General features: G+C 38.1%; 2 protein-coding genes across 3 annotated transcripts; one reads left to right on the top strand and one right to left on the bottom strand.

Moving 5' to 3' along the window:
• The first annotated feature begins 61,929 nt into the window (after positions 1-61,929).
• On the top strand, positions 61,930-69,508 carry FRMD7 (FERM domain containing 7). The gene is given in 8 exon segments (XM_074323318.2): positions 61,930-62,066; positions 62,256-62,403; positions 64,114-64,209; positions 65,625-65,788; positions 67,103-67,171; positions 67,287-67,362; positions 68,362-69,207; positions 69,209-69,508. Coding segments are annotated over 8 exon segments (1,776 nt in total). The 3' UTR covers positions 69,449-69,508.
• Positions 69,509-71,323: 1,815 nt separating this feature from the next.
• Positions 71,324-135,431, bottom strand: STK26 (serine/threonine kinase 26). Of its 2 annotated transcripts, XM_019719511.3 has the most exons (12): positions 135,256-135,431; positions 135,005-135,155; positions 102,412-102,642; positions 94,400-94,456; positions 86,315-86,423; positions 86,046-86,203; positions 84,987-85,172; positions 76,795-76,943; positions 74,942-75,035; positions 74,433-74,495; positions 74,214-74,350; positions 71,324-73,066 (listed from the first exon to the last, which is right to left on the bottom strand). In XM_019719511.3, the coding sequence occupies exons 2-12, from the start codon at positions 135,044-135,046 to the stop codon at positions 73,042-73,044; spliced, it is 1,251 nt and encodes a 416-aa protein (XP_019575070.1). In that variant the 5' UTR covers positions 135,047-135,155; positions 135,256-135,431; the 3' UTR covers positions 71,324-73,041. The 2 variants fall into 2 exon arrangements, with proteins under 2 accessions (XP_019575070.1, XP_019575071.1); XM_019719512.3 differs by lacking the exon at positions 74,214-74,350 and having other exon boundaries at positions 72,917-73,066; positions 135,256-135,389.
• Between the last annotated feature and the right edge of the window lie 8,748 nt (positions 135,432-144,179).

Genomic DNA, 144,179 nt, shown 5'->3' with positions numbered 1-144,179 from the left:
ACAAGTACTATATGATATTGCTTATATGTAGAATTTTAAAAAGCTAAACTCAAAGAAACAGAGTAGAATGGTGATTGCAAGGGGCTGGTGGAGGGCAAAATGGGGAAATACTGGTCAAATGGTGCAAACTTCCAGTTATAAGATGAATAAGTTTTGGGGATTTAATGTACAGCATGGTGTTTATAGTTAACGATACTATATTATATACTTGAAAGTTGCGAAGAGAGTAGATTTAAAATTTTCTCAACAGAAAAAAAGAAATGATAATTATGTGAGGTAATGGAGTTGTTAACTAACCCTACTGAGGTAATCATTTCACAATATATAAGTGTATCAAATTATCACGTTGCACAGCTTAAACTTAATAAAATTATACAATTATTTCTCAATAAAACTGGGGAAAAAAATAAGGGACCTCTGAAAGAATAGTCTTTAACCCTAAAGAAATAAGGCACTAATGATGAAATACCAGGAACTGGGGCCATAATTTTGGTCAGAACTCTTAACTTCTATCCTTCAAGTCATGCCACAGGTCACTCTCTAGATCTTAGGAAAAAACAGTTGCGCGGTGTTTTTATTCTTGGTTTAGGTTTATTTTATTTATTTTTAAACTATAATGGTAACAGCTCTGTAGTATATACTCTTCTATTCCCATCCTAGTTCACAAACCGTGGAATCCGTTCCCCAATCTCCTCTTGCTCCTATTCTGGCCTCCTGCCCAGCTCTCCCTCTCCACTTCCCTGTGTGGAGGGACTAAGTGAAGACAGACCAGCCAGCCTAACTTTTCCAAGGGTTAGCTCAACTTTGGATTTTTACTTTAAAGTAGAATGTGAAAATTTCCTTTCAGGCAGTTTCCTGTTTTGGATCATAATCTATCAGTAACATTTTGCCAGTAACAACTGAAGGAATAAAGTCTAGGTGGAAAAAGAGAGAGGAAAAAGAACTCATTCTTCATTTACCATTTTAAACTTCAGTAAAAACTGATCTATTCATATTTATTCCCTTAATATTCACCTATTCAACAAACATTTATTGCGTGCCTACTGTGTGCCAGGCACTGAAATATGTGATTTCACATATCTAGGTCTTTTATTTCTCACAACTCTATGAATTAGAATTGTCACCCTACTTCATAGGTTAAGAAACTGAGGTACAGGGAGCTGAAGTGACCTCCCTAAGTCACATTGCTGGTAAGATTTAAAATAGTCCTTTGGTCAACAGAGCTACTGCTTTTTCCACCATCTTCACAGCTGCCTCTCCACTTGGAGTTGTTCTGAAGACTGTGCTGTGAACTGTCAAAATATTAGCAAAGGTATGCACTCTTGTCCATCAGATGACAGCATTTCATTGGTCTAACTTTACCAGACTATTTATTTAGTGACATAGAATAAGTTGGCTCAATATAGACAAAGAGTGGTGTTTTGGTCTTCTTGCCCAATACGGTTTAAATGTACTTTTCTTTTCTTTTTTAATTGTTTTCAAATTTGTTTTAAAATTATAGTTGACATACAATATTATGTTAGTTTCAGGTGTACAACATTGTTATTAGACATTTATATGCCATACAAAATGATCACAGTAAGTCTAGTACCCATCTGGCATCATACATAGTTCTAACAATATTACTTACTATATTCCCTATGATGTACTTTACATCCCCATGACTAATTTTATATCTGGAAGTTTGTATTTCATAATACTCTTCAACTTTTTTGCCCATCTCCCCAGCCCCTCCCATGATGTTCAATATCATCAGTCATCAGGGAAATGCAAATCAAAACCTCAATGAGATATCACCTCACAATTGTCAGAATAGCTATTATACAAAAGATAACAAAGAATAAGTGTTGGCAAGGATGTGGAAAAGAAGGAATCCTCATGTACTGTTGATAGTAATGTAAACTGGTGCAGCCACTATGGAAAACAGTATGGAGACTAATCAGCTTCTGATTTCATCAATTTTCTCCATTGGTTTCCTGTTTCAAATTTCATTGATTTCTGCTCTAATTTTTATTATTTATTTTCTTCTCCTTGCTCTAAGCTTAAATTGCTCTTCTCTCTCTAGTTTCCTAATATGGATGTTTAGGTTATTTTATTTCCTATTTTCTAATATATGAATTTAATGCTATTAATTTCTCTTCAAGAATAATAGCTTTTTCTGCATCCAACAAATTTCAATAAGTTGTATTTTTTATTTTCATTTAGTTCAAAATATTTTTAAATTTGCCTTGAAACTTCTTCTATGTCTTCTGTATTATTTACAAGTGTGTTGCTAATTATACTCCCTTGAAGCTAACATGGAATTTCCCCAAGACAGACCATATTCCGCACCACAAAACACACTTTAACATTTTTTTAAAAAATAAAACTTATATAACGTATGTTCTCAGACCATATGAAATTAAACTAAAATTCAATAAGAGAAACATGGCTGGAAAATTTTTAAATGTACTTTTTAAAATGTCTCCTTCAAAAGCCAGTGTTGTACTTAATGGAGAAACACTGGAAGCATTCCCGCTAAAGTCAGGAGAAAGAAAAGGATGCCCACTATTGTCACTATTTTTTAAAATTTCACTGGAGGTATTAGCCAACCCAATTAGACAGAAGAAAGAAATTAGCATTATAAGAGTTGGAAAGGAAGAGATAAAACCATTTTTATTCACAAACAATATAATTGTCTTAAGCCTGAAAACCCAAAAACCAAATGAGGAACTACTATAAATATTTAAGAAAGTTCAATGTGTTATCAAGATGCATAATTAATATATACAAGTAAAATACCCTTCATATATGCAAACAGCTTCCAGTTAGAAGGTATAATAGAAGAGAAGATCCTTGTTTTAAAAAACAATAAAAGTTTAAATACCTAGGAGTAAATATATAAGAAATGCACAAAGCCTATGTAATACTTTCAAACCATTTGATGTTTAGTACCTAAACCCATTAATCAGTTTTAGTATCACTAGAAACAAACAGGCATATGTCTCCTGATGTGATGTAATATGAAATACACAGCATCACCTATGAAGTATCCTTACCAAAAAAGTTGAATGTGAGTCTTATCAAGCATTTATAGCTATTCTCCATTTATAAGAAATATGAGGGGTAGAATAAGAAATTAAATGAAAACAAAATGAAGCAATCAGACAAATCCAGAACATGGAACATTCCATAAGACAATTTCCCACATTTCTTCAACAAATCAAAGGCATGAAAAGGGAGGAAGAGTACTGCTATAGATTAAAAGAGAATTAATAGATGTAACAACCAAATGAAATGTGTGGAACTTGTTTGGATCCTGGTTTAAACAAACTAACCGTAAAAAAAAATTGGAAAACACTAAAAAATTTAAATATGGACTGCATATTATATGATAACAAGAATGCATTTGATAATTTTGTTAGTTGTGATAATGATCCTGGGGTTATACAAGAAGATGTCCATATTTTTAAAGAGACAAACACTAAATATGTTAAGGAAGTGAAATGACATGATGTCTGAGATTTGTTTTAAAATAATTCATGACCGGTAGAGAGAGAGACAAAAAAGAGAGGAAAAATGCCTAAATCTTAATACTATTGGTATTAGTTTGCTAGGGCTACCATAAGAAAATACCACCAACTAAGTGGCATAAATAACAGAAGTTTATTTCTCACAGTTCTGGAGGCGAGAAATCCAAGATCAAGGTGTCAGCAGGTATGATTTCTTCTGAGGTCTCTCCTTGGCTTGAAGATGGCTGCCTTCTTGCTGTGTCCTCACCTGGTCTTTCCTCTGTGTGTGCACATCCCTGGCTGGTATCTCTCTGTGTATACAAATTTCCTTGTCTTATAAGGATATCAGTCATATTGGATTAGGGCCCACCCTAAAGGCTTCATTTTAACTTACCACTTTAAAGGCCCTATCTCCAAATACAGTCCCTTTCCGAGGTATTGGGTGTTACGACTTCAACATACTAATTTTGGGAGAACACAATTGATAACACTATAAATGTGGTAAATAACACTATTTAATCTATATAAGCATATGGGAAATTATTGTACTAAACTCTGGTTTTGTGTATGCTTGAAAATGTGTATTAAATATAACATTTTGGAAGAGAAGGACATAAAAGTAGACTTGAACAAATTGGCATACATGCCCATGAATAAGAAGGTTCACCATTAGAATGATATCAATTCTCCATAAATAAATTTATGATTTTTAACACACCCCAATAAATATACCTACATTCCTTTCCTGGAAATGAATGAACTTATGTAGAAAAATAAGTAAACAAGAAAAGCTAGGAAAACTGTAAATGAAGAGCAATTTGGTGTGGCAAAACCTTACTAGATATTGAAGTATACTCTAGAGCCTCAAAAATTAAAACAGTATGGAATTGGTGCATGAACAGAGAATAGAAATCCAAAAACAGACCCAAGTGCATATAGCAATTTATTACATGCTAAAGATAATTACTTAAATTAATAGGGGTAGAAATGAACTTTCTTATTAATGACATCAGAACTGTGTAGCCATTTGAAAAAAGTTTATATTTGATCCATACTTCACATCATGTATCAAGATAAAATCCAAGTAGAACAAAGACTTAAATTTTAAAAAATGAAGCCATAAAAGTATTAAAAGAAAACCTTGAAGTAAAGAAGGCCTTTCTAATGATGACTCAAAATCCAGAGACCATTTAAAAAATGACTGATACATTTTACCACACAAAAATTGAAAACTTATGGCATACAACAACACATACAAACACCATAAGCAAAATCAAAGGACAAGTGGGGGGGGGATGTTTGTAACTCATATCACAGACAAAGGGCTAATTTCCCTAATGTTTGAAGAATTCCTAGATTGAGGAGAAAGGACAATAATCAATATTTTAATTATTTTTTATTATATGTTTCAGGTGTACAACATTATAATTTGACATTTATATATACTATAAAGTGATCACTCCCAAAAGTCTACTTACTATTCATTATCATACAATTTATCCCCTTTGCCCTTTCACCCACCCCCAATCTCCTTCCTCTTTAGTAACCACCAATCTGTTCTTTGTATCTCTGAGTTTGTTTCTGTTTTATTAGTTCATTTTTTTAAGATTCTATGTATAAGTCAAATCATATGTATGGTATTTGTCTTTCTTGGTCTGACTTGCTTCCTTTACCGTAATACCCTCAAGGACCATCCATGTTATTGCAAATGACAAGGTTTCATTTTTTTGTGGTTGAGTAGTATTCCAGAGTGTGTGTGTGTGTGTGTGTGTGTGTGTGTGTGTGTGTGTGTGTTCTTTATCCATTCATCCATAGATGAACACTTAGGTTGTTTTCATATCTTGGCTATTGTAAATAGTGCTTCAATGAACATAGAAGTACATATATATTTTAGAATTAGTGTTTTCGTATCCTTTGGATACATACCCAAAAGATAGCTGGATCATATGATAGCTCTACTCTTAATTTTTGAGGACTTTTCATACTGTTTTCCATAGTAGCTGCAACAATTTACATTCCCACAAACAGTGTATGTGGGTTCACTTTTCTCCACATCTTCACCAACACTTGTTATTTCTTGTCTTTTATATAATAGCCATTCTAATAGGTGTGAGGTGATACCTCATTGTGGTTTTTTTCTGATTATTTCATTCATTTATTCTTTTCTTTAGATTCCACATATAAGTGAGATCATATGGTATTTGTCTTTCTCTGTCTGACTTATTCCACTTAACATAATGTTCTCTAGGTCCATCCATATTGTTGCAAATGGTAAGATTTCATTGTTCTTTATTGCTGCATAATACTCCATTGTATAAATGTACCACAGTTTCTTAATCCAGTTGTCTACCGATGGGCATTTTGGTTGTTTCCATGTCTTGGCTATTGTGTATAGTGCTGCAAGAAACATAGGGGTGCATAAATTTTTTTAAATTAGAGTTTTGGATTTCTCCAGATAGATACCTAGGAGTGGAATTGCTGGGTCATAAGGTAGTTCCATTTTCAGATTTTTGAGATACCTCCATACTGTTTTCTACAGTCGCTGCATCAATCTACAATCCCACAACAGTGCACGAATGTTCCCTTTTCTCCACATCCTTGCCAGCACTTGTTGTTTGTTGATTTATTGATGATAGCCATTTTGACTGGGGTGAGGTGATATCTCATTGTGATTTTTATTTGCATTTCTCTAATGATTAGTGAGGTCGAGCATTTTTTCATATGTTTGTTGGCCATCTGTATGTCCTTTTTAGAAAAATGTCTCTTCATGTCCTCTGCCCATTTTTTAATTGGGTTGTTTGTTTTTTTGGAGTTCAGCGAGTTTTTTATAAATTTGGGATATTAACTCCTTATCGGATATATCATTGACAAATTCCTTCTCCCATTCAGCAGGATCCCTTTTTGTTTTATTGATGGTTTCCTTTGCTGTGAAAAAACTTTTTAGTTTGATGTAATCACACATGTTTATTTTTTCTCTTACTTCCCTTGCCCGAGGGGATATATCAGTAAAAAGATGAAATAGGAAAATTTGTGACAACATGGATGGATCTTGGGAGTATAATGCTAACCGAAATGTGTCAGACAGAAAAAGCAGAGAACCATATGATTTCACTAATCTGTGGTATATAAACCAAAAACAACAAAAGAACAAGACAAATAAATGAGAAACAAAACTCATAGACATAGACAATAGTTTAGTGGTTACCAGAGGGTAAGGGGGGAATAGGGGTGGTAGATGAGGGTAAAGGGTCAAATATATGGTGATGGAAGGAAAACTGACTCTGGGTGGTGAACACACAATAGGATTTATAGATGATGTAATACAGAATTGTACACCTGAAATCTATGTAATTTTACTAACAATTGTCACCCCAATACATTTAATAAAATAAAATTAAAAAAAAAAAAAAGAAAAGAAAAGAAAAATAAATAAATAAAAAGAGTTTACGCTCTAACAAACTGAGCCATTCACCCCTCCGGCAGCTCAGCGGCAGCTTGTTGTCTTTGATCTAGTTGTGGAGGGTGCAGCTCACTGACCCATGTGGGAATCAAACCGGCAACCCTATTGTTCAGAGCTCGTGCTCTAACCAACTGAGCCATGCTGAGTCCATGGTATTATTAATTCTTCATTTTTAGCATGAGGAAGTTGGGAAAACTGATACTTAGAAACAGTAGTTAACTAGCCCAAATTCACCATCATAATAACTTTACAAGTTACACTTACTGTATTCCGGGTACTGTGTGTGTGTGTATATATATATATATATATATATATACACATACATATATATCATATATTATTTGTTTTAATCTTCACAACCCTATGAGATCATATTTTATTCCCATTTAGTGATGAGGAAACTGAGGCTAAATAACTCGTTCATAGCAGAACTGGTATTTGAACTTAAATCCAGCTGATTTCCAAACCTACTTTTTTCTCTGTAACTGTCACTTATTTCATTCTTAAATCATGTAAATTCAAAACAATTAAAATTATCATATATAAAGCTTCCTACTTTGGCCATGAAATTTCTAGTATAATATGGGACTAACTCTAATCCCTTTACTTTTGAGAATGGCTATTTTTTGTTGATTGAAACTTTATCTAGCGTTTTCAAATTGTGCTCTTATGAAATAAAGAAAATCCCCAGGGGTTGCAAATGCTTTCTTTGTTTTCTTTTCCTTTGAAGAAAGGAACAGAGTTTAAGAGGGCTAGAGAGAGTCCAGTTAGATTTGACGTTGACCAAATGGGAGATTGTCCAGATACTATTGATCACCAGCACTCAGCAGGCAGCACAAATGCCCTTGGGTGTACATCACTTCAAGCAAACAAAAGTGTGCCCTGCTGAAGGTGGGGGTGACTCAGTGGGGGAGGGGGAACTCAAGCGCAATGCATCCAGCTGAGAGTGAGATTCCTTGAGAAAGCCCCCTTCCTGTCATAGCACCCACAAGTACTCTGAGCCTCTGAGCCTGCTTGCAGCCCAACGGTCTCTCCGAGAATGCTGCGTTTAAAAGTGCAGTTTTTGGATGATTCCCAGAAGATTTTTGTGGTTGATGTAAGTGGAAATCACATTGCTATTATTCTTTTATTATTCATTCAATAATGGTCATTGTGGACAGCCCATTAGCCAGCAATGTTATGTCTTCTTTAGGACTGAATGAAGGAGGACTGTGCTTTTTAGCTTTGGAAAAAGAAATCTGTATTTAATTTCACAATGTAGCTCATGTTTTCCCATTAACCTTTCTTCTAGAACAGGTTCTCTTTTCTCAAGGCACAGCAAAAGCAAGTTTTAAAGATATGCTAAATATTTGTAAGAAGACAAAGCAGCCATAACTGAGTTGTCCTACCCTAAAAGGTACTATTGCTTATTGAAATCATTTGTCTATGAGTCTCATCCCATGAACATTTATGGGGAGAAAACTGTGGTTCTGAGGGAAAGGAGAAGGGGAAAGCTACTCTCCTTTTCTGAAGAAAACCTATGGGGTTTGGAGTAGCGATAGAATTATGCAGTTGTAATGAGAACTTGAGGAAGTAATGGCAAGTATGAAAGAGAAAAATAGGATAACAGACTATTTAGTTTGATTTAGTACTTATAGATCAGGGTTCTTAATATAATTTCTAGCTACAAGATGATTGCATACAATTATACTCATCTCTTCAAGAAAGAACAAATGTATTGAACACATCATTTGGGGTTCATCTTCCAGTATCGTAAGATACATACATTTTGATGTCAGGATTTATGTATGAGCATTTTGAAATCTACAACTGGAACAGAAAATGGTATTTGCTCTGATATTTACATTAGCTACTAACAAGGAACAAATAGTTCATTTTCTTTGAAATTCATACAAAAATGCTGGTTGTTTTCTTTTATACATAAACTGACAACTGCTATTGGGTGTATGGGTAACCCATTTTTCAAATGAATATTTCATTTTTATTTGAATCATGTGCTTTGTGGATGATGACTTCATGACTTCAGCTTGTGTTTTGCTGTCTCTTCCTTTCACTTGTATTTGCAAAAGGCATTTCTAGGTCCATGAACCTGAATGATTTGTTTTTGTAGCAAATAGCTTCCATTAAAGGTATGAGACATTTCCTATTCTTTCTTGGAACTACATGTAAGGGGTAGAAAATGTCTTTTGAGTAGTTTGTCCGTTTGCAGGCTGGTGGTGTACACTCACAGTGCTCCAGTACCTGAATTAGTGAGCTGAGTATTCAAAAGACACAGCTTTAGGCTAATTTTTTAATAGATATTTCAAGCAAGTCAAAGAGAAGTCTTTGACAAAAAGTGACAGAAGAGCTTTCTGAGTCTGCAGTTCAAATTCAAATCCAGTTAAATGGGGGGTGGGAGGCACGGGGCCATAGCTTCACAAAATTCACCTTCTGAGGAGCCAGTTCCAGCAACTTGAAATCAGAATGATTTGGCTTCTAGTCAGAATGTTTCTTTCCAGCTGCAACACATTGTGTTCCTTGGGAAGGTAATGGGAGAGATTTGATACGCAGCAATTTGGGTGTCACAGAATCTGATTCCTTTTGCTTTGTGGAAGGCTATTCTGTAAGTAGCAATCACGGTGATACTCAGAGTGGCAATAGCATTAACTGTAGTCCCATGAGCAGCTTTCTCTTGAGAGGGATGGAACCTTAAGTTAGCAGCCAGCCATCCAACAGTATCTTCTCTCCTTAATAATAGTAGACTGATGATGATGATGAGGAGGAGGAGGAGGAGGAGGATAGCAGTAGCAGTGAGTCACAAATGAATAACACTTTAACATTTACAAAGCAATTTCACATCCATTAGTTCGTTTGATCCTCCATTCCACCCTGTGAGTGAAGGTAGGAAAAAATATTAATCTTTTCCCACTTTGCAAATTAAGAGATAGGGTCTCAGGGAGCTGAAGTGACTTGTGCAGGATTACACAGCATATAAATGCAGAGCTGGGACTTCCAATCCATAACTCCCCACTACACCATGTACAAATGTATCCAAAAGACTCATCTGTTAATAGCCTGTAGCCCTGTAAAACTGCTCATGCACATTATTTGTTTTCTGTTGCTGTCAAAGGGTATAAAATTTGGCATACAGTGAGCCTTTGATGACTGGTGTATCCTTCTTTCCTTATCCATGGATAAAAAGCTATGTGAGAAAGTAGTTCCTAGAGGTCAGGAAGACCATGGCATGAATCTTTTCATTGATTCAAAAGCTTAAAAAGCAACTAAATATGTTTTCTTTTATTAGTACTAATATCTTAAACAGGATGAAGACATGCTTAAAACCATAATGGAGAAAACCATCACCAGCTAAGGAAAGCCACATGGAGGAGCTTTTAAAAAATATTATTTACTTATTTATTTATTTTCATTTTCAATTACAATTGATATTCAATATTTTAAATATTACTTTCAGGTATATAGTATAGTGGTTAGACATTTATATAATTTACGAAGTGACCCTCCAATTAGTCTAGTACCCACTTGGCTCTATACACAGTTTTTACAATATTATTGACTATATTCCTTATGCTTGACATCCCCTTGACTATTTCATAACAACCAATTTGTACTTCTTAATCCCTTCACCTTTTTTGAAGGGGCTTTTGATACCAAAATTGACTGAAATCTCAAGAGGCATGGATCAGTCTCAGGAAGAGTTGTTTTTCAAAATAAGATTTAAGAAAATAATTGTCTGCATAGGGAGAAATAACGGAATCATGGCCATTTGTGTTGATTTTACAGAAAGTACAGTAGTAGATATATGAAAAGGACCCATGATCAGATAGAATAACGTCCCTTGGGTAGGGGTAATTGGCATCCAGAACCCTTTACACCACTCACAGTAGCATTATCTTGGGGAATTTCCTGGTTTCCATGATCTGGCTCAGGCATACAGACACATTTGTCAGCACTACCCAAGAACTGAAGTCAGAGACTGATATTTAAAACCAGGATGCCAGTGTCACCATTTACAGTGGGACTGTGGACAGTAAATTCCTTTCATCAGTAACACCAAATGCCAAATGTCAGAAGAGTCAGATTTAAAGGAATGAGAACTATTATTCTAATATTTGATAGCCTGATAATACATCCATCTCCACAAAGGCCTTATCGTTGAGACCTTTTAGTCACTCATTCATTCATTTAGTTATTTTGTTAACAAATTATTATTGCGGTCCTAATATGTTCCAGGCCCTGTTCTGGACACATTAGATTTGAAATGTAATAAGGTAATGATTTTTAAAAAATTGTAGATTTTAGTGTAAATTCAGTTTTGTCTCTTCAACATGGGGTCTGGAACTTTTCTTGATAGAAAAAAGGAAGAAGAGACCAAATCTATGGCTTGCTGAACTCTTAGAAAAAGTAGAGGTCAGGTTCCTAGTTTGATTATGAATCCCCCCAATATTCGCACATACCAGTGGCAGTAATGAGTGTCTTTGGAGACTGATCTTTTTTTAAAGCCTGAACTGTTTGCTTATCTCAAGTTTAGAGGAAGAGTTTTCAAAAACAATAATCCCCTCATTATATTTGACACAGTTCTGTCTGCTATAGGGTACCCTGCCTGCTGCAGTCCTGTTTTTTGTAGAAGCACGGTGGAGGGAAAGAACAGCAGTTGTTTGTGAACTTTCAAAAGAACATTTCATTTTGATGGTTTCTGGAGCCAAAAGTCAAAATAAGAATTTTGAAACATCTCAAATCTTACAATTACCCGATTGCTAAGTGACTATCAATACAGTGGGTATCCAGTGGTTTACACAGCAAGAGAATATGGTGAGTCGTCTTACCTGATTTCCCTGGGAGTCCATCATAAAGGCCACCAGGACACATTTTCTGAAAGAGGCAGAGGGGAGGCAGTGCCTGGACTGAGCACTATTCAAGCTAAATAGCAAAGAACTGCTTAGTAATTTTTTGTTTGTTTGTTTGTTTCTTGGTTTGTTTGTTTGTTTCTTTTTATTAAATTTATTGGGGTGACAATTGTTAGTAAAATTACATAGATTTCAGGTGTACAATTCTGTATTACATCATCTATAAATCCCATTGTGTGTTCATCACCCAGAGTCAGTTCTCCTTCCATCACCATATATTCGATCCCCCTTACCCTCATCTCCCACCCCCCACCCCCCGCCCCCCTTACCCTCTGGAAACCACTAAACTATTGTCTGTGTCTATGAGTTTCTGTTTCTCATTTGTTTGTCTTGTTCTTTTGTTGTTTTTGGTTTATATACCACATATCAGTGAAATCACATGGTTCTCTGCTTTTTCTGTCTGACTTGTTTCGCTCAGCATTACTCTCTCAAGATCCATCCATGTTGTCACAAATGTTCCTATATCATCTTTTCTTACCGCCGAATAGTATTCCATTGTGTATATATACCACAACTTCTTTATCCATTCATCTATCGAAGGACATTTTGGTTGTTTCCATGTCTTGGCCACCGTAAACAAAGCTGCAATGAACATTGGAGCACACGTTTCTTTATCTCTAAATGTTTTAAGATTTTTTGGGTAGATACCCAGGAGAGGGATTGCTGGGTCATATGGCAATTCTATTCGTAATTCTTTGAGGAACCTCCACACTGCCTTCCATAACGGCTGCACCAGTCTGCATTCCCACCAACAGTGTATGAGGGTTCCTTTTTCTCCACAGCCTCTCCAACATTTGTTATTATTTGTCTTGTTGATCATAGCCATTCTGACTGGGGTGAGGTGATATCTCATTGTGGTTTTGATTTGCATTTCTCTGATGATTAGTGATGTTGAACATTTTTTCATATGTCTATTTGCCATTTGTATGTCCTCTTTGGAGAAATGTCTCTTCAAGTCCTCTGCCCATTTTTCAATTGGCTTGTTTGTTTTTTTGTTGTTGAGTTGCATGAGTTCCTTGTATATTCTGGATACTAGCCCCTTATCGGAGGCACTGTTTGCAAAAATCTTCTCCCATTCAGTTGGTGGCCTCTTTATTTTGTCAATGGTTTCTTTTGCTGTGCAGAAGCTTTTAAGTTTCATATAGTCCCATTCGTTTATTTTAGCTTTTACTTCCATTGCCTTTGGAGTCAAGTTCATAAAATGCTCTTTGAACCCAAGGTCCATAAGTTTAGTACCTATGTTTTCTTCTATGCAGTTTATTGTGTCAGGTCTTATGCTTAAGTCTTTGATCCATTTTGAATTAACTTTGGTACATGCTGACAAATAGCAGTCCAGTTTCATTCTTTTGCACGTGGCTATCCAATTCTCCCAGCACCATTTATTGAAGAGGCTGTCATCGCTCCATTGTACGTTTTTAGCTTCTTTGTCAAAAATTATCTGTCCATATTTATGTGGTTTTATTTCTGGGTGCTCAATTATATTCCATTGGTCTATGTGTCTGTTTTTCTGCCAGTACCATGCTGTTTTGATTATTGTAGCCCTGTAGTACAAGCCAAAGTCAGGAAGTGTGATACCTCCATTATTGTTCTTTTTCCTTAAGATTCCTTTGGCTATTCGGGGTCTTTTGTGGTTCCAAACAAATCTGATGATTTTTTGTTCTGTTTCTTTAAAATATGCCATTGGGATTTTGATGGGGAGTCCATTGAATCTGTATATTGCTTTGGGTAATATGGCCATTTTAACTATGTTGATTCTTCCAATCCATGAGCATGGAATGTCTTTCCATTTCTTTGTGTCTTCTTCAATTTCTTTCGAGAACGACTTATAGTTTTCAGCATATAAGTCCTTCACATCCTTGGTTAAGTTTATTCCTAGGTATCTTATTCTTTTTGCTGCAATTGCAAAAGGAATTGTTTTTTGTATTTCTCTTTCTGAGATTTCATTGTTAGTATATAGGAAGGCAATGGACTTTTGTGCATTGATTTTGCAGCCGGCAACTTTACTGTATTCGTTGATTGTTTCTAATAGCTTTTTGGTGGAGTCTTTAGGGTTTTCTATATATAGCATCATGTCATCTGCAAAGAGTGATAATTTCACTTCTTCATTCCCAATTTGGATGCCTTTTATTTCTTTCTCTTGCCTGATTGCTCTGGCAAGGACTTCCAACACGATGTTGAAAAGCAGAGGTGATAGGGGACATCCCTGTCGTGTTCCTGAACGTAGAGCAAAGGGCTTCAGTTTTTCTCCATTAATTATGAGATTAGCAGAGGGCTTGTCATATATGGCCTTTATTATGTTAAGGTATTTTCCTTCTATACCCATTTTATTAAGTGTTTTAATCATAAATGGATGTTGTATCTTGTCAAATGCTTTTTCTGCATCAATTGATATAATCATATGATTTTTGTCCTTTATTTTGTTTATGTGACGTATCACATTGATGGATTTGCGGATGTTAAACCATCCATGTGCCCCGGGGATGAGCCCCACTTGGTCATGATGAATAATCTTTTTAATGCATTGTTGTATTCGATTTGCTAGAATTTTATTTAGGATTTTTGCATCGGTATTCATCAGAGGTATTGGTCTGTAGTTTTCTTTTTTTGTGCTGTCCTTACCAGGTTTTGGTATCAGGGCAATGTTGGCCTCATAAAATGAGTTAGGGAGTACTGTCTCTTCTTCAATTTTTTGGATGAGTTTGTGCAGAATTGGTATTAGATCCTCTTTGAAGGTTTGGTAGAATTCACTAGTGAAGCCATCTGGTCCCGGACTTTTGCTTTTGGGAAGGTTTTGGATGACTGATTCAATTTCGTTACTGGTGATCGGTCTATTTAGATTTTCCAGTTCTTCATGGTTCAGCCTTGGAAGGCTATATGTTTCTAAGAACTTGTCCATTTCTTCTAGGTTGTTGAATTTGGTGGCATATAGTCCTTCATAGTATTCATGGATGATCCTTTGTGTTTCTGTGGTGTCCGTGATAACTTCCCCTTTTTCGTTTCTGATTTTGTTAATTAGTGTCTTCTCTCTTTTTATCTTAGTAAGTCTAGCCAAGGGTTTGTCAATTTTGTTAATCTTTTCAAAGAACCAGCTGTTTGTCATATTAATTTTTTCTATTGTCTTTTTGTTCTCTATTTCATTCAGTTCTGCTCTAATTTTTGTTATTTCCTTTCTTCTGCTGACCTTGGGTTTTACTTGTTCTTCTTTTTCTAGTTCTTTAAGGTGTAACATGAGGTTATTTATTTGGGAGTTTTCTTGTTTCTTGAGATAGGCCTGTAATGAGATAAATTTCCCTCTTAAAACTGCTTTCGCTGCATCCCAAAAATTTTGGTAGGATGTGTTTTCATTGTCATTTGTTTCTATGTATCTTTGGATCTCTCCTCTAATTTCTTCTTTGACCCAGTCCTTCTTTAAAAGTATGTTGTTTAGTCTCCATGTATTTGTGTTTTTCCCCGCTTTCTTTTTACAGTTGATATCCAATTTCAAAGCCTTGTGATCAGAGAATATGCATGGTATGATTTCAATCTTCTTAAATTTGTTGAGACTGATTTTATGTCCCAATATATGGTCTATCCTTGAGAATGTTCCATGTACACTAGAAAAGAATGTATAGTCTGATGTTTTAGGATGAAGTGCTCTATAAATGTCAATTATGTCCATTTCATCTAATGTGTCATTTAGGGCTACTATTTCGTTATTTATTTTCTGTTTGGATGATCTATCCATAGCTGTCAATGATGTGTTTAAGTCCCCTAGTATAATTGTGTTTTGGTCAATTTCTCCCTTTAGTTCTGTTAGTAGTTGCTTGGTGTATTTCGGTGCTCCCTGATTGGGGGCATAAATATTGATGACTGTTATGTCTTCTTGTTGCACAGTCCCCTTCACCATTATGAAATATCCATCTTTGTCTCTTGTTATCTTTTTCACCTTGAAGTCTGTTTCATCTGATATCATTATGGCTACACCTGATTTTCTCTGGGTACCATTTGCTTGGAGTGTCAATTTCCACCCTTTCACTTTGAGTCTATGCTTGTCCTTGTAGCTGAGATGTGTCTCTTGGAGACAGCATATGGTTGGGTTTAGTTTTTTGATCCAATCTGCTACTCTGTGCCTTTTTATTGGTGAGTTCAGTCCATTTACATTTAGGATGATTATTGATATGTGAGGATTTCCTGTCATTCTATCTTTAGTTTTCTGGTAAGGCTGTGTCTCCATTGTTTCTTTGCCTTTTTGTTGTTGTCTATTATTTCTGTGTGGTGGTATTCTATGATGTTTCCCTCTGTTTCTTCTTTTATTTCAGTATATATTTCAATTCTGGATTTATTTTGAGTGGTTACCCTTAAGTTTATGTAAAAGAAAGTTTGATATTTAGAGTATTCCATTTTCTTCAGCACGCTTACTTTCTCCATTCCCATATTCCGGTTCAGGCCTTTACTCTCCCCCTTTTTGAGTTTTGGTTGCCACAAATTGTCCCTGTTGATGGTGGTCAAATAGTATTTCTTGTAGTGCAGGTCGTGTATTAGAAAATTCCCTCAGCTTCTGTATGTCTGGAAAGGTCTTTATTCCTCCTTCATATCTAAAGGATATCTTTGCTGGATATATTATTCTTGGCTCATGGTTTCTCTCTTTCAATAGTTTGAATATTTGGTTCCACTCCCTTCTGGCTTGTAGAGTTTCTGCTGAAAAATCTGATGATAATCTAATGGGCTTTCCTTTGTAAGTTACCGTCTTCTTTTCCCTGGCTGCCTTGAGGATTTTTTCTTTGTCATTGATTTTAGACAGCTTCAATACAATGTGCCTTGGAGAAGGTCTGTTGGGATTGAGGTAACTAGGTCTTCTATTTGCTTCTTGGATTCGAGGGTCCAGTTCTGTCCACAAATTTGGGAAGTTCTCTTCGACAATTTGTTTGAATATATTCTCTGTTCCCTTCTCTCTTTCTTCTCCTTCTGGTATGCCCATTATTCTTATATTGCTCTCTCTGATGGAGTCAGAAAGTTCTTGTAGAGTTCTTTCATTTCTTTTAGGTCTCAAGTCTCTTTCTTCTTCTATTTGTGTCATTTCCAGGTTTCTATCTTCGATGTCACTGATTCTTTGCCTCATCTGGTCAACTCTACTACCTAAGCTGGTTATTTCATTCTTAATTTCTTCTATTGAGTTCTTAATCTCCAGAAATTCTCTTTGGTTCTTTTTTAAGATTTCAATCTCTTTCGTAAAATGCTCATGCTGTCCTTTGATTGAGTTTCTGAGTTCTTTTAACTGCCTATCTGTGTTTTCTTGTATCTCGTTGAGTTTTTTCAGAACTTCAATCTTGAATTCTCTGTCATTTAAGTCACATATTTCTGTATCTTTAAGTGCCTTCTCTGGAGATTTTTCACTTTCTTTCTAAGCTATCTTGTTGCCTTGGTTATTCATGGCGATTACTGGTTTACTATTTCTCTTCCTAGACATCTACAGGAGTGACTTCTGCAACAGGTTGATAGAAAGCGGTCTTTCTTTTGTTTGGGAGTACTTGTTGGTAGAATGTTTTATTATTTCTCCAACTGCAAATTATTTTTCTTCTCCCACACAGTAGTGCTATGTTTTCTCTGCACTATTCCAACTTCTCACACAATGGGGGGATTCCCTGGGAGACGGGCTTCTCCTCTGTTAATAATTCGTCTAGGTCACAGGGCGCAGTGTCCCGGTGGGTATGCGGAGAGCTTTTGATGTTCCAAAGCTCTTCCAGCTCCTGATTCAGAGCCCGTATGTTTCAGCAGTTCTGTTTACTCCTGCAGGGATCCTCCCAGATAGGTGGGTCCAGGGGCAGGGTGAGCTGTGAGAGGTGGCCCAGAGCAATGGCGGCAACCACCACCACAGCCGGTCCTGCTTCCACAGCTCTCTCCCCTTTGCCGGAACTAGTTGGGCTGTGGATTTGTGTTTGTGGGCTACAGTTCTCAAATATAGCAAATTTTCTGTTGTTTTGATCTGACACTGCTACTGTTTCGCTTCTAGCACTGGGCAGGTGGGGGCAGGGCAAGCTCTGGGAGGTGAGGAAGGGGGCGGCTAGTCTCAGTGCCTAAGGCTCCGTTCTCTGCTCGGCAGTGGGGGCTTAAACCACCGTTTTCAGCCTTTTTCCCTCAGTCTTTTCTCCGAGGTCTCTGCCGTGAGCATTGGGTTCAGCCGTGTTATATGCTGTCCCCTCAGCCCTGTGGAGCCCTGGCGGAGCCCTAGCAGTCCGAGTTCTTCCCTCACTCGCACCTGCGGTAGTTCTGGGAAGCAGCGAGGAGCTCGGCGCACTGAGCTAGGTCTGAGTCCTGCGCCCACGCGGCTCCGTCTCCGCGCACTTCTCCCTTTCCTCCTCCCTCCACTCACGCGAATCTCCCACCTGTAGGTGATTTCAGTCGGTAGTGGGCCTCTTCGTGTTGCCTGTCTGCTGTGCAGGGAGTCCTTTGTGGAGTTTTTGTTGTTCGATTCTTTGTAAATTCCAGGGGAGCTTTACAGAGGCTCACCTCACTCCGCCATTTTTCCGGAAGTCTCCGTTTGTTTTTTAATTAAATTTATTGGACTGAGAATTGTTAATAAAATTACATAGATTTGAGGTGTGCAATTCTGTATTACATCATCTATAAATCCCATTGTGTGTAATGCTGAGCGAAATAATTCAGACAGAAAAAGCAGAGAACCATGTGATTTCACTGATATGTGGTATATAAACCAAAAACAACAAAAGAACAAGACAAACAAATGAGAAACAGAAACTCATAGACACAGACAATAGTAATTTTTTTTTATTATTGGTAGTAGTATTTACCCTTGTATGTTTGTCCAGGAGCTGTTTTTTAAATTTATAATGATGAAGTGTTTTTCATATTTTTGTCAGTAGTGAAATAGATACCTCTCCTCTCCATAGGGAAAAGCTCTTCCAACTTCAATGAGATGGAATTGCTCTAGTGTTACTACTACAAGAGAATGTAATTAGATTTGGGGCAACAAAAACTGCACCATTTTAGGTGTGTAATCTTGGGCCAGTCACTTAATGCCTTAGCTCCCTGAGTTGTTGTGAGGAGTAATATAAATGATACAATGTATATTTAGAGTCTGATAAAGCAGGACAAATTTGATTCTGCCACTTACAAGCTGTGTGGCTTTGGGCAAGTCACTTAGCCTATCTGAGACTTATTTATGTCAACTCTCAAAACTTGGAATTGGGGTGTCAGGGAAAACTTTCCAAAGAATAAACAATTTAAGTTCCTGAGTAGGAGCTAAGGAGGTGAAGAGTGGGAGCTGGGGTGTAGGGGGATGTATGGTGATCTATACAAAGGGAAGATTGAAGGTCAATATGCAAAAGAGAACATGTCCCTTTCACTGGGATTAAAAGAAAAAGGTCAATCTGTAATGGAGTGTTGAAAGGAAAATGGAGAGTAGCTAGAAATCAAGTTGAAGCAGAAGTATTCAGAAGCTAGATAATTCCAGCCATATAGTCTCTATATAAAGTTTGGGCTTTATCCTGAAAGTGATAGAGAATCACTAGAGTCTAAGAAGCTCAAGATGGAAACGTATGCATCTGCTTATTCATTAATTTATGCACTCATTTGCTCAGCCAATATTTAATGAAATATGTGTCCTAAGTGTTGGGGATGCCAGGTAGAATCTGAGTAATAGCTTCAAGTTCAGTGGCTCAAATTTTAGTTAACCTATGTCCTAATGCATGCCCAAACATCAATATTCCAGCCTGAAAGTGAATGGCAGAAACAGACAGGAAGGATTTATACAATAGATGTGGATGAGATAGAATTTCTAAAAGCACTTGATACTGGTCTATATACAGGAGATGAGTGTGAAGGAATCTAGATGACCTTCACATTTTTGGCTTTGGTGACTGCTTGGATGGTGGCCCCACTCATCAAGACAGAGAACAGAATAAAAGGTGGGCAATAATGAGTGTTGTTTTGGAGTTATATATTGTGGAAGAGAAATACATCTGGAGTTGGGCAGACCTGAGTTCTAGTCCCAGCTCTAACAATTTTAAGGTGAGTCGCTTAACCTCAGGTGAGTCACTTCACCTCTTTGAGCCAGTGACTTTAGCACTAAAATAGGTATACTCATAGCACCTACCTCACAAAGTCATTGTGAAGATAAATGAAATTCCAGAGGTAAGAGTCCTGAAGCAAAGCAGGTGCTCAAAGCATGTTAATTCCCCTCTTCCTTGTTTACAGACCTCTTAATTTCTACAGTTTGCAAATCAGCATAGAATGGTCTTTCACCCTCAACTTGGAGTTTCTTTTAAGGCTTGATTTTGCAGCCCACCTCCAGGCAGTAGAGCTTTGTTTCCCCAGATCTGCACTTCCTTTTGGACTTCCAGAGGTTAATTTATCCTACCTTTCTGTGCAGTTTGCCCTTTGCTTAGTCAGCAGCCCCAGGGGATTTGCTCTTCTTGCTGGAGTCATTAATCCTGGGAGTGTCCATAATAACTGTCTAGAGTTACCTAAAATAATGTTGGACTTCCATTAAGGAAGCAGGTGAAAATAGCCAAACCCTTTGTGATTAACTACATTTTAAATTACTCTGTGGTTATTTTCTTAATACCTTTCACCTTTTTCACCCATCCCCCAACTATGATGTAAAGTACAGCATGGAGAATATAATCAATAATATTGTAATAATTATGCATGGTGTCAGATGGATACTGACACCATAGACTTACTGGGGTGATCCCTTCATAAATTATATAAATGTCTAATCATTAAGCTGTACACCTGAAACTAGTATAATATTGTATATTAACTGAAATTGGAAAATAAAATAATTTAAAAACTAAATTAAAAGCTAAAGAAAATTACTCTGTGGTAATTATTCATAGTAATGCTAACAGTTAATAATAAAGGTAACAGCAATACTACTGACTGATAATCATAGTATTTATCAAAGCCTACGTTCTGGGTGCATTTTGCATGCACTATTTCATGTAATGTTCACACAAATCAAATAAGTGAGTGTCACTATCTAGGGTAGTTATATAACCTCTCTGTGCCTTGGGTTTTGTCATCTGTAAAACAGGGATAATATTAGTACCTACTCTATAGGATTATTACAAAGATTAAATGAATTAATATATCTAAAACACTTAGAACAGTGACGGTAAGTGCTATAAATGTGCTTGCTACACGGATGCCCCATGGAATTTGGCTCCACATTTAGATGGTAAACACACATCCTGATACTTATGTCCAAATAGCAATATTCCAAGCAGATGAGGCCATGAATATTATTTTGTTTTAGGCCAGGAATATTATTTTTATCCTTATTTTACAGAGAGGTTGACTTACCCAAGGTCACATTGCTATTTAAGTTAATGGGTGAGCTGGGGTTCAAACCCCAGTCTGTCTAGCTTCAAAACCCTGGCTGGTCATTAGTTAGTTGGTAGACTTATGACTCAAGGGGGATTGTTGTATGTATTGTAAAGCTTCCTGATTTTCCAGGATTTCATGATGTATCCTCTAGTTCCAAGCAGCTGGCCCCACACTAGGTGCTCAATCAATGTTTGATGACAGACTGACCAATAGACTGACCATATCAACTCATCACTAACTCCGTGCCTGTACAAAGAACTTCAATTGATGGAGCTTCTAAACCATGTCAGAAATATCATCCTGGAATCATAATGTCCCAGCCTAACCAATGTTGGTCAGTTCTTCGCCAGGGATTTATTTGTCATCACAGAGAGCCCCAGCTGCAGGATGAATGCCTTTGTTTAAACTACTGAGTTTGCTTTGCCCCTTATAGCCTAAGGTTTGTTGATTCAGGGAATAAATTGAACTGAAAAAGAAAGAAAATGCTTGTGCTTTGTCTGGCACAAAGCCAGGCTGGAGGCCAGGCAGAGCAGCTAGCCAAGTGTGGTTTACATACTGCTTCTCCCACCCCACCCCTCTAGGGGCCACATGTCTTCTGCTGTCACCTGGCTGCTAGGTTACCAAGGTTGCCCTCCTGACATTCGAACTCAGAGGAGAGACCTGGACTCAAGCTTTCCCTCCTCTAACCCTCCCCTGCCCCTTCTTTTTCCATCCCCACAGCTGAAAGGAGGAGGGAACTTGAACCCAAGAACATTTGAGGCACTGAAGTGGTGATTGGGGAAATGTCTTTGGAGATGGGCGGGTGGTGTTTGGGTGTATGCTCAAATATGCACTCATAGGAATCTCTATGAAGAGTTTTAGTTAGTTGGGGCCTTGACACCACTTCATTTTTCATCACAGTGCAGGGCCTCACCTGTTGCCTAGCTGCTGGGGAGGACTAGCTGAAACTAGAGCTCTCTGCAGAACTTCTGAGTGAAACTTGCTAAAGGGCAAAATTCCTCTGAATTCTATATGAGTTTTTCTCTTTTAAATGCCATTTACCATGTACTAGTATCATTGTTTGACTTGTTACAAATACAAAGATATTACACTAATAAGAGCTTAGCTTTCATTGTTGCTTTAAGACAATGAAGTTGTGAATTGCAACTGAGAGACTGAGAAATTCTTCAACCTGACTGAGTTGGGTCCAATATCTTGGGTTCAAAAGGGTATGGCCTGAGGGGCAGAACCACCTGGGAGTTGGCCACATTGCCCCAGCAATTTCCTAAAAGGACCTGCAGCAGAGAGCAGTGCTGGCCTTTCTGATTCTAGGTGTCACTAAGCAGTTTTGTGCCAGACTGTCAAAACTGGAAAAACATTAGGTTAGACCAGTTCTACTGCTGAGAGCTCCACCATTAACAAATCATTTGCACCACAGGCGGTATAGGGAAATTGGCCAATCTTGGTGACAGGGCAAGGCACCACAGAGAAGATCTGCTGAAGGCTGCAAAGCTCAGGAAGAATGGAAGTTGACAGGGGGGGCACTTCTCTGGGGGCTGTGGAACTCTAATGTATAGCTTGTCTGTTCTAAACACAGCTGCTATGCAAAAACTCCAGTTATTAACCTACCCCACACAATCTTATTCCAACCCCCTTTCCTTTATTCCCTCTCTTCCACTTTACCCACATCCTCCTTCTCTTCTGGGTCCAAGGAATAGGGCAAGAGAAGGGAGGTCTATCTGAGTGAGCTGACCCCAGGCCCTAGAAGTGCTTACGCATGGGGCCTCACCACTAATCACTGCTTTTAGCTGTCTTAAACAAAAGGTCCTTTGTCCTCCGAGATTTGAAATTCATCTTTCAACAGACTTAAAGACAAAGGTTCTCCAGAATTTCACACTCAGAATATTTTAAGTGATTGCAAGAGATCTGTCACAAAGTTACTATCAATTGCCTTTGATGCTGTGAGATCTCACTTCCTGACCTAACTTTGTTCTAGGAATTTCTACTTACATTATTTCATATAAGCATTAGTTAATAAGTTTGTTAAATAGGTATGATTATACTACTTCACTCATTCATCACTCATTCAACAAGGTCTTATGAGCCCTCACTGCTTTCATGCAGTGTTAGCTACTGAGGACGCAGAGAAAAATAAGAGAAAAATAAGAAATAGCATCTGATCTCAATGATCTCATAGTCTAGTGGAAGAATTAGAAACGGAAACAGATATGTACACTACAGTATGATGTATATAAATGACAGTGGCAAGGACAGTTTTTTTAATAGCACAAAGGAAGGGCACCTAACCCAGATTGAAGCATGTATGTTGAGGGGATGGTCACAGATTTTTTTGAGGGGGATATGCCTAACCTGAGCTCTAATTACCAGTATTAATTATTTTGACACGTGTTGGGGAGTTGGGGGGAATAGGAAGAAGCGGAGTTGAAAGTTTGTCCAGACAAAGGTAGAAACATAGGGAAAGGCTTATGGAGTAGCTCAACCTGATTGGATCTTAAAATTGAGGGGAGAGAGTGCTATGAGAGTGGTGAGATTGAGAGAGGATAGAAGAAACAAACATGGGCCAAGTCATAAAAGGGATTTTTTCCACAAGTATGAAGAAATCAAGGTTCAGCAAGGTTATATATGAACCCAAGGTTATACAACTGCAAGTATGTACTTGAGCCAGGAATTCAAAGTAGATGCATTGACTTCAGAGCCCAAACTTTCCCCTACAACCTGCTGATAATCAGTAGGAAGTTTGGGTTCATAAAATCCTTTCACTGCTTTACCAAGCAAGGGCAATCGCTGTCATGTTTGTTTTCCACAATTTGTATTTGTATTTCAGTATTTAAATACAATTTTACACAAAATATAAATACTTTAGTATTTAGTTGGAAGTCTCAAACAAAAATAAGACCAACAACCAACAATGCAACCTAAAAAAGCTGGGAAATTCAATTTCTGGAAAAAATTGTCCTAAGGAAATGATTAAGGTTGTGTGCAAAGATAGATATATATCTTTGTGTGCTATCTTAGTGTTGTTTGTAATAACTAAAAGGAGACTATGATTTACATATACAACAAAGTGTTCTATACAGTAATTAATGATGATATTAATAATATAATACTAAATGTTTTAAAAGTTGGTCACCCAATAGTTTAGTGGTTACCAGAGGGTAACAGAGGAGGGGGGTGGTAGATGAGGGAGGTGGTAGATGGTAGGGGAGGGTAAAGGGGGATCAAATATATGGTGATGGAAAGAGAACTGACTCTGGGTGGTGAACACACAATGGGATTTATAGATGATGTAATACACAATTGTACACCTGAAATCTATGTAATTTTACTAACAATTGTCACCCCAATAAACTTTAATTTAAAAAAAAAAAACCAGTCGGTTACCAAAAAGTGTTGTATCACATGCATTGAGAATTATCCGGAAAGCTTTATCCTAAGGTCCTAATGATATCGTGCTAAGGTCCAGCTGCCTGCTGCTTGCAAAAGTTAAAAGTTAAAAATCGAGAGACATGGCTGGTGGAAAGAAAAGCAGGTTTATTCAGAATGCCGACATCCTGGGAGGATGGAGGACTCCTTCCAAAGGCTACCTCCCCGTTCCTATACTGGTCAGAAGGTTTTATAGGCAGGTAAGTGGGAAAGAACAAAGGAAAACAGGCTGTGGGGACAGAGCCCCAGAGAGCAGTTTCCAGGCTCTTGGCCTCACGTGGAAAGGTGCTGGCTCGGGTAGTAGATGGCTGTCGACTGTGGCTAGTTGGCTGTCAGCTGTAGCTGGTTAGCCAATTGGCCACTGATATAACTGCAGTGGCTGTGGTGGAGAGTGGGAGTCGGTCGGTTGGCGGAAAAGCAGACAGCAGGTCGCACATCGTGTGAATCCAGCCTGCAGTGAGACTATAGTTGTATGACTCCCCTATCTGTGACTCCGTGGGTGTTCCTTTTTGGCCTCACCATATCCTGCGTTCTTAAGTGGGGAACGGGAGCTGAGACCCCGCAGGCCGCCAGCACGACACAGGCCTCAGGACTAATAGTTGAGAACTTGTCTCCTGTGGTCTTCTAAGGCTTCAGGTCTGCCTCAATGTTATCTTAAATCTTATTGTCTGTAACCATCTGTGAAAAACTGCTATAGAGTTGTGATCTTGGGTCCCCACTTCCAGGCGCCTGAGGATTAAAGAAGCTGCTCTTTTCAGGTTAGGATGTTTGTTAATTAAGGAGGTATGGGTAACCTTGAAAAAGGGAACAGAGTTCTTCTGTTAATCAGTGGGAGGAAAAACAAAGAGGAAACAGCTGAATATTAGGATGGATCAAACTGCAAACTAGCTAAGTTTAATTACATTATTGATGTACAAAATTTCACCCTTACACTAATACTGTCTGTCCCTTGATGGATGGGATAGCAGGCACTTTCTTTTTGCTTGCTTTTCTGTTTCTTTTTTAACCCTGATTTTTTTAATAAGCATATTTTGCTTTCTGAATGAGGAAAAAAACCCTCAAAAACAATGAAACTTTATTAAAAAAATGATTGCTATATAAGTTCCATTTCCTGCATGAGCAATCAAAATAGGGGACTCCTCACAAAATGGTAGGGCCAGACATTTTAATCTGTTTACAGCCAGGTCCTATGATATGTGGAGGTTCTGGGCACCTACCCCAAAATGTAAACCCCGTTGCCCACTAGCCCACAATTACTATTCAATTCCTTTTCAACATAAATAGCAATGATGATAGCTAATATATATCAAAAGAATGTTTATTATGTAATAGGCACTAGTATAAATATTTTACATGTATCAGCTCATTGAAATCCTCAGTGAAGTAGGTGCTACCAATATCCCCATTTGAGTGTTCAGCAAACTGGGAGGAGAGATGAAGCAACTTGCCCAAAGTCTAAGTGGTAGAAACAGAATTTGAATGGGGCACTCTGGGTTAAGAGCCCATGCACTTGATCACTGTATTTGCTCTTTAAGTCTTGTCTTTCAAGAGCTACTGTGTTGGAGTTGCCTCAGCATTTCACATCTTAAGCAGTTAGCTCTTGCGTATGTTGGGAGTGGTGATGCAGAAAACAAGGTCAGCAGTTTCAGGGAAAAACTGACTTAGGGTTAGCAGGACCTGCAAAAGCTGTTAGGGAGCTTTCATGGGACAAATGGACAATGGAAACAGTTTAGAAATGGATAAGGTTAGAAAGATAAGGTATAGGGCATCTGAGAATTGCAGGAGGCCAAAAAAGACAGGTCATTCTTGGGGGCTCAGTGTGGGGGAGTGGTTATGTTTTCAGTCCAAAGTCCATGAGCCTGACATTTCAAAAGCCAAAAGTCAAAACCTCAGAGTTTGGAGTAAGGAAAGTTTACTGATTGAGAAGGTGTCATGCAGGGAAGCCTGCGGGTCTCTGCTCCCGCTCCCCATACAAGAACGCAGGATATGGTGAGGCCAAAAAGGAACACCCACGGAGCCATAGGCAGGGGAGTCATACCACTACGGTCTCACTGGAGGCTGGGTTCACTGGACGTGCGACCTGCTGTCCCTTTTGTCTGCAACCCACCGGCGACTCTCTTTCACTCTCCCCCACTCTCCTCTTCCTCTCTTGCTGGCGTAGCCACAGCAGTTATATTAGTGGCCAATGGCTCACTGGTTACAGCTGACGGCCAACTAGCCACAGCTGATGGCCATCCAATCACAGTTGATGGCCATTTACTACCTGAGCCAGGCACCTGTCTATGTGAGGCCGAGAGCCTGGAAACTGCTTTCTGGGGCTCTGCCCCCACAGAAGGCTCTAACCAAGAAGCCCTAGCAGCACTTCAAATCCATCTCAAGAAAGTACAGTTCAGGCTTCTTTTCTGTCAAAGGGAGGGAAATGCGAGGGGGTGGGTTTTTCTCATTTATTTTTTAAAATTAGTTACAGGTGTACAAAACAACATAGTGAATAGATATTTATATACCTCACAAAATGATAACCCCAATAAGTCTATTACCCATCTGACATGTACATAGTTATAATATTATTGACTATATTCCCTATGATGTACTATATATCCCATGACTATTTTAAAATTATAGTTGACATTCAATATTATTTTATGTCAGTTTCAATGTACAATGTAGTGGTTAGACATTATGTAATTTATGAAGTGATTCCCCCTGTAAGTCTAGTACCCATCTGACACTATACACAGTTTTTACAATATGGCTGTTTAAAAAAAAACAAAAAACCCTCAAGCCCCAAGCAGAATTCCTCTAATGATTTGCATGTCTAAAGCAGGAGCTAATAGCCTTAAGACCATGGGAACCTCACAGACTTGAACAAGATGGAGTCAGAGAGGGTGCATTTCACTGTTACAGATGCTTCCAAAAGGACATAGTAGGTTCTCTTAATTCAGTGAAGTCAGCAACTGTCTGTAGTACCGACAGCGCTGAACCTGAAACATAATTGATGCTCAGTAACTGTCCTTTGAAGCAATGAAAGAATGAATTTTCTTGTTCTTGGCTACCAAGCAGCTAATCCCTGCTCCAATGAGTTAGCTGATAAAATGTTAGTTAGTTAATAAACCATTATAAGAAGTCAAGTCTTAAGTCAGGGGGAATGTGGCACAAACATTTCATGTATTACAGTAACAAAATTTCCCTGAGCAGCCCTGCACCCATGTAAAACCATGTGGTCACAATAAGCCCTCACTGACTGTTTGAAATGGGGAAAAGGGATTAAGAAGTAGAAATTGGTAGTTACAAGATAGTCACGGGGATGTAAAGTACAGCAATGAAAATATAGTCAATAATATTGTAATAACTATGTATGGTGCCAGGTGGGTATTAGACCTATGGGGGGTCACTTTGTAAATTATATAAATGTCTAACCACTATGTTGTACACCTGAAACTAATACAATATTGAATGCCAACTGTAACTGAAAAAAAAGAAATGAGATTGTCAGAGATGAGAAATGCTTTGACCCAGGCTCCCCCAAAGGTCAACAAAGGACAGGTCATGTATACTTCTACTAGCCTACAAAGGCTCCCCAAGTCTGTCTGTGGATGCCACCATGAACATGTTTGTTCATTTCTGCATTTGGAAGAATGTGGATTAGAGTCTCCTAAACTGGAACAAGCAAATGTCAAATTCAATGTTCAGAACAGAGGGAGATCTCTTGTTTTGATTTATACATAGCAATGAGTCAGCTTAACAAGATCTTTCTGCACAAAGAATTCCACCTAAGCAATTAAGGAGAAAGGTATTGGAAAAGCTTGAATTGGGAGTTTGCAATTAATTTTAAGACACAAAGGTTAGTATCTCTTGGGATCCAGTTTCCCACTAAAGATTGCTAATAAGTAACAATTCCTGCCACTACCCTCTTCTCAGGTTTCCACAATTCTACGTTTTGCAAGTCAAACCATGCTTTCTCTTTTTTTCTTGTACATTAGAATTTTAAATGTGCAGTATTATATATATATATAAAATTATATATAATATAATTATATATAATATTATATATATATATATATATATATATATATATAAAATTATATATAAAATAATTTTTTGTGGGCTTGGCTGTGCTTGTCCCTGGGTATAGTTAGAAAATCCCGGACAACTGTTTCAGTTTATGTTGCACATCTTAACAACAGATCTGCCATAGTGAAATAGCCCTGAAGAGGAAGAATGGCAGAGGTCTGCAAACCTGGGATCAGTTTAGACTAAGCCAGACTGAGAAGACTATGTAATCCCTAGGCTTTGGTTTGTAGAGCTGAGGCCACCCCAAGGACCACATGTATGAGTTAGCACTCAGGACTTGGATGGTCATATGCCTGGGTAGGCTAGAGGGAAAAGGGTAGAAAGCTGTAAGCAGGCCCAGGAGTTGTTATACTAAGCCACAGGTTCAGCAAATTTTAGTGAAGCAACTACTGTGTATACAGTGTGGGTGAAAATCAGTCAAGGGAGAGCAAAGCCTAGCTGGCTCCCATTTGTAGGGCCAAGCCATCACCAAACAGCAAGAACCCAAGTAAAGAGACTAGGTAAACAAGAGTCAGGAAGTCAGACAGTTGTGTGTGTAGGGAAAGAGGAATGAAGTAACAGGTCCTAAATGACTGCTGCAAAAGTGGAACTTGGCAAGAAGCCAAATTAAGACTAAGCCAGGAGCCCTTTATAGGCTTCTTGCTGCAGGGCAAAGCTGGTTTCTTCCTGTAGTCCACAGATGTCGACAAACAAGCACACCTGGCTAACATGGGGGTGTTAAAAATGTGGTGGAAGGAGACATTTTGCTAGTCAGTTAGATTCTTTTTTTTTTTTTCAATTTTCAAATCCAGCTTTAATATATGATAGAACATAAATTCATCGAAGAAAGATTGGGAAATTCTGGTAAGCAAAAAGAAAAAATAAAATTCAAGGTTTCAACATTTTGGTGTATATTTTATACATTGAAATACTACTTTCTTATGGATCCCTAAATTCAACATGTGCTTCCCCATTCCATTTAGTTTGGAATAGTTTCCTGAATATATTTGTAAAAGATTTTCTGTTCAGTCCACACAGATGCTCCACAGCAACCCGAATACATTGGGTTTCATGGTTTCTTATTAAGTAGATGTTTTAAAAGGCATTATTTAATGGCATCTTTATAGAGTTTCTGTGAAATTCACAATCTGTCAGAACAGAGTGGCTTCCAATCTGTTCCCAGCCCTGCTGGGTGGCATAGTTAGCACTCTTTGTAAATGAATTAAAACTGATTCTAGGAAAAAAAGAGATAGAAATGGAGAGCAAGCAAGGAAAAGGAGGCTAAAGGAGAGACATTGAAATAATAAGCAGAGAGAAAGGTGAGCCAACAGTACAGTCAAAAGTTGAGAATAGCTGATAAAGAAAAAAACAGTGAATATGGAAGGAAAGAGTGAATTAAAGGAACAAGTTTTAGCTGTTTATCTTTTTCTTGTCCTTCATACACCTAGCTATTAGTTTTCCCTTTATATTTAAGGACAGCCTGGTGTAATAAAGTGAGCCCATTACTGGAGGCCAGAAGACCTGGGTTCCAGTCCCAGTTCTGATATTAACCTGCTGAAAGAGCTTCGGCAAGTCTCTTCCCTGCTCTGGATTTAAATTTTCCCACTTGTAAAATGAAGGGCTTGGACTACATGACATCTAATGGTCTCTGTTGTGTCCTGAATGTCTCATGTTGCTAGGTATATGCAGCATGTTTTATCAACCTGAAGTTTAAAAGAAAATTCCAACTACCATTTGGAATCCGGTTGTGCATCATGCGCACCATGAGTTTAGTGCTAACGCATTACATGGAAACAATTATAATTGTTTTAATTACCCAGAGTAGCTAGTAATTTCAACAAGACTTGGGAGCACTGTCTTGAGAATGCTATTATTACACTGTCACTTTTCAACAGCCTTTCCAATATAGCCATGGTAATTTCAACGTCCTAGGAGTGGGAGCAAGGTTGCTATTAGGATGGTAATCTTTTTTTTTCTTCATTTTTTCCCCATTAATATGAAGGATAACTGAGCAAGCAATCAGAGTCTCTTAGACACCATCCAACAAAGAGTATGAATCAGATGCAAACCTGTCTAGGTCATTGCCAGGCCTACATAAGGCCTCAGGCAGTGTGACATATCATTCCCTTATAGCTTTAAAAGGTGTCCGCCAAAAAGGATCATCTATCAGGAACTAGATTAGATCTCTGATTCCAGAGTTCTGTTTTGAACTTAGTTTGAGTCAGTATCAACATGGCTGCAGATAAAGAGGGTGGTGGGCAGGCAGCTGTTCATTTTGATTCTCTAGGACCCCCTAGGAGCTTTCTGAGCAGTTAATCCTTAAGCCTTCTATCTATCATACATGCAGTATTTTGAACTGCTTTGAGTTTTCAGAAATAAAATAAAAATCATTTGTAATTTGGTGTGAATTTCACACATGAACAAACAACTACAAGGGTTGGTCTCCCTGACTACTGCCACCATGAAATCTTAAGTACAGTTAAACTGTTCTTCCCTCCAGGGTTTATTGCTGAGTCCTATGGGCTCTGGGGAAAGTGCCTCAGTTGGCTTCCTACTTATTCTTTGTTCTTTGATGTGTTTAACTGCACCTTGCTCTCCACCAGATGCTAAAAGACTTGACTGCCTGCAGAGAGGGCTCCATTTTAGAATGTACTACTGCTACCTGGTAATTAGCCTCTCACCACTCTCAGCAGTTCACTTTTTACCAGGAGTTCAACCCCCCAGAAGGGTTACTGTTTGACTCATAATTTCTTCTGCCCTGACCTGAAGGAGCTCAGTTTCCTAGTTCCCTGGGTAACTATCCAGTGCAAACTTTGAAATTATGTTCAACTTCTTTCTTAGAAAACTGGTTGCATCTGACTATATTGGTAAATGCGTAGGATAAGTGCCCTGTTTTTTGTTTTTGTTTTTTTCTGCAAAGTCAGAATATTTGCATTTTTAATAAAACGTGAAACAGCTCTTTAATAGGAGCAGTTCCAGGGTTTAATCCTTAAGGGATTCTGAGATTTCTGGAAGTAGCCTATACATGATAGGAAAGGAGAAAGACTTACCTTTGGAGGGGTCCAAAGTCTGTAAATGAGGTGCATGCCCATTACTGTTTATAAACAGAGCTGGATTGAAGTGAAGGAGTATATACCAAGATGCAGAATAAGATTTCCCTACGTGGAAGGAATTAAATAAGCGTCACCAAAGACATGCAGTCATGCTGGGTCTCCGGTCCTGCTCTCTGCACAAGAATGCAGGATATGATGAGGCCAAAAAGGAACAACAACGGAGCATGGGTGGGGGGTTCATACCACTATATTCTCGCTGGCAGCTGGCACAGGAAGGAGGCTCCACACGATGCGCAACCTGCTGTCTACTTCCCTGCCAACCAATCCATCCCCTAGTGTAGCCACAGCAGTTATATCAGTGTCTAATGGCTAACTGATTACCACTGATGGCCACCCAGCCACAGCGAATGGCCATCCGATTACAGCTGGTAGCCATCTAATAACCGAGCCAGCACCTTTCCACGTGAGGCCGAGAGCCTGGAAACTGCTCTCTGGGACTCTATCCCCACACATGCTTAGTCTGGAGCTGCACCAAATGGTACCAAAAATGCAGAAATCTCTCTAGACTCCCTATGTTACTCATCAAAAGTCAGATCCTCTCACTAGAGTGCTCTACTTGGTTCTGGGTTCTAAAATGCTATTCAGAGTTCAGGATAGGAAGAGTAAAAGGAGAGATGAAAATTAGCCATCAGGGCAGCCAGAAGGGACTAGTTAATAACTGTCTCCATAAAGATGCTGAGTGGCAATGTGTTTATACTATCCTAGATGGAATTGATTCTGGACCAGTGTAGGAGTGGGTGACTGGGGTAAGTTGCAAATGGGATAATACACAGGGAAGTTCCCAGATGCACCATAAAAGACCAGAAAGAAAATTCCAGGTGGGTGACTTTAAAAGGAATCTGTGAACACATCAGTGGTGGGGTGTCAAAAAGGTATTTTATAAATTTATGTCAGCAGAAAGCTTTTGAAAAGACAAGCTGTGAATTTCCACACTGACACAAAGGGTAGGGAGTGTCAAAGGAGGAGCTCAAATATGTGCAGACATTGGTGAGGAATGTTCCAAGCATCCCCGCTCTCAGATAGGTAGAAATGGGAAGAAAATGTCAGGGAGGTGCAAAAGGAGGCATAAAGGTGGATAAAAGGCAGCAAAAATGTAGTCTAAGTTCAGTCATAGTGTGTGCAAGCCCTGACCCTGGCCAAAGGCAAAAGGGGAGTAAGCAAAGAGAATACCAGGATCTGTCTCCAGGCCTCTTCCTCTCCCTGACTTCCCCAAGTCCAATTGCACTTACCATGGAGACATGTCTGACATCTCACCTGTTTGTATTCTCACTACCACAGTTGTAGTCCACGCGACTATCTTCTGTCACCTAAACTGCTGCAGCAGCCCCATCTGGTCTGCCCATCACCTGTTTTGCCCTATCCTCCATCCACTCCTTACAGCTTTGTTCTTCAGTATGGTCTACAAAGCAGCAACATCAGTCTTACCTGGGAGCTTGGGAGAACTGCAGATTCTTGGGCCACACCCCCAACTATTGAATCTGAATCTACATTTTAACAAGATACCCAGATGATTTATATGCACTTCACCATTTGGGAGGCTCTACCCTAAATACTGCTAGGATGGAGTTTCTAGGACATAACTCTGACCATGTCAATTTCCTGCTTAAAATCATTCAGCTACCCCCACACCAAACCCTGCATTCAGGTATACGGCTTCACTTGGCACAAAAGGCCCATCTTGGTAAGGCTCCTGCCCACTTGCCAGTTACTGTATCTCACTTGCTCCTTTAGGAATGCCACACTGCTTGCAGTTTCATTGTTCACACCAAGTTTTCTAATCTCCTCTGCCTCTGACACTCCTCTCCTATCCTCCTCTTCACCTGGCTAACTTCAACTCTTGTTTCCTGTCTCAGATTAGGTGTCTCCTCTGTTAGGAATCCATTGTACTACGCCCTTTCCCATCTTTCTGGGGTAAGTGCCCTTGGGTTGAGATTTCATATTACCACCTGTATACATTCCACAAGGGCACTTAGCCCCAACTACTGTGATTATCTATTGATGTGCCTGCCTTGCCTACCAGCCTATGTATTCCTTGGTGGTAGTGCCTGTGTCTTGTTCATCTCAGTATACCTGGAGCCCAGGAAAGTACCTGGCACAGAACAGGTGTTAAATAGTGTGTTTTGAATTGAAGGGATGGTGGAAAGGGTCACAAAAATGTAAAGGCATATACAAAAGGACAAAGGCAAACACATCAAAAGTAAGCCTGGAGCTTGGGCAGGGGGAAATTACAATAGGAAAACAAAAAGAACTGGAAAAAGAGATTAAACAATGGAGAAACTATGCTGAACGAGAGGTGAGGGATTGGTTTTTAAGTGTTTAAGGAGAGGGTTAGGACTGATGAAGCAGTTCACTGTCCTTGTCTTTTTGTGTGGCAGTTATGGTTGAGCCTTATCTATGAAAATATGGAATCAGGGTTAACATGACTGAAAGACAACTCATTCACTTGCCACTGGAGGAATGGTCAAAAGGCACTGGTTCTATGAGGGAAACTAATAGGAATGTGTGTGATACCTAATATTCCAGATATTGAATATTCCAATAAATGCTGCCCTTGTCAAAACATACCCCTTAGGTGGTTCAAATGCTAATAGTTAGGTGACCAAACATCAGAGATTGTCCAGGACAGTGTTTTACACCTGTTCTGGCAATATAATAATTACTAATGCCCTCATCAACCCTCAAAAGTGTCCCAATTTGAGTTATAAAATATGGTCACCCTACAAACAGCCAACACTTCTTGAGCTCTCCCTATGAACCAGATATTGTGTAAAATACTTGACATAAATATTCTTATTAGATTCTCCCTATGATTATTTTCTTAAATTGAGATACAATCCACATACTATAAGATCCATCCTTTTAAAGTGTACAATTTAGTGGGTTTTAGTATATTCACTGTGTTGTGCAACCATAACAACTAACTAATTTCAGAATATTTTCATCCTCCCAGAAAGAAATCCTGTACTAATTAGCAATCACTCCCCATTCCTCACTCCCTCAAATCCCTGGCAACCATCAATCTGCTTTCTGTCTCAAGGGATTTGCCAGTTCTGGACATTTCTTTTAAATGGAATTACATAATATGTGGATATGTGGCCTTTTGTGTTTGGCTATTGACAATCCTATTTTACAGTTGAGGAAACTGAAGCTTAGAGAGATTAAATAGCCTGCTCAAGACCACCCTTCTAGTGGGTAGAGGTATCAGAATTAGACCCAGGTGTGTCTGGCTTCAGGGCCCACATTCTTAGCCACCATGATGTGCTATCTCCCCATACTTAATGCAGGTACTCAGCAAATTCTTGGAACTCTTTTTTGGCCTTCTGTAACTGGGCACATTCTTTCTAAAATGCCTCACAAATCTTCATTATTTGAGAGTGGATTTAATGTTTGGAAAGAGCCAAAAGTTATTAAGAGCAAGTATGGTAAATAAAGTGGGCTGTCAACCTGGATCATTGCTATGGATTGAATTGTGTCTCCTCCAAATTTATATGTTGAAACAGTAACCCTCAAATGTGACTAATGTAACAGTATTTGGAGATAGGGCTTTTAGGAATTAATTAAGGCTAAATTAAGTCACAAGAGTGGAACCCTAATTCAATAGGATTGGTGCCCTTATAAGAAGAGGGAGAGAAAAGTAGAGAGAGCTGTCTTTCTGTTTCCTTTATGAGGACACAGAGAAGGTGGCCGCCTGTCTGCAAGACACGAAGATATCTCTCATCAGAACCTGATCATTCTGGCACCCTGATCTCAAACTGTCAGCCTCCAGAAGCATGAGAAATAAATTTCTGTTGTTTCAGTGACCCAGTCTTTGGTATTTTGTTATGGCAGGCAGAGCTAATATAGTCATATTTGGGGATTAAATAAAGAGGCATATCTATAAAGTCAGGAGAATGAATATCAAGAAGAATTTTCTGAAGAGAGCATGAGAAATACTTTGAATGTGGGAATCAGCATTGGAAACAGAAGTACCTATAAGACTCTTTGTATGGCACTATGCATTTAAATGTTATAATGTTTATAGTGCATTTATCTGGAAAGTATAACAAGTATAAGGAAAAAAGTATAAATAACCTATCATGCTACTGTTGATAATATGCTTTATTTTGTCCCAGTTTATACTTTTCTGAAAACTAAATTGTATAGGCCTTATTTTTTTTTATTGGGAAATATTGGATAAAAACAGTGTGTTTTTACAGGATGTCAAGTCGTTGTTTTTCAATCTAGTTGTGGGGGGCACAGCTCAGCTCTAAGTCAAGTCATTTTCAATCTAGTTGTGGAGGGCACAGTTCACTGGCCCATATGAGAATCGAACCTCAACCTTGTCGTTAAGAGCTTGGGCTCTAACCAACTGAGCCATCTGGCCGCCCCATGTATTTTTTTATGTACACAGTCAATAGGTAGATACATTAGAATCTCCTTTAATGTGGTTAAAGGTAGTTGTTTGTCAGTTAATTGATAAAATTTGCTAAGTAGAAAATCATAATATATTCATATACACACAAACACCTTACGTTTTATTTTGACATAAACTATATACTTTTATATCCATATGCCAATCTTTTGATGCAGGGTCAAGGCTTTTTGGAGTAAGGACTTTGTCTTTCTTCCATCAAGCACACCAATAATGCATCACCTGTGATTTCTAACATTTGCTTATTTAATATGGAACAAGGATATAGATGCTTGCAAAGCAATTTGAGTACAGGATCCTTCCAGAGTTTCCTCCCCCGATATTTTACTGCTATCATATCCAAAACTACTTTGGCAGTACATTTGGGGGGATTCCCCCCTTACTGAGTTTTTACAAAGTGAACAACTTAGTTTTCATAGAAACAACTCTTGCTTTTAGTGTTCATCATTCTTTGGTATATATACAAGTTAATTAAATTTTGAAACTACAATAACAAGTAGAACTATAAAAATACATTAAAATAATTATTATTAATCATGGGACTCAATCAATGGGCACAGAAGTGCACAATCATATCAGAGAAGCCTACTAACCATGAGCTTTCACCATGATATAGGCATCTGCCAATATTTTAAAGAGGGAATGGAAAGCATTCTCTGTGCATTGTTGAGTAGAAGTTGGTTAAGAGAGTATCTATGGTTCTTGCATATTTAAAAAAAATCCAGATATTTACAGAGTAAAATTTCCCCTTAATCGATCCCCTCTCCAGGGTAAATGCTGTGAATATTTGGTGTGTATCCTTCCAGACTCTTCTGTGCATTTATTTATACATGTGCATTGCTTAAGTTATATGATTTGCCAGGCACTGCACTAATGCCTTGATGTGAATTATCTTGCTTAATCCTCACAACAACTCTATGAGATAATACTACTATTATCATTTTGAGTAAACTGAGGCTCAGAAAGGTTCAGTAATTTGCCCTAGGCCACATAGTGCCTAATTTGTTCTTCCTACTGAGAAGATAGATTGTCTTACTAATGTACACAAATCAAGTTAAATGTTTGGAACCATTCATCTATTTATTGAATGCCCACTCTTTACCAGGTACTATACACAATTCCAAGTATTCAAACACATGGTTTTTGTCTTTAGGTACCTGGAAAAGTCAGGTCAATCTGTGAGCTAAAAGATTTGCCTCGATTCATCTAGTTACTAAGTGGACAGAGCAGGATTACAATTCAGGTTTGTTTTAATAATTTGTATATGACAGTTCTAGGTACATAGAATTTTTGGTAGATTGTTTTTTGAGTTAGCCACCTTAAATATTATTGTTTTCATGAGAAAATGAGTTTGCAGATGCCAGAAATCAGTGTCCAATAGTTAAGACCTAGCTTGTAAATTGGAGACCATAAATAGAAGTTCTGAAAAGTTTTAAATTATATATATATATGAAAACACTGCTCTACTGTAATCCAAGGGAAACAAGGATAAGACAGGATGTAGGCTTAAAGTTCTAATTCCTTGAGTGGGAGGACTAGTAGTGAAGAATTTAGATCCACTAAAAAGCTTTATTAGAATGTTCAAAAGTGTCAGCTTAAACAAGAACAAGCAATTGAAAAGAGAATTAGAAGACCAGAAAAAAGATAACTAACAAGAAAGTTGTATAAAAAAGACATATTATGAAAAAGAATCATAACATAAAAATTGAGGGATCGGATCATAACGGCTGAAAAAAAGTAAAGGCTGCACGTTGAGACAGAACCAAGACTTTACCTATTATGCAACACATTCCACAATGCTGGCCAATTTCAACCGTACACTAAGGAGGACTGAAGGGAAATGACTCTCCCTGAGACGGGGTGGGGGTGGGGTGGGGTGGGGTGGAGAGCTTGAACCACATGAGCTCCTGACCTCCAAATGCATAAATGCCAAAGGCTTTTAGAGCCAGTTGGCAACAAATACAGAAATGGAAGAATCAGGGAATTATTCTTATAAACATATAAACACAGTATGGGATCTTACAGAAGGGAGCAAAAAGAAGACTTGATTGGAATCCTTACAAGAAAGGCTATATATCCTTTGTGACTACCGAAACATTTACATATAGAAATACATGGAATGTTGTGGCATTGATGGGGAGCATTAAGCACCCTGACAGACAAAAACAAATGAGGAAGAAAAAGGAAAATCTTGAGTTTCTTAAATTGTTTGCAAAGAAACTGAAGTCTATGATGGAATTTGGTCCTCATGACTGAACTGTTTCTTTGGTGTTGGAAAAAGTATAGCTGTCATATCTCTCTCTCTCTTTAGAAATTCTTTTTTTTTTTTTTTCATAATAAAAATCCTGTGGCAGCTCCTTGTCTGGAGGACTTCAAAAATATGAGCGATTTCATCTGTCTGGAATGGTCTGTGTCAGCACTTGCCCCAGGCAAGGTTGCCACATAGGCAAAAACTCCTCCCTCCTGCCTATCAGATGACCCCACCCCATGGGCCCCCCTGCCCTCCAAGCCCTGCTCCTCACCTTGGGCTGACCCCCTTTTCCTGGACCACAGTTCCAATGTGACCTTCCATATAAAATCAAACCCCCTTTCCCTTAGCTGTCTCCAGGTGCTAGGGACTCCAGTAGTTTTCACTCTTTGCAGCCTATTTGCATTTAAAAATAGGACCCTGGTTAACCCACACGGATCTCTAATTGGTGTGGAACAGTGTAACCAAGTGGAGAGAAGTCCAGGGGCGAGGAGAGTACTTTTGGTCGCTGGGGGAAGGGCGTGGGGTAGCCCGCCTTCCTGGAAGCTATTAAATCCCAGATGTGGGTTTGGTTCAGTGTGGTATTGCCTTGAGGGAGCAAGCAGTGGGTGAGAGGAGGGTGGCTGGACTCTCTGACCTCTCAAGGTTGCTGTTGATTCTATGGGTCGGTGATTTCCAACTACATTTCTCCCCCGCACCTGGCTTCCTTTGCAGCACTCTACCACCGCGTGACTTGGCTTTAACTAGGGGTTTTCAGCAACGTGTCTTTGTGCCTATCAGCCAGGACCCAATTTTCCCATCACAGTCCTCCCTGCAAACAGCAACCCTGGGGTTCGGCAATGGTGGGGGCTGAAGATCAGCCCCAGCCGTACTCAGCTCAGAGATTTTCACAGTTCTTGAAAGCTCCAGTTCTCAGAAAAGCATATGAAAGGGGCTGTTTTGTGCTCATAGTGTGTATGAGCTTTATGAAGAAAAAAAATGTGCGGCTTTATGTGAATGAAGTATACCATATGCAAGTTTGGTGGGAAAAACTACGAAATAAAATCTACTCAAGGACCCTAAGAGCAATTTGGTCAATTTTATATTGGATCAACCAACATTCAAGGGCCCCTACTATGTGCCAGGCTCAGTTAGACCTGGTGAGTAACGAGAAAGATAAAGCAAGGTCCCTGCTATGAAGGAATTCAGTCTAATGGGGAAGCTAGACATCCTGTGTAAGAAATGCCATGCTTGAGGTAAGCCAGGGTGTTTGGGAGCATAGAGATTGTCCTTGGCTAAACCTGCTGCTGATAGGAATTGGAGAAGGCCGTCCCAGGGAGATGACATCTGAGCTGAGTAGGAGTAAGCCAAACCAAAGAAAGGTGGGAAGAGTGGTCTGTGTAGAAGGAATGACATGAGTAGAGGTCTGGAGGCATGAAAGGACTTGACAAGTGTGGGGAACAACTGAGCAGGCTGTCATTATTAGAAACTCTCAGGGAGGGGGAGGGGCAAAAGATAAGGCTGGAGGGGGCCCAGCTTCCCCTGCTAAGGAGTATAGACTTTATCCTGAGGGGAGCTACTGAAGGATTTTAAGCAGGTCAGATTTGCATCTTGATTAAGCTATCTGTCAATTGGAGAAAATCATTCAAATTGCCCATGGGATGAATTGATTAAAGAATTTCATTGAAAGGGTAGATTTGCAGATCTAGCCAAGTGCAAGGCTGTTTTTTTTCCAAGAGGGTTTGCCATTAGTCTGAGGCTTTTTAAGGGGTACCCTTAAAACAATTTACAGATAGATGCATGTATTTATCTGTAAAACTCAACATCATTTGGGGGGATGCAGCACCTCCAAGCAGTGATTAAAGGAAACAGTATTTGAAGAGTCTTGTTGCTTCTACCATTCCACACTGCAGTTAATGGTATCAGGTTAGGAATGCAAACTGTGCTATGATCTCTTTGTTTTGTTTAGCAAAAGTCATCCGGGAAGGCGCTGTTTAACCTGACTTGCAGCCATCTAAATCTTGCTGAAAAGGAATATTTTGGATTAGAATTCTGTAGCCATTCTGGAAATAATGTAAGTTGGTTTCATTATATGGTTCTTTGTGTCTAGAATGGCTTCTAAATGTAGTTTTCAGTTACGTATGTACGGCTCAAACCCCTGATTGAAAAATAGTTGGGGTGGGGACATTTAAACCCTTGTAAAATTATTCAATTTAATAACTATTTTCCATTCTTTCTACTTTTCTATTAAGTCACCTCAGTTTGCCAAACACAAACTCTTCCACCCCATGCTCCCCTTTTGTCACTCTGTGAACAGCTATCTATGTTTTATTTATTCTGACTTTTCAGTGGCTGGACCTCAACCTCCAGAGTTAAGACTCCTAAGCTCACTGATGAGTATTCAGGGGACTTTTCTTTCTCCCTTCTCTTGAGTCTTAACATTCCTGATCTTCCTGCTGCGTTCTGCCTTGGCATATCTGTTACCTGGCACCTTCCCAGAATGGCTCATTTTGTCTCTTAAGCTTGTATTTGGGGGCTGTAGGATTCAAAGGTGGAGCCAAATGCCTTCATTACTTTTCATAGCAACTAATGAGCATTATGTGTATGTGACACCTCTGTCATCCTACAGGCAGGGGAGCAGTGATTCAAAACTCAACAATAAAGAGTTTATAGATCAACAGTGTTCACTGTCACTGAGAAAATACAAGAGGGCAGATTGAGTGTAGTGAGAATATGTCATCTCTTAGACATTGATGTTTCTAACTATCTTTAGAAGTCTAAATAGTCTTGGTATTTGTTTATTTCATGTTGACTTTTATCTGGTACTAAAGAAAAGCTGCACTCAATGCCATGCCCTGTCATTTTTTAAATTAATATTATTGCAGGTCTGGTTGGAACTTCTGAAGCCCATTACAAAGCAAGTAAAAAGTAAGTATGGAAAATCATTTAAGGAATACAATTCCCAGTTAAAACTTGAAAATATTTCAATATTTCAGCAACACCACACTATTCCTCACCTTAATATAAGGGGCAAAAAGGGCTTTGATGTATTATTTTAATCCTTCATACATCCAGTGAATTTAGCAATTAAAAAAATCATTTTAACTTTCCCCAAGACAAAGCAAATTGTGCCTCTGGATCTTTGAATCAATCTGAAAAACTGGTAATTACAGCACCCTGTGGATTGGCTTGGGGAATATATCTTAGGTCCTAGCATGCAAATCTTCTAGCATCCTTGATGTCAATCTGCAATGCTATTCACCTTCTGCCTGAAAATGTTTTACTTTTATCCTGTCACAGACATTGTCCATTCTTTTCAGTTAATACTTGAGTGTCTACTGTGTATGAAATATTTCCCCCCATCCCATATTTCACAGTCTAGTGTGGTGGCTCTCAAATTTCAGTGTGTATTAGGATCATTTGGGGTACTTGTTAACATACAGATCCCTGGGCCTCATTCCTGGGTTGGGGGCCAGCAACCTACATTTTTAACAAATTTCATCAGGTGTTCCTGATGCCAATGGAGTTCAGTCAACACTTTGAGAAATACTCTTTTACAGTGTCTCATCCCCCACCTGCCCTTTATCTGTTGGTGCTTCCCACAGCTCTCTTTCCCACTGCAAAATGATGTCATATTATTCCAACAGCTTCCGAACTGATTCCCCATAATCCATCTGTCATGCAGGGTGGCATGCAGGGTCTCTGCTCCCGCTCCCCACATAAGAACGCAGGATATGGTGAGGCCAAAAAGGAACACCCACGGAGCCATGGATACGGGAGTCATACCACTATATTCTCGCTGGTGGCTGGGTTGGAGACACAGGAGGCAGGAGCCACACTATCTGCAACCCACCATCCACTTGTCTCTGCCAAACAATCTCACTTGCTAGCAATCTGCTTCTCTGCAATCTGCAATCCACACTCCGCCACTTGCTAGCTCAGCCACCATCTTCTTGCTAGCCCCCATTTTCTGCTAGCGTAGCCACTGCAGTTATATTAGTGCCCAATGGCTCACTGGTAACAGCTGACGGCCAACTAGCCACAGCTGATGGCCATCCAATCACAGGTGATGGCCATTTACTACCCGAGCCAGCACCTTTCCACGTGAGGCCGAGAGCCTGGAAACTGTACTCCTGGCTCTGTCCCCACACCATCATTTACACTACTCCCAAAGGGATCTATTGAAAATACAAACCTGACCACATCACTGTCCTGCTTATGGCCATGCTTCCATGGCTCCCTATTGCCCTTAGAATAAAGTTCAAACTCATTAACATGATCCATAAAACACTGGACTCTGCCTGCCTTTCTAGCCTTACCTCTGCCATTGACCTCTTCGTACTCCTACCTCTCCTGACTTGGACTAAATTAACCTCAGCTATAGGCTTCTCAGATAAAATAGAAGATGCCCAACTATTAGGTTGGTGCAAAAGTAATTGTGGTTTAAAAGGTTAAAAATAATTGCAAAAACCGCAATTACTTTTGCACCAACCTAATAAATTGGAATTTCTGATAAACAAAGAATAATTTCCTCATATAAGTATGTCCCATGCAATCATTTATCGAAACTCAAATTTAACTGGGAGTCCTGTATTTTATTTGCTATATCTGGCATCCCTACTCAGGTGTCAATTCCTATAGGAAGCCTTCCTCACCTTCTTTAAACTCTTTTTTTTTCTCTTGTGCTTCCCCAGTACTCAGTGTTTATATTACTTTGTGGTGCTGTAATTGTCTGTCTAGATGTCTGTCTCTTCTACCAGAATATGAGTACTTAATTGTCTTTTTATTTCCAATACTAGGAGCTCAACAAATATTTATGTAATGAATGATGCCAAATTCAGCATGTATGTGTTTGCTTTTGGTGTAAAAAGTTTCTTATTTTCAAATGCAAGTAGGAATGAATGCAAGTAGATGTGTTTTAATGTAGATTTTAAGATACATAGTGGCATCAGTCCATGCTTTTACTTCCCTTTATGAGCTCCTTCAGCCAGGTGATATTCACCTGCCTCTAAAACTAGGCCCTTCTCTATACCAGGAATGCAGAATCCCAAGTAGCAAACGGTATATTTTTCTAAATAGGACACTTCTTAAGAGAGGACACAGTAGACCCCAAAGAGGCACAGCTTTATAAAATGAAACTCAAAGGGAGAGATAGTAGAAAGAGGGTCAGGAGAACTTTCCCAATGGCTGTCCACATAGAGACACAATCCAGAAATAGCAGCATCTTACTAATGTGAAAATTTGAGATTTAAAAGTTTGTGGGAGGGAGTGATGAGGAGAGGAGGGAAGAGGAGAGGGGAGTGTGTGTGTAAACACTTGTAACTGTTGTGATGGACATTTAAATAAAACTTATGGAGATATTGTGTTTTAAGATCCTAAGGAGGTTGTTTTCAAATTTATGGTGAAATTTTTCCCAGTGGACCCTGGACATCTGCGAGAAGAGCTTACAAGGTATAGTACTTAACCTGTGTGTCTGCTGCATGATGTTACTTAAGAATCATTATTCTCCATTTATCAGTGAATGAGCTTCTCGTCTTTTTTGGAAGGCTGGGGTTTCCATCACTCTGAAGATGGTGAGGAGCTGGAGAGAAGGAGGGCCTGGCTGGTCCCCAAAGGGTTAATTTTCCAAAGGGTGGGGACTTCAGGGTGAAGGAAGGGCAGTGTTCTACAAGTGGTAGCCAGCCTGGGTGCCCACTTGGGGGTTATGCCATTAACTGCTGCAACAGAGAGTTTGCCTTCCTTGCATCTGTGTTCCAATCAGAGGGCAGCTTGACAGCACAAATGTAATGCCAGCTAATTTCCATGGATATTGAAAATGGTGTATGTGGGGCAAGGTGAGTGAGGTGTGTGTGTGTGTGTGTGTGTGTGTGTGTCCCATGGGTAGAAAGTGATGATGACATATACTTATACAAGACTTAAAAAGTAAAAGTATAAAGAATTATAAATTATTCATAATGTGTAATATACAGTATTGACAATTTTACTATAATTAATTAATTCCAAATTATTAATAATTTAATAATTTATAATTATAAATTATTAAAATTTTTCAGAGTAAAATATTTTATACTTATAAAAAGTTAAAAAGTATAACACATTAAAAAAAGTATTTTATACTTATAAAAATACCCTTTAAAATTGTAATATAAATCTCATGCAGGGACTCTGGTCCCGCTCTCCACACAAAAACGCAGGATATGGTGAGGCCAAAAAGGAACAACAACGGAGCCATGGATAGGGGGTTCATACCACTATATTCTCGCTGGCGGCTGGTTTGTAGATATAGGAAGCAGGAGCCACACGATCTGCAATCTGCCGTCCACTTCTAGCATAGCCACAGCAGTTATATTAGTGGCTAACAGCTAACTGGTAACAGCTGATGGCCACCCAGCCACAGCAGATGGCCAACTGATTACAGCTGATGGACATCTAATAACTGAGCCAGCACCTTTCCACGTGAGGCCGAGAGCCTGGAAACTGCTCTCTGGGACTCTGTCCCCACACTCCACCCCTCCAGGTGGAATCTTCCGCCAGGGGCCCTGTGCGAGGAGCCTGGAGGTGAATGCAATATCCTGGACACAGCCAGGCTCTCTGGGCACAGCCAGGGTTTCTCAGGGCACCACCAGTGCTTCTATGCACAGCCAGACTTCCTGGGCTTCTTAGGGTACCACCAGTCTCCCCGGGCACAGCCAGGGCCTCTCAAGGTACCGCCAGTCTTTCTGGGCACAGCCAGTCTTCCTGGGCACAACCAGGGTTTCTCAGGGTACCAGCAGTCTTTCTGGGCACAGCCAGACTTTCTGGGCATAGCCAGGGTTCTCACATATTCTCGACAGTGGATGGTCGAGACACAAAAACAAACTGCTTCCAGTTCCACTACATGGTGGTACGTTTCCAAGCAGTCAAGTGGTCCATTAAATTAGGGATGGAGTCCATTCCCCATAGTCCACAGTCATTCACCAGGTCTGTGCGTTAGCCTCACAATGTGTGCCCTCTCCACAGGGTGAGGGCTCCAAGTTCTTCCCAACCAGGGGGAGAGGGCCTCAGCAAGCACTTCCCGGCCCACAGGGCCACAACGACCTTTGCTTTCTCCGGCCTATGCTTCCCACCCCTCCATGGGGGTCCAGCCCTCCAGCAGCTGCTCCTCCTGGTCTTCCTGAGACTGAGTGTTCATATGCACAAACTGTTCCACCGTCCTTTGGAGAGCTTTGGCCGGCACCGTACCCTGCTCTCTGCGCCATGTGTCATGCAGGGTGGCATGCGGGGTCCCAGCCCTCACCCTCCACACAAGAACACAGGACATGGTGAAACCAAAAAGGAACACCCATGGAGCCAGAGACAGAGAAGTCATACCGCTATAGTCTCGCTGGCGGCTGGGTTGCAGACACAGGAAGCAGGAGCCACACAATCCGCAACCCCGCCGACCGTTCCTCTGCCAACCAACCTCACTTGCTAGCTGCATTCCACTGTGCTAACTGCAATTCGCTATTGCTATCTCAGCCACCATCTTCTTGCTAGCACCCATTTTTCTGCTAGCGTAGCCACAGCAGTTAGATTAGTGGCCAATGGCTGACTGGTTACAGCTGACGGCCAACTAGTCACAGCTGATGGCCATCCAATCCCAGTTGATGGCCATTTACTACCTGAGCTAGCACCTTTCCACGTGAGGCCGAGAGCCTGCAAACTGCACTCCTGGCTCTGTCCCCATACATGTAGAAGGGATATAAGAGATAACGTAGTTCAACCCTCTGGGTTTACAGATGAGGGAACAGGTTCTGGGAGCTAGAGTGACTTGGCCAAGATCACAGGATGTTGGCAGTTATTCTCCCTGAAGTATTCCCCCCAACATGGTTCATGGCCAAGTTCTTTATCACCCATGGGTATTACTTTTCTGAGGAGTCTTTGCCAAAGTCACTTTTTACAATTCAGTCTCTGCCTTTCTATCCCAATTCTCTCCACATTTGTGAGTTGCAAGACACTTTCCCAGATAACTTGATATCTTGGTATCTGTATCAGTTTGCATTTGCTAACCCATTTCAGTTGAGTTTCAAATTGGGACCAATTTTGATGGACATAAACTTTCTCCAAAAAAAAAAAAAAGTGAGAAAAATCACTGTGATGATAAATGACTCATCAGCTGTTCAGAGCAAGGGTTTGATATTTGTAGCAGGAACGTGTCAGATGACAAGAAGTTTCCTTCCCTTCTTGCTAGGAGCAAAAATGAAATTCACTTTCCCTTTAGCAATTGAGGCTGATGACTCTCATTTACATCTGTATTGGAAAGCAGGCAATGGCAAAGGTTAGACTTCCTTTATTTTTTCCTCATTGGTTCATTTAAGAATACTTAACTATGGTTGACTTTACAAGGATGCCTTATTTAAGTCCAATACGAGTTTCTGAGATTAGTGTGCAAATATAATTTTTCTAATTGAAGCATTTCTAACTCATTAGGGGAGTTCATAGCTGGAAGGATTATGATGAATGCTTTTGTAAGTTGAATAATCACCTGCTAATTTACCTGTTTTTTCTAATCTGGATTTTCATCTATCACCTGAAATTAATTTTGATTTTCCACAAAGCCTTCAAGGTTTAATTGGTTATAAATAAAAGTCCAGATAGAGATTTATTTAGAAAGCCACATCTTATATAGGGAAATGACCACAATAGATACTTAATAAATGTTTTAATGTATAAAATAAAGTGTTGGAACCAATTTTTGACCATGAAAGAAAGCAGTCAGTGGCAAAATCTTAATTATACACATTTTTTCAAAAATTGATTCTCCTTTGATAATGGCTTAAAAGTATGGGACAAATGCTATTTGTTTAGCAAAGCTCTGGGTACCAACTGGCACTTTATGGGTCCCTGATGAGCCAGCTGTCAGTGGGGAAAAGGGCAGTTTGGCTTCATCTCACTCAGTACACAGTAATCCCATACTTGCTCTGTGCAATGTGCTGTGCTAGGCTGGGCTGTGGTGACACAGAGAAGGTGGTCCAGGTGAAGGGGCAGAAGCATGACCTCAAGTCCTTGGTTTCTGAAACATGATCATTTTGGATAGGAGGGGGCCTAAATTCAGTGGTAACCCTGAGTTCTGGCCACAGTTTCACTATCTTTGAGTAATGTGACCTTGTCCAAGTCACCTAACCTCTGTCTTTCTGTAATAGTGAAATAGGCTGGTTTTTCCTGCCCTGCCAACCTTCTAAGTTATTTTGATAGTGCTTGACAGCGTTTTATAAACAGCACCACTGGCCTCCTGAGTGGGCTGATTCTTGCTGAACTTCCCTTTCTCTCTGGCTGGGTATGTGGCTTTGCTACGTGGCAGAAACCACCAGAGGATGATTGGCCAACTCTTTCAAGTTGGCGGGAGGATTTGGCTGGGGTGATTCCTAATGGCTGTGAGTCCCGCCAAAGTGCTGGATCAGCTGAATTGTGGTCTAGTGCTGGCTTGGGGCTGAAGCAAAGCCTATGTATTACTCACCACCCCAAAAAGGCATCTCACTGACTGGGGGTACTGTTCCTTTCTTGAAACATTTTGGATCTAGGAGAAGGGAATGCTTCTTTCTTGCTCTTGTTTCTTTCTCAAGAGATTTTCCCCAACTTCTTGGCAGGTATCTTTTTACTCTTCAAATAAAGAAGGATTTGGCTCTAGGAAGGCTTCCATGCAGTGACAACTGTACAGCGTTGATGGTATCTCACATCTTACAATGTAAGTAGCAAATGTTGGCTTTGGGGCCTATCAACCAGGCAGAGAACCAAGCAAAGGAGCTGAGCACCCCCAGCATGTCCATCATTGTGTTAGGACTTATGGAGGAGAGAAAGCCTAGATAAGATGTACAGAAATACCATGGTCTAATAGAAAGAGGCTGTCATTGTAGTCAGGGAAATTTGGATTCAAATACTGTCTCTACTACATTCTAACTATTGTAGCCTTGAGTAAAGTCCTCTTACCTGTCTGTGCCTGAGTTTCCTAGTCTTTCAAATAGTGACAAGACTACTTTCTTATAGAGTGGTTGTATTTTTATAGATTAAAAGTAAATGCTGTTTTTCTTCTATCTGGGTCTAACCTTCCCCTCCCACTGCCTGGGGCTTACTGTCCAGGAACTGGTTTGGACTAATCCAGGCATGGACTTTGCCAGGCAGGCCTCCACTCCCTCTGTTTGCCTCAGGATACATTTCTGATACGTGCTTTCTGTGGCACATTGTCACGTTTGATGTGATTTTCATGTTGCTCTGTATCATGACTCCAGAGAACAAAGCACAGAGTACAGCAGGTGGAGAGAGGCTAAAAGGGAAAAAGGCCCCAAGCATCTATTAGAGTTCCCTATATCCTAGCAGCCAAGTGGTTGGGCTAGGCTGAATAATGAAAGCAGGGAGAAGGAACCTGGGAAACAGTAGGGCCCTGGCTGGGAGGGGGTGAAGCTGGGCCAACCAGGCTGTTTCTGTACCCCTAAGAATACGGTTGAGGCAGCTGGAGATAGTATCTCTTATTCTAGGGCGGCTATACTTTCTCTTCTAGAGAGGCCTTCCAAGAATAGGCTGTTCCTTACCATTTCTACAGGATCATAACTTCATTTTTTTGTTTGTTTCACAAATTCATTTGTTTACCTCTATCCTTTATCTTCCTGACAGTCCAGAATGTGTAGATTTCTGTTTTTACTGGGAAGTCCAGAATAAAGTGCTTGAATAGGGACAGTGTCTGAGTCAGTGTTTACAAAGCAACTCCTGAATGGGACAGGTAATGACAGCCCCAGGATCTCAGGAAGGCAGCGGGCAGTGAAAGCAATAGTAATCAGGGAAGGCTTATGAAGGAGGTGGCTTTTGTGCTGGTTGCTAAAGGGACACATAGGCATTTGATAGGTAGTAACAGGCAGAGAAAACAGCATGAAAAAAAATAGTAGTGGGACAAGAAGTAGTATATACAGAGGATGCAGCACAAGTAAAGCTCAAGTATAGGGTCTGTTTAGGAGAGGTGGCAGAAAACTAAGCATCATTTTGTAGGGCCTTGAATGCCAAGGACACTAACCATATGTCCAGTATTGTGCTTGGCTTGATGGGGCAGCACAGGGTAAGGCAGATAGAGAAAACAATCTTGGAAGACTTATCCTTCTCCATGAGCTGCCTATTAAGGCAGCAGTCAGGGGATTGGGGCTCCCCGACAGCCTCAGATTGGGGGAACCCGATTTCATTCTTAATGGTTCAGCATTATAGATTTGGGCATTCCCTAGTGGCCAATTCAGGCATAGCACAGAACACTTAAGCTTTTCTAGAGGATATTTTGTCAATAGATGCTCTTTCCATTAAAAAATGGCTAAAGTTTCAGTAAGTCAGTTCTTCACAATCCATCCATGTCAGACTATTTTACTGGCTGTTAAAGCAGTGTGTAAAATACAATCAGATTGCTCATTCGTTGGCTCATTTATTCATTTATCCAATATTTATGTTCTAGGCATTCAAGAACTTCCACATTCTGACTTTCTCATCTAATTAATTCTCTCTTACACACCCCTCTGGATCTAGCCAGACACTCCCTCCCACACACAATTTGTACATTCCAAATGAAACTTCCCTTTTATGAACGCCTTAGTAATTCTTCTTTGTCATTCATTCAACAAAATGTTGAGTACCTACTACATGCTAGGTCCTACTATTATAGGCACTGGGAACATAGAAGTGAACTAAGCAGACAAAAATTCTTGCCCTAATGGAGCTCACATTTTGGGAGTGGAAGAGAAACAGACAATAACCAAAATAAGGAAATATATCTTATATATTAGAAGGTGATAAGTGCGTTGGCGAAAATAAAGTATGGAAAGGAGCTGGGGAATTCTGGGGGTGGTTACTGAATTTTTAAATAAGGAGGCCATGGTAGGCTTCACTGTGAAGGTGACAGGTGAACAAAGACTTGAAGTAGGTGAGAGAGCAAGCCATGTAGAAACCTGGTAGAGGGGAGTTCCAGGCAGAGAGAACATCCAGTGCAATGGGCCTGAGGTGGGGGCATGCATGGATGTTCAAGAAACATTAAACAGACTTTGTGGCTGGCTGCAGCTGAATGAGAGACAGAGATTAATCATGGGGGGCCTTAAAAGCATATTAAAGACCTAAAACATTACTCTGAGTTGGGAAGCCATTGAAGCATTTAAAGCAAAGGAGTGAGATGATCTGAATTAGGCTTTGACAAGACCATGTTGGCTGCTATGGTGACAAGAGAAACTTTTAACGAGTGGTAAATAAGCCATAGACATCTAATGAACAATATAATTAATATAGACAGTAAATTGTACTATAATTATCTAATGTGATAATATCACTACAATGACAATCATATTACAATATATAAACATATCAAAGTAACACTGTTTGTGCCTTAAATTTACACAATGTTACATGTCAAATTTATTCAATTTAAAAAAGGGAAGAAAATAGACCTTATGAGGGAAGTGTGTGAGGAGACCAGATAAGAGGCTATTGCAGGAGAGAGAGATAATGCAGTTTAGATTAGTGTGATAATAGTAAAGGTGCTCATAACATTTGTTATCTTCTGTTACTGATGATATTTACTCATTTGCATATCTTAGGTCTTCCTAGATTGTCATAGTCTTACATGGAGAGAAGAACAAGCAGTCTTATATGTTCTTATGTTTTTCTTAGGGTCAATATAGGGTATACAACTTTATTTAGTAAATTTACAGAGTTGTGCAACCTTTACCACAATCCAATTTTAGAACATTTCCATCATGCCCATTTGCAGTCACTCCCTGTTCTCACGCTTGGCCTCTGCAACCACAAACTTACTTTCTGTTTCTATAGATTTGCCTTTTCTGAACATTTCATTAAATCCTAATGATTAAACATGTGGTCTTTCTCATCTGGCTTTTTTCACTCAGCATAATGTTTTTAAAATTCATGCATGCTGTAGCATGAATCACAGCAGTTTGTTCTTTTCTATTGATCAGTACTATTCCATTTTATGGATATACCACAGTTTGTTTATCTATTTACCTGGTCATAGACACTTGGATTGTTTCCAGTTTAACTATTATGAATAATGTTTTGAACATTCATGTACAAGTCTTTGTGTGGATGCATTATTTTATTTCTCTTGGGTAGATTCCTAAGAGTGCAATTGATTGCTTCATCTTATAGTTAATTTACGAGGTGTGATCAAACAATACAGTGAATGTTTAAATAAAAAAATTTATTACAGTAAAAGATACATTGCCATCAATCCCCCTCAAAATACTCCCCCTCACTTCAAACACACTTATCCCATCGTTCTTGCCACTTTCTGAAACAGTTCTGGAAGTCCTCTTTAGTGAGTGTCTGTAGTTGTGCTGTCGTGGCTGCCTTGATATCCAGAGTCGATTCAAAACATTTACCTTTCATGGTCATTTTGACTTTGAGGAAGAGCCTGAACTCATATGGTGCCAGATTTGGAGAATAAGGTGGATGAGGATACACTGTAATGTTTTTATTTGATGGAAATTGCCATATACCAGAAGTGATGTGTGACATGGAGCACTGTCATGATGGAGGATGATTTACAGCACACTTTAAAACACATCTTCTCTCAGCTATAGCTCATACCCAACTGACTGCACTGAACAAGTTGAAACTTGTCACACACTGTTACTAAGATTCGATGCGCTGCTTCCCGTATCGAAGATTCCTGCCTTTCCATTGGATGGCACTTGACAGCAGCATTCACCATATGTTTTGATCACGACAGAAAGTCTCTGAGTCACACATCACTTCTGGTACAGCAATTTCTGTCAAATAAAAACATTACAGAACCAGCGCGGTGGCTCAGGCACTTGGAGCTCTGTGCTCCTAATGCCTAAGGCTGCCAGTTCGATTCCCACATGGGCCAGTGGGCTCTCAACTACAAGGTTGACAGTTCAACTCCTTGACTCCAGCAAGGGATGGTGGGCTCTGCCACCAGCAACTAAGAGTGAACACGGCACCTTGAGCTAAGCTGCTGCTGAGCTCCCGGATGGCTCAGTTGGTTGGAGCGCATCCTCTCAACCACAAGATTGCGGGTTTGACTCCTACAAGGGATGATGGGCTGCGCCCCCTGCACCAAACAACAGCAACTGGACCTGGAGTTGAACTGCACCCTCCAAAACTACGATTGAAAGGACAACAACTTGAGTTGGAAAAAATCCTGGAAGTATACACTGTTCCCCAATAAAGTCCTGTTCCCCTTCCCCAACAAAATCTTAAAAAAAACACACAAAACATTACAGTGGGTCCTCATCCACCTTATTCACCGGATCTGGCACCTTGCGACTTCTGGCTCTTCCCCAAAGTCAAAATGATTCAGGACATCGAGGCAGCCACGACAGCACAACTAAAGACACTCACGAAAGAGGACTTCCAGAACTGCTTCAAAAAGTGGCAAGAACGATGGGATAAGTATGTTTGAAGTGAGGGGGAGTATTTTAAGGGGGAGGGGTTAATGGCAATTTGTCTTTCACTAAATACATTTTTTTAAAGATTTTTTTTTTTAATCAGGGAAGGAGAACAGGACTTTATTGGGGAACAGTGTGTACTTCCAGAACTTTTTCCAAATCAAGTTGTTGTCCTTTCAATCTTAGTTGTGGAGGGTGCAGTTCAGCTCCAGGTCCAGTTGCCGTTGTTTGTTGCAGGGGGCACAGCCCACCATCCCTTGTGGGAGTCAAACCCGCAACCTTGTGGTTGAGAGGACGTGCTCCAACCGACTGTGTCATCTGGGATCTCAGCGGCAGCTCAGCTCAAGGTGCTGCAACTCTTAGTTGCAGGGGGCAGAGCCCACCATCCCTTGCAGGAGTGGAGGAATCAAACCGGAAACCTTGTGGTTGAGAGCCCACTAGGCCATGTGGGAATCAAACCAGCAGCCTTTGACATTAGGAGCATGGAGCTCCAACTGCCTGAGCCACTGGGCCAGCCCTGCATACATTTTTTTTATTTAAACATTCACCGTATTGTTTGATCACACCTTGTATGTTTAACATTTTAAGAAACTGCCAAAACGTTTTCCAAATTATGACAATAAAACCACAAATATATGTGGTTTCCAATTTCTCCACATCTTTACCAACAGTTTTTGTTGTCTATCTTTTTGATTATGGCCATTCTAGTGAGTATGAAGAGGTATCTCATTTCAATTATAATTACAGTTTTTATTGACTAATGATGTTGAGCACCGTCTCATCTGCTTATTAACCATTCCTATCTTTTCTTTGGTAAAATGTCTATTCAAATCTTTTCTCCATTTTTAAATGGGCTGTTTTCCTGTTGACTTTTAAGAGACTTTTATATATTCTTATTAAAAATTCTTATGAGACATGTAATTTGCAAGTTCCCCCAGTCTGTAGCTTGACTTTTCATTTTCTTAATGCTGTCTTTTTGAGTGTAACAGTTCTTGATTTTGATGGAATTCTACTTTTTCAATACGTCTTAGTGGATCATGCTTTTGGTGTTATATCTATGAACTCTTTGCCTAACCTAAGATCGCAAAGATTGTCTCCTAAATTTTCTTCTAGAATTTTATACGCTTACCTCTTAGATTTATGTATATGAACCATTTTGAATTACTTTTTGTATGCTTATATGGTACATACTGTGAAGTAAGAATCTAACTTCATTTTTTTGCATGTGGCACTCCATTTGTCCCATTTATTAAAAAGACTATTATTATATCCCCATTGAATTGTCTTGTACCTGTGTGAAAAACCAATTAACCATAAATGTAAGGACTTAATTCTGGATTTTCAACTATGTTCCATTAACCTATATGCCCTTATGCCATTACCACATTGTCTTGTTTACTATAGCTTTGTATTAAGCTTTGACATAGGGAAGTGTACATCTTCCAGCTTTGTTCTTTTTCAAAAGTTTTTGCTTATTTTGCATCCAGTGCATTTCCATGTAAATTTTAAGATCATTTGTCAATTTCTACAAAATATTGGTGGGGATGGAATTGAATTTATAGAATAATTTTGGCAGAATTATAATCTTTACAATATGGAGTCTTCTAATCTGTGAATCTGAAATGTCTTTCAATTCATATAGATCTTTTAGTAATTTATCTTGGCAATGTTTTGTACTTTTCAGTATATAAGTCTTACATACACATCTTTTCATATACTGATCTGTCCAGATAACTTGATGAACTCATATATCAGTTCTAGTAATTTTTTTTGGATTCCTTAGGGTTTTCTACACACAGAACCATGTTGACTACAAGTTAACACAGTTTTATCCCTTCCTTTCCAGTACAAATTTTTTATATTTCTTCTTGTTGCCTGACGAGAACCACCAGTAGTACAATGTTGGCTAGAAGTGGCAACAGAAGACATCCCTATTTCTAATCTTAAGGAAAGCATTCAGTTTCACACCATTTAGGGTAATTATAATGTTAGATGTAGGGTTTAATAGTTAACCTTTATCAGAATGAAGAAGTTCTCTTATTCTTTGTTTGTTGAACATTTTTATCATGAATTGGTGTTGGATTTTGCTCAAAACTTTTTCTGCATCCACTGAGATGGTAATGTATTTTTGTCCTTTATTCTATTAACATACTTGAAATATTTTACATTAATTAATGTTCACATGTTGAACTGATCTTGTAATCTTAGGATAAATCCCACTTGGTCATAATATATAATCGTTTTTATATGATGCTGGATTTAGTTTGCTAGTATTTTTTTAAATTAATGTTTACTGGGGTGATAATTGTTAGTAAAGTTCAATAGATTTCAGGTGAACAATTCTGTATTACATCATCTACAAATCCCATTGTATGTTCAGCAACCAGAGTCAGTTGTCCTTCCATCACCATTTATTTGATCCCCCTTATCCTCATCTCCCACCCCCTACCCCCCTTACCCTCTGGTAACCACTAAACTATTGTCTGTGTCTAGGAGTTTTTGTTTCTCATTTGATTGTCTTGTTCTTTTGTTGTTTTTGGTTTATATACCACATATCAAAGAAATCATACGGTTCTCTGCTTTTTCTGTCTGACTTATTTCGCTTAGCATTATAATCTCAAATCCATCCATGTTGTCACAAATGGTCCTATTTCATCTTTTCTTACAGCCAAATAATATTCCATTTTATATATATACCACAACTTCTTTATCCATTCATCTATTGAAGGACATTTCGGATGTTTCTGTGTCTTGGCCACCGTAAATAAAGCTGCAATGAACATTGGAGCACATGTGTCTTTATGGATAAATGTTTTCAGATTTTTGGGTAGATACCCAGGAGAGGGATTGCTGGGTTACATGGAAATTCTACTCCTAATTTTTTGAGGAACCTCCACACTGCCTTCCATAACGGCTGCACCAGTCTGCATACCCACCAACACTGTATGAGGGTTCCTTTTGCTCCACGGCCTCTCCAACACTTGTTACTATTTGTCTTGTTGATGATAGCCATTCTGACTGGGGTGAGGTGATATCTCACTGTGGTTTTTATTAGCATTTCTCTGATGATTAGTGATGTTGAGCATTTTTTTCATATGTCTATTTGCCATTTGTATGTCCTCGTTGGAGAAATGTCTCTTCAGGTCGTCTGCCCATTTTTCAATTGGGTTGTTTGTTTTTTTGTTGTTGAGTTTCATGAGTTCCTTATATATTTTGGATATTAGCCCTTTATCGGAGGCACTGTTTGCAAAAATCTTCTCCCATTCAGTTGGTGGCCTCTTTACTTTGTCAATGGTTTCTTTTGCTGTGCAGAAGCTTTTAAGTTTCATATAGTCCCATTCGTTTATTTTGGCTTTTACTTCCCTTGCCTTTGGAGTCAAATTCATAAAATGCTCTTTGAACCCAAGGTCCGTAAGTTTAGTACCTATGTTTTCTTCTATGCAGTTTATTGAGTCATGTCTTATGCTTAAGTCTTTGATCCACTTCGAATTAATTTTGGTCCCTGGTGACCGATAGCATCCAGTTTCATTGTTTTGCACGAGGCTATCCAATACTCCCAGCACCATTTATTGAAGAGGCTGTCTTTTCTCCATTGTATGTTTTTTGCTTCTTTGTCAAAAATTATCTGTCCATATGTATGTGGTTTTATTTCTGGGTTCTCAGTTCTATTGCACTGGTCTATGTGTCTGTTTTTCTACCAATACCATGCTGTTCTGATTACTGTAGACCTGTAGTACAAGCTAAAGTCAGAGAGTGTGATACCTCCAGTATTGTTCTTTTTTCTTAACATTGCTTTTCTTATTCGGAGTCTTTTGTGGTTCCAAACAAATATGGTGATTTTTTGTTCTATTTCATTGAAGAATGCCATTGGGATTTTGATGGGGATTGCATTAAATCTGTATATTGCTTTGGGTACTATGGCCATTTTAACTGTGTTGATTCTTCCAATCCATGAGCATGGAATGTCTTTCCATTTCTTTGTGTCTTTTTCAATTTCTTTCAAAAATGTCTTATAGTTTTCAGCATATAGGTCTTTCACATCCTTGGTTAAGTTTATTCCTAGGTATTTTATACTTTTTGCTATAGTTGCAAGAGGAACTGTTTTTTGTATTTCTTTTTCGGAGATTTCATTGTTAGTATATAGGAAGGCAATGGACTTTTATACTTTGATTTTGTACCGCAACTTTACTGTATTCGTTGATTGTTTCTAATAGCTTTCTGGTGGAGTCTTTAGGGTTTTCTATATATAGCATCATGTCATCTGCAAAGAGTGACAGTTTAACTTCTTCATTCCCAATTTGGATGACTTTTATCTCTTTCTCTTGCCTGTTGCTCTGGCAAGGACTTCCAACACTATGTTGAAAAGCAGAGGTGATAGGGGAGAGCCCTGTTGTGTTCCTGAATGCAGAGCAAAGGGCTGCAGTTTTTCTCCATTAATTATGAGATTAGCTGAGGGATTGTTATATATGGCCTTTATTATGTTCAGGTATTTTCCTTCTATACCTATTTTATTAAGTGTTTTAATCATAAATGGATGTTGTATCTTGTCAAATGCTTTTTCTGCATCAATTGATATAATCATATGATTTTTGTCCTTTATTTTGTTTATGTGATGTATCACATTGATGGATTTGCGGATGTTGAACCATCCTTGTGCCCAGGGGATGAACCTCACTTGGTCGTGATGAATAATCTTTTTAATGCATTGTTGTATTCGATTTGCTAGAATTTTGTTTAGGATTTTTGAATCTGTATTCATCAGAGATATTGGTCTATAGTTTTCTTTTTTTGTGCTGTCCTTGCCAGGTTTTGGTATCAGGGTCATGTTGGCCTCATAAAATGAGTTAGGGAGTACTGTCTCTTCTTCAATTTTTTGGAAGAGTTTGAGCAGGATTGGTATTAGATCCTTTTTGAAGGTTTGGTAGAATTCACAAGTGAAGCCGTCTGGTCTAGGCCTTTTGCTTTTAGGAAGGTTTTGGATGACTGATTCAATTTCGTTACTGGTGATCGGTCTGTTTAGATTTTCCACTTCTTCATGGTTCAGCCTTGGAAGGCTATATGTTTCTAAGAACTTGTCCATTTCTTCTAGGTTGTTGAATTTGGTGGCATATAGTCCTTCATAGTATTCTTGGATGATCCTTTGTATTTCTGTTGTGTCCGTGATAACTTCCCCTTTTACATTTCTGATTTTGTTAATCAGTGTCTTCTCTCTTTTGATCTTAGTGAGTTTAGCCAAGGGCTTATCAATTTTGTTAATCTTTTCAAAGAACCAGCTCTTTGTCACATTAATTTTTTCTATTGTCTCTTTGTTCTCTATTTCATTTAGTTCTGCTCTGATTTTTATTATTTCCTTTCTTCTGCTGACCTTGGGTTTCATTTGTTCTTCTTTTTCTAGTTCTTTAAGGTGTAAGATGAGGTTATTTATTTGGGATTTTTCTTGTTTCTTGAGATAGGCCTGTAATGATATAAATTTCCCTCTTCAAATTGCTTTCGCTGCATCCCAAAAATTTTGGTAGGGTGTATTTTCATTGTCATTTGTTTCTATGTATCTTTTGATCTCTCCTCTAATTTCTTCTTTGACCCAGTCGTTCTTTAAGACTATATTGTTTAATCTCCAGGTATTTGTGTTTTTTCCCCGCTTTCTTCTTGCATTTGATATCCAATTTGAAAGCCTTGTGATCAGAGAATATGCTTGGTATGATTTCAATCTTCTGAAATTTGCTGAGGCTGGTTTTATGTCTCAATATATGGTCTATCCTTGAGAATGTTCCATGTACTCTAGAAAAGAATGTATAGTCTGATGTTTTAGGATGAAGTGCTCTACATATGTCAATTATGTCCATTTCATCTAATGTGTCATTTAGGGCTGCTATTTTGTTATTTATTTTCTGTTTGGATGACCTATCCATAACTGTCAATGATGTGTTTAAGTCCCCTAGTATAATTGTGTTTTGGTCAATTTCTCCCTTTAGTTCTGTTAGTAGTTGCTTGGTATGTTTCGGTGCTCCCTGATTGGGGGCATAAATATTGATGACTCTTCTGTCTTCTTGTTGTATAGTCCCCTTTACCATTATGAAATGTCCATCTTTGTCTCTTGCTATCTTTTTCACCTTGAAGTCTGTTTCATCTGATATCATTATGGCTACACCTGATTTCCTCTGGGTACCATTTGCTTGGAGTGTCAATTTCCACCCTTTCACTTTGAGTCTATGCTTGTCCTTGTAGCTGAGATGTGTCTCTTGGAGACAGCATATGGCTGGGTTCAGTTTTTTGATCCAATCTGCTACTCTGTGCCTTTTTATTGGTGAGTTCATTCCATTTACATTCAGGGTGATTATTGATATGTGAGGATTTCCTATCATTCTATCTTTAGTTTTCTAGTAAGGCTGTGTTTCAATTGTTTCTTTGCATTTTTGTTATTGTCTGTTATTTCTGTGTGGTGGTATTCTATGATGTTTCTCTCTGTTTCTTCTTTTATTACAGTATGTATTTCAGTTCTGGATTTATTTTTTGAGCGGTTATCCTTAAGTTTATGTAAAAGAAAGTTTGATAATTAGAGTATTCCGTTTTCTTCAGCACTCTTACTTTCTCCATTCCCATACTCTTATTCAGGCCACACTCTCCCCCTTTTCATGTTTTGGTTGCCACAAATTGTCCCTGCTGATGGTGGTTGAAATGTGTCCTTTAGTATTTCTTGTAGTGTAGGTCGTGTATTAGAGAATTCCCTCAGCTTCTGTATGTCTGGAAAGGTCTTTATTCCTCCTTCATATCTAAAGGATGTCTTTGCTGGGTGGATTATTCTTGGGTCATAATTTCTCTCTTTCAATAGTTGGAATATTTGTTTCCATTCCCTTCTGGCTTGTAGAGTTTCTGCTGAAAAATCTGATGATAATCTAATGGGCTTTCCTTTGTAGGTTACTGTCTTCCTTTCCCTGGCTGCCTTGAGGATTCTTTCTTTGTCATTGATTTTTGACAGCTTCAATACAATGTGCTTTGGAGAAGGCCTGTTGGGGTTGAGGTAATTAGGTGTTCTATTTGCTTCTTGGATTAGAGGATCCAGTTCTTTCCACAAGTTTGGGAAGTTCTCTTTGATTGTTTGTTTGAATATACTCTCTGTTCCATTCTCTCTTTCTTCTCTATCTGATATGCCCATTATTCTTATATTGCTCTTTCTGATGGAGTCATAAAGTTCTTGTAGAGTTCTTTCATTTTTTTTAAGTCTCCAGTCTGTTTCTTCTTCCATCTGTGTAATTTCCAGGTTTCTATCTTTGATGTCACTGATTCTTTTCTCCATCAGGTCAACTCTACTTCCTAAGATGGCTATTTCTTTCTTAATTTCTTCTATTGAGTTCTTAATCTCCAGAAATTCTACATGGTTTTTTTTTGTTTGTTTGTTTAAATTTCAATCTGTTTGGTAAAATGTTCATGTTTTTCTTTGATTGTTTCTGAGTTCATTTTACTGCCTTTCGGTGTTTTCTGCATCTCGTTGATTTTTTTCAGAACTGCAATCTTGAATACTCTGTCATTTAAGTCACATATTTCCATGTCTTTAATTTGATTTTCTGGAGCCTTTCAACTGTCTTTCTGGGCTGTCTTGTTGCCCTGGTTATTCTCAGCAATTAATGATTTATTGTTTCTCTTCCTAGACATCTAGAGGAGTGGGTTCTGCAACAGGTTGATAGGAAGAGGTCTTTCTTTTGTTTTCCAGTACATGTTGGTAAAATGTTTTATTTTCTGTCCAACTGCAGCCTTTTTTCTCTGTCACACTGCAGTGTTATGTCTTCTCTGCACTATTCCAGTTTTTCACACAATGGGGTGATTTTAAGGCGGGCTTCTCCTCTGTTAGCAGTTCGCCTGTGTCATAAGGCGTCAGGTCCGTGTGGGAATACGGAGAGGTTTTGAAGTTCCAAAGCTCTTCATGCACCAGATTCAGAGTCTGTTTGTTTCAGCAGTTCTGTTTACTCCTGCAGGGCTCCTCCCAGATATATGGGGACCTGGGTGGGGTGGATTGTGAGAGGTGGCCTATAGCAATGCAGAAGACCACCACCATGGCCAGTCCTGCTTCCACAGATTCCTGCCCTTTGCCAGAACTAGTTGAGCTGCAAATCTGTGTCTGCGGACCACAGTTCTCAGAACTGCAAATATTTTGTTTTTTTGATCTGACACTGCTACTGCTCTGCTACTAGCACTTGGAAGGTGGAGGCGGGGTGAGCTATGAGAGGGTAGGGAGGGGGCAGCTGGTCTCTGTGCTTAAGGCTTCCGTTCTCTCTGGCAGTGAGGGCTTAACCACCGTTTTCAGCCTTCTTCCCTCAGTCTTTGCCCTAAGGTCTCTGCCGTGAGTGTTGGGTTCAGTCGTGTTATATGGTGTCCCCTCAGCCCTGTGGGCCATAAATGGAGCCCTGGCAGTCCGAGTTTTTCCCTCTCCCCAGCTTCAGTAGTTCCGGGATGCAGCACGCTCAGAGCACTGAGCTCGGTCTGCGTCCTACACCCGCGTGGCTTCGTCTCCGCACTTCTCCCGTCCCTCCTCCCCTGCTGGTGCGATTTGCCCACCTTTAGGTGAATTCAGTAGTGAGAGTCTTCCTCCTGCCTGTCTGCTGTGCATGGAGTCCTTTGTGGAGTTATAGTTTTTCAATTTGTTGTAAATTCCAGGGGAGATTTCCAGAGGCTCACCTCACGCTGCCATTTTGATGACGTCTGTAATCACTCTTTTATAGTTTCTGTCTCTAATACAGTCACATTCTGAGGTAGGATTTTATAGGACTTCAACTATGAAATTGAGGGTGGAGGATACAATTCAATCTATAATGGGGACTGATCAGAAGTAGAAGAGATCATAAACGGAATGCAAGAGAAGAAAATAGAATATTCATCTGTGATCCTTGGGCCTTTAAGTCCTGCATTGTGCGTGTGACTTAGTATGCATGGATTTCCTAGCAACCCACTGCTTCTGATTTGAAAAAGAACCAGTTAATCCCGTCGTATGTCCTAAAACATAAATAGACATACAATATGGGGTGGGAAGCCTCAGGCTGCATTGGCTGCAAAGAAATGGCTGTTTGGGGAGGTCAGAGTGTCTACTGAGTGCTCCACTGCCTAACTCCTCAATGGTAATGTGAAAATGTCACCTTTCTGTCATGCAGCAGAACTGGGAGACTTTCATGAAGAAACAGATAGGAAACATATGGCACAAACCCAATACTTACTGAACCAAGACCGTCTAGAGAGCAAAATCATGCACTTTCATCAGAAGCACATGTAAGTACTGTAACTGGCACCTGCTTCCACCAGCAGAGAACACTGCTGCTGGGGACAGAATCTTGAAAGCAAGCCCTTAAGTCAAAGAAGCTTTAGGCCTAAGAAACACTGAACTCCACATGGAGCTCTCAGGGTGGAGCTGTCATTCTTGCTGTATTTATTAAACTCATAAATTCTTTCCCCTTGCAGTGGCAGGAACCCAGCTGAATCTGACATTCTGCTTTTGGACATAGTGAGGAAGCTGGATATGTATGGCATCAGGCCTCACCCTGCCAGTGATGGCGAAGGGATGCAGATACACCTAGCTGTTGCTCACATGGGAGTACTGGTGCTACGGGTAACAACTCTTTCCTTTAAATTCCCTCAGCTTTGGGGGTTATCTTGGCTCAAATTTGAGTGTCTGTTCCTATGGTAACCCAGCCCCTCAGTCTTACTACCAGCCAGAAAGGGAGGTGATGCTTGGAAGTGTTTTGGGTAAGTCCTCTCCTCTCAATGTGCTTTGCTTCCATTTGCAGTCTATAACTGACTGTTTTGATTCTGAGGAGCTCACAAATTAGATCAGGTCAGCATGATGGACAGAGGAAGTCAAGATGTTCTTTAGAAATTTTAGACCCTAAATAAGCACATGGATTTTGGCATCCTAAAAGCTTAGTCTGTGACAAAGTGTATTCACGCTGTTCAAATCCGCCAGAAACAACCCGAAGGGTCCAAGGTATGGTGTTCTGTTCAGTTACTGGTTTCTTTGGAGGCACCCAGTGCCAGCAGGCAGGGAATTAGTGCCCAAACCTGCTAGCAATTGTTGGTGTTTATTGGCTCAAGCTATTTACCCAGGACTTTGTTTTCCAGGTTAGAAACCAACTCAGGGCTGTCTGGTCCTCTATCGTCATTAATCCTTACTCCAGGGAACTTGGCCAGAAGCTATTTTTTTCAGTCTATTATGTCTCCTCACATCTGTAAACATTGAGTGAATTTAGATCCAAGTTAAGGTTCAAAAACATGTGCCTAACCTACAAAATGAAAGGCACAATCCAGGCTGTTTTGGAAATTAATTACCTGGTTGAGAGGAAGGGGTGACCTTAGACCCACTGACCATCAGAACCGAATTAGAGCACTAAAGTAAGTCACTAAGCCAATCAGGTACAGACTTGGCTGACAGAATCTTGGCCTTCTCAATTATTTGATATACACTTTAGAGCATGAGAGTCACATTGATGGGCAAAAGACTCAGTGGATCACAGGCACACCTATTCACCCAGGAGGGAATTTTCACCTATTCCACTTTAACACCTGATTCTCTCTATGTCCTCCTGCATGGGAGCAGATGGGGATGGTACCGGAGCAAGGCCATCATGTTAGTTGTGATATCTTTCAGTGTGACTTCTTCTGTGGACAGTCAGGAACAATATAGCTGGTCTGTTTTGTCCTACCCAAATCCAGTCAAAGAATACTTAGTATTGAGTACTTTCTGTGTGTTCTTCCTTGTATTATTCTTTCTTTGAAAAAACACACCTTAACAAAAACAAGGTAGTCATTTAAAAAAAAACCAACCACCTTTATTGAGATATAATTTTCATCCCACAAAATTAATATGTTTTAACTGTGCAAGTGAATGGATTTGAGTGTATTTACAGAGTAGGGCAGCAATCTATTTATTCATCCTGCTATCAGTATATTTATTGTGCATCCACTCTATGCCAGGGACTAGACCTACAGAAGCACATAGGAATAATCCTGACTTCATGGAACTTGCATTCTAATAGGGGGAAGACAGACAATTAACAAGTAATTATACACAAATGTGACGTACCTTGTACTAGAAGAAGTATGGGGTGTTAAGTTGACACATGTGAAAGGGGCTTGTGTCCCTCCTGGAATGCCTTCTTTGGCCGTAACTTCTACCTAGTTTGTTATGACAGGATCAGTCTATGCAAGAGATAGATCAAGGATATTCTCATTCATGAAGTGCATTTTTTAACAGGCTTGCATTGTCTTGCAAACCAGCTTGTGCTGACATTCATCCTGAAATCTGCCATGTGTTTCATTATAGGGAAATACAAAGATTAATACTTTCAATTGGGCTAAAATCCGCAAGTTGAGTTTTAAGAGAAAGCATTTTCTCATCAAACTTCATGCCAACATCTTGGTAAGTAGCTTTCTAATAAATCTTGTTGCTTTCTGTTCACTTGGGATTTCCTGGTTGTTTCTGCAAATGGTTTGAATGTGAGTGGTGAAAGCTAGCTGGCCTTGAGGGGTGATGTGCTCCCTCTTTTCCCTCTACATAAATAAACCAGAGATTTACATAGTCATATTTGTACTAAAGGCAAAACTCTAAGAAATCCTATTGGCAGTTCAGAAGAATAAAGTAATAGGAAAATGGGGTGGCTAGGATGAAAGACAAGTCTCCTTAGAAACCATTTTTCAAGGAGCTGATGAGTCAAATGAAAGTGACCAGATCTAGGACTATGGACATATTTATTTGTTGCTGTATGCTTCATTTTATAAAGTATTTCCCTCTTCTTTTCTTAAGCAAAAATAACTGAACACCTACGATGTGCCAGATAATCAAGAACCTACTACATGACAAATAATTGAGTACCTACTATTTGCCAAAGCAGGGTGTGGGGGTGGGTGTACATTAAGCAAAAGAAGCAATTATTGGTCAAGGCTGCATTGTACAGGGTAAGACAAAGGTGTTAGAAAGGATGTTACTTTATCACTATAAAGGAAATGAAAAATGTGCATCAATTAATTTTTTGACCTACAGAAGATCCAGTAGTTTGGGCTTCATCCTCTGGATTTTAGCCTTATATGAAAGCATTCCTTTGAGCAGTCCAGGAGACTGTATCCAGTATGAAGCTCATGGAGAGTCCCAGGGCTGCATATAGAAACCTGATAGGAATAAGAGAAGGGGGGCCAATAGAATGGGTTGGTGGGGCTGCTGAAAACAGGGCTGCAGGCATGCATGGGCAAATGGAGGTGTATAGTGAGTCGGGAGAATGGGGAAAACTTGGCTTTATGTCTGGAAGTTCCCACAGAACAGATTAAAATGTACTAAATGTGCAATGCAGAGCATCATAAAACAAGGCAGCACAGAGAGGAAGAAGTGTTTCTAGCTGGTATGTTAAAGATTCATGTGCGTGTAATCATCTTATAAAGTTGGCGATCTGTAAGGAAATCTCCTCCCCCCTCCCCTTTCCTGTTGGTTATTTATAACTTGTCACCTTGACAGGTTGCCCTTTGATGTTCATTTAAACCTAATATCCAACCTCACAAGAATGTTCTGGCAGAGAAGAGGGGTAAAAAATGTGTTTGAGGTGAGGGGGGGGGTGTAAGGTAAGATTTACTTCTTAGTGAAGGGTCTGTTTTTGAGCAGTGGCCCTGTCTGTTCCTCGGAAGATTGCCAATCATTTGGTTTCAGTAGGTGTGAAACCTATAGAGAGCCAAGTGTAAAACCAGAAGCTGCCTGGGCACCTGGACCAATAGTTTGGAAGGCATTGGGATTTGAAGTTCTTTGATATTCTTGAAGGATGTTTGCTTGATGGAAATTGGTTTATACAGGTGTTGTGCAAGGATACCTTGGAGTTCACCATGGCCAGCCGAGATGCCTGCAAGGCTTTCTGGAAGACTTGTGTGGAGTACCATGCTTTTTTCAGACTCTCTGAAGAGCCCAAATCAAAGCCCAAAACCCTACTCTGCAGCAAGCGTTCTAGTTTCCGCTATAGGTAATTAAATATTGCACATAGGCAAACCATACACACAACTTATTTTCAATACCATGGAAGGCAGTAGGAGGAGCTTGAATTCTAGAAGCAATAAAGAATCTATCTCAATCAATTAAAGCATGATACCCTTTACTGCTTATTCTGTGTGACACATTAAGTCATTATTTTCTAAATGGGAGAAAAGGGGAGGGGAACACCCTACTTAAGGGGTTTGATCAGAATCTCTGCAAGGATGAGGAAACATGTAGTTTGAAAACACATATTCAATAAACTTATTGTTTTCCTTATATGCAACTTACATGCAAGCCATGGAAAAGAAAGCTCAACAACATCCTTTTGGTGGTGATTAGGTGAAAGATAGTATGAGAAAGCACTAGAGGGGCCAAGGGACATAAAAAGATTGAGCAATATTGCAGTAGACGCTCCTTATGACAGGTAATGCCTTGGAGGAATGGAAGCAAGGTCTAAGTAAGATCTTGTTTTTATTTAAAGAAACCAGCCTAGGAATTGTTTGGAAGAAGCTTTCAAAAACTATTTTCTAAGATGAAAATATTCTAACTGAATGCTTCCCATGAGGGATTTTTTAAATAGTGGAAGCCTGCCCCAGTAAGAACTGAGATTTTTTTGAAACATACATATTTTTGATGGAATCTTTCCAAAATGTATTCTATAAGTTCCTACCTTCTTAAACAGATGATACAGGGCATATATTGCCTTTTCCTTAATGGCTTAACTAATTACAAACATCACTTATTATCCTTTATAGGCAGCTGTAGTGCAGTGATGACCTCAGGGTGGGGGAGGCATGTCAGAGCCTGCATCTCAGTGATAAATGGCCCAGATTTTTGGGGTTTTATTATTCTTGTGATTTCTTTTGGCTCTTGTGTTTCTCTGAGCAGTCAGCTGCCTATTTTTGCTAGTGTGTATCTTACTGAAACAACCCTCTTCTACTGTTTAGTTACCTGTTTTTCTTCTGTCATGGGTTGGGAAACCAGATAAATAGCCTCATTAGAAATCATGTGTAAATTTGGAGGTAGGGAAAATACCTGTAAAGTATATTAATTTTCAAGGCCAGAATTTTAAATCTTTCAAGGGGCTTTAAAAAAAAATAAAAATGTCTGGGTTCTAAGTAGTTAAGGTTGCTCCATGCCTGATGATTAGGTAAGTGGGTATTATCATTAATGTGATGGTCAAAGATTCATGACATATGTCAGTCATTGCAGACTCTTGATTTTAACAATAAATGAGGCTTTTGGGTTTTAGTAGACTACTGGCTTATGACTAGCATTAATGTTTATCTTGTGCTTATAATAGTGGAAGAACCCAAAGGCAACTTTTGGATTATGGGGAAAAAGGGAGGTTGAAGAGCTTGCCATTTGAAAGGTAAATGGTTTTGTTTCTCTCTCTCATGTTGATTTTAAGTTGAATTTAGAGATTTATATGTATCCTGCATTCACATAAAGACCATTTCAATTTCTTCTCCATTTGGGAATTTCAGGAAACATTATCCATCTCAGTACCGTGAACGACAGTGCAGGTCCTCACCAGACCTCCTCTCTGATGTGTCAAAACAAGTAAGGTTTCTGAAAATGCCTTTTTCTTTAGATGAGAGTAATGTGTCATTTCAAATGCTTACAAGAATTGATTCTGCCAGAATCACCCAGTGTGTGAAAAGGTTACTAGGTTCAAGTAGGTTAGCCTCCTGCGGAGGTCTATCAGCTCAATCTTTCCAGCCATCAGAAGACCTTTTAGTATACTACCACTGGTATGTACCTTACAGACTGGAAGGATCTGGCACATCTTTAACTTGCAACCTGTAATGGTAACATCTTGCAAAATGCATAGCCAAATGAATTTCTATGGCTTTGTATTTCTAAAAATAAAAGCTGTTTTTTTACCTATAAAAATCTTATGGCTCAGAAGTTATAAGATGTTGGGTTAAGGTTTTAAAGTACTTTTGCTGTATAATTTTGTAACTTAATTTAAGAACAAAGTGCTATTCTCCTGGATTTGTAAAATGATGGCTTCATTTGAGTTTTATAGTATGAACCATGTTAGTTATTTTTTGCTCTCACCAAAAAAAAAATTAATTATAGGGTTCATAAACTCATGTCTTCATATGTTCCTCTCATGCCATTTATAGCCCTCCTCCTTACCATTTTACAGAAAATAGGGAGGAGGCTGGAGCGGGGAAGTTAGGAGACTTGTCTTAGGTCACACAGCAAGTCAAAGGCAAAGCCAGGACCAGAAGTCAGAACTCCTGGCTCACTGATATAGCTAGTAAACCATACTGCTTGAAGTACATTGCTGGGTGAAGTATAGAGAACTCAGAGGCTGGGAGTGGGATGGTATTGAGAAAGGATAGTATCATGTGCATTTTTTAGACATCGATTGGGATGTGGTGCAAGTTATTACCCTTTCTGTATACATTTATTAAGCATAGAATGGTACATGGATTGAAATAACTTTGTGAAAAACCACCTTCGCAAAACTCAAGACTAATTTAGATCCCTGACCCCACCTCAACCAAATGGTTTTTTTCCTTCTTTCACCAACATGTCCTTTTTCTCAAGGTGGAATTGAGACTAGCACATGACACTGGGTACTACCGAAATGTGAATGGAGTTCACACATCTGAACCTGTGCTAGACAGTAGGAGGAGAAACTCGGCAGTGGAGATGATGTTTGCAGCTGAGCTGGAGCATTCCAAACCAGAGGCAGATCCCACATCTTTACATCAGTCCCAAAGCAGTTCCTCTTTCCCTTTTATTTATACTGACCCTGTCTTTAACACTGACCCTGATCCTGACACTGATACCAGAGACTACATTGAGGCAAGGAGTCCTCTAAGCTTCTTCCAAACAAGCTGTAAGTTTGCTGACAATTACATGAGCACATCTTCTGGCCTTACAAGCAAAGTGAGTCCAGCAAGGTGGCTGGCATACACAGATGTGCCCTATATTCCTTGTACTGGTCAGCAGGTTGATATGCCTCCCCAAGTCTTTTTTTATGTGGACAAACCACCCCAGGTGCCCAGACTGTCTCCAATCATGGCAGAGGAAAGGGAAAGGCCAGACAACTCTCTAGAGCCCACTGCTGTGAAGCCAGCCAAAAGAACCCCTAGGAATATCAGAATGAACAGCTTTCAGCAAGACTTTCAAGAACTCCAAGAAGCTATGGCCAGGACTAGTGATAGGAGCAACATCAATGAAGATCTAGAAAAAGACCCTAATTTAGGAGATACATTGGCACATAACCTTCAAGAGCAAACCCCTAAACGGTCTCAGAGCCAATCAGACATGAAAACTATCCGTTTTCCTTTCGGGTCAGAATTTAGACCTTTAGGGCCTTGTCCTGCTCTGAGTCGTAAAGCTGACCTATTTACATATATGTTTGCAGAGCAGTAGTTTCCAGCAGTTCTTAATGGATCAGGGAGCAGCAGAAAAGCATGTAGCTAGTGAATCCAGTGATTCTGAATCAGAGATTCTTAAACCAGACTATTACTCTTTGTATGGCAAAGGAATGAGATCACCCATGGCCAGAATCCACTTGTCTTCTGGGAGTCTACAGCTAGATGAACAAGATGAAAATGTTTCTTTCAATATACCAACTGCTGAAGATAGGACTTTGCTAAAACCATGTAATTACTTTTTAGCTTAAGAGTGAACATTTCTGGGCCGGGTCTGCTACCAACCTAGGTAAAAAGAAGGAACCTTCTGCATAAACCATTTTCTTAGTTCCTATTCATTGGTTAAGGGAATCTTCAAAGTTGAAGCACCTAGCTTATTAAAGATCCAACTGTTGCCCTGTTCCTCAGGCTCCGCTCCTGTATTCCCTCTGAAGGGACTCTGGAACATGCCCTCTCCTCACCAGCACTGTGGCAGGGTGAGGTGGGTGTTTCTCATGTTGATTATACATTTCCCCATAGAGATAATATAAATGAAGGTTGGGTTCCTTAACACTGAAGAATGGTGACAGTATGGGTGGGCATATAGAATTGGCTTCTGATGTCATTTAGTAATTTAGTAGATCATGACTGTGTTGGTCCTTTTGTTCTTAAACAATACTATGACTAAAGGTTTCAGTTCTCATTATCTGTGAAGAGCCCAGTAAACACAGTCCTATTATATGTTAAGGACTTCAATTTTTATAACGTATGTTAGGGGGAACACAGCCCTCTTAAAAGTCAGGAACAAGATGGTGGCATAATTCTCTTAACAGAACACAAATTTATAATTTATCTAGGATTTGGCAGAAATGTAAACCATAGAAATTCATGAATTAATCAATTTCTAAAGTCAGATATATCCCTGCTGAGGATACTATAATTGAGTTCTTCTCTATTCTTAACTATCTATTATATGTAGTGAAAGTCAAAAGCTAACATGTTGGTTTGTTTATCTTACCTGCAAGTATTTTTTTTTGCTATATCTTGCATGCATGTAGGCAAGGAAATGAGATGAATAGTATTTTAATAAAGGGTGATGGAAATCCATTTATTTAAAAAATAAGTTGTAAGCATGATCTTCCTTTTGTTTTAATCAGTTTCAGAAATAATTGGTTCTAGCCTGTTACTAAGGGAAGGGACAGTTAGAGAACAAAGAAAAGGAGGGAGGCAGGTGAGAAATGGTAGAATTGGAGTAACTGAAAAGAAAAAGATAGTACTAAAAACAGAATGAGTTAATGAACCAAATTCTATTCTTGATCCATTCAGAATTTCTCTATTATTTCCCCTGGAAGGTATAGCATTCTATTTAAGAATGTCTTTTTATTGATTTTAACGTTAAGTATAACATATTTACAATATAAAGTTAGGTACTAATTTCAAAGAAATGGCACAATGTATAAGCAAGCCGTGTGTGTGTGTGTGTGTGTGTATGACTTAATGGAGAAAAGATGGATGGAATAATTTCCTTACTCTCCTAGTCTTTACATTGGAAAAATCCCTTTTAATATACCTCCCTCTGTCCCTTTCCCACATTCTAGCACTTCCTTTCCTGCTCCTGGAATCATATCCAGTAACTTACAAGTCTAGAATAGCTATTTAATAATAAGAATATATTGAAGCCCAATCATCTATATATTAATCCTATAGATCCTCAAAGCTGTATTAAGTTCATCTTTGACCTTTTTTTCTAGGAGAAACTCAAATTCATTTAGGCTTATATGCTGTTTCTCATCTCAATTTCTGGAAGTCTTTGTAAAATCTGTTTTCCCCAGAGAACTACAGGATTCAAATCTTTATAACATTTCCTAATAAAACTATAATCAGGGTGAATATATAATTGATTGTCAAATCTAGGACATTTTTGAGTGAACGAAGACTCAATAATTTTGTCAGGACAGGAGGCAGAAATCAGGACACATGTTTACTGTAGCTATAATCTATGCTTAATAAAATATGAAGAATATCTTTTAGTTTCCAATGGAAACATTGATGTTAAACTTCCAACAATAAATTAAAGGGCAAAGGAGAAATAATTTGAAACAATTAAAATACCACACCATACATTCCTCAAGAACACAAACATTGAGGACCATAGAATTTAAATATTTATTTTTAACCTTTTGTACCCTCCAAACGCTGGTGTATGCTTCACCTAGGAACAATTTACAGAACTAATAACTATAATGAATAAGCACTACAATTTCTATGTATGATGCAGTTGTGTTGTCAAGTTTCAAATAATCAATTTATAAATGTGTTGCTTTTACAAAAATATTCATTTAATTCATAATATGAGTTGCAAAATTATTTCCTGACCTCTACAGATTATAAACTGTAATTAGTTTCAGTTACATAGGTGAAATTTTTAACTGAACCATTACTTCAAAATACAATGCGTTAAAAGTAATTGTTACAGTATAGGCACCAATGAAAAGAATTTTCTTGGCATATGACAGGACAATAACTTATTCAATTGTCTATATTATTACAAACAACGAGGAGGTAATGGCCACTTTGGCTAAAAATTGCATTCTTTACTTGAAGACTATCTTCCTTCTAATATTTGGCAATTATTCAGATTTTAAAAAAATGACTTTTGTGCAAAAACCAAATTGTGCAGTTCCAAACAATAAAGCACTGACTATCAAAACTAGTATCAATAATGCTACTGGGCTTAAAAGAAAAAGGTATTACCCACATAACAGTACCATAAATATAACTGAAAATTAACAGTACAGTCTAACTTACCTTTGTATGGACAGAAATCATCCTGTACTGTGGTTATTTTCATTTGAACTAGAAAATGCTTATTTAAATACCCTTTCAAAAATGAAAAAATGATAATTATGTACCAGATAATTAGGAAGAACAAAAATGTATAAATAGTTTATATGACATTTTACTACCATGACAAAAATATCCTGGTGTAAGTTATATTCATACCCGTTGATCAGGTATTTAATCACATGATTAGCTTTTTTTAAGCTCCCCAAATCCAAGCATGTTATATGCTATTTGAGTTGAAGATTTTAAAAATGAAGCCTGTCTAATTCCTACAGTATTACAAAAAAAAAAAAAAAAAATCCTTGGCTAATTGGTATTGTTTTCAATTCTCAACCATATTAAATAAGGGTTAATTGCCTCTTCTAAAAGAGAAAGTAAATACTGTACACCAAGAGGTACCTCTGTTGCTGCATACTGCCTATAAATACATCAAACACAGGGCTCTCAAATGTGGTCGTCATCGAGCTGCCTGGAATATCATACCAAGTTGGTAGAAGGATCAATACTTTTCCAGGTTTCATTTCCAAGAGCTTATTAAAAACTTCTATTTTAAGAAGGCATGACTTGTTTCCACCTCTCCACCAATAGTCATTTTTAGAATATACTTTTGTTAAAAAATGCTTTATGAGGCTTGATGATTTATAAAAGTTGAATATTTAGGATGACTTTGAAAGACCTGTATGTTTCATCAGTGTACATTTAACTAAAGATCAAAACATGGAAAGTATTCATCCTAGTAACTTAACTAATAATGATACCTAAAAGCAAAACTGTATCTTAACCTTTACTAGAATACAGATGAAAGTATAGTATTAAAAGTTATCCCTTACAAAATAATCTCTTTAAAATATAAAATGATAAACACCATCACAAAATAGTTGAATAGATTCTTCCAAATCTTCAATGTTGCAAAGATTCAAAAGGCACATGGAGCTCATGAGTTAAGCATTGTTAAGCCTGAAGTAACTTTGGTGGGTTTCTCTGGGTCCATATGAAATAGAAGCCAATAAGAAGAAGTTTCTTAGGGGGATTCATCTGCTGAACACCTATAAATTTAAGAAAAACTTTAATTGATATATAACTATGCATGTTTATATTTCTTAGCTGTATGAACTCTGCAATGAAAGAACTGATTCAGCAAACTAAATCCTTTCTATTGAATCCAATCATGTAGGCAGTAAAAATACAAAAAGGTTTAAAAATCTCTTTCCAATTGATTTGTTTGCAAATTGGAAGAGAGGGGAGTTTTCCATTAAAATCTAAGGGATTTTAAGAGGGGCTTTAGTTTATGAGTACAAGTAGGCTTTATCAGATAGAAAGATCTATGAGAGTGTGTGCTTTTATAGGCTATATAGTTTGTTTCCACTTGATGCCAGTGGCATCACAAATACAAAGAAATGTAAGGATGCACCAAGAAGCAATATATGAGTAATGGAATTAAGGCTAAATTAGTATTGCTTTATAACTTGCTTGAGTTAAGGAGTTTTATGTATGTTTGTGTAAGCATAACAAAGTCTTGTTTAAAAAAGATATTTTTAAAATTAAATGTAAGAATTTTATTGAATGTGAACAAAATTAAACCAACAATTAAAGAGAGTATAGAAACTAAAACATAAGGACCTTTTATAGTCTTCACTGAGATCCTCTACACAACATCCTATCTTTAAATTTGTTTTTATGGGGGTTAAACTTACGAACTTTAGCACTGGAAACTATGTAAATAGTGGTGTCATGAGAGTAGTAGCAAAAATGAAAGCATTCCTAAATGGTGTTTACAAGGGCCCAAATAACAATATGCTCCATGACCTTTTGTCTATACAGGGTAAAGAAAAAAAATAGCAGGCCATTTCATTCAATGGAAAATTATTTTGTAATGCCTGAATATAGTAATTCCAAAAGCTAATGATGTTTATTATGGGCAACTGACAAAACAGTTTTCAAGCACACAACTATTGAGAAATGACTTTGTTAAGAATAACTGAAATGACTGAATCAAAGTAATTATATTGGGTCATAAATTAATATCCAACCGAAAATGTCAAAATAATTTTTTTTTAAGGAGGGCACAGCTCACAGTGGCCCATGTGGGGATTGAACCGGCAACCTTGGTGTTATTAGCACAATGCTCTAACCAACTGAGCTAACATGCCATCCCCCTCAAAATAATGTTTAAAAATGACATTTCAAGCTTACTTTTGAAATTTTTCAATTAATTTCTTCACCATTTTATCTGTGATGCCAGGACAGGCGGCTTCAGCCACAGCAATACTTTTCTCAAGTTCTTCAATTGCCTGATTCCTGCTAGCATTATTCTCATCCTGCTGTTTAAGCTGAGAAAGATCAATAGCTAAAACATTTAAAATTACTATTCTTCTTAAAATACATGTCCAGTGCTGTTGAATCTGTACTTACTTCAGCAAATGCAGGTGTGATTATCATAGACAAACAGCTCAGGGTTTGCACAAGTTCTTGCTCCTTTGAACAAATTATTTTGATTATATACATGAAATTAAAATAATCATTCATATTTTTCTTACTTATTCTATAGTAAATATGCATTAATTTGAATCCTCCCCCAAAAGGTCCAATATAAGCAAGTCTCCATGCTTTCTTCTCATCACTAATTTCTATCCATCATCCAGAAGGTTTCTAACTTCAGGATTAGGATAAATATCCATGATTCCACTAGATTTATGTATCTCTAGGTAAAATGCATTTAAAAATAATACCAATGGCTACACAAATGACTTCTGTGACCCTTTTCTAAATTAGCTCAAAACTAATGGCAAATGAAGCATACTATAGACACAGTGAGGTAGACAGGAATTTAGGGTTATTACATTCCAACAATTTTGCCCATCAAAATCTCACTAAGTTTGAAGAAATCTGTCAAGAGGAAGTGATCATCTTTATGTACATACAGCCCCATTTTGCAGTTTCTTTGGATCAGGCTTCTTTCGCACGGTGGTAAAGCTCCATTCAGGATGAGTATTATTTTCCCTGCTAGTGGATTCCCTAAAAAGATTGCCAAAGATATTTCTGTAAGTTCCTAAATTATTAAGCTTGGTGAGAATACCAATCAATGCCGTCAAACCCTGAAGAGAAAGCTGTCCCAATGCACACACAAAAAAATGAGTATAAAAAAGTATTTGATCTCAGTTTCAGGTAGATACTACATTTTACTGAAGAGTAGCAGTGGTTCTAAACTGTTAAGTATGCATCACGATCACATGTGGAGACCTCTTACCATATATAAAACCCTGTACTTAACCCTCCCCCACTGACTGGATCAGCTTCACCTGTAGTGTGGGCTGTGATTTTTTGTTTTTACGGTTTCATGGGCAACTCTCATGGGCAGCTAAGGCCAACAACCATTAGAACAGGGTACAAAAACTATCCTGGTATTTTTTATGCCATTCAAAAGTTGGGCAATTTCTCATAAATGCATGACTCTGAGAGTATTTCAACCAGTGGAGGAGTAAATTCTGGTATAGCCTACAGACTTCTCTAGTACATTTCCCCGAATATAAGACCTAGCCAGACAACCAGGTCTTATTTTACTATAAGATGGGGTCTTATATAATATAAGACAGGGTCTTATATTAATTTTTGCTCCAAAAGACGCATTAGAGCTGATTGTATGGGTAGGTCTTATTTTCGGGGAAACGGTATAAATGAAGTGATAGACTTAGAAGCTAAAATGTTAATACAAATGCTGCAGTTAAAAAGCAGTGCAACTTTTTAGGGGGTACAAATCATATATAAATAAACACAGCAGGTCCTCAAATAATGTCATTTCATTATAATGTTGATGAGGAAAACAAAAAATTGATTCTTGGCCAGGGCAACTATCTGTGTGTAATTTGCACGTTCTCTGCATGCCTGTGTGGGTTTTCCCTGGGTCCTCTAGTGTCCTCCCACATCCCAAAGATGTGCATGTGAGCTGACTTGGTGTGTCTGAATTGTCCCAGTCTGAGTGAGTGTGGGTGTGTGTGATGTTCCCTGCAAGGGAAGGGTGTCTTTTCCAGGGAGGGTCCTGCCTTGTACCCTATGCTGCTGGGAGAAGCTCTGGTCACCCCAGACCCTGAACTGGAGTAATCCGATTGGAAAATCATTATCTGAATTGTTTGTATTCATCTTTCTTAAATGTATGTACAGCTCACATTTATTTCAATGCTTTATTTAGAAGTTTAGTGATGTTTTTGTGACCAGAAATATGTCTTAGGAACTTAACTCTTGTTTCTATTGATTAACGTATGGAAAAATTGGTTTTGTTGTAAGACATTTTCCTTAACATTAGTTTCCAAAAACCTATTGACAACATTAAGTGAAGACTTACTGTATTTAAATGTACCAGTCTGATCATGGTTTGGTCCATGGCCAAGAGGTAGGAAAGGCCTGCCGTTCAGTTCTCCAGAGGGATTTTGCAGGTTGCCAACAAAGTATGAGAAAATATAGCCCCTTATCATTTTGAGCAAACTAATAGGACACCTTTAATCAAATCTTGTTCTAAAATTTTGTAATATACTCATTTATCCACTAGGGGATAGACTGAGACCATTTAAAACTACAGCAATTCACTTCTAAGAAAAACATGTTTTCAAATTCATTGTACTCCACAGATTGTGATTTTAAAAGATCTTCATAGTTTCTAAAGTGAAACTTTAGAATATAGATTATATTTTATGCTAGAGAAAGCATACTGAATCATAGTTTAAGGATATACAATATTACAACAGGCTATCTAAATAAAAATTAAATAATTTGTACATACGAATCAGAGCCCTCAGAATCAGATTCATCATCACTGTGTCCTTCTGCCTTCCATCTCTTAAATCGATCTATCAGTTCAGTCAGATAAGAAGTCTTCTTTGAATTTTTTACAATGAATTTGTGTTTCAGAAGTTCTTTAGCTGTAGGACGCTAAGGAAAAAATGAAGTATGCATGAATGTTTCTAGACTATGGTGGTAAGAAATTATTTCAGTTTTTAAATTGAAAAGTATAAAAGCATGTCTGTATACATGAGGACAACTAAAATGCTATAGGACAATAGCTAATTCTATTTTTAACTGGCTCAAGGCAATCAAATTAATTTCACTGCTTTGGTTAACAGTTTGTTAAAGCCCAATGGGCAAAAGGTGGCCTACCTACCAGCAAACTGGCCTTCTCAAAAGCAGAGAAACACATGGGAGGATTTTGAAAATAAAGTAAACATTGAAAAACATTTCAAAATAGTGCTTTAAAATACTTTTATTATAGTTATTGCAAATTGAAAAAATGGTGAAAACTAGTAAGGCTGTAATTTTGTTATTAGCTGAACACATTGTATGATCCCAAGATTAATTTATACTGCATCTAAATACAAATACCAGGTGCTGTAGGGGATATTTCCCTCCTATTATTTTATTAATATCAGAATATTCATTATTAACTTAAAAATAGTAACATCAAATTTAGACAATTCTTGCATATTTCTAGTTTCTAGAAGTCATCAGGCAGCTTTATTTTATTTTTCAATTACAGTTGATATTTAGCATTATTTTATATTAGTTTCAGATGGACAGCATATTTGTTAGACACTTATATAATTTAAGAAGTGATCCCCTGATAACTCTAGTACCCACTTGGCACTATATAGAGTTATTACTATATTATTGACTATATTCCCTATGTTGTACATTAAATCACCATGACTATTCTGTAACTTCCAATCAGTACTTTTTTTTTAAATTTATTGGGGTGACAATTGTTAGTAAAATTACATAGATTTCAAGTGTACAACTCTGTATTACATCATCTACAAATCCCATTGTGTGTTCACCACCCAGAGTCAGTTCTTCTTCCGTCACCATATATTTGTTCCCCCTTACCCTCATCTCCCACCCTCCACCCCCATTACCCTCTGGTAACCACTAAACTATTGTCTGTGTCTAGGAGTTTTTGTTTCTCATTTGTTTGTCTTGTTCTTTTGTTGTTTTTGGTTTATATACCACATATCAGTGAAATCATATGGTTCTCTGCTTTTCCTGTTTGAATTATTTCGCTTAGCATTATACTCTAAGATCCATCCATGTTGTCACAAATGTTCCTGTATCATCTTCTCTTACTGCAGAATTGTATTCCATTGTGTATATATACCACAACTTCTTTATCCATTCATCTATCGAAGGACATTTTGGTTGTTTCCATGTCTTGGCCACCGTAAACAAAGCTGCAATGAACACTGGAGTACACATGTCTTTATGGATAAATGTTTTCAGATTTTTTGGTAGATACTGAGGAGAAAAATTGCTGGGTCATATGGTAATTCTAGTCGTAATTCTTCGAGGAACCTCCACACTGCATGCCGTAACGGCTGCACCAGTCTGCATTCCGACCAACAGTGCATGAGAGTTCCTTTTTCTCCACAGCCTCTCCAACACTTGTTACTATTTGTCTTGTTGATGGTAGCCATTCTGACTGGGGTGAGGTGATAGCTCATTGTGGTTTTTATTTGCATTTCTCTGATGATTAGTGATGTTAAGCATTTTTTCATATGTCTATTTGCCATTTGTATGTCCTCTTTGGAGAAATGTCTCTTCAAGTCCTCTGCCCATTTTTCAATTGGCTTGTTTGTTTTTTTCTTGTTGAGTTGCATGAGTTCCTTGTATATTCTGGATACTAGCCCCTTATCGGAGGCACTGTTTGCAAAAATCTTCTCCCATTCAGTTGGTGGCCTCTTTATTTTGTCAATGGTTTCTTTTGCTGTGCAGAAGCTTTTAAGTTTCATATAGTCCCATTCGTTTATTTTAGCTTTTACTTCCATTGCCTTTGGAGTCAAGTTCATAAAATGCTCTTTGAACCCAAGGTCCATAAGTTTATTACCTACGTTTTCTTCTATGCAGTTTATTGTGTCAGGTCTTATGCTTAAGTCTTTGATCCATTTTGAATTAATTTTAGTACATGGTGACAGATAGCAGTCCAGATACATTCTTTTGCATGTGGCAATCCAATTTTTGAAGCACCATTTATTAAAGAGGCTGTCTTTTCTCCATTGTATGTTTTTAGCTTCTTTGTCAAAAATTATCTGTCCATATTTATGTGCTTTTATTTCTGGGTTCTCAATTCTATTCCATTGATCTGTGTGTCTGTTTTTCTGCCAATACCATGCTGTTTTGATTATTGTAACCCTGTAGTACAAGCTGACGTCAGGGAGTGTGACACCTCCAGTATTGTTCTTTTTTCTTAAGATTGCTTTGGCTATTCGGGGTCTTTTGTGATTCCAAACAAATCTGATGATTTTTTGTTCTATTACTTTAAAAAATGCCATTGGGATTTTGATAGGGGTTGCAATAAATCTGTATATTGCTTTGGGTAATATGGCCATTTTAACTATGTTGATTCCTCCAATCTATGAGCACCGAATGTCTTTCCATTTCTTTGTGTCTTCTTCATTTCCTTTAAAAAACGTCTTATAGTTTTCAGCACACAGGTCTTTCACAAACTTAGTTAAGTTTATACCTAGGTATTTTATTTTTTTTGCTGCAATTGCAAAAGGAATTGTCTTTTGTATTTCTTTTTCTGATATTTCATTGTTAGTATATAGGAATGCAATGGACTTTTGTACGTTGATTTTATAGCCAGCAACTTTACTGTATTCGTTGATTGTTTCTAATAACTTTTTGGTGGAGTCTTTAGGGTTTTCTATATATAGCATCATGTCATCTGCAAAGAGTGATAATTTAACTTCTTCATTCCCAATTTGGATGCCTTTTATTTCTTTCTCTTGCCTGATTGCTCTGGCAAGGACTTCCAACACTATGTTGAAAAGCAGAGGTGATAGGGGACATCCCTGTCGTGTTCCTGAACGTAGAGCAAAGGGCTTCAGTTTTTCTCCATTAATAATGAGATTAGCAGAGGGCTTGTCATATATGGCCTTTATTATGTTCAGGTATTTTCCTTCTATACTTATTTTATTAAGTGTTTTAATCATAAATGGATGTTGTATCTTGTCAAATGCTTTTTCTGCATCAATTGATATAATCGTATGATTTTTGTCCTTTATTTTGTTTATGTGATGTATCACATTGATGGATTTGCGGATGTTGAACCATCCTTGTGCTCCGGGGATGAACCCCACTTGGTTGTGATGAATAATCTTTTTAATGCATTGTATTTGATTGTATAGAATTTTGTTTAGGATTTTTGCATCTGTATTCATCAGAGATATTGGTCTGTAGTTTTCTTTTTTTGTGTTGTCCTTATCAGGTTTTGGTATCAGGGTAATGTTGGCCTCATAAAATGAGTTAGGAAGTACAGTCTCTTCTTCAATTTTTTGGAAGAGTTTGAGCAGGATTGGTATTAGATCCTCTTTGAAGGTTTGGTAGAATTCACTAGTGAAGCCATCTGGTCTAGGACTTTTGCTTTTGGGAAGGTTTTGGATGACCGATTCAATTTCGTTACTGGTGATAGGTCTGTTTAGATTTTTAGTTCTTCATGGTTCAGCCTTGGAAGACTATATGTTTCTAAGAACTTGTCCATTTCTTCTAGGTTATTGAATTTGGTGGCATATAGTCCTTCATAGTATTCTTGGATGATCCTTTGTATTTCTGTGGTGTCCGTGATAACTTCCCCTATTTCGTTTCTGATTTTGTTAATTAGTGTCTTGTCTCTTTTTATCTTAGTGAGTCTAGCCAAGGGCTTGTCAATTTTGTTAATATTTTTAAAGAACCAGCTCTTTGTCACATTAATTTTTTCTATTGTCATTTTGTTCTCTATTTCATTTAGTTCCGCTCTGATTTTCGTTATTTCCTTTCTTCTGCTGACCTTGGGTTTCACTTGTTCTTCTTTTTCTAGTTCTTTAAGGTGTAAGATGAGGTTATTTATTTGGGATTTTTCTTGTTTCTTGAGATAGGCCTGTAATGATATAAACTTCCCTCTTAAAAGTGCTTTCACTGCATCCCAAAAATTTTGGTAGGATGTATTTTCATTGTCATTTGTTTCTATGTATCTTTTGATCTCTCCTCTAATTTCTTCTTTGACTTGATAGTTCTTTAAAAGTATGTTGTTTAATCTGCATGTATTTGTGTTTTTTTCCCGCTTTCTTCTTGCGTTTGATATCCAATTTGAAAGCCTTGTGATCAGAGAATATGCTTGGTATGATTTCAATCTTCTGAAATTTGCTGAGGCTGATTTTATGTCCCAATATATGGTCTATCCTTGAGAATGTTCCATGTAAACTAGAAAAAAATGTATAGTCTGATGTTTTAGGATAAAGTGCTCTATATATGTCAATTATATCCATTTCATCTCATGTGTCATTTAGGGCTGCTATTTCGTTATTTATTTTCTGTTTGGATGACCTATCCGTAGCTGTCAATGATGTATCTAAGTCCCCTAGTATAATTGTGTTTTGGTCAATTTCTCCCTTTAGTTCTGGTAGTAGTTGCTTGGTATATTTCGGTGCTCACTGATTGGGGGCATAAATATTGATGACTGTTCTATCTTCTTGTTTTATAGTCCCGTTTACCATTATGAAATGTCCATCTTTGTCTCTTGTTACCTTTTTCACCCTGAAGTCTGTTTCATCTGATATCATTATGGCTACACGTGATTTTCTCTGGGTACCATTTACTTAGAGCGTCAATTTTCACGCTTTCACTTTGAGTCTATGCTTGTCCTTGTAGTTGAGATGTGTCTCTTGAAGACAGCATATGGTTGGGTTTAGGTTTTTGATCCAATCTGCTACTCTGTGCCTTTTTATTGGTGAGTTCAGTCCATTTACATTTAGGGTGATTATTGGTATGTGAGGATTTCCTGTCATACTATCTGTAGTTTTCTGGTAAGTCTGTGTCTCCATTGTTTCTTTGCCTTTTTGTTGTTGTCTATTATTTCTGTGTGGTGGTATTCTATGATGTTTCCCTCTGTTTCTTCTTTTATTTCAGTATATATTTCACTTCTGGATTTTTTTTGAGCGGTTACCATTAAGTTTATGTAAAAGAAGTTTGATATTTAGAGTATTACATTTTATTCAGCACGCTTACTTTTTCCATTCCCATATTCCGGTTCAGGCCTTTACTCGCGCCCTTTTTACGTTTTGGTCGCCACAAATTGTCCCTGTAAATGGTGGTCGAATAGCCTCCTTTAGTATTTCCTGCAGTTCAGGTCGTGTATTAGAAAATTCCCTCAGCTTCAGTATGTCTGGAAAGGTCTTTATTCCTCCTTTGTATCTAAAGGATGTCTTTCCTGGATATATTATTCTTGGCTCATAATTTGTCTCTTTCAATAGTTTGAATATTTGGTTCCACTCCCTTCTGGCTTGTAGAGTTTCTGCTGAAAAGTCTGATGAAAATCTAATGGGCTTTCCTTTGTAGGTTACCATCTTCTTTTCCCTGGCTGCCTTGAGGATTCTTTCTTTGTCGTTGATATTAAACAGCTTCAATACAATGAGCCTTGGAGAAGGCCTTTTGGGATTGAGGTTCCAGTTCTGTCCACAAGTTTGGGAAGTTCTCATTGACAATTTCTTTGAATATATTCTCTGTTTCCTTCTCTCTTTCTTCTCCCTCTGCTATGCCCATTATTTTTATAGTGCTCTTTCTGATGGAGTCAGAAAGTTCTTGTAGACTTCTTTCATTTCTTTTAAGTCTCAAGACTCTTCTTCCATCTGTGTCATTTCCAGGTTTCTATCTTCGATGTCACTGATTCTTTCCTCCATCTGGTCAACTCTACTACCTAAGTTGGCTATTTCATTCTTCATTTCTTCTATTGTGTTCTTAAGCTCCAGAAATTCTGTTTGGTTCTTTTTTAAAAATTCAATCTCTGTCGTAAAATGCTCATGTTTTTCTTTGATTGTGTTTCTGAGTTCATTTAACTGCCTTTCTGTGTTTTCTTGCATATCGTTGAGTTTTTTCAGAACTGCAATCTTGAATTCTCTGTCATTTAAGTCACATATTTCCTTATCTTTAAATTCCTTTTCTGGAGACTTTTCACTTTCCTTCTGAGCTGTCTTTTTGCCTTGGTTATTCATGGCAATTACTGATTTATTATTTCTCTTCCTAGACATTTACAGGAGTGGCTTCTGAAGCAGGTTGATAGGAAGAGGTCTTTCTATTGTTTTCCAGTACTTGTTGGTAGAATGTTTTATTTTCTCTCTGTCTCCATTTTTTCTTTCTCACACAGTAGTGCTATGTTTTCTCTGCACTATTCCATCTTCTCACCCAATGTGGTATTCCTTGGGAGACGGGCTTCTCCTCTGTTAATAGTTCACCTAGGTCACAGCGCACAGTGTCCGTGTAGGTATTCCGAGATCTTCTGAAGTTCCAAAGCTCTTCCTTCACCAGATTCAGAGCCCGTATGTTCAATAGTTCTGTTTACTCCTGCAGGGATCTGCCCAGATAGGTGGGGCCAGGGGTGGGGTGAGTTGTGAGAGGTGGCCCAGAGCAATGGCGGCCACCACCACCACTGCCGGTCCTGCTTCCACAGCTCCCTCCCATTTGCCGGAACTAGTTTGACTGCGAATCTGTGTCTGCGGCCCACAGTGCTCAGAACAGCAAATATTCTGTTATTTTGATCTGACACTGCTACTATTCTGCCTTGTGGGCCATAAACGGAGCCCTAGCATTCCGAGTTCTTCCCCCTCCCACAGCTGCGGTAGTTCCGGGATGCAGCGAGCTCAGAGCACTGAGCTAGGTCTGCGTCCTGCGCCTGCTCAGCTCCGTCTCTGGACTTCTCCCTTCCCTCCTCCCCCGTTCGTGCGATTTGCCCACCTTTAGGTCAATTCAGTATTGGGCCTATTCGTCTTGCCTGTCTGCTGTGCAGGGAGTCCTTTGTGGAGTTATAGTTGTTCGATTAGTTGTAAATTCCAGGGGAGATTCACAGAGGCTCACCTCACGCCGCCATTTTGATGATGTCTCTCCAATCTGTACTTCTTAATCCCACTTCATCTTTCTCACCCAGCCTCCCATGCTCCCTCTCATTCTGCAACCGTCAATTTGTTCTCTGTATCTCTGAGTCTGTTTCTGTTTTATTTGTTCATTAATTTTATTCTTTAGATTCTACATATAAGTGAAATCGCATTGTATCTGTCTTGCTCTGTCTGACTTTTTTCACTTAGCATAATACCCGCCAGGTCCAACCACGTTGTTACAAATGGTTATGATTTCATTCTCTTTTATGGCCTAATAATATCCCATTGTATATATGTACTACATCTTCTTTATCAAATAGTCTATTGATAGGTATTTAGGTTGCTTCCATATCTTGGCTATTGTAAATAATGCAACGATGAACATGGGGGTGTATATATCTTTTTGAATTAGTGTTTTAGATTTCTTCAGATAAATACTCAGAAGTGGAACTGTTCAGTCCTAAAGTAGTTCTATTTTTAATTTTTTGAAGAAGTTCCATTCTGTTTTCCATACCAGCTGCACCCATTTACAATCTCACCAAAAGTCAGGCAGCTTTATTTTAAAAGCAGTAAAACAATTGGAATCAAATTTGCCAGGTAAATGAGTGGAGCTCACTGGACTTCAGGAAAAGAATACAACTTCATGTTGGAATTTCTAAACATTAATTTAAAAATAGTGAAATGCAAACATAACTTTTCACAAAAAGTAAAAACATAGTTGAATAAAAATCACTGTGAATAGTTAGTTACACATATACTTTAATGATGATATCCTGATAAATGAATTTTATTTCTCAAATTTCTTTCCCCCTAAAATAGAAAATGATCAATAGAATAAGGAAGAAGCTAGGGGCCATGAAAAACAGAAAAAGACAGAGGGAAAGGAGAAAAAGAAGTAAGGATCTTGTTAAGATCTGAACAAAATTAGCAATATAGAGGGAAAAACAAGGTTCCTGGATGGATCTTAGACAATTTTCACATGCATTGTATTCCTCAATGTTGAGGGGGGGGGGGGAAACCCAACATTTGTTCTATGTAGATGTAATAATAAATAACAGTAGTGATAGGAATATATACTCACAAATGATGGATCTTTGTTCAGGCAAGCATCAATAAACTCCTTGAAGGACTTAGTAAAGTCTCCAACAAGAGTTGGAGGATTGTTTTTTGGAATAAGAAACAGAACTCTCATTGGATGCATATCTGAGTTAGGTGGCTCTCCCTTGGCTAGTTCAATAGCAGTAATTCCCAATGACCAAATGTCGGCCTAAAGTAAAAGAAAGAAAAAAAATTACTTTGAAATTCCATTCCAACATACTGCCACAAAATAGCCTGTGGAATCTAATGGTCATACAATATTAAAGTATCTCAAGAAATGTGAAGTTAATAAATGTTTTATTAATAAAATTCATTTAATTAAAAAATTATCAAATTCCCTACTTTGTGCCAAGTACCACATTCTAGGCACTAAGGATTCAGGTGGTGAATAAACCACACAAAAATCCCTGCTCGCCAGGGGCTTATGTTCTAGTAGAAGAGAAAGATAAATAAATAATACGATGTCTGATGTTGCTAAGTTCTGTGAAGAAAATAACTCAGGATAAGGAAATAATAAATGATGGGGTCAAGGGGCTGCAAATTTATACAAGATGTCTAGGGAAGACTACTCTGAGTAGGTAATGTTTAAAGCAGAGACGTGATTGGGATGAAGGTTATTCCAGATAGAGGGAAGGACAAGTGCAAAGGTCTTGAGGCCACAGTGTACTTGCTATGTCTGTGGAACAGCAATAAGGCCACCGTGACTGAAGCAGATAAAATGTAGAGGAGAGTGATAGGAGATAAAGCTGCCAAGGCAGATGGGACAGATCCTAGTGAGCCAGGTATGTGATAGTAAGGACTTTGGATATTATTCCAAGTGGGATAGAAGGAAATTGAAGGGAATAGGGTCTGAATTTACCAGCATCAAGGGGAACTTAATACTTTAGCAGCAACATTTGACATAACTCTAGCTTTAGAAATAATTTAAAAGGAAGGAAAATTAAGGCAGAATTGGATAGTATGTTACAGAAAACTTATTAAAAACAAAAGTTTTTTTCAAAACAAACAAACAAACAAACAGTTTATGCAGGTAAGGCTTTACTTTTGAGTCATAAGCCGACTGTTGAATAACTTCAGGAGCCATCCAAAACGGTGTTCCCACAAAGGTATTTCTTTTAATTTGTGTATCTGTCAGCTGGCCAGCAACCCCAAAGTCAGCAAGTTTAACATCTCCTTGTTCTGACAGCAAGACATTGGCAGCTACGGAGGGAAAAACAAACAAACAAACAGACAGAAACAAAAAGTGAAAAGAACCTCAGCTTCTTCAGAATGCATCTATTTTTCTCAGGCTCATATTAGACTTTTGTATACCTTTTATATCTCGGTGAATTTTCTTTTCTGAATGCAGATAGTCCAGACCTTTCAAAATTTCCTTTAGCATGGTAGCGATCTGGAACTCATCAAATGGACCAGCTCGCAGCTTAGAGAAAACACACATACACATACATGTATGAAAGTTTGGAACAATAAAGTTCAAACTTGATATTATCTTTGAAATAAAAGAATCACTTAGACGTATGAAGCAGTTCTGTTTATTAAAGCAATATTTAAACCAATGAGAAAAAATTTAAAAGGTGAAGAAAGAGAGTAAAAAGTTAAGTCAAAGGGCTGGAATGGATTTAAATGATTGTATTTAATCTTGAAAGATATTAATGCAGGCAGTGTTACCTGTATGCTAGCTCCAAATACTGAGGTTCTTAAATATTTACATTACAAATTTAAGATATGCTTAAATGATGACAAAACTAGCTTGTTTTTTGTCAGACAGGAAAAGAGAAATCACCTACTTGAATTTTGGCATTTGTTTAAAATCAATTAAATATTTACACTGAACTGATTTTTAGCGCAGAATTGTCCTTAAGATTTCCACAGCAACCCAATTTGATCATATAAGTCAGCTCTAGCACAGTTCCTAGCATTTACGTATTTCAATAACATTGTGAAAGCATAGAGACTTTTGGGGACTCAAATTTAAAACTTAGACAGGAGAATAATAATTAAACTATTCAGACATTAATTGTAAAAAAAAAATTATCAAATCATGGAGGAATATGGTTTCTCAAATAAAAGTAACACATTTCCCTTTATTTCCCCACCCATGTACCAAAGCCAGTATTCCAACTGGAATACAAGGGAAGCAATGATTAGGTTTCAGAGAACTTGTAATGGAATATCTGAAAATCGCTCTTTAAAATAAATGGTTATTTTAAAATTCTGGTACCTCATAAAGCACAAACGGTAGACTGTACAATATTATTACAGGAAAGGGTGGGAAACTAAAGTCAGAGTTGAGGTAGAGTTCTGTTAGCTGGAAGGAGGGAAGAGGTAGTGAAAATCAAACATTGACCACTCTGCCTCACACTGGGAGGGATTCACAACCCTTTGGCACCTTGTGTATTTCATCTTTCATGAATGCCATATTTATTCTGAATAAAGGGCGATTTCATGTTGAACTTGAACAGCTTAAAATAGAACCCATATTTTGGTCTCATCATTTAATATTAACTGTGGTCTGGATATATAGTGTACTCTAAGGACATCTGCAGTTCAATAGGTGCCTTTCCCGGGTAACATTGTCTATTTACTTTCAAATCTATAAAATTTCAGCCCAGAAATTTCTATTTAAATTGGAGTGATTAGATTCTGGTCAAGATGGTGGAGTAGGTCACTTCCTCCCACCACCACCTTAACATTACAACTAAAGAACAGAAAAACCGTCATTGAGAATTGCCTGAAATCTAGCTGGACAGAAGTCCTATAACCAAGGATATACAAAAGAAACCACCTCAAGACTGGTAGGAAGGGCAGAGACGTGAAACAGGCCAGTCCCACACCCATATGTGGCAGTTAAAAATTGGGATGAATATTTCGGCTGTGGAGGTACTCCCTGAGGAGCAAGGGGTCCCAGCTCCACACCAGGCTACCCAGTGCAGGGTTCCAGTGCCAGGAAGTGAAGTCCTCACAACCTCTGGCTGTGAAAACCAGTGGAAATTCTGGCTAAGTGAGACAGAGGTCGGCTGGAGTCCCAGAAATTCCTATTAAAGGGCTTGTGCAGGGATTTACTCACTGACAGACTCATTTGCTCTGAGCTCCACCACTGGGGCAACAGCCCAAAAGGCACTAGGGACAAACAGGGAGGAACTTAATTGTCTGGCTTCAGAGTGAGGACTGGAGGGACAGCTTTCTTCCAGACAGAAGTGCCAGCAGTAGCCACTATTCTTTGTTGAGCCCACCTCCAACCGTGCCTGCACACTCAGGCGGTGCCAAGTCTGAGTCTCCACCAAACTAGCTAACATAATTCCCTCCACCCTGGTGATTCCCTGAGATCCCACTCTACCCAACTTGCAGACACACCCAAGCCACTTCCAGCAGCTTTTCCATACAAACATCTGGTCTTGGCTTACGCTAAGGACTTTCCTAAAATCTCTCAAAGTTTCACAAACCCCTAACAAGCAGCATCTGGACTCAGTGTGTCCTGTACCTCTTGCTAAGCAGTCCTAAGGCCAGCACTAGTGGCAGCTTAGTCACTCCCAGGCACTTCCAACTCAAGCACAAATGGCAACCATGTGCCAATCACTTTGCAGCTCATACCCAGTGGCCTCAGGCAGGACAGGCAGTGGCTAACCTTGGCCCACACCACAGCCCCGCCAAGAGGCCCCCAAACCAACACACCCATTGGCCAGCTTTAGAACACACTACAGCACCACCCAACCACCTCCACAAATGACACATCCAAAGGGAAGACTTGGCAGGCAACAGAGCCCTGCTAAAGTAAGTCCTGCTCCGTGGAGTCAGCCCCTGTACAACAGCTCCTCCACTGTAGTCACGGCCAGTCCACACAATCAGTCAGCCCGTGAGTCAGTCCCTCCCATTGATGCAACCAAGGATCAACTACAACAGGAGGGCAAACACAACCCATACAAGGGACACACCTGGAGCACCTGGCTCAGGTTACCAGGGAGACTGTGCTACTGGCCCCCACAGAACACCTGCTACATAAGGCTACTCCACCAAGACTGGGAGATGTAGCAGGTCTACCTACTACATAGAAACAAACACGGTAAGGCAGCCAAATGAGGAGACAAAGAAACATGTTCCAAATGACTGAACAGACCAAAGCTCCAAGAAAAGAACTAAACAAAATGGAGACCAGCAATCTACCAGATGCAGAGTTCACAACACTGATTATAAGGATGCTCAGTGATCTCAATGAGAACTTCAACATGGAGATAGGAAACATAAAATTGGATAGAAAACATAAAAAAGAACCAGTCAGAAATAAAGAATACAATAACTGAAATGAAGAATGCATTAGAGGGAATCAACAGTACATTAGAGGAAGCAGAGAATCAAATCAGTGATTTGGAAGATAAAGTAGCAGAAAACACCCAATCAAACAGCAAAAAGAAAAAAAATAATCCAAACAAAAAATGAGGAGAGTTTGAGGGGCCTCTTGGACAATATGAATTATACCTACATTTGCATCATAGGGGTACCAGAAGGAGAAGAGAGCGAGCAAGGAATTGAAAGCCTATTTGAAGAAATAATTGATTGAAAACTTCCCTAACCTGGTGAAGGAAATAGATATACAAGTCTGGGAAGTGCAGAGAGTCCCAAACAGATGAACCCAAACAGGCCCACACCAAGACACATTATAATTAAAATGCCAAAGGTTAAAGACAAAGAGAGAATAGTAAAAGCGGCAAGAGAAAAGCAGTTAGTTACCTACAAGGGAGCTCCCATAAGACTGTCAGCTGAGGTCTCAACAGAAAATTTGCAGGCCAGAAAGGATTGGTACAAAATATTCAAAGTGATGAAAAGCAAGCTCCTACAACCAAGATTACTCTACCCAGCAAAGCTATCATGTAGAATCAGAAAACAGAAAAAGAACTTCCCAGACAAGAAAAGTTAAAGGAGTTCATCACCACCAAACCAGTATTACAAGAGATGTTAAAGGGACTTCCTTAAGAAGAAGAAAAAAAAAATGTTTAATAAAATGGCAATAACTACATATCTATCAACAATTACTTTAAATGTAAATGGATTAAATGCTCTAATCAAAACAGAGGGTGGCTGAATGGATAAGAAAATAAGACCCTTACATATGCTGCCTATAAGAAACTCATTTCACATCCAAAGACACTCATAGACTGAAAGTAAAAAGGTGGAAAAGCTAGTTCATGAAAATGGAAATGAAAAAAAAAAAGCTGGGGTAGCAATATATATACCAGACAAAACAGACTTGAAAACAAACACTATAACAACAGACAAAGAAGGACCTAGTATCCCACTTCTAGGTATGTATCCAAGGAAACCCAACACACTAATTCAGAAAGACATATGCAGCATTATTTACAATAGCCAAGACATAGAATCAATCTAAGTGTCCATTAATAGGTGAATGGACAAAGAAGAAGCGGTACATATATACAATGGCACATTACTCAGCCATAAAAAAAAAAAAATGAAAGCTTGCCATCTGCAACAACATGGATGGACCTAGAGAGTATTATGCTGAGTGAAATAAGTCAGACAGAGAAAGACAAATGCCATATGACTTCACTTATATATTGAATCCAAAAAACAAAATAAACGAACAAACGGAAACAAACTCATAGATATAGAGAACATTTTGATGGTTCCCACCTGGGAGGTGGGTTGGGGGGATGGGTGAATGTGGGAAGGGATTAATAGATACAAATTGGTAGTTACAAAATTGTCATGGGGATGTAAAGTATAGCTTGGGAAATACAGTTAATAATATAATAACTATGTATGGTGTCAGATGGGTACTAGATTTATCGGGGTGATCACTTCATAAGTTTATAATCAGTATGTTGTACACATCTGAAAATAATATAATATTGTATGTCAACTCTAATGGAAAGAAAACTGAAAACAGTAGTGATTAAAGTCATTCTAAAAGGTGAAAATGGCATATTATTTTATTGATTGCTGGCAATGAAATTCTGAGATACTACCAAATAACTGAAAGGCAAACATCATACTACTCAAGATTAGTACTTAGTATCACTGATCATAAAATGTTGACAGGAACAGAGGAGGTATACTCTTAGTTACTTAAGAAATTGGGCAAGGTCCATATAAGGGGCACAAGCTATCATTCTAAAGAACTTCTAAAACTAGCCTGGATAAGCCAGTGTATTCCCTAAAGAATTTAAAAATACATATTTAAGTAAAAACAAACAAAAAAGGTGTCCTAAAGATCCATTAGCTTATCTGGTATATTTGAGTCCAGTGTAAAATTCAGTAGATGTAAAATTTCAACTAACTGGGCACTGGAGGACGATGGGAGAAGAGACTCTGTGGTGGGGAAATGGGAATGGAGTGCTGGTACAGTTGCGATATTCTGGTTCATTATCAGACAGAAAACTATCCCAAACCTTATGGTTAAAATGTTTCCTTAGCCATGTTGATAATGATTAGAAAAGGAGAAAAAAGAGAGCTGGAAAGAAGGAAATTAAAGTAGATGGACAGAGATTGTTTTTCATTCCCAATGCAACCCTAGGAGAGACAATGCCAAGATCTTGGTCTACTGTACTTGGAGTACATAACTGAACTTCTCTCCAAAGACTGAAGACTGTGCCATGTCTCTAATAGCTAATACCTCTGTCTCCAGGGCAGTATACCTTTGCTGTCAACTGAGGATATGCAAGAGAGGGACATTTTCTCTTTCAAAGAATGTATACTTATGTGTTCTGGAATTTTCCTGACTTCTAGCCTGTTCCTAATGCAGCATGTTCCTAATGCAGCATGCCTTCACTTTTTTCCTTCGTATCCATGTTTTATTTTCTTAGTCATATTATATGTGTTTTGCTGTAACCTACTGCCAATTCTTATTGAAGAGAAGCGAGGTATAATAAATCCAATAAAACGTCATACAGTATACTCAAAGTCTGTTGACATGCAACTAATTATTTGCAAGAGTGGGAGAGAATCTTGAAGTATACACTATACAATGTTGACATAAATTACAAGTCGTAGTCATATTCCATTAGTCAGGTACTAGTTTAAAGTGATAAACACTCTGCTCAGCATCCTTCTTGTTCTCTCTTATTCCTGACAGCCTAAGCCTCTAAGCCCAATCTTTTATTAGGTTCCCCAAATGATAGCATTCATTTGTGTAGGACTATACATGGAGAAGAAATGTCTCATCACTTGGTCTCTCTACAAAGTCCAGTTAAATGAGGTTTATAAATAAATTGAAATATTACTAAATTTTAAAGCAAGAAAAATAAAACTAGAGATATTACTAATCTAATTTCTTTATTTTACATTTGAGGAAATTAAGGCATACAGTTTAAATGGCTTGCTCAATGTTAGGTAGCTAGTCCATGGCAGAACCAGGACTGGGACCTAGGTCTCTTGATTTTTAGCTATTACAAGGTGAAGAAAATTTTAAGTTCATTGAATTTATGCAAATTGGCATTTGTTCTATTAGACAGAGATCAGAATGGCAGTATGAGCTTAAGATCTCACAATCATTTCATTCAGAGATCTCATAAAACTGACCAAGCTATTACTGGGCAATTCACATTGTATTAGTTAGGGTTGGGCCAGTATCCAATGCTTAACATTGCTATCAGTGATCCTGATGAAAGCAGTGGACCAGTTTGTCAATACCTACAAAACCAGGAGGCGACATGGTGAGCTCCTTGGGGCACGAGATAAGGTAACTGATAGATTTGGAAAGGGCTCTTACTGTTTAAAGGAGGATTGGAGAGTAATTGTGAGGCTTCTTGTGAAGCTAATGAAAAGACTACTGTATAATAAAACTATGTGACAAGACAAACAGAAATGAGATCATTGAACTTCAACAGGAGAATGAGATATGACTCTATATGAATGAAGGATTATTATACAAAGAAACACCAGTTGTGTTTTCTCACTAGAGAGGAGAGAGAAAGAAAAATTGAACTCTAGCTTTAGGATGTAAAAATTAGATTAAACACAAGGAAGGATTACTTAAGTTAGCAACTGATTAAACTAAATGGAATTCCTAGGAGGAGATGAGACTCTTCATCAAGTTTAACTACCATTTCTTTAGAATGGTTTAAGTATGGTTCTGTCTAAAGGAAAGAAAAGCTCTTATGATCATTTCTGCATAGGATTATATGAAACTCTGAGTTATTGGCAGTCAGGATTAAAACCTTTTAAATCTATGTAATTTTACTAACAATTGTCACCCCTATAAATTTAATAAAATAAAATAAATAAATAAATAAATAAAATAAAAAAATATTTAATCACTTTCAGTTAGGAAAACTCATCTCCATTTTAAAAAATAAGAATGAAAATGTTACTTGATGATCTTAATCATCAAAACATTATTTTTAGAAACAGCATACTCTATAATTTCAAAGGCAGAAGCATACTAATAATATATTTCATGTAATATTAAAGATGGAAGATAACTTAAAAATAACTCAGTGCAACTTTTTTGTTTTATAGGATATCCAAGTCCAAAGTATTTATGTGTTTGGTTCAGTCACAGATTTAGTTATGAATAGAGCCAGCCCTATAACCTCAAACTCCCAGTGGTCATTCCAGTACAAAAAGTTGCCTCTAGTAATTCATATTGAATTTTAAATACAATGAAATCTTAAAGATTGTACAGGGGGAAAAAAAACATTGATAGACTCACACTAATTTGGGGAAAACAACCAGTGTTTCTCAGAGGTATTTTGGGTGTGAACACATCTTCATGGGGTGGAACGTTTCCTGAACACTGCAGGATTTTAACATCCTCATTCCTGCTTACTAAAATGGCTATAGCACTTTCAAATCATTGTAACAACTAAAAATGCTATCACATTTCCAAATGATCTATAAAGGAGCAGAGAGAACTCTGTAGAGAACTGAGTCTACAGGCCAAGAGCCACTTTTAGTGACAGTTACCTGAATTACATGTTTTTAAAAATCTAAGAATACTGTTTTTTCAGGGATAAGTTTGCAACGCAAAACTCTAAACTGACAGCAACTGTCACACATTCATTCCTAATTTGGGGGGGGGGTTGATTTTATTAAGCTATTTGCATTTCTTATACACTCTAAGAATGTCAGCCACATGTTCAATCCTGCAATACAGCTAAATCTACATAAGGGTAGTGGTCCTGAAGAAAGAATTTAATTTGAATATATTAACTAAAGCAACTACTTACCTTGCCCCAAAGCCATTGCTTACTCCAATTAAAAGAAAAATAAAGTTAAAGTATGGATGTGTATATGTGTGTGTGTGTGTGTGTCTGTGTGTGTGTGTGTGAGAGAGAGAGAGAGAGAGAGAGAGAGAGAGAGAGAGAGAGAGAGAGAGAGAGACAGAGAGAGACAGAGACAGAGACAGAGAAAGAGAGAGAGAGATTATTTCAAAATACTTACAAGATCCAAAGCTGAACCGCCACCCAGGTATTCCATTATTATCCATAATTTTGAACCCTGTAAAAGCCATGAAACATAACATTTATAATTACAAACCTGAGTCAAATAACATACTAGCATAAATGTTAAATCTGATATACTAATGTACTGGTTTTAAAATATAGGTTTAAAATTAGGTGTTTAAAACCCTGACTATATTTTTCCATAGAACATTACAAATGAAAGTAAAGTTCTGAGTCTTGACATTTCCCCAAACTTATTTAACTTTTGATACAGTTAGATGAATAACAAGTTATTGTTTCCTATTGTAGAACTATTAGCAATTTTTATAAAACTCGGAAAAACCCCATATAACTTTAAATTATTATTTCGAACGACAATATTGAAGGGAAAAGAAAGATACATTAAAGAATGAGAAAGTAAACGGAGATTTGTAGAAATTTTGAATGGGGCTTTAGAGTGAGGACAGTGGATATTTTGCCTTATTTTACTTTTTGGCTTTTGTTTTAATATACTTTAAACCTTTTATCAGCCATGATTAATGGGCATTTTTGGTACATATGTGAAACCTAGGAAGAATATTGTGCTTCTGCACAGGTAAATGGATAAGAGAAAGGGAATATATAGCTTAAAATGAATATGATTACTCCAGGTAGCGTTAACTCATTATAAGTTGTATAAGAGGAAATGGGGCTCATAGGGGGAGTACATATATGTGAATTCCAAAATAGTTGTGCATGTGTGCGTGTGCACACACACATACATACACATCACTCAGCACTATCAGATAAAAATTGGAATAAACTATTGTATCATTTTTCTTTCTTCTTTCAACTATAGCTTGAAATCCTAGGGATACCTCTCTCTCCATACCATTTCATGACTGGTATTCTATGAATTTTTGTGGGACCACAGAGTTGACTGGAAGAGGAATGGTTGGTTTTACTATACTCCAAGTAAGCAAGTTGTGAACGGATTGTGTTCCACAAGTCCATTTTTACATAAGATGTTTGGAATTTGGAAAGCATTTTCCCATAAAAATATTGTCTAATTTCCTGGGTAGTCCCCCAAAAGACAATTTAACACAAAGGTATCCACAGTAGAACATGAAGAGTAGCAGAGAAACTATTTATACCATAACAATGTTTCTAGGGGAAAAATATATTCAGAGTTGTGTTTCAACTTGGGATGCCAAGAACACCTTTCTCATCTTTATAGTCCCAGCTGTGGGATGAAGATTTTCAAGCTACTGCTGGTAGCTCTCAAAGTCTAAAATCTGTGGGAAGTACACAGGAGCTCCATTCAAAATGTCCAAGCATCTCCCTTAAGCTGGGGCTTTATTATGGCAGACAATAGATTCCAGTAACAGGATGATGAGTGTTTAGTGAAATTGTAGTGTGGAATGGGTTGTGACCTAGTGTTAGGGACTGGGGAGGGAGGGCTCAGTTAATTTAAGATTAAAGGATTCCTCCTTTCTTTCTTGATATCCACATTATGTAGGATGTAAGAGAAAGAGAGGAACAGTGTGCCCTCCCCCCAATCTTGGAATCTACTGTCTCCTGTCACAGCAGGCCAGCTTGAACTGAGGAAAGAGCTGAGAGTCTTTGTTAATAGCAGTATCTACAGTAGGAAAGAGAGGAAATAAATCCCCATTATGGTGGGCAGAGGAGAGGAGTTCCAGGATTGGTTTATGTTAACTCTTTTTTATGTATAGAAATTACACACCCCAAATCTGATAATTATGAACCCGATGTGTCTTTATGCTCTTTGAAAGAGAAGAAAAAAGTGTCTCCCACAACGCTGTATAGCCTGAGAATTTTTTCTTCTGCCACAATTTGTTTCTAGTATGTACTATATACTACCTTATGAATTCAGAGTGCACCCCATTCACCTGACATTTAAAAGAAAATGAAAGGATCTTATAAAACATGTTTATCTGTTTTGCAGTTCTGCATGAATGAAACCACCTGTTTTCCAAGTTTAAAAACAATGTGTGTGTGTGTTACCGATTCAAAACAGAAACTTACCAACCATCTGTTCTTTACTAAGAAGTATTCATAGAAAGCTTAAACTGTGATTAAGGTTATAACTAAGCAACTTCCAGATCTGAAAAGAAGGTTTCTTCCTAGCAAGCTAAGTTTTTCAGTGGAACTAGGACTCTTCTGAGACAGGCAGAGAACTAGAGCGGCCTGGTAGCTTTTCTGGCTGCTTTCTTCTGATCACCACTTCCGGAGACAAGCCTTACTGGAGGATGGTCATAGGTCTGGCCATTCAGAAGATTGCTAGGCAGGCATGGGAACTGAAGCAAGGCCTGAGTAGGCACAGGCATAAATGGCGAGCTGGTGAGGTTCCTCTCTGCTCAAGGAAGCTTAACCTACAGAGGCTCTTCTTACCAGTTCCTTGTTCACAGCAGGTCTCAATGAAAACTCCAATCACAAACAAAACAAGACCAAAAAGTCTAGATCCTATGTTTGTAATTTTTTGGGGGACTACAACTTCTACCTTTGATTTCTGGTAAAAGATGTTTGTGTTGGAGAATGCAAGTAAGTATGTTTGGTTTGCTTTCGAATTATTTAAAAGGCTAAGATGATATCTACATACTGGTTTACAATTCCAGAAGAGCCAAGTGAATGGAAACCATAACAGTACATCTGGCACATTTAAGCATAGGAAGTCCCTGAAGGAAAAACTCCAGTTTCTCCATTTAGAAAACGATCCACACATTTTAACAGCGGGTTGAAGGGGTAAGTTTAAAGTGCTGCATCAACATGGGTGGTCAGTTATGGGTTAGGAAATGGCTCTCTGTTCCAAAATTCAAAATGCCTAAAGAGTAAATATTCTAGAGTTATACTATTTACTGAGGAGAGGTTGGAGCCTAAAGAAATTACTGGTGTCTGAAGTACTAACTCTATCACCCTATGAGGCCTTCGAACCCAGCGGTTTCCTGCTAAAGCAGACACTTGGCTAAAGGGGAAAGAAATGCTGCTGTGGAATTTGGAATTCACTTGTTCATAGAAAAATATATTTAAAATACCCATTATATGTATTTGAGAGATCATTATTGTATTACATATCAAATACATGTTGAATTAAGTGGGCTGGTCTATAAATCCAACAGCCAATTATAACATTGACCACATAAACCAGCATGTATAAAAAAATAAGCCAGTTACTAAAGGATAAATGTTGTATGATTCCACTTATATAAGGAGCCTAGGGCAGTGAAATTCATAGACACAGAAAGTGGAATGGTGGTTACCAGGGACTGTGGTGAGGCGAGAATGGCAGTTATAGTTTATTGTGTGCGGTTTCAGTTGAGGAAGGTTAAAAAGTTCTGGAGATGGACGGTGCTGATGGTTATACAACAACCTGAATGTACGCAATGCCACAGAATTGTACACTTAAAATGGTTAAAATGGTTAATTTTATGTCTATTATATATATATTTTACCACAATAAAAATAAATAGAATATAAAGTGTTATAGAACTGCAAGAGACAGTAGAGTAATCTTGCCAGATACCTCACCACCTCTGACCCGTTTTCTTCCAGTCTAGAATGTCTTGCCTATATGCCACCCTCACATCCAAACCCCCATCAAAATCATACTCAACATCTAGTTCAAATGCTACTCCCCAGTTTTAGGGTTATTGCACTTGATGTACCTACCCATAGGTAAGTGGGTAATATTTGGCAAGTTAGATATACCTATTTGGGGCTACGGAGAGAGGCTAGAACCAGAGACATGAATTTAGAAGTTACCGGAATAAAATAGATGATAATGACCAGGCCAAGTATGCAGAATGAGAGGAATATATGTAGTGGCCACTCAATAAATAAATAAATATCTGCTGAATTGAATCTAATACGGGGCTTCTTAGAGGTGTGTTATATTAAATTTAAAGTTATTACTATTTTGAGGAAAAAACATTGTAGGAAGGAGAAATTTTTTCTCTTTTCAGCTTCCTTCAAGTTTTATAAGAAAACTCAAATTATTTTAAAATTAAAGAATATTCCAGAAACATTCACCAAACACTAAGAAGTTAGCACAGACAAGTCTCAGGAAAAATAATGAAAAGGCCACAAAACTGTACAGACTCCATTCTGGAATATTTTACTTTAATCGTTCAGTTTTTTAAAAAAATATAAATATCAGTGGTGGTAGTATGTGGAGGGGGGCATATTTCCTTAACATAAACAGAAATATAAAGCCATTTTTCAACAGAAAATAAAGGTACGATTCAAATTATATTCAATGCCTGAGTGAGCTTCATTTTAAGATTTACATTGAACTAGAAAAATATTTAAAAATTATAAGAGATTCTCCCAATATTGTGAGATCAGAAAGGAAGGGTTTGCTTATTTTAGCACTCTTCATAAAGACTAGCTTTGTCTCTCATGAAAATCTGCAGTGAACTGAAATTAAAGGAAAATACTGTGGTTATACTGATGTGTTTGTCTGGTTTTCACTCTTGTTTTTAAAAATGAAGTTAAACAGTGATCTCAGTCAAAATGAATACCCAGTACATTTTTGCATGTCTCAAGGAAATCACTACAACTGTATACAGTTCCAAAGAGTGTATAGTTTTCTCTCAAATGCAATAACTTTTCCTGCAGTTTACAGTGAGGTCTTGGTCATGCATGATATCCTGTGTAAGGACAACCTGAGAAACACCCATATCCTACTTTACTCAATTAACTTGATTCACAAAATTCCCCATGTCAACTGAAATGGAAGGATGGGTCACAATAAGAACATAAGTTGATTGATAATGCAGTTCCCTGATGGTACAAGGATGTAGCCTTCAATTACATTGACTTCATTAAACAGAACCTTGTTATATTTGATATGATTTTACTTAAAAATATGCAAGCCCACAAAGTCACACTGTTTTAATATTAATTATTTACAGTGGCCAAGACATGGAAACATCAAAGTGTCCTTTGATAGATGATTGGACAAAGAAGATGTGGTATACGGTATATACACAATGGAATACTACTCTGCCATAAGAAAAGATGAAATAGTGCCATTTGCGACAACATGGATGGATCTTGAGATTATTACGCTAAGCAAAATAAGTCAGACAGAAAAAGCAGAGAACCATATGATTTCACTGATATGTGGTATATAAACCAAAAACAACAAAAGAACAAGACAAACAAATGAGAAACAAAAACTCACAGACACAGACAATAGTTTAGTGGTTACCAGAGGGTAAGGGGGGTGGGGGGTGGTAGATGAGGGTAAAAGGGATCAAGTACGTGGTGATAGAAAGAGAACTGACTATGGGTGGTGAACACACAATACGATGTATAGATGATGCATTACAGAATTATACACCTGAAACCTATATAACTTTATTAACCTTTGTCACCCAAATAAACTTTAATTAAAAAAAGAAAAATAGTTGGTCAATTTAAGAAAGTAATTTAAATAGTATTAAAAGGTTATAAAATCATATGTCTTTTTCTTTGTGTGTATATATGTACATCTATATAGAGATAATACACACACATATTTATTTACTTTAATGTACATAGGTTCAGGATACAAATAATTATCAGCCAGCTGTGAATTTCTACAATTTTACTATGAAGCGACATGTTCTTCAAAGTAGTCTTTCATATCATGGAATTTAATGATGGGTAAAGGAAATAAAAATAATTCTGTTTAAGCCTTAAAAAGACATCTTGGATAATGGTTTTGTATCACTGGCTGGTGTGAGAACATTCTACAGTCAGATTTGGACAAAACAAACTATCAGTTTTATTTATTTAAGAATTAAGTATTTATTGGGTGACTGGTATGTGTATACTATGAGGGGAATTTTTTAAAAGGGAAAATCTTAGGAATAAATAATGCAAACAGAGCTACAATTCATTTTCTGTGAGAGTACTGAATATGAATAAACAGAGGTGATAAGCAATCAATAAAACAGTCAATACCATTTCAGTGCCCATTTTCAATATAATATAGAATAGCCTATTTTAAATAGGGCTTATTTAATATTTGAAGTTAGTTACTAAAAATAACTTACCTGTTACAGATGCCTCAAAATAGCAACAGTTCAGGTTTGCTCTAGAGTGGGTGTGGAATTACCAGGATTAAATCCAGAAAGAGTAAACCATAATGAACAAATCTCTCTCTCTCTCTCTCTCTCTCTCTCTCTCTCTCTCTCTCTCTCTCTCTCTCTCTCACACACACACACACACACACACACACACACACACACACACACACGAAAATAAATTCATGCTATGGGAATTAGGAGGAGGACCGAAAACTACTGAGATTGAGTGACCACTCATAGGATTCCTAAAAAGGAATATGATCTGCTAACTAAGCTTAGGAAAGAATATGAATGCACATGTCACAAATAATCAAATAATTATGCATATAGTAAAATGGAGTAATGGCTAACGCTAAGAAGTAAATTGAACAGGAATTGCCAGCAGTATTACCTTTTCTTGGAAGCCTTCACACCATCCCCCCAAAAAAGAATAGAAGTGACTGCTTGCTTATAGATGTGCTCTATTTGTACCTTAGACATATTTAATCACAATAGCTGCACCTTTTTAGCACAATATGGGACTGTGAGCTCCTTAATGGCAAGAGTGAGTTGTTCATTTTTATATCTAGCACCTAGTAAAGTGTACGATACATAGTAGCTGTTTGACTGTTTAATGGTTCATTATACTATGCATTCTTTCCACATTCATCTATTTCATGTAATATTAGAATAAATCAGCCTTTGTAAGAAGGTAGGGAAATTGATGATGAATTTCTATATCAGTATTAACTAATACAGATAAATTATCATAGGGTTTATTTGGTCAGAACATAAAAAGATAGCATTAATTTTTATGCAGGCCAACAGCTTGGTAAGTTATAAACATATCCTTTTTGGCCTAGAGATAGATGAACCAAAAAACCTAACCAAACAAAAAAAGCCTTCCCCCATTGTGAGCCCTGCAAAGCAAAGATCTAACTGCCTTCCTTTGAAAATTTTGGACACTGGGATAAAAAAAGTTTGTGTTTTTTTTAAAGTGTGTTTTTTTCCAGGACCCACCAGCTCCAAGTCAAGTAGTTGTTTCAATCTAGTTGTGGAGGGCACAGCTCACAGTGGCCCATGCGGGGATTGAACTGTGAGCCTTGTTAAGAGCACCGCGCTCTAACCAACTGAGCTAACTGGACGCCCTTGGAATAAAATTTTTTAATTGTAATGTAATTTAAACACTAATCTAAGCTCAATTTTTTCAAATTATTTATGCTTCACATTCAATAGGCACAAATCTAACTTCTAACTCTAGAACCCAGGAACTCTTGGATTTTACTAAAGAGTTTTCTGTTATGCACTAACATCTCTATCTGCTGGAACATTAGGTGTCTGCTAATTGCATGATCCTGGAAACTAAAAATCCAACTTTTTTTGGATGGGGGGAGGGAATAGATATTATTCTATTTAATTTCATTTCAACAAATATTTCTCATGTGCTTAAGATGTGCTATGCCCTGTGCTAAGTGATGTAAAAACCAAGACTGGTTGAGCTAAACTCCCTGCCATTAAGGAGCTCACAACCTGAAAGGACAGGGAGATGTGTAAATAACCACCATACCTCAAAGGAATAAGTGACTTACTTACATATTCCATCAATTCTGAGGTTGAGACAGACTGGACCATTGAGAATAATGTGTTAAAGCCCAGGGGGGAAGCTCTTTCCTGACAAAGGATATGTCTCAAGGACCAGCTGCATTTCTATTCCTCCATCAACCCAAAAGTTCAGGTGTGGAAAAATGGTGCAACTGAGTACTGGAATGCATTCAGGATACAGCTGCTAAATCTAAAAACAGTCTATTTGGCGCTCTGAATGGAGTTAGATTCTGCCTGGAGGCCAAAGACTGCCAAATCCTAATTTAAGACACTGCCTTTCAAAAATAGAATTTAAAAAAGAAAGAAAAACTTATAATTCAAATACCTTATGACTTAAATAATAGAGCACACACATTACCTTTAAATATGATCCATAGTATTTTGTTACATAGGAGCTGTCACACTGACTCAAAACAGTTATTTCTTGCTGAATGTCTTCAATTTCATCTTCGGCTTCCTCAAGGTCTATGATTTTAATAGCAACCACTTGCTGGGTACGGTTATCAATTCCTTTGAAAACTTCTCCAAAGGAGCCTTTCCCAATGCGTTCTAATTTTGTGAACAGTTCTTCTGGATCAGCTATATTATTCTAAGATGGGGAAGAGAAAGAAAACAAACGTTCTCCATCAAATTTTTTTTTTAATAAAGGAAAACAAATCACATAAGACATTAACACATTTTTTAAAAGCCTACAAAATTCCCTTGACTCTTCACATGTGCTTTGTTGGAACAATTGTAACCCCAAATGGTCAGCTAGTCCATAATCTACTGGATCACTCACACTAACAGTTTAGCTGATCCTGCTACCACAAACAATCCTATACAGCAAATGTTGTCCCTGATGCCTGCCAAAGGGCCAGGCACATTTTAGAATAAAGCAGCTGGTTATGCACAGTTTGTACATTAATGCTGTGGTAGTGATAGTGAGAGAATACCTAACCTAAGCTACAGGTAGGTGAATCATTAACAATTCTAACATCGCCCCAGAAATATATTACCTTTTAACTTTCTTTTTCTCTCTCCAACTTGGACATCCCGATCAACCCACCTATTCTTTTAAACCACCATGTAAACAATACAGAACACAAAAGACTCAGGAATTTATGAGTCTTTTTTTCCTCTTTACTTGGGATCTTATCCATTTGTTATGTTCTCATCAATGGCTGAAATAAGATTATATGCCTTTATCATAATTGCTAGTACTCATGAGGAAATGGTAATATATTGAACTTTCACAATTTACTTCAGTGGGAATCCAGAGTAAGTGACAATTTGCTACAACAAAATCTGTAGTCAAGTATAGGTTTTTAGGTTAACAAATGTATAGGCATGACTTAGATTTATAAATTCACTGTCTTTTCCTGATTCACAAATATCCTTTATCTTATCATATACAATTCTTTTTCCCCCTCCCTCCTGTCCCCCTCCCCGCCCAACTCTGAGTAAAGCCGTTGCTGTTCTCAGTCTAGTTGTGGAGGACGCAAATCACTGGCTCATGTTGGTATTATGAGCCTTGCGCTTCCCCTGGCTGAGGCAGTTGGTCACCAGTCGTCAGTCGGCTACTCACAGCAGCTCAGGGCACCCAGCTCCAGGTCGAGCCATTGTTCACAAATCTAGCTGTGGAGGGCACAGCTCACTGGCCCATGTGGGAATCGAACTGGCGACCTCGGTGTTAGGAGCACAGCGCTCCAACCACCTGAGCCACCTGGCCACCCCTACAATTCTTAATTAAAATTTTATTCTCGCAAGATAACCTTTATATACTTACTTAAACTCATATTGCTGAATATATTCTTCTAATCAAGTAGAAAGACAAGATTTCCAAACCTCACCAAAAGACACGTTATTAGTTTGTATTTAAGTGCTTTGTCAGTCTGGACCTAAAACTTTACTTTGAGTTCCTTTAAAATGTAAGAGGATGTTATCTAGTTCTGGTGAACTGTCTATATTTAATTTGTCGATTGAACCTAGATTATCTGTTCATGTACTACAATTTTATCTAGTCATCAATTTCAGGAGACAATTATAGAGTTTGCATGTTCACTTATATCTTCTTTTATTAGACAAAGAGATCATTAAAGCTAAGGATAAAGCTAAAGATTAAGGATATTTTTTCTCTCATCAAGTTCTTTGCACCATCATCACCAAAATGATCTACTACTACTCTAGTAAACACAGGGAATATAGTCAATAATATGGTAATAACTATGTGTAGTGCCAGGTGGGTACTAGACTAGTCAGGGGGATCACTTCTTAAATTATATAAATGTGTAACCACTATGCTGTACACCTGAAACTAATACAAAATAATATTGAATATCAACTGTAATTGAAAATTTTATAAAAAGGGGGAAGGGGAAGGGGAACAAAAGGTTCAAAATTTCCAGGTATGCAACAAATAAGTCATGGGGATGTAACGTATAGCATAGGGAATATAGTCAATAATATTTTGATAATGTGGTATGGTGTCAGATGGTTGCTGGACTTATCACATTGATCACTTCTTTAGGTATATAAATGCTGAATAACTATGGTGTATACCTGAAACTCATATAATATTGTATGTTAGCTATATTTTAATAAAAATCTTTTAAAACTTATAATTGCTTTTAAAATGTTTTCACTAACTTTTCTTTTTTCCACTTGCTTAAATACTGTTTGCACATGACCTACTTAATTTATAAGCTTCTCCATTCTCCTTGGTTGGATTTTTTCCCCATTTCTAATAGTTGTACTTTCTATGTAGTACTCTCTTTGATATTGCAAACTACTTGTTATCCCAATCCACCTCCAGCACCCACATGAAACATATTGTGAGCTTCCCATATAGGTTTTTAAAAATAGTTTAGACTTCCAGTAGGTTTCAAATGCATTTTTAATGCTCACATTTTGTTATAATATGTTCTCCAAAACTTGAGTACCATCATTATTGATTTCCTTGGTGTATTCTTTCTTTACCAAGACATTGTACTTCATTGTGATCACTATTATGCAATAGCTAATCCACAAGATACCTCTCTTCCTTCTTTTGGTGATGGTTCTTGCCTTTCTAATATCTTGTGGCAAAAATACTCGTCAAATAGCTTGGTGATAGGTTCACTTCCCTATAACTTCCTAAATTCAGTGGATTTGGAAAAATAAAAAGAACAAATATTTCAGTTCTTGCAATCTAACTACAAACAAATCTAAAAGTTTTAAATATGCCATTGATTAAAAAATATATAGTATGTACTTCCTGATACACTCTCAACTAGGAAGTACATTCATTAACTTTATAAGAAGAATTTTTTGCTGTAAGAAACAAAGATTAAATCCTGATCTTCCTAATTCATGTTTTAAAAGGATTTGATTGAAACAATCAACCCCAGGGAGAACACAGCTGTTGTGGCTTTCTATAATCAATGGGTTCCTGAAAGTATGTAAATCAAAGATTTAAAAATCAAATCACATTTTGCATTTTAAAGAAGCTCTGAAGAATCCTAACTCATCAATATAGGTTAAGATTTTAAATCAAGGAATATCAAGCTGGAGAAAGAAAAAGAGAAAGATGCATCATTTACACAATGTTTGTATACCCCACTCTTGTATTTTGGGACTAAGACTTCTCATGCAAAACCCAAACTTTCAGAGTGGAAGGGATCATGAAAACAAGTTTTCACTGGTATAACCTCACTTCCCTTACTATCTGAGGACAGAGACCCCTGCTCTATTTGCCAATTCCTGAATTTTGGATAGATAACACCTAAATTCTAACTCCCCCTTCACCATCTCCCCAGCTTTTTGCTGAGTCTTTATTAAGACAGATTCCCTTTCTGTTTTTGATGCAAGAGCAAAAGTCAAATAAATAAATAGTAAACATCCCAAGTAACACAATTTAACAACGACCTATGTAAAGCTGATTTGCCCAATCATTCACATCACTCTTCTTCAGAGCCTCTAAGAAAATCAAGTCAAGTCAGCTTCCTCTCCTAGACCAATTGGGGGTGGAGGGGAATCACTGCATAAACTATATAAATGTCTAACCACTATTCTGTACATCTGAAACTAACATAAAATAATGTTGAATGTCAACTGTAACTGAAAAAAAAATAATTTAAAAAGAATATTAAAATTTCCAACATTTTCTACTTCTACTGCAAAATTGCAGTTTACTACCATATCTGTTTTTGGATTGCCTTCTCAAAACCATAGCCTAGAAAGGATCTCTAAGTTCTGCAGCAGTACATGAGAGGAACAGCTAAATTAACTTCATATTGACTTATGATGAATGGTAGACAATTTATACATGCCCCACAAAAACGTGTCTATGAAAATGAAAACCTCACAGATCCATCTCAGAACATTCACTTATTCCTTGACCGTCTTTACCTGTCCTTTGATTGAATTTGGACTCTTCAGGTATAAGTACATTATTACAAACTTGTCTTAGACAGAAGGTATCATTACTATTAAAACACCAACAAGGATAACAATAACCTTTTAGTATGGAAATACTCTTAGGAAGTCCAACAGGGAAAAATGTAAGATGATCATTTTGCTTGTCTCCTGTGTAAAGTCAGGGACAGATGGAAGAAGACTTCTTGCATACTTAAATCACAGAATCAGGGCTGGCGGAAATTTTGAAGGTTCTCTAAGTACTTTCCTGTTCTGGCTGCACATGAGAATCCCTACTACAACTTTTAAAATGCAGATACTTAGGCCTCATTCCAAAACTACTAATTCAGAATCTCTACGATTGGGGCACAGCAATCAGTATTTTTAAACAAGTACTCCGAACTGTTTTCTACGTTATTTTGGCACCAGTTTTAAGATCAGCATTTGGGAACCACCGGCAAACAGATCTTGAATTTGTACCCTTGATTATATGGAACTCATTATCATAATTTCCCCCAGGCAAGCCTGTGGCTCTCTTCTAACTCTGCACACATAGAGGACAACTTGGAGATTAAAACAAAACCAAGAGCATCTTGGTATTTATATACCTATATTTTAAAAATTAAGTCTTCAATACTTCTTCTAAGGACACGTCTAAAATTAGTACCCACCCCCAAATAAGACTAGACATAATATTTACGAAAACATACACAATGTATCCCATACACTTTGTATATCTAGTCTTGACATTTTTTTACCCAAGATAGCCTGTGTAATATAATAATAGGGTGTAAAATAGGTTAAGATTTAATTGATGATTAAACAGTCAAGGAAACAGTCAGGAAACAGTCAAGGTTGACAAAGAGTACTAGTTTAGTTTAGGTTAGCTAGTAGAAAATGGGTACAAATTATGGAGGGGGGGTGTAGGGAAGGAAAAAGTTTTCCTTGACCCTCTTAGAGTCCCTAGCTGGGTCTGAAAAACTGACAAAGACAGAGGAACAGAAGAAAAATATAAATTTATTTAATATTTTTAACATGACACCAGATCCTCCATAAGGAAATAAAAACTCACAGGGTGCCATATTTTGAGGTAGCCTGTCCTGAACCCCATCAGGGGGCATTAAAAATAGGTGATCAGGAGAAACAAGAAAATTAGAATTTGTCTTGGGATTCTAGCAGAATGGAAACATAGAGACCCAAAGGTTGGAAAGAACCAAAGGTAACAAATCTAGTTTCTTTGAGGTAGCTAAGTCAGACCTCTAGTCTGGAGCTGAGAGTGCAAACACAATCGATTTAGGGAAGAGAGGTAGATTTCTCAGAGGATTTGACCAGGAATGGTTGAGCTCACGTATTCTGAAAGAAACTTGAAAAACTAAGAACTAAGCTGTGCAAGGCTGACCTCAAACTAGGTTTTATACTTGCCTCCCTAACTTAATAAAACCCATTCTATGAATGCTCTGGGCTATAACAGCATTTGCGGGGCCATGTGAAGCTGGGATATGGAGTGCGGTCCATATGCCATCTGCAGGGTCCAGATGATGGATGCCTGTCTTAGATATCAAGCTGAAAACAAACAAAAGGATTGCGTTGTGGTCTGGGAAGAATGTAGTTATTCCTTCCACAACTGCTTCATGTCCCTGTGGGTGAACAGAACAATTGCTGCCCCCTCTGCCAGCAAGACTGGGTGGTCCAAACAACCGGCAAATGATGGTGGTGGAAGGCTTTTTTAGTGCAGTTGTCCAGAGCCTTAGTGGATCTCATTATCAAGTGTCCTACAGAGGCTAGGACACTCCAGGGGACTAACTAATTCTTCAAATAGGAGGAGATGGATCTTTGGTCTTTGGGGCCTCATCAAAGGCACAGTTTAGCGTTTTGTCAGTTTTAAGTTAAAAAATTCTCTGCAATTAAGAAGATAATTTATCAAAGATGGTCTTTCTTACCTCTGTGGTATGTGTCACACACACTGTTTAGAAGTGCTACAGAGGAGGAGAGAACTACAAATTGACCTTTGCAATTTACTTTTTGATATCCAAGGGGCTGTGGAAGCAGTTCCATTCAGAAGAGAAGTTTTTGCATGCATACGGTTGATCAGTTGAAAAAAGAAGACAATGTTATAGTAACAAATAAAGTGCAGTTTAACCCCCCAACCCCAAAAAAGGGACACCATTTGCATTTTTACAAAGACTGATGTGTGTATAGGCCGATCAGTGACTCACTGAAGAGGAGATGTATAGAGGAAGTAATGAGCAAAAATGTGCTAATGATATCAAGCCACATAGAAAGGAAGACCTCTTACTCCCTTCAAATTCTCAAGTGGTAACATGGGGAGTGGCTTGCAGTGAACTCAGGATGCCCTGACAATCACAGAGAATAACTAAAAATTTTAGCCTAACAATGTACTAAAAACTAGAGATATCGCGTTAGCTACCTAGTATTTAAATTGTTCAGATTAGTTCTCTCAAGCTAGAGCTGAAATGCTTTTTTGGATTACTTCCATGTCTGTACTATCAACTGTCAGTTAACAAGTAGAATACATGTAAATAAAAGTCATTCTCTGGTGATTCCATGAGCCTCAAATTCAATTAGCTTTATTATGATTGCCTATGTTAAGATTTTTCAATTGTCCTGTGAACATTGCCTTATAAGTTTGTGGAGTACTTCCTAATCAAAATACTGCCAGAAGAAAAATAAAGATTAAAATCAATAGTCATATACCTCCTAGTACTGCTTGCATTCAAGATCACAGGACACTACCTTTTTAAAGTGCTATATATGATCCAGGCACAACTGATTTCTCCCTGGATAGAACTGTAACAGTACAGGCTTTTAGTGCTGGAAGGAAATGTATAGGTCATTTGATCCAACTCCTTATCACCACCATCAGCAACAAGCATTTATTGAATGCATGCTGTGTCCTAGGGTAATACCACCTAATGGAAGCTATGAAATTTAAGACTATTCATGTCAAAATAATGGTAGAGGTAGGGAGAGGTTATTAAGAGAAAAAGAAATTCTGGCATTAAAAGAATTATAGAATCTTTGAGATGAACAGGAATTTAGCAAACATCTGATCCAAAATCTAGTTTTATAGGGAAAAAAACTGAAGCCTAGAGTGGTTATAAATTGTTCAAGAATATAAGGTAGTTCATTAGAGGCAAAGCTCAAATGTGAACCCAGGACTCCTGAATTTTTAAGTCTAAGTTTCTTTCACTACAGCTTGGATTAATTTGTAACTTAAACTATATTCTTTTGCTATAAAACCAAAATTATTTCCATCATGAACAGATCACACAACTGCCCAATGTCTACTTAGTAATAGCCCTACATTTAAAGAATCTGAAAAAACTAAAACTTAAAAGAATTTGAAAAACTTAACAGAGGACTTCCCTAGTCTTCAAATGATATGATTACTTACAATTATTGAACCACTCTGCAACTGACTAATCCTTGCATATATGCACAATTACCAAATATTTCATATTACACTCTTACAGAGAAGTGAGCCGTATGTAATCTTGACTTTTTGGCAAGATTACTACACTCAGCCCATTTTTTCCATGTCAATAACTAGACTGGAATGTGGAGCCTTTAGAGTGTAGGAGGCAAAGTAGTGATGGTATTCCACACCATGATTCTCATAGGATGCAATGTCCAGACGCCAACAGCTCTAATTACAACTTTATCACTGATTTATTGTACTTCAGTCACCTTTAACACTAAGATTTTCAGTTCTGTTCATAAAAATAGACTCTCAAATTGATGAAATTTTCCGAGAATAAAAATAGTATTTTTTTAAAATTTTATTTTATTAAATTTATTGGGGTGACAATTGTTAGTAAAATTACATAGATTTCAGGTGTACAATTCTGTATTACATCATCTATAAATCCCATTGTGTGTTCATCACCCAGAGTCAGTTCTCCTTCCATCACCATATATTCGATCCCCCTTACCCTCATCTCCCACCCCCCACCCCCCACCCCCCTTACCCTCTGGCAACCACTAAACTATTGTCTGTGTCTATGAGTTTCTGTTTCTCATTCGAACCATGTGATTTCACTGATATGTGGTATATAAACCAAAAACAACAAAAGAACAAGACAAAAAAATAGTATTTTTTTGTGGAAGGTTTTATGTTGGAATAGAATTGTTCAAATGACCATGTGAATACTTAGATTACTTTAATAATGAGGACAAAACTCCTCATAAATTATTTTAAACTTTTGAAAACTTTGACTTCAGAAGAATATTTTTCTGCTTTGTACAACCTCAGGTTCATATTACAAGTACCTGATAAAATATGGAATACTTAAGAGACCTCTGTGATTTATATCTCTGAAGTGAAATACGTAGCTTCACTATATTTTGCATATAACAGAATAGGACCTAAGATAAAAACTAAGTACGTCTGTATATGTTTCAAAATTAAATATGAATTAATTGGGCTTGTGGTCAAATTTCTTTAGGTGGTTAGTTTGAGTTTGCATTTTTGTATTTGCATGTTTATGAGAGCTAAACACATAAAGAAGATCTTCTTAGTTTACCTATATTTTTATGGCATACTCACACTTTTACATCTCAAAAGTTACTATAACTTGCTTTTGCAACATAAAAAGTCAAATTGCCTGAGTTTATGTGTATGCAGTGAAATAAATGTCAAAACTGTGTCACAACAACTGTGGGTTTCCTTCTGGTCATCAGACAGCATTTTATCAAATCACAGTTGAGTCCCTGTCTTTACTCACTTGCTTAAAAGGCAGTTTTGAGATGCATGAAGTAGCAGCAAGGTAGCCCCGGTCTTACTGGCAAAGCATCAAGTCAAAGGCACACACAGTATTATTTTGAACTCTTAAGGGACCCATTTAAACTTTCAGTAATACTGTGCATAGCAACAAGAAAAATGTGTTTATAAGTCAGAAATAAAATTAAATTTATAAGTACTTTTGCATCTTCCCTTTATTTTATTATTCCTATTTTAAATGCACTTCATTAGCAAAAATACTTAGAATGCAAATACAGATGGTGCCAAAAAATGTATACACATTTTAAGAAAGGAAAAACTGTATTAAAATATTAATACTCAATATATACAAAAGACGAATACAAGTCATGTGTATATATTTTTTGGCACCCCTGGTATTTTAGTAAAGGATAAGTTCATTAAAATTATTACAAAAGGTTTTGACATAACTGCATGAATAACATAACAGTGTGAGGAGTTTCTCCTAATTAATAACTTGGAGTCTACTTAATCTTTAAGAACAAAAGAATATCTGATACTATCCCTTCACTTAATTCCCCCTATTCAAGACAGTATAAGAGAAGAGCTTCCTCTGCCTCCTAACTTGCATTCTTCTTTATACCCAAATTCAGATCAAAAGAAAGAACAATGAAGTGAGTGGACACATTGTGGGATGTGATGAATGCATTTCTTTACATATGTTTGTAAGACAGTTCAATTTACAATCCAGTAAAGAAGAATGAAACATTTCTTTCTGTTTTCACTTAACCACATACCACATTTTTCTAAAGAAAAATGAAATACAGACAGGATAATAGGGAATTTATCCATAACGTCCCCCACCTTAGAACTCCTAAAGCAGGAAACCAAGTCATAACAGGCAGCACTTTTATTAGCTCCATTTCCAAGATAGATCGTTAAGTTCCTGTTATTTTAATTGAGAGTATAAATGTCAGACTATTTTGTTGAGTCAGGTAAATCATCTTTGGATCTAAGATGTCTTAAATTAAAGGAAATAACTAATTTTGTCTTTTTGACTAACTCTTTGGGATCTGAAGTTCCCTTAAACCTTTAATTATATCCATGGGTAAGGGGAGGGAAATACCCTTCAAACAATCACATTCTTCTCTCAGTAAACCAAAAGTCAAGGCTATCATCACAATAAATACTGGATGCAAATTCCATTGCATCATTTAACTCATTTCTCTCTGACCTTACAACCATTACAAAGGAAAAAAGAGGTCTGGTTTCTTATAAGTATTACAGAGATAAAAAGAGCAGAGAGGTCAGGCAAATAGGCTTAATTTTGCTTATCCCGGAAATTACAAAAAATCAGCAATTAAATGTCAGCTACACCATTTGTATAATGAGGGAGAAAGGTAGACTCAATGATCTCTAAATCCCTTACAGTTCTCACACTGTGGATTTGTGAAGTATTAGAAGCCCAGTCCCTCTGTTCTGCTTGCATCACTAGCAGTTGCTAATTCTAGTTTTGAATCGATCATTAAGGTAAGGGATGAATTGGCATTGGTCACATGGCCAATTCTACAGTGGTACACAATGGCTCAAACGAAAAGTATGTACTACTCCATTTTTCAAGTAAGAGATTCAGAATCACTAATAGACTGCATTCAAGTCCCAACTTTTGGATACTATAATGAAGCAGGCTCAGAAGCCAAGGATGGATAAAGAGTAACAGTGAGTTACTGTTCAGACTGACCTCTTACCCCTTGCACAAGCCATTATATGTGATTGACTGCTCTAAGGAAGTCAAGGGGAGCCAGAATTCAGCTCATACAGGTTCTATTAGTCTTCCTTTCTTACAATTTAAAGTAAATCCATTCAGAAAGTAGCCTAATTTATACTTGCCGACATACAGAACTAGAACATCCAAAAAAACTAAGTGCCCAAATGGAAAATTTCATGGATGTCTTACCATATCTCAAACCCCATACCTTCAGTGAGTAGTAGCTTAGACATACAAGCTTAAATGAAATGCTCCATTGGGGAACAATTCTTTCTTACTTTTGAGCCTTTGAGTCATACCATTTTCTCTGTTGATATCTTACCTCTCCTTCATCTCTGAAAATCCCTCATCTCTAATGAAAAACAAACAAAAACACCTTTCCAACTCCTCAGGGGAAATTGATCACCCAAAGAGAATCAATTGCTTCATCCTATGCCCTCCCACAGCCCTTTGCTTGAGCTTCCATTACAGCACGCATTTTATTATCTTTGCACTCTTTTATTGCCATGGCCTTTCTATTTTCTAATGAGTAAACTCATTAAGGATGGGTCTCTGTCTCACTAAGCACCACATACTCTCACAGCACCCAGTATAGTGCTTCATATACTGTGGGTTTGGGATGTTTGCACAGTGTTTACCTGGGGGCCCTCCTAAGATGAAATCTTTGACATGAGGTTGTCCTTTCATTTGCCATTTGATTTTTGACTTTTGGTACAGGGGAGATTACATTCAATAAACTGAAGGATATTAAAATAGGTATGAAGTTCTAAGTCAATCCCTTTTCTCACATGTGATTGACATAACAAAAACTTTCCAAAGTTTGACAACTTTGAGATTTTTCTTTCTACTGGAGAACTCTTTAGTTTGCAAAACAGCATGTCTTGAAATAATATGGAGCTATACCCAAAGGAGAGTTGGTAGTAGCCACACAGAGGGATGCATATCAGTGCTATATGCAAATCTGATTTTGGGAACACATCTGCAATCACTATTAACCAGAACCACATGACTACTGCATGTCTTGGAGAGTCTAGGATGATTTCATACTCGAATGCAAAAATTAGAAGTCTTGAAGAGTCCCAGTCTGCGTATCACTCTGCTGTACTTTTCAATTTAGTTGGGCTAAACACACAGAAATACACGATTCAATCAGGGATCACATTTAACCATAAGCATTAATGTTAAAATTAAAGGGATTATTACTGACTAGACAGGATGTTACATAAATATGGCCTGGGATTGATAACAAACCCTAACAATAAAATATTTATTTGGAAAGGGGGACAAGGCATACTACGAAAGGAAGACAAAGGTTCTACTAATATATAAATGATAAAACAAGTATCCTAATTTATTCAGGCCATTATTTAATCAAACCCACACAGGGCACTTTAACATTATGGACATTGAGAACCTCATTTTATGCTATCCATACTGGAGGTAAAATAAGAGGATGACATCCTAGTACTTTCAGAAATAAATACCTTTGGAGAAAATCTAAAGCAGAAGCTCCTTATAGCAAATATCGAACTGTCATGGATAATGTCATGGTGAATCTTTAACACACTTATTAAAATGCATTGGATTAAAACAAAATTGATTTTCTCACTGCCTATCTTCCTTCTAGATGTGGAACTCCAATTAAAATCAATAGGCATGAAGCTTGTAAGCATAGCACTAAATTATTAACACCATGAGTTCTTTCAGAATTAACACTGATTGTAAAAGTGGAATTTTACATAGACTTACCTTTTCATTCTTAATGAGAAAGTGGCTGCAGTGTAATTTCCCTGTAACATTTTCCTCTTTAATCAAATCTATATTTTGAACAAATTTAATGAAATAGTATTTGCAAGGAGTTACCCAATGGAATCTTAGGACAAAGGAAAATTATCTCTTGGATCCTGCTGGCTTTAACATTCTATGATCCTAAGAAAATGATACTGATGGCGCGATGGTGTCAATAGCAAACAATTTTAATCTCTGCAAACACTAAGAATGGAACAGAGGAGATTATAGAATATTCTAAAAGAATGATCTCTAATATTTTCAACAATCATCAGAGTGAGTATTTATGCATGTGTATGGATGCAAGGCTAAAGTAATAATGATTATTGTTATTTTTTATGACTTATCTACTTCTTTAAAAGATTTGGAACAGTGTATTAATAAATACTAAGAATACACTCAGAAATCAAGTAAAATGGGATGTGTACATGTGACAGTTGTACCTGAAAACCTAAGCTAAGAAGAACATAAATGAGCATAAAAGTTAGCTCTCTACTCAGCACCATGATGCACCCAAATATATGAGAAATTAGTTTACGTTAACAAATTTGTTAAATTAACAAAACAAAACAGGGGCTAAATTTTAACATCCTCACTGATGATGGTTTTATTATTGTTATTCCCTTTTCCTTGTACAGGGAGTACCAATTCATTTGAAAAAAAAAAGCCCTAAATATTTTCATAGTTCCATTTTCCCAAAGAATTCCAGCTTAGAGAACTCTTCTTCTTGTCGTAAATTAATTTCCTCTTAAAGTTCACCAACTTTTCCTGAACTGAAATTTATCAAACCAGTCTCCATCCTACCCTACAGCCCATTGTCAATAGCACTTGTGAGTATCTTAATCCCTATCCCTAAAGGTACAAATTCACCAGTTTTTATCCCCATTGATCTGTGCTGATATTGCTGAAATCTGTTCATGTTACCAAAACACATATGACAACTTAAATGTTCAAATAAGGGGAGAATGCTACTGAAATTATGAAATATCTACTAATATAAATTGAATCTTTCAATTTTTAAGAAATACCATTATAAACATAAAGCTGTCTACATGTTCTCCACAATGCTATGGCTAAGATAATATATTTTATTAGTTGAAATTTATAGTCCTTGTTCATTTAGCAATCAACAAAACTATAATTCTCTAATAAAGATAATCAACATCTAGTATCAAATGTGAATATAGGCAAAAATCTGATCCCCTCCCAACCTATGTAACCTGTTTAAGAACTTTACAGAATTTTAGAACTGGAAATAACCCTTATAAAATACTTGGATTTTTTGATTTTACAATGAGTGATTTCTAGCTGGAGGTGGGGTGGGGAGGGCAATGACAAGTAACCTCAGGATGGAGACAAATGACAAAGTTCCTTAATTAGTTCTTGAATTTCCATAACCAAAATACGCTTGATGAGCAATTCAAAGTAATTAAAATGTTTTGAACAGTGTGCTACCCGAAAAGATCTGTGATCTACAACTTGAACTGACCAGTACCCTATCATTTTACAGCCCTAACCAGAGAGAAAGTACCATTCACCAAACAAATCCTCACTGCCCACCCCAAAAGGACCCATAAACATTTTTAAAAACAACCTTAGAATTCCCTCTGTCTTTTCTTGCTTTGGCTAATTTCATTCCCTTTCTTTCCCGTCTTCCCACCCAGTCTCAAAGCCAGCTCAGCTAGCCGGTGATGCCTTTCTTGACCATCTCGGTAGCCTGACTTGACTCATCTTTCCTAGGACTTTCTGGTCAGGCTAGCAGGGAGCCCCTGAAAGCCTTCATCAGATGAATCTGAAAAAATAAAGTCTTATTTCAGGTAACTCTATCATGTCTGTACATTGCCTTAAATCTACTTAGTGACAAAGGCCAGAATAGCGTGATTTTTTAAAAAAGGGATGATGTCTAACATTCTCCAGGAAAAAAATAGTGATAGACTTCATGATTAACTGAATACAAAGATGAAGGAAATCAGTAGCTAATTACAAATAATACCTGCTGCTCTTTTTCTCCTTTCATAATTTTGTGATGTACCAATATATGTTTTATGTCTGGGCATCTCCCCAACTAAATCAAGTAGTTAAGTGGCATTTGGTAAAGTATGATTATTTCATACGCTATGATCTAACTATTTTAATATATTATTATTTTCCATTTTTTAAATTAGTTTCAGGTGTACAAAGCAACGTAATAGATGTTTAAACCCCTCATAAAGTGATAACCCACCCCCCAAGCTACTACTTCTCTGACATCTTATATACCTGTTATAATACCATTGACTATCTTCACTATGTTGAACTCCACATCCTGTGACTGTATATACCTATACATTTAGTTAACAGTTGACATTCAATATTATTTTACTACAGCTACAGGTGTATAGCGCATTGGTCAGGCATCTACAGTCTATGGCATGATCCCCTTGATAAGTCCAGTGCCCATCTGGCACCTTACATGATCTTTACAACATTGTTGATTACATACCCCATACTGTATTAACTACCAATTTCTATTTCTTAATGCCTTCATCTTTTTCACCCTGCCCCAGCCCCATTCCCATCTATCACCCTGATAGATCTAGTACCTACCTGATACCATACCTAGTTATTACAATATTATTGACTATATTTCCTATGCTATAACCTACATCTCCGTGACTACTGTACAACAACCAATTTGTACTTCTTAATCCCTTCCCCTTTCACCCATTCTTAACCCCGCTCCTATCTTAAACAAGTCCCTCTAAGATTCCTTGCAATACTGGTTTTTAATACAAGCTTCTTCTTGTCTGGGAAGCTCATCTCGCCTTCAATTCTAAATGATAGCCTTGCTGGGTAGAGCAATCTTGGTTGCATGTCATTGCTTTTCATCACTTGGAATATTTTCTGCCACTCCTTTCTTTCCTGCAAAGCTTCTGTTGAGAAATCAGCTGACAATCATATGGGAGCTCCCCTGTAGGTAACTAACTGCTTTTCTCTTGCTGCTTTTAAGAGTCTCTCTTTGTATTTGACCTTTGACATTTTAATTATGATGTGTCTTGGTGTTGACCTCTTTGGGTTCATCTTGTTTGGGACTCTGTGCTTTCTGGGCTTGAATGTCTATTTTCTTCACCAGGCTAAGGAAGTTTTCTGTCATTATTTCTTCAAATAGGTTTTCAATTCCTTGCTTTCTCTCTTCTCCTTCTGGTACCCCTATAACGCGAGTGTTGGTACGTTTGATATTGTTCCGGCAGCCCCTAAAACTCTCCTCAATTTTTTGAATTCTTTTTTCTTTTGCTGTTCTGGTTGGGTGTTTTCTACTATCTTATCTTCTACATTGCTGGTTGGATCCTCTGCTTCATCTAATCTGTTGATTCCCTGTAATATATTCTTCATTTCCATTATTATATCCTTTATTTCTGACTGGTTCTTTTTTATGGTTTCCAGCTCTATTTTTATGCTTCCTATCCCTCTTTTGAAATTCTCTGAGATCATTGAGCATTCTTATAACCAGTGTTTGGTACTCTGTGTTTGATAGATTGCTTATCTCCGTTTCGCTTAGTTCTTTTTCTGGAGCTTTGTTCTGTTCTTTTATTTGGGACATGTTTCTTTGTTTTCCCATTTTGGCTGCCTCCCTGTGTTTGTTTCTATGTATTAAGTAGAGCTGCTATGTCTTCTGGTCTTAGTAGCATAGCTTTATGTAATAGGTGTGCTGTGGGATTCAGTGACTCAGTCTTTCTGGTCACCTGAGCTGGGTACTCCAAGTTTGTCCCTAGTGTGGGTTGTGTGTGCCCTCCTCTTGCAGTTGAGCCTTAGTTGATAACTGCACATCAATGTGAGGGACTGACCGTTGGGCTCACTGGTTGTGAGGACTGGCCTTGACTACAGTGGAAGAGTTGTTGTGCAGGGGCTGACACGACAGCTCCAGCTCATTTTGAAGCCAGGCACTGGGGGTTCAGCCCCAGGACCACCTTGGAAGCAATCCACTTAGGTCTACTTCAGCCACAGCCCATGCCCCACCCGGGGCCACCCAGTGGGAGCCAGAAAGAAATCCGCAGACAGCTGCTGTGCTTGGAAGTGCCTTGAGAGGCCAAGCTGCGAACCAAGGCCAGATCCTACTAGTGTCGGCTTAGGGCTGTTCAGCCAGAGGCACAGGACATGCTCAAACCAGATGCTGCTTGTCTGGATTCCATGAACCTTTGAGAGTCTAGGAAAGTCTGCAGCTTGAGCCAAGGCAGATGGTCTGCATGAAAAAGTGGCTGGAAGCGGCCTGGGTGTGCCCGAAAGTTGGGAAGGGTGGGGTCTCAATAGCCAGGGCATGGTGCACGAACTACAGAGGCTCAGATACGGCAGCCATCTGTGTTCGCACGCTGGGTATAGGGAGGGCTCAACAAAGAAACAGTGGCCTCCACCAGCTCCCCCATCCAGCGAAAGCCACCTCTCCAGCCCCCGTCCCAAGCCTGACAACTCAATTCCCCACCATTTGTCCCTGCCACCTTTTCAGCTGCTGCCCCAGCGCTGGAGCTCAGAGTAAGTGATTTCGTTGGTGGGTAAGTCTGTGCGTCCCTTTAAGAGGAGCACTTGTGAGTGCAGCCGCCCTCCATCTCACTCAGTCACAATCTCCGCTGTTTTTCACAACCAAAAATTATGGGGACTTCTTTCCCTGGCGCTGGAACGCTGGGCTGGGGTGGGGCTGCTGGTATCTATTGCTCCTTTAAGGGATGGGGTACCCCCACAGCCAAAATAGCCCTCCCGATCTTTAATGGTCACATGCGGGTGTGGGACCAGCCCATGCCATGTCTCTGCCCTTCCTACCAGTCTGGAGGTGGCTTCTTCTGCAAATCCTTAGTCGAAAGGCTTTAGTTCAGTTTGATTTTAAGTTATTTTCAACATTAGTTGTTTTGTAGATTACTAGTTTTAATTTTGATGTGGTTGTGAGAGAAGGTAAACACAGTGCTTACCCACTGCACCATCTTTGTTCCTCCTCTATTTTAATATATTTTTGATTAAGTGCTGTTCTCCTTACTGCTGAAAAGTACTTGAGATATTAATTGTAAGGTGAAGACAGGAGGAAACAAATGTGATTATATCTGACACTTAACATTCTCTAGTCACTTTCCTTCTCTAATATGGTCCTTTAATTTAAAATAGTCATCAAAGCAATCAATGGCTTCCTTTACATTTCCAAATAAAATTCATCCAGTTTTATTTTCTTGCTTTAGAAATTAAGAAAAATATTAAAATGTATCTGTATACACACACAACTTATCATTCATTATAGTTACCAATACAAGTTTCCATATAATTCAATCATTAAAATTTATGTCTAAAAAATAAAAATATGTCTACCTCTTTTCTATAATCTGGACTCTTTCCTTGAACTAAGCATCACAATAATAGAACCAATATACAAGTCAGTTACCTTAATAAAAAGAAACTTTCCTATTATCTTACTGCATTCTCAACCTCAGAAAAAATACTATAAGAAGCTTCCTTTCTTTAGATCAGCAATTCTCAATGGGCTTCCATGCCCTAAGACAGGGATCGCCACACTTTTCTGCAAAAAGCCACATAGTAAGAGTCTTGGGCTTTGTAAGCCAGGTACAGTCTGCAGTCTCCGTCAGATATTCTTTTTTTAACAACTCTTTAAAACTATAAAAAATATTTTTAGGAACAGTCTGCAGGCAGGATTTGGCCCTTGGCTATAGTTTGCTAATTGCAGCTCTAAGGAATCTACTATATGTAATAAATAAACTCCTTTCCAATGAAGCTAGAATGGTCTTAGTAGTTGTGTCTTTCTTAGGAGAACTGAGAAAACATTAACTCAAATCATTTTCTTCGTTTTGTGGTTCACATGACAACTCTGGTTGAGAAAGGTTACATTAAATTAACAAAGCTCCAAAAATACTACTAGAGGAAGGTGATCATCCTTATTTAAAAAAATATAGGCATTCAAAAATATTTACTAGGGAGAGGTTAAAATCCAACATTTCAAGGAACTTTGATTTTGTCCAAAGCATAAGCCAAACATTATAGTCTCACTACTTCTTAGTAGAAAATTAATTACACGTAGTAGAAAAGTAATTATATATTAATTGCCTCAGTAGAAAATTAATTACATCTAATTTAAAACTTGCTTGGAATGGGTACCTGATCACTTCTACATATAAATAGTCATGTGTGCCTTATGTTTTATAAATAGTAACCTAGTCTAGACTCCTGAACAGAATTCCCAAAGCTTAATTTTAGAGCTTAAGGGTTACCTATACAATCACCTCACTTTATATTTGAGCAGGCATTATTTCACAGCATAGAGGAACAGAATACACTATATTCTTCATTCTAGTAGTTAGGAGGACACAATTTAGTGTCCTACCAGAAAAAAAATAATTAAAGTCTCAAGCTCTGGAACCACTTAGCCATATTCTTTCACAATATACACATCGTATTTTCACTTAAAGGAGTTTTTAAAAATCATCTAAAACTGTGCATGTTCTTTCAATTAGGACCATACTTACACTATAATTGCATGACACTTTGTCATTAAAAATACACACAAGAGTAATCAAATTAAAATGCTTTAAGTTATACAGACTGATTCTCCCAAAGAACCCAGGCATGTGAATGGACAACAGGAGAGAGCTGTCTCTATCCTGGAATTTGGGGAGGGGGTTGCAATTCCTGGGCAGACAACAATGTTTGTTTTTAAAGTATGAAGACATTTATACCTTTTAAACGATTGGCAAGTTAAAAGCCAACAATAGAATAACACAGTATTTAGTATCCATAAGGGTTCTTAGAAAAAAGTAGCTGGACTACATACTACTTAGAAATCTTCTCTCAGCCAAGACATAAATCAAGTGATGCTAAAAAGTCGTTAAGCAAACCTATTTTAAAGTAAATCTGAGATGCTACTCAGCCTTGAAATGTTCCAAAGAACTGCTTTAATCATTTCCTGTGGGAGAATTTCAAAGCCAGAACCTATTGGAAAAGCAACAACAATAATAAGTCCAGTCATTTAATAGAATGATTCCTTCTCTTTAACCTTCCCACCCCCCAAACAACAGTCCAAATTAGCTAAATATAATCCAGTGATAATCTGGCACTTTTCCTTCTTAATGAAAAGTGTTCATTTTGCCTACAAAAGAAAAAAAGGCCACCCAAAACGACTCCATGTATCTAGAAACAATTTATTGGCCCTGTACATATGCCACCAAAATTGCACATCTTAAACAGAAAAGCAGCTGAAATCACCATCCCTATGTCAGCTCTTCCCCACCATCTTTCCCAAGCTTTCTCCCAACCAAAAAGACTCTTTACAGATATTTTCTTGCCATAACAAATCAATTATGCAAATGTAACTTTTATCACAGAAGTCATAAGCAACACGAAAGAAATGAATTACTATTACCTCCCCAATTTCCTTTTCTGTTAGTTTTTTCTCTTCTCTGCAAAAAGTAGAAAAATTTCCCATTCTAAAAAATAGACAGAATTCTCAATCTTTAAAGCAAAAAAACTTTACCCCTTCCTTGGAAATACTGTCTCTCTTCTTCCAGGGTCCAATACCTTTTCCCTCACCTACATTTTCTGTTTCCTTATGAGGCAGCAATAATCCTCTGGTATCATGAAATTCTACCTTCCCTGAGCAGGGTTTACACTGCAGCCTCCAAAGTGATGCCTGAACCTCAGCAGATAGAAGATCCATAGCAACAACGGTAATAGTTTTTTTCACTTGCTATTACCAGAAATCACAGTCCAAAAAGACAACCATGGAGGTGTCACCTATGCTAAAACCTTGAAATTGATTCATTATTTAACTAGTTAAGTCCCATGTTTTCATTTATGTGCTCTTTGGGAAGCCTATGACACAGTAAAAAAGATCTTTCAGTGACAATCACTATTTTTTTCCATGAAGAGATAAATAGTCAAAAAAAAAAAAAGCAGTTCTCTGGATACAAGATTTTGTTTGTCACTGAAACAGAATGTAATGCCCCATCCCCTCCATTCCCTATCACCTTAGAATCCATAGTATAATGTACCTATAACAATTTTAGCTTCAAAATAAGAGTTTAGATAATGACCACAAGTTTCTGTTAACTAGAAGTCATCTGTATAATAACCACATGCCTCTGATTTACTAACAGGTAAACCAGTTTATATTTATCAAAAGCAGTGATACTCTGTAAGGCTATTTCATGGGAGAAATTAAGCAGAGAATTGAAAATCTTGATAAATATAATCTATGTAATGTTCAATTCTAATTCACTAAGATAGCTTAACAGTGGCATTAAATTTCATTAAAAGTCATTTCCAATGATCTGTATCCTGTATAGAATATGACTGCTGTGAGGCCAATTCAGGAATAATAATAAATATTAAAGGCAGAAAGAATTAGCCATGATAAAAATGCAACATGTTTAAAATCCTGATAAGCCTATTACATATTTAGACATAGGTACATATATACATATATATTTACCTTAGAGTAAATATTTTTAAAAGTGGTAGAGTTCTATGTATTTTCTTTATAATAAAAATATTTAGCAAATCCATAGATACCACAATTTTTACTGAGTACATAATTTTTACATAAATTTTACTGAATTCCTGTTATACGCAGACCTTCTTAAATGACACTGCCAAGTCATAACTTTCTGCTTCTTCAACTTACTGACCATCTTATCTTTCATCCGTTTTTGACAATTCACTTTTCTACTTTTTAAAAAGTGATGTCTAAAATTGGCAGAGTTGATTAAAAACTCTATAGGCAAATGTTGAGCCTTATTTTCTTGAGTAGACTAAAAGTCTTATAGTTTCAGACATAAAATATACTTCATGCCCACTATAGTGTTCAAGTTGACCCTTGAACAACAACAGGTTTGAACTGTGTGGGTCCATTTATATGTACATTTTTTTCAATAAATGTGCACTCAGGCCTCTGTATCCACAAATTCAACCAACTGCTAACAGAAAACTCATTTTCCACAGTTGGGAATCTGCAGATGCAGAGGGCTGACTGTATGCATTGTTCTATGATTTTTTTATATAAGGGACTTGAGCATCCAAGGATTTTGGTATGTGCTGTAAGGGGTGTCCTGAAATCAGTCCCCTGTGGATACCAAGGGACAACTGAAGTTTTTTGGGGGAGAGTCAACATTTATATGAAGATTTCCAACCGCACGGGTGGGGGAGGTGAATGTCCCTAACCACTGTGCTGCTCAAGGGTCAACTATACATTGCATGTGCATACGAGTATATACACACCCCCATCAATTTTATCCAAAAAAACACACCCTTTAATCTACCACCCAGAATAATGAAAAATGGGCCACAAGTGTAATTAAGTATCCTGGAAAAGAGACAGTTGCCACATAAGAGGTGTGAGGTATAAGGTAAACACATCAGAATTTTTATACCCAAACAAACTGTATTCCCTACCTAAATGGAGAGCAAGTCACCTAGGGACTGAAGAAATTTATTCTAATGATAATTAAACATTCCTTAAAATGTGTTTAGTGCACCACTCAAGGAAGACTGACAGACTTTGGTGACTAATTGAATATGGAAAGGAAAGAAACATGACTGGAGAATGAAGACTCAAGGATATGGCTGAGTTTGAAAGAAAATGGGTTCATTTTTAGAAATGTTGAATTTTAAGTGCTGAATTTCTGTACATGTTTTTGAACATCCTCATTGGTGGCAAATCTTTGATTCTGAATGATAATTTTGTTTTTGTTGGTTGTGTGTTCATTATAGAAACTGAAAAGTGATTTAGGTCCAAGGCTCATGAATGAAGTAGGTAATCAAGTTTGCTCACATTGTTTGGGGTGGGAAAACTCATTAAGTAGGCCCTATATGCTTCTCTTATTTTCAGTTCTAATCCTTTGAACTAAGCTCTGAGCTCTCCTATAGGGTATCTGTTAGCAAATGGTAATATATTAATCTGACAAGTATAAAGAATATTTTAGAGAGCATAAGCTGGAGTCAGAAAAGCCATTTAGGAAATGGTTTGATATTTCCTTAAAGATTCAAAAGTAACTTCCTCTCCCCTCCAGGAATTTATATACGTAAACACAAGTTGGCTTCCAAAATCATGACTGTGAATGCGTATGTTTGACATAATAGCAGCCCAGAATTATTAAGTTCAAGAGTTTTTGTGGGGTGGGTAATAACATGGTGAGGGGAAGGGATTCTAACAAATAAAAATTGGTGAGATGTTATCAAAATTGGGAAAAACTTAAAAATGTCTATCTTTGGGGGAAATATTGCCACTTACTGGCATTTAGAATACTGGCATTTTATTCTACTTTAGCCAAATTGCATTTTAACAACTATAAGCACAAACAGATTTCATGTGCTCAATAAAAGTGTTTGCATTTGAAGATAAAAGCATTTAGTAAGCTGTCAAACTTACTTGGATCGCAGAAAACAGAAGTGATGATGGGTGATTGAGATTTTGGAAGCTGTAGAATTTAACACAAAGTTGAGTTTGGACTCTTGGAAGGATAATTGGAAATCATGTTATTTTAATTTCTCACAATTTCATCAACATATTTTCATAGAGGACCTCCAATTTCCATCTTCACGCCTGTAGACACCTGTTACTAATTGCATCTGCTTGGATGTGTGGCCAGCACTTAAAGTTCAACATTTCTAAAAATGAACCAATTTTCTTTCAAACTCAGCCATACCTTTGAGTCTTCACTCTCCTGGTTATGTTTCTTTCCTTTCCATATCCAATTAGTCACCAAAGTCTGTTAGTCTTCCTTGAGTGGTACTCAGAGAGGTCCCCAGACCAGCAGAACAGTTGGAAACTCATTAGAAATGCAAATTCACAGACCCCACTGCGGACCTACTGAATCAGAAATTCTGGAGATTGGACCTGGCTGTCTGTATTTTAACAAACCTTCAGGTGGTTCTGATGCATGCTCAAATTTGACCATCACTGCCCTAGATCAAATCCTTATCAACTAAAGCCTGAGTTATTACAATATTTGCTTATTATATCTAGCCTTCCCCTTCTCCAATCCAGCCTGTTGGGTTGGAAGCCTAATTCAATCTTCCAAAAATAAACAAACAAGAAAAAAACATTGCTTTCATCAAGTTCACTTTCTTGCTGAAAAACTCCTTCTTGTAGACTGTGTTAAAAAGAACTGTCTCAGTCTGGCATTTAAGGCCTTTTATAATTTGAAGGAACCTTGTGTGTGCTCCTTTGTCCTTTTCTCCGGCCTGTCTCCCATGCTCCTTTAAGGGTCCAGACCATTGAAGGTTGCCCTGCCTACAAGCAATGCAGTGCAGTGGCAAAAGCACAAATGCCTAGCAGAAAGACATTCCATAAATGATAGCTCCTTTCCTTAGTCCAGTCTTCCTTGGAATGTTATATAGCAGTTTCTCTCCCCTTTGGGATTCATCTGTATTGCTCGATGATTTTAGATTTCTCAACGTATTAGTGTGTAGTCTCTCCAGTTACAGTATAAACTTCTTGAGGTCAGGGACCCTTATACTTTTTGTATCGCAAAGAAAGGCATCAAGCACCATGTCCTATACAAAGTAGGCCTTTCAAACTTTGCTGCAAAATAATTTTCTAGCTTAAATAACACCTAGTTGTTTCATGAAGATTAAGCATGTAAAAACACTAAACCTGGATTACCAGTGTCCAACCTGGGAAAGTCCAATAGATTATCACTTACTGACAGGCATGTAGGAAGGCTCAGAGTTAAGTTCAAACAAAGAATTTGAACTCAAACTAGAGAAGCAAACAGGACCCTAATTAATGAGTTTGCTATCTTTTCCCCATGGGGTCGTAGCACTTAAAAAGCATACATCTGAAATATGCTTCTTTCCCTGAGGCTGCCAGACATACTGACTGTAACCTCCTTAACCACAAGAGGTCAAAGTTCTATTTTCTATCACCATACGTAGTAGCATGTATGCATGCTTTGCTGATTGGTTTCTTCTGTGCTTCTGCTTAAAGTTAAGGCAGGCAGCAGGAAATTGAGACCAGGAAATCTACAAACTCTCCCAGCTCTAGTGGGCAGCCATAATGATGAGGCAGACGCTTTGGGAAGAAATTATGACTATAGTTTCTATTGGCTCAGCTCCCCAGAATTTTTTTGCATTAGTAACAACTTACGCCCCACCTGATTATCTGTGTTGCCCACCCCTTCCCCATCACCCACTGCTGTGTTATTTATACTATACTGCATCAAGCAGTTAAGGTCCAGCTTAATATAACATACTGTAAAGTGATATGTCCCAAAGCCAATGGTTTAATGGAAAGCGGGGGGAGGGGGATAAAAAAGGCACTAACAGAGCAACTCAAAAATGCATTTTCAAAGAAAAATCTGGATGTGTCTAGATGTCCTTGAAGTATTTCCCCCACCTGCCAAAAATTCATTCCTAGGATTGTGTTACCAGGCACTATTGAAACCTGGTAGAGTAATTCACTAGTGTGCTTAGAAATTCCCTAACACATCTAGTGTGGTATGGATTTCAAATCCAGTAAAACTTCATTAAGTTGATACTGGTAAGCTGTTCCTATAATTCAAAGCAACTGTTATTTTTCAGCTAGATACTCTATTGTTCTGTATAAACAAAGTGAAAAACCCAACGATGGTGGACTTGAATCCTTTTTTCAGTCATTTGCATTTTCAATTATTAGGATTTTGCATATTTCTTTTCCCCACTTTTTTTTAAAAAAACAAAGGTGAAAAGGGGCTCAGAAGGAAAAAAAAAACAACACCCACAACACATAATCTCTGTTACAAGGATCACAAAGAAAGGGTTGAAAAGTTTTTCTGTAAACATTTTTTCACAAGAAAAAGACAAAAACTATGCCTTGGATATTCTCAGCAGCACATTTTTGAAGTTACTTGACCAAAAAGGAAGAAAATGGACATTGAAAAAAAGATAATTAGAATAGTTTCAACTCTTTCACTTAAGCTGTCTACAATTTTACTTACTCTAGTACCCATGAAATATGAACCACAATTTTCTAATTTTGCTAGAATATCCAGAGCTATGCCATACCAATGCTTAATCTCATATTTTAGGACATGAACCATTCAAATCTATGATCATATGATAAAAGAAGGAAATAAAATGCCAGAAGGCTACTCTCAGGGAGTGCTAGAATAAGTCCAGAAAAGGCTGAGGGAGGGGGAGGGTAGCTCTATCTCCGATGAGGTAAATGCTGGTGAGAGGTGGTGGAGAGAGACATGCAGGAATAGAAAGATGCGATCTTCTCTGCACTGGGTTTCCTGGCTTCTTTGAATTTGCTAGTCTGGTGATCCACCTCAATTATATGAGATTTAGGAGAGGGACAACAAAGAGGATGATGGGTAGAGTTGGCCAGCAATGAGCTATTTGGTTTTTAAATCCAAATCTGAAGGCACTTTCCTATTGGATAACTTTTCCTAGTTCATAGGATTGTTGAGAGAAATTAGTTAATATCTTTTTTCAATGTTTGATTTCCCCAAGCATTATTTATTTCAAAGATGTTGTCCCTACCACATAGCACCTAAAAGGGCAGATGGCCAAATGAGGGATGTACTTAAGAGTTAAAATTTTAGTTGTGCATATTTTACTGATTTTTGTTCTTTTAAAAATGAGTTACCTCATAGCATTCCTCCAGAGACATTGTTTTATATGACCCTGTAGTGGAAATTCTTTGGGACTTAATGATGAGAAATGAAAAGGAGTTTGTTTCATCAAACCTAATAATAATGTTAAGCTTTGTTCTCCTAACTCCATTTTTAGCAACAAATAAAATTAGTAAAACCACCACTCTTTCAAAAGACACAACTCAGTCAAAAACTATCAAGCTGTCTGAAATTCTACTATTAGATTTTCTTTCTTTAAAGGCCTTATTCCCTGTAAAATATGAACATCCATAGGAGAGGTCATACACTAAGCCATTAATCAAAAATACCTTACTCTGAGTGAAATTTATCAGACTCTTTCTAATGTGACAGCTGGGGCAGAGAAGTAGTTTCTTTTATTTATTTATCTGTTTTGGGGGAGGTGGAAACAGAGGGAAGGGACAAGAGGTTATTTCTCACAAAGACACAAATTTGTCTGAAAGCAGTTCTAGTCACTAGGAAAGCAATGAGGATCTTTATTCTCTCAAAGACCTTGGAAGGCAAGGGAATGAGCTTCAGTGTGTGGACAGCTGATTAGAAGTTAGAAGTATTATTTTGTTAGACATATATCATATAATACAATAAAATTATTTTAGCAACTACAAAGAGTCCACATTGCAAACATATAAATTAGCCTTCATGATCTACAAGAATTCAAGCACTAACAATATGTTTAAAGAAACAGAATGGAAAAAAGTTAGAGAAGTCTAATCTATGCTGCATTCATTAGCTAACATTTTTACATATAATTCATACCCAATGGTATAAGGAAAAGTAAAATATGTGGTCCTTGCCTTCAAGAAATTTACCACCTCGTTCGGAGACAAGTATAACATATATAATTTTTAAAAATCTAAGGTAGCACATAAATCAAGGACTAGGCTGTCTGCTACTGACAATATAATAGGTGCTTGGAAATGGGAGATTTCTGTAGCCTGGAACAATTCACAGAAAGTTCATGGAGACCTTGAAAATCAGATAGGATTTGGTCAGTCAGTGATTACTGAATTGTAACTGGCACAGTAGAACCAAAGGGATTTCTTGTTGGAAAGTAGTGATAACTAAGTTTTGATCTGTAGAGAGGAGCCAGATAACAGAAAGTCTGGAAAGCTGAGCAGAGAATTTTGGATCTGGTGGTGGTAGTGGGGTTGGTGTGTGTGTGTGTGTGTGTGTGTGTGTGTGTGTGTGTGTGTGTGTAGGGGGACTGGGTTTCAATAGAAAACTGGGGATTATCAAGCAGGAGAGGGATGAGATAGTGACAGTGTTTTCATGTGATTAGCCTAGCATTGTTTTGCAGGATGAACTGCCCATATATATCATAACACCTTTTATAAAGGAGCTCAAAATATATTCCACAGACGATAGTTAATTCATCTTAATAACATCTTATTGATACAAAAGAAATGCAGCTTTCATTTTTCCCTGTTTTGTAGATGATTTGCTCCAGGCACTGAATAAATGAAAGGCAGAATTAAAAAAAAAAAAAAAAAACCACAGTATCACAATATTCAATGGTTCCTAAGTACCAGCTAAATTATATTTTCTCATTTTCTATGACTCAAGCAACGAAAGTACATGATGGACCTTTGTCTTCAAGTGCCATTTCTGGACCCTCATTAGTGTTCAAGGCAATGTTTCACCATGCTCAATTACTGTTTACTCTTCCTATAGCCCCATACCTTCCAACTACCTCCAACTCTCCCAGCTAACAACTGTCTTGGATTATTATGTTCCAGTCAGTCTTCTACCATCATCATTAGCATATTCAACATCTCTGTATCAACCACTCACCAACACGGACAATGGTTTGGTTCATCAATGCAATGCAATATTTTCCACTTCCTTCTATCTCAAATTGAAAAGCTGATTAGTCCTTCAGAAGGTATAAGGGAGTTAAGAACTCCACATACTAGATTCTGGCACCCAAGTGAATTCCTTCTCCAATTTAGGTTTCATGATGAGAATTAAAGAATTCCCCCCAGTTAACTCCCTCTGGATCCTGACAAATTTTCTCATCCTCCCATGCATCTTAAAGTCACTGTTACTTTGCTTACAAGCTAAGACTTCACCTGTATTTCCTGTCTCATGAGGGCCTTCACTTCCAAATATTCTCTCTGGTATTACAACCCTCTCCCTCCTTGGTTGCTCCTATCCTTCAGTTTCAAGTAAACAGACTAGCATATACGTAGTAAATGCTCAGTAAATGTCTGATGATTGATTGAAGCTCCAGATCTATATTTTCGAGTATTTGCTGGAATTTTTTTTAAAAAAACAGCTTTATTGAGACATATTGATGTACAAAAAATGTACATATTTAATGTATACAATTTGATGAATTTGGGCATATACATACACCTATGAACTCATCACCACAATTAAGGTAATAGACATATTGCTCTACATTTTCACTTTGTCGCCCCATTGTTACCTCAAACCTCACAAGTCTAGAACAGAAATCATTAACTTCCTACTAAATCTGGCTCTTCTCTCTGACTTTCCAGTTCTTTCGGATGTACCATAATCCTCCCAGTTCCCCATATTCAACACCACAAACGCTTGGATTCCTCCATCTGTAGTTATAACTAGCTAATTATTAAGTCTGGTAATTATATTTTTTATCTTCACAGCACTAGGCATATGGAAGGCAGTCAGTCAATGCAAGGTCCATTGCATCTGCACCTATTTGACTGTCCCACTGGAATAGCCTCAGTAGATCAAATTGCTTCAAATCTCTCCATCTTCCGGTTCATCCATTCATCCGATCTTAAGATTTACCTTCCTGTATTTAACTTTGTTCATTGAGTCTCCCTTACTCAGAAATGTTTAGTCCAAAGGCCAAAATCCTTCCTAGCATTCAAAAACCACCATAATCTGAACCCAATCTAGTTTTTCAATCTTATCTCTTATTATTTCTCTAGAAGAATTCTGTATCACACATAGTCCAAGTGATTTTATCCCACTCTCAGATTGTGTGTGCACACACAACTTGCGAATGTACTCTCCCCGTCTCCATGCCTTTGCTCAGGATATTTCCCTGCTTGGAAATGCTCTTCCCAAAATTATTCCTAACAATCCTCTAGGGTCAGTTTACTTTTTGTAAGCCTTCATCTCTTCCAGTCAAAAATTATATTATAGAGTAAGTATCACAGATATTGCATATTTGATATTTCATGTGCTAGACTTAACATCCCAACATTTTAAGTTCTTGAAGAGCAGAGGTCACATAGTATACTTCTGTATTCTTCCCAAAACCCAGTAACTAAATTTACCAATGCAAGGCAATGTTTTCTACCTCTTAGATAAAAGTCTTCAATAAAGTGATCACTAATCTTTAAATTTAATTTCTATCTCACACGTCAAATAATAACCATTTAAAAATTGTACCGAGTTTATCATATTTAAAGATACTCTGGGTGATGAACACACAATGGGATTTATAGATGATGTAATACAGAATTGTACACCTGAAATCTATGTAATTTTACTAACAATTGTCACCTCAATAAATTTAATTTAAAAAAAAAGATACATGAAGGCTAATTTTTAAATTCTTTATCAGGAATTTTAAAAAATATTATATTTTTAGATGTTATTATATTTTAATATTATTATATACAATAGGCATAACATAATAACACTTAGTACTCTAATTCAACATTTAACTGAACATTGATGTTTCTACCTACATTTTATGAAAGATTTAACAACCAATTTAGAATACTTGTCTTCATAAATACTAATGTGGTTCTAAGGGGAAATATCTTAAACAAGTGTGATTTATAACTGAAAACGTCAAAGGAAAAAAACATGTTTTAAATCAATAAAGAGTAAATATTTGAGAGGAAAGGAACAAGTTTATTGGTTAATTTTTTTAAAGTTGTGCTTTAAAATTTTTTTTGAGAGTTTAGCTACTGGTATGGAAAATTCTTTTAGTTATACACTAAAGAAGTAAGCACAGATTAAGTACAAAAAAATTCATATCCTCAACATTTGGTGTAATATGGCAAAAATGTTCATTACCATGATATTAAGAAATATCAACAGTGAGTTTGAATAACTAATTCATAAGGAAGAGTTTGAACTGGACCAAATCCTGGGTTTTCTTTCATCACTCCAAGTTTCTTTTCTATTTTAAACTAGTGGCAACAGAAATTTCTTTGTTTGAAAGTCAGGAATGCTGGAAGTCTTAAGTGATAGAACAGGTAGCTCAGCTTTTACTTCATGTCTTTCCTGGGGGGGAGGGGAAGGGAGAAAAACACTGGATAATTTTGTTTTTATTTCTGGAAAAATAATTTTTCCATCAATCTTGATAATTCTCTAAAATAAACTGTTAAAAAGTTACAGGCCAGTCAATCACTTCACCATGATTTGTAGAAATACTATACATTAATTTCAAGAACACATGGCTAACTCAAGTTTTTTTACTACTCTAAAGGTCTAAAAGGTGCTCTTAACTCTTTAACAAAATTTTAGGAAAATTTCACGAGGTCATGATGTATTTCTGCATCTCAAATGCAATATTTTTGAACAAAAGAATAGTAGAAGAAATCTAGGCTCAAGAGTCACACTGCATGCCATCAAATTTATTTTTAGGGTACTGTACAATTTTAACTGTGGAAAACGTTTTGTGTTGCACCAAATGCTTAAGAACCACATCTATAAAGAAAATGGAAATGAGAAGTTAAGAATTTACCATTTTCATTAAGATGGAAAAAGTCTCTTCGCTAATATTGAGATGACTGCCTCCTCCAAATTAAGGTTGGACAAAATAATCACAACTTTGGGAAGGCATAAAGTGGAAGGCAGAGTTTGTCATTTAAAATATGTGATTCACATTCTAAACCACCTTAATTGACATTTAAAAATTCAAGAGATAGGAACTCAGATAATTCAACAAAGCTGGGAGCAATAAGAAATACTTAACAGCAAGCATTTCCTAAATCACATAAATCAAATAAAGACTATAAACTATATAAATCAAATAAAGTCAAGACAAATAAAATAAAGACCAGAAACTATTTTCTCTTTAGCTCACAGTTTTTCAGAATCACCAACTTGAAGGGCAGGCACTCACTCTGCTAACGTACACAATGGAGAGAAAAGCCTGGAAACCCTGAGACAAACGTTACATCTGTACATCTCCACATAATGGGAAGGAGGGTACAGTGGGAAATTTTTCGCACTTTCCTCCACTTCAGACAGAGCAAAACCATAGTTAGTATTACAAACTTCTAATTCCCATGATACAATCAAAGACAGAACCGAATGAATGGGGTGTGGGCCAGGGTGTATGGGGGAAAGAGGGAGGAAAGGGGGTGGCCTGAGAAGAAAGTTTGAGTCAATTTGTAAAGCTTGAGTGTATTAACCTTTTTAAAAGCCCTAATATTTCTCATTATCTTTTTTCTCCCTGTTTATTTTTATTTTTTATTTTTTATTAAATACACACCAACTTCCTGGGACTCGACACAGACGATATTCAGTTAAAAGGCCTGGTGCTTAGGATACACAAGAGTCTTTGGTTAGGTATGTGTCAGGCACAGATGGTCCTTTTTGGGGGAAGTATCTTAAAAATCACTCTTTTGTGATCATGCATAAAATGTGACCAATTGCTTTTTAAAAAAATGAATTCCATGCATCAATTAGTAAATTGAGGCCCCCATCCACAGCTCTTTGATTGCTACTAAAACATAAGCTATTTACTAAACATTTTTGTCTGAACTTGAGAAAAGTTTGCTTTCACATTTTTAGAACATAATAAGGAAGTGACGCTTTAGTGTTTCTAGTCTCTGAGTTATTCATAAATGGGTTGTTTAGGCTATCTTGCAAAGGAAAAAAATAAAATGTGAATGCTTAGAAGTTAGTAGACTTGGGTAACATTTAGTAGATGGCTTTAAATGCACCTATTTAAAACCATAACAGCATAAAAAGTATGAGAATAGCTTATTTCTTCTTTAATAAAATGAAAATATAACGGGGAGGGGGACTGGGTAGATCTTCAGCAAGAAGTTGGGTCCCATGCAGCAGTCCCTCATCCAGGACAAAAAGCTTCCCTTAACAACATGCAACAGTCATTTTGTGGGAAAGGCTGGGGAAGGGACTGGAGAGTCATCTCCTAGGCGATTCTGATATGGGACCCAACATTTCTCATGCTGCACTATGGGTTGGGCCAGGTGGGGTAGCGAGATATAACTTCGCCCTTAAGAAGCAGCACCAAAAGGGGAAAAGAAGTCACTTCGCTCTACGCACACAGGAAGAGACCGATTTAATGCCGCCGCCACCGACATCCCCTTGTCTTGCTCCGCTCCAACTTGTGTTTGGCAGGGGGCACAACTTGCGTTTTACCCCACAAATTCCGGGACACCTCCATCTCTCCCAAGTCTTCCCGCCTCCAATCCTCAAGGGTACCACGCTCAGCAGGCGCAGGTGTCTCGCTCTGGCCTATTTTTATAATGCCCCCACCCCATCCTCGCCTCGTTGCGCGCCCCAATCCCTCCCCGCCTTCCCAACGTAGTACATAGCCTCAACGCCAGGAAACACTTAGAGCCCAATTCCCAGGTCACCTGGCCAGAGCGCCCGGCCCTGCCTTCGGGGGAGCCCTGAGACCGCCTCTCGGTGCCCAGTGAGGAGTGCGCACGGGGCTCTGGGGTAGTCACATGGGCGGCGGGGCAGGCCTGGGCTTCCTCACCTGCATCCCGGGCACTTGGACCGCCACCGGTGAGTGGGCCATGAAGGCGACTGCTGCTCCGCACTGCTTCTGCGGCGGTAGTGCCTTGAGCTGGGACTGGCTCTTTCTTCGGGGGTATTTCGGCGGCCCTCCCAGGCTTTTCGACCCGGGCCTGGAAGGACACACAGAAGTGGGGTTACTGGGCTAGTGGCGCGTAACCCGCAGCTGAGAAGTCGGCAGTTCGCGGGGCTACTCCCTGGGACTCAGTCTACCTTTCTGGCGCCCGTCGGCCGCTGTTACTGCCACCTCCTCTGCTGCTCCTCCTCCTGAATGTGGGGCGCTGTATGTGGCGGTGGCTGGGACCTGGGCTCGAGTGATGCCGCTCGTCTGCGCCTAGCCGCTTTAGGAAGAGGAGGTGGAGGCGCCTCAGCAACCCGCCCGCTCGCCTGGCGGGGGAGGCGGTTGGGGGCGGTTCCGCCGTTGGCCCTGCCCCCGCCCCACAGTCGGGCGGTGTCAGGAGAGCTAAGGTTCCGAGTGAAGAGGTTTGCCTGGGGTTGCTGGAGCCTGAGAAGGCAAGACTCTCCCCGCACGCGGAGAGGAGAACCCGGGGACTGGGGACCTGGTACACGGCTCGGCCTGGAGAGATAATGGAAAAGTTTGGGTGACCTGCGGTTATGAGGGCGTCCTAGACGCGGCCACGTTGCAGGGAGGCATACGAGGCTGGGGCACACGCAGCCTCGTAGACTGTTTGAGTTAAAACTTGGAGAGTGTTGGAAGTCCTTCTTGGCTTCCCAATCTGATCGAGAGTGGGGCACAGAGGGGCACAGAGAGCCACCGAGTCGGTGGACTCCTGCCCATTCCTGCGGTGGGGGTCTCCCCAGCCTGGGGCCGTGCCACCTGGCAGATCCGTAGCCACTCTGATGCTTTCGGGATCTCTCGCCCCCAGACATGCTTCAGGTGACCTGAATCTGAGGCTACACCTACCTCTTGGGCTATCCTTTGGTGGGGGGGTGGCCAGACTGGAGCTTCTGTTTATTACAAGTTCTGCACGTTTAATAGAGAGGGAAGTTGGAAAACAGATGGTACATCTGCAGAAAAATTAATGAGGATGATCATCAGTACGGTCACAGTGCATATTATTGAACTCAGCATACACAGCAGTGGTTCCAGCAACTCCTTGCCTCCACCCCATTTCATGTTCCATTCCAGGAGGGAGACAAGGTCTTTTGAGAGTACCCTAATAACATTAACAATGGTAATAGCAATTTCAAGAATCTCATTATGAAGGGACCTCTGGGGACCCACAAGGGGTTAATTACATTTTTAAAATGTAATATCCGAGTGCCAATTTAAAATGAGGATGAAGTTCCCTACCTTGCAGGTTGTTATAGGTCTGTACACAACACAGTATTGGGGCCACTCAATAGACACTCAATTAATGTATTTTTGTTGTTCCTTTTGAATCTTTTAAAGATAGCATACTATTGTCAATATCATTATTATTCATGGGTGCCATTTTCTTTGTGCCAGGGACAAAGTGTTACCTAATTGAATCTTTACAAGGGAGGTCATATTGCTTTACAAGGGAGGTCAAATGCTCCCCATTTTACAGATGAAGAAAAAGGCTCAGTGAGCTGAAATAATTTGACACAAAATACCGCACAATTAAGAAGTAGAGCTGGAAATTCAAACCCAAGTATCTCTAACTTTTAAGATCTACTCTGTTAGCAACTTTCAAGTATACAAAACAACATTGTTATCTATAGTTACCATGTTGTACATTAGGTCCCCAGAACATATTCATTTATAACTGGAAGTCTGTGCCCTTTGATCACCTTCACCAATTTCCCCCATCCCCTGCCCCTCACAACTACCAATCTACTCTCTGTTTCCGTAAGTTTGGTTTTTTAGATTCCACATATAAGTGAGATCATACTGTATTTGTCTTTCTCAATCTAACTTATCTCACTTAGCATAATGCCCTCAAGGTCCATCCATGTTGTTGCAAATGGCAGGATTCCCATCGTTTTTATGGCTGAATTATATTCCAGGTCATGTATATACACCACATTTTCTTATCTATTCAGATGATGGAAGATATAATTGCGTTTTCCTTACTCCTGGTTTCCCAATTCCAGGCCCTTATTACTTCTAACATGAAAAGAGGCCCCAATCCAATCTCTAGCTCCCACTCACCCAGCTCACACTCAACAATGCCAGCCTGACCAAAAACCTGCAGTGCCACCTAAACTTTAATGTCCATAGAAATTCCCTGGGATTCTTTTGAAAGTGCCGATTTTGATTTAGCAACTCTAGAGTGAGCACAAGATTCTTCATTGCTAACAATTTCACAGGTGATGCCAGTACTGCTGATTCTTAGAACACACTTTGAGTACCAAGGGTTTGAATCAAGCTCCATCATTTGAGGCTCATCTCAAATCTGACCCCCATTGAGCCGCCCTCCTTGCTCTAAGACCCCCTTTCAAACTTCTTTTGCATGTCGATAGAAGCCACGGTCACATTGTGGTTTTGTTCTTATTTCATTTGTTTAGTCTGCCCAACAATATTATTAGGTCCTAGAGGCCAGAGATCCATGTTCTCTTACATAAGAATTATTCAGGTAGGATGGCAACTGTCAGTGGGCAAAATTCTTGTCTGTTTTGTTCATTGCTGTATCCTCAGAGGCTAGGAGAGTGTGTGGCACATAGTAAGCCCTCAATAGAGATTTGTTAAATGAATAGATGTATTTCCTTTGAATTCTTCACTGAGATTGGCATAGTGCTAGGTGGATGCATTATGGGTATACTATGTGTTTTATTGATGCCCAGTTAAACTCCTACGTACTGCTCTTGCTGAACCTTTAAATCATTCACTTTATTATATGTGACACCATTCTTTTTTTTTTTTTTTTTTTGGTCTCCAAAATTCTTTCTAGTTACTTTAATTTCACAACTACATAAGAGCAAGTTGTGTAATTTTAATAGATAAGTAAATTAAGCATTAAAGAAGTGACTTTCCCTGACATCATTCTGGGCCAGAGTTATGTAAGGATGTAGTAGTCTAAAATGCTAACTTTTGAGACCTGAACAATTGAGACGTTTCCTTAGAAACACTGCTATTGAGATCTTAGTAAACTTTTTGACCTTTATTTAGGTCTACTTCTATTAAATAAACTATCTGTTATTATTATTTATAGAGATCACTTGAGTTTTTACGTGGAGTTCCTTGTGGTTTGCTTATGCTTTTTCATATATATATATATATATATATATATATATATATATATATATATATTTCTTAATAGAAATAAAATAAGAAATTCAAGTGTGCTTTTTTCACTCTCCCCAGAAAAGGACACTTGAATATTTTACTTCAAAATGTCATCCCAGAGTCTAATACTATATTACAATGTATTCCCATAGCTTGATGGAAAAAGTTCCATGAGGAGAGACACCACATATTATGCTCTTTGGTAACCCCATGAAATGTAACATAGTGCCTCAAATCAGATTTTGTACCTGCTTAATTGATGTGACCTGAGTGCTATGAATACTTAATAACCATATAAATAAAGTAAGATTGTATACAGATTAACTGAAGTCAGTGAACTCCAAGTTAGACAGTGTCCTTGAACCCAACAAAACTTAATTTAAATTTATAATCTGTGATTTCAATTTCCAACATTTGTCATACCGTCAATATTAAACATTTAACTTTACCCATGTTTGTAAATATTTACTGAATGGACTGGTTCAGAGCTAAAATGTAGGTAGACAGAAATGGCTAGACAAACCTCAATGTAGACAGTAATGCATTAGGGCCATGGTTCTCAACCAGAGGCAATTTTGCCTTCTGGAAACATTATTGGTTGTCACAAATGGGGAGGAAAGGGTGTTACTGGTACTGGGTAGAGGCCACGGGTGCTAAGCATCCTCCCATGCACAGGACAGCTGTCACAACAAAGGATTACCCATCCCAAATTGTCAATGGTGCCAAGGTTTGAAAAACCATGCTCTACACTCTTTGCATTAGGGATTACTAACCAAGAAACCAACTTGGGAATCACTGTTCCCTGAAGATTTCAGTTCAATGTAGTGGCTTCCCCACCTCCCCCCAAAAATTCCCACAAGATATTGGGCCACATCGAGGTGGTACTGGAAATGAAAGAGTATTTTTATATTGCTTTTGTACTAAGTCATAGATCATCTGCCCCAAAGAGTGACTACTACTTAATGAAAAATAATATTGAAGAGAAAATAACTTTAAGAAAATTTAATGGTTTGTTTTAAAAAAAAAGTTTAATCATGGAGCATGTTCTAATGTACCAGGCATTACATAGGAGCCTTCAAATGTGATACCTCATGAGATAAATTTTACTTTTTATTCCACTTCACAAAATTTAAAGGCAGGGTTTCACATTTTGTACTTTCATATTTTGAGGCTAAAAACCACATTGAAATGTATAAACTATATAAATATATGAAATGTAAGGGCAAATTGATACAATTATCTGAATTTCTTTCAATTATCTGAATATTTAAAACTAAAGCAAATTATTTGTGTAGTTTTAGAAGCTCCCCATCAATATTTTGATTCAAGCTACTGAACTCTCTACGGATATTTGGAAGTCCAACATTCAAGGGCCCCTTTTATCTTTTATTTTATATAGAAGCATATGTGATACCTCAAATCTCTACTCTCTGTGAGTATCAAGTTGGAAACCATGATATAATAGTTCTTGCAGATGTTGTATATTCGCTATTGTTCCAGGAAAGTATCCTAAGAGAAAAACCTATTGAATCAATTCTTGGTCAAGGAGCATTAAACCTATGTAATTGCTTCCCTGAGTAACCTTGCACCCTTTGGGGCTTGCACGATACACTACCATAGTATCATTTATAACAAAACTAGGATCTAAGATTAAGCACAGCAAAATTTTCTTGCTAGCTGTACTTCCTGAAGCTACTGACAGGAGTAGAGCAACAGAGGAGGTGGGCGGAAGCAGATGGTGCTTAGGTGGTTTCCTGCTTATAACATTTCTTTACACATATGCTTACTCACTTTGAAATATTTGCATTTAGTGACCAAAAGAATTGAGCTAATAACTTCTTGCCTTCACCAACTGATTACAGAACTGAAAAAAGTAAATGTGGCCAGAACAATTTCATTCAGAGGTAGGAGTCAAAAGATGGAATGTTGAGATATCTTCCTTGGTTTCAGTTTTGCAGGCTGCCTAACTCTCACAGAATTGCACTGTTGATTTTCAGATGCCTTGGACCCAAGGTGAAAGCCCTCAGAAGCCTGCATGTGCTGACTCACAGTCACTTCAGTGGTCACAAATCCACGGCTTGCTACACGAATCATCCTATAATGGTTGTTTTCTGTTGCCATAGGAGGACATGAAGAGACTGGGGAGTTTCTTAGGACAGATTCTTTGGGAGACTGGGTTCTTTGTAATGAAGTCAGGTAACTTCTTTGTGCTCTCCAATGTGCTGTTTTTAGTTACAGGAGAGCCTTTCATGTGTTACCACGAAATGATGCTAAATAACCAATGTGGGTGATATTTTTCCCTCTGAATTAACTTTTTAACATTTCTTGAATTGACCACTTGTTCTTTAATTTGTAGGCTTCTCAAGAAAACAGTTCTAGTCAAAGGTGGCAGTTAAAAACAGGAAAAAAACTGGCAGTTGAGACCAAATAGGAAGTGACTATGCCATCAGCTCACACTAAGGAAAAGGAAGTTGTTGCCAGGACCTCTAAGAAAGGCAGTTGTGTAAAATTACCACTCTTCAACTTGCTTGCTGAAGTTCTGTCACCCTGTGCTAAAAAACTCATAGTTTTGCTACTGCTGTACTCAAGAGAACATGAAAAGAGCAGGGTAATAACAGGCACCCCTTGCAGTACTGTTATCAGAGACTACCAGACGTTTCTGGGGCAGAAACTCAACATTGTAGACAAGCAAAGCTTCTATCCTACTCACTTTTCTTCCTGTGCCAAATCGATATTTTAAGATTAGTTAAAATTCAGTACCATGAGGCCCACTACAAGGGTCCAACTATAGAATGCAATGGTATTTTTGCTGAGATATAGAAGACAAAATGTCTTTTTATACTTTCACTTATGCTCCAGAGCCAGCCTGAGCCACACCACCTTTACCTTTTTCCTTTTTTTTCTCCTCCCTTCTCTTCTTTCTAACATGTTTCTTTAGTACAGTGCCAGGAACTCTGCTGAGGGCTTGGAATTCAAAGAAACATAAGGAGCTTGCTTTTTCACAGGAGAACACCATAAAATAAATGAGGAGTACTCAAAATGGTACATGATTATAGTAGCAGTACATGAAAAATGCTACAGCAACAAGCATCAGAGAGCAATTCATTTCACCTGTGCAGATCCTGGAAGGCCTCACAAAGGAAGTGACATTTGAGTTAAGCCTTGAAAAATGGGTAGGAAGTAGCCAGGTAGAGAATTAGGAAGAGGGAGTGGAAAACAGAGGGTATTCCAGATAGCAGGAACAGCATGATAAAAGCTCCCAGGTGATTATGATGTGTCCCCTTGGTCATAAACCACTAGTTTAGAAAAATGACAAGCTTTCATTGAGAACTAGCAGGTAGTATGGTTTAACAGGGAAACTCATAGCACATGAGGTATTCCAGCAATGTGTTTGGAAGAAGAATAGAGGTTGGAAGGAAAAGATTATGAGCCCTAGAGACGTCATCAAAATGGCGGCATGAGGTGAGCCTCTAGAAATCTCCCATGGAATTTACAACAATTTAAACACCTATAACTCCACAAAGGACTCCCTGCACAGCAGACAGGCAAGACGAAGAGGCTCTCTACTGAATCCACCTAAAGGTGGGCAAATTGCGCGAGCAGGGGAGGAGGGAAGGAAGAAGTGTGGAGACGGAGCCGCGTGGGCTCAGGACGCAGACCTAGCTCAGTGCACCAAGCTCGCTGCATCCCAGAACTACCGCAGCTGGGGGAGAGGGAAGATATCAGACTGCTACGGCTCTGCTTATGGCCCGCAGGACTGAGGGACAGCATATAACATGGCTGAACCCGATGCTCATGGCAGAGACCTCGGAGCAAAGACTGAGGGAAGAGGCTGAAAAGGTGGTTTAAGCCCTCACTGCCGGGCAGAGAGCAGAAGCCTTAGGCACTGAGACTAGCCGCCCCATACCTACCCTCCCAGAGCTCGCCCTGCCCCCACCTGCCCAGTGCTAGAAGCAGAACAGTAGCAGTGGCAGATCAAAAGAACAGAATATTTGCAGTTCTGAGAACTGTGGTCTGCAAACACAGATTCGCAGACCAACTAATTCTGGCAAAGGGGAGGGAGATGTGGAAGGAGGACTGTCTGTGGTGGTGGTCACCGCCATTGCTCTGGGCCACCTCTCACAACTCACCCTGCCGCTGTCCCCACCTATCTGGGCGGATCCCTGCAAGAGTAAACAGAACTGCTGAAACATATGGGCTCTGAATGTGGTGCAGGAAGAGCTTTGGAACTTCAAAACCTCTCCGCATCCCCAGAGGACACGGTGACCTATGACCCATGCGAACTGTTAACAGAGAAGAAACCCGCCTTCCAGGGAATCCCCCCATTGTGTGAGAAGCTGGAATAGTGCAGAGAAAACATAACACTACAGTGTGAGAGAGAAAAAAGGACTGCAGTCAGAGAGAAAATAAAACATTCCACCAACGCAAACTGGAAACAAAAGAAAGACCTCTTCCTATCAACTGTTGCACAACGCACTCCTGTAGATGTCTAGGAAGAGAAATAATACATCATTAATTGCAGTGAATAACCAAGGCAACAAGACAGCTCAGAAAGAATGTGAAAAGTCTTCAGAAAATGAAGTTAAAGATATGGAAATATGTGACTTAAATGACAGAGAATTTAACACTGCAGTTCTGAAAAAACTCAACGAGATAGAAGAAAATAGAAAAAGGCAGTTTAATGAACTCAGAAACACAATCAAAGAACAACATGAGCATTTTAACAAAGAGATTGAAATTTTAAAAAAGAACCAAATAGAATTTCTAGAGATTAAGAACTCAATAGAAGAAATTAAGAATGAAATAGCCAGCTTAGGAAGTAGAGTTGACCAGATGGAGGAAAGAATCAGTGACATCGAAGATAGAAATCTGGAAATGACACGCATGGAAGAAGAAAGAGACTTGAGACATAAAAGAAATGAAAGAACTCTACAAGAACTTTCTGACTCCATCAGAAAGAACAATATAAGAATAATTGGCATACAGATGGGGAAGAAAGGGAGAAGGGAACAGAGAATATATTCAAACAAATAGTTGATGAAAACTTCCCAAACTTGTGGAAAGAACTGTATCTGCGAATCCAAGAAGCAAATGGAACACCAAATTACCTCATCCCCAACAGGCCTTCTCCAAGGCACATTGTATTGAAGCTGTCAAAAACCAATGACAAAGAAAGAATCCTCAAGGCAGTCAGGTAAAAGACGACATTAACTGACAAAGGAAAGCCCATTAGATTATCATCAGATTTCCGAGCAGAAACTCTATCAGCCAGGAGGGAGTGGAACCAAATATTCAAACTATTGAAAGGGAGAAATTATGAGCCAAGAATACTACACCCAGCAAACATATCCTTCAGATATGAAGGAGGAATAAAGACCTTTCCAGACATACAGAAGCTGAGAGAATTTTCTAACACACGACCCGCACTACAAGAAATACTAAAGGAGGCTATTCGACCACCATAAACAGGGACAATTTGTGGCAACCGAAACATAAAAAGGGGGAAAGTAAAGGCCTAAACCAGAATACGGGAATGGAGAAAGTAAGTGTGCTGAAGAAAATGGAGTACTCTAAACATCAAACTTTCTTTTACATAAACTTAATGGTAACCACTCAAAAAAAATCGAGAACTCAAATATACACTCTAATAAAAGAAGAAACAGAGGGAAACATCATAGAATACCACCACAAAGAAGTAATTGACAACAACAAAAAGGCAAAGAAACCATGGGGACACAATCTTACCAGAAAACTCAAGATAGAATGATAGGAAATCCTCACATATTAATAATCACCCTGAATGTAAATGGACTGAACTCACCAATAAAAAGGCAGAGTAGAAGACTGGATTAAAAAACTAAACCCAACCATATGCTGTCTCCAAGAGACACATCTCAGCTGCAAGGACAAGCATAGACTCAAAGTG

Source organism: Rhinolophus sinicus, chromosome 18, assembly GCF_057876585.1.
Source record: "Rhinolophus sinicus isolate RSI-liver-muscle chromosome 18, RSI-T2T, whole genome shotgun sequence".
Taxonomy (NCBI): domain Eukaryota; kingdom Metazoa; phylum Chordata; class Mammalia; order Chiroptera; family Rhinolophidae; genus Rhinolophus; species Rhinolophus sinicus.
Note: the sequence above shows the minus strand (reverse complement) of the source record. Positions and strands in the feature narration are given on the sequence as shown.

Bases quoted from the DNA above. Each gene is read 5' to 3' on its own strand.
- STK26 (XM_019719511.3), bottom strand. From the start codon at position 135,046: ATGGCCCACTCACCGGTGGCGGTCCAAGTGCCCGGGATGCAG. The intron at 102,643-135,004 runs GTGAGGAAGCCC...TCCCCATCTTAG, and splicing joins TCCAAGTGCCCGGGATGCAG to AATAATATAGCTGATCCAGA. The intron at 73,067-74,213 runs GTAAGCTTGAAA...TTAAATTTATAG, and splicing joins TTAATTGAAAAATTTCAAAA to GTGTTCAGCAGATGAATCCC.